Source organism: Cololabis saira, chromosome 1 (assembly GCF_033807715.1).
Source record: "Cololabis saira isolate AMF1-May2022 chromosome 1, fColSai1.1, whole genome shotgun sequence".
Taxonomy (NCBI): Eukaryota; Metazoa; Chordata; class Actinopteri; order Beloniformes; family Belonidae; genus Cololabis; species Cololabis saira.
The window spans coordinates 39,479,934-39,595,926 of record NC_084587.1 but is presented as its reverse complement, the minus strand read 5'-3'; the positions used below and the strand labels follow the sequence as shown (position 1 = coordinate 39,595,926).

The window sequence follows — 115,993 nt, the reverse complement described above, 5'->3', positions numbered from 1 at the left end:
AATATTATTAATAATTATTAATAATTAATAAAGTTGACTATTTATCAAATTGAATTATCAAAATGATAATAATTCTCGTCGGGGCACCACCGGCGGGCCTTACTCCGGAGGAATTGTGATAACTAAACAGCAGAAAATCAGTCTCATATGATTTGAATTATCCTGCATAACAGCAGATCCTACTACCACTTACAGGATGACAGTTGAAGGCGTGATATCCGAACACTAGGCTCTGCTTAAACAAATCAATTTGTGACCAAATCTTGCATGAAATAACAACAACCACTCATTAAAAAGGTGTCAAAAGATGATAAACGCAACACCCCAAATAAACCTGATGGCAGAACTTAAGTATTATAAAACAATTAATTAACTAGAAAACCAACAATCAATAAAAATGAAATGAAAGTTAAATGCATGGAATGAAAAAAAGAAATCAAAGCAATAATAAAAATGATATCACGAACATGTACGGTTTAAAATATTGCAGTGTTTAAAGGAGCCGGGCTCCTGTGGTATTTTAAAGATGGCGGAACTGTAACCACGCCACGTGCAATTAGAACGGATGGTGATCCCGGTGTTTAAACCGTGATCAACTGGCGAAACGGCGCTTTAAAACATGAATGACTACCAGAAAGTAGTGATTACAAATTAATGACAACAGTCCTGATAATGATGCTGATGTAATCTCAGCTCTGAACACAGATTTAGCTCTGTAACACTCCCAGTTAAACTCATACACCCAGGTCTCAAAACCTCACGCCTCCTCGGGTCTCCGGGTGCCGATCAGGGGTTCCTGCCGGGTCTTTGGTCGGAGTCCGATCAAAGAGAGTCCTCCCGCCTCTCCCGCTCCTCCTCCTGACTCTGGAATCACGAGAGGACGGGGGAAACAGCTGAAGCAGCCGGCGCTCCCCCCCGGTCCGGAGGCTATCACGTCGTCTCGGGTGCGCGCGGGGCCAGTCTACTTCTTCTGAGTGCTCGTGCCCGTCGGCTTGAGCGCGTGGCCCCGGGACGGGCGGTTCTGCGCGGGGCAGGCTGTCCACAGGTCCTTTCAGGTGAACTCAAGAGCAGAGAGAGAGGTTATGAAAGAGGAACGGGTCTCACCCTGGGCCGGGGCCGAGTTTCGAAGCGGCTCCCCCCCCCTTTCACGCTCCCAGGGACCGGGGATACGTGAAGCAGGACTCGGAGCTCCGGATGAAAAGTTGAGACCGAGAGCTGATGGGAGCGGCTCCGCGCACTGCGGCTTCAACGGGCTGCAGGTCCAACGGAGCGGCCCGATGGGGGCCTTACACCTCCCCCCAGCCGGGGGGAGAAAGGAAGATGGGATCTTGGCCCCGAGCCAAACGATCCAGCTCGGATGAGATGAAGTGGAGAAAAAGAGAAAAAGGGAGAGAGGGACGCAGCGCCGCGGTCCGCGCCGTGGATCCTCGGATCCTCCGGCCGGACCGGCTGGAGCACGCCGCAGATCTCTCCTCTTACCCCCCCTTTTGGGGGGGGGGAAGGTCGTGGTCCCTTTGGCCCGGAGTCAAAGGTGGACGAACTGACCCACTGGTTGATGAAGGAAAAAGAGAGACAGATGAACGCGCAGCGCGGCATTTTGATCCTACGCGCGCTGCGGTGACGTCATCGGTGCCTCATTGCGATTGGATGCGCGCCGCTTGTAGGCGCCACCCCCCCCACGCAAGGCATGCTGGGGGTTGTGGTTCATGGCCAGGCAGCCATTTTTGGAGGCACATTACAGCCGATTTTCAGCTGAGCAGTTTTCAAAGTTGAATATACACCTTCACAAAATGTTCATACATTTTATAAGTTCAAAGTTCACATGGGCATATGGGCGAGCACAACAGCAGGGTTCAGTGCTAGGGCCAATCTGTTTCAGTTTATAAATGCAGCCCTTGCAAAGTAAAATCAGGATTACAGCATGAACTTTTATTGCTATACTGATGATACACAGCTCTATTTGTCTATGAAGCCAGATGAAACAGAACCGTTGGTTAAACTTCAGGCATGTCTTAGGGACATCAAGGACTGGATGTCCGGAAAGTTTTTGCTTCTAAATTCTGATAAAACAGAGGTAATTATTTTTGGTCCAAAGCATCTTAAGAAGAGATTAGATGGTGTTGCGATTGCCTTCAGTGCTACTGTTTGAAATCTTGGTGTTATTTTCAATCAGGATTTGTCGTTGAAACAGCATATTAATCAGGTTTGTAAAACAGTGTTTTTCCATCTACGTAATATCACAAAGATTAGGAACATCCTCTCCCAGCGCGATGCGGAAAAACCAATTCACGGTTTTGTATCTTCTAGACTATATTACTGTTATGTATTAATAGCAGGATGTCCAAGTAATTCGCTGAATATCCTCCAGCTGATCCAAAATGCAGCAGCGTGAATGCTGGCAGGAATCAAAAAGAGAGACCAGTCTTTCCAGTGTTAGCGTCACTCCATTGGCTCCCCATAAAACTTACAACAAAATTCAATTTTATTACTTGCCTAGAAAACCCTAAACGGCCTAGCTCTGCAATATTTGCAAGACCTAATAGTACCTCATGTTCAGTAATAGAGCAGGTTTACACACCATTACTATGGAACCAACTTCAAATCTGGGTTAAGGAGGCTGACACCACCCCCACCTTCAAGACCAAACTTAAAACGTTTCTGTTCAGTAAAGCCTATAGTTAGTAGTTAATGTTTAGTAAACCTCTAGTTAGTGTAAACTGTAGTGTGTTAGGGCCAGTAGTCATAGCTGCAGCTACAGGACAAGACTAGAGCAGCTGGTCTTAAACGTAGCTTCGTGGTAGATATGCTGCTATAGGCCTACGCTGCAGGGGGACACCAACATGATCCACTGTGCCCATCACCGCTCCTTTTCTCCTTTTTCTTTCTTTCCCCCCGTCAGATCAACTCTCAGTTATTATTTAGAAGTTCTCATAACCATAATTGTTCTCCATTGTTCTTGTAGTTTGTTGTGCTGGTCTTGTCACGGTTTGGTTTCAGTTCCTGTTTTATTTTGAAACCCGTGCCTTTGTGTTTCAGTTCTCTCTTGACTTCCCTGGTTCACATCTGCCCTGATTTTCTGCACCTGTGTCTCATCAAACCCTTCTGTGTATATCTTGTCTTTCCCTTGCTCCCGGCTGGTCTGTACTGTTTCATCTCTCCATGTTTCTGGTCAGGTTTGTCACGTTCATATTCTGGTTTTTGGATCCTGCTCAACAGCGCTTTTTGTTAGTAAATCACTATTTTTGGGAACTCCTGCCTCCTGGTCTCCTGCATCTGGGTCCTATCCACCCCACTTCGCGACAGGTCTGCCCGTCCTTTTCTCTTCTGTGCATGTTTGCAGGCTGGAGCTTTGGGAGCTGCATGCTACCCTGCAGTCCCCCCTCTGATCATCCCGCTGCTGCTTCCACCTCTGTATAGATGTCTGTTGGATGCCTGCTGACACTCTGACCTGCAGTCCTGCCCCTCTGATCACCTCAGTGTCTGCTGTCTACATCTGTTTATATAGTCTTCCCTGTAGTGCACCAGCTAACCATTTTGTCTGTCTCTCCTTTCCTCTTTTTCATTCTCTCTGTCTGTTCTCTTTTCCTGCTCTGCCCAGCTGGTCTCCTGCAGGAAAGTCCCCCGTTATGAACCAGGTTCCGCTCGAAGGTTTCTTCCCTCCTAAAAGGGAGTTTTTTACCTGTTTTAACCTAATAGATGCTATATAAATAAAATTGAATTGAGTACACAATCTTTGAGGGCAGCCTGGGAGAAAGAGTTGGGGCTGCAGAATGGTTTTATGGGGAGAGCCTAAGCAGAATTTGATCCTATACCACTAATGCTAGGCACAAATTAATTCAATTTAAGATGATACACAGGCTGCACTACTCCGAAGTTAAATTAAACAGAATTAATCCTACAATCTCCCACTTGTGTGATCGGTACAGATCTACTGAGGACTCTTTAGCCCACCTTTTTTCTGACCTGTGAACCTGAAATGTTCAAGTGGTTTTCTGAAATGTATGATTGTGTTTTTAGTCCTGATCCAGAGATAGTATTGTCTGGATATTCTCTGTTCTTACAAAACCACAGCCTCTCAGTACAGACAGAGCACTATCATGTATGGAATGGCAATTGCTAAGAGACTTATTTTAAGATTCGGACAAATCAGTTAAAAGTGGCTAATGGAACTAACTAGTTTATTACATATGGAGAAAATCTGAGGTATGGCGGACAATCTTAATACATTTTACACCATATGGCAACCATTCTTGGATCGTCTTGCCCAGCCTGGTGGATGCTAACGTGTCCATAATGGGCCACTCAACCTTGAAAATGTTGGCTTGTGATGCTTTAGTGATGGAACTTTGTATTTTGCCTGAATAAAAATACTGTTTAAAAAAAAAGTCTGTCGCTAATACTTTAAAGGTCCCAAGTCATTTTTAACATCCAAAAGAAAAAACATAATTTCCTACAACCATTCTTCGCACAAATTTACTCCACACCTTATTTACAATTAGTATACTGTTGATAGGCACCAGAATTTCAGCATTTATGGTGTAGTTCAACAACAATGAAGACCCATTTAAACAGTCTCATTTTGTCACTGTATTGCTCATCTGATTGGATCTTTATCAATAAGGCTGTTTTCAACTGAGATACACCACTCTATTTTTATGACTGTACTCATTGTTTTCTTTAATTCTACATACTGTAAGTTTCACAAACAGACATACACATTCATCCATGAGTTTCATGGAATGTCTGCTTCTTCAAGTTCCCAGTCCAGATTCCCAGTTACTGTAGATGCTCCATTCCCTGCATCAGTTAAGGCAGTGCTGAAATGCATCGATGGAGCTGACAACATGATCTGCGACTCCTCAGAGGTGTTCACCTTATTGTGAACATGAACTCGGTATAGTCAAAAGTATCTTTGTCCACCACGATGCCACGCTGAGAGAAACATCAACTGTTTTGTCTCAATCAGCACTGCTCCTCCCCCAAAGATGCTGCAAAGTCACTGAAGTCCAAGGAAGTAGCAGGTATGGGAGTCTTTCTGCCACTTTTTAGTGACTGGCTGGAGTAAACATCCACTGATTTAGAGATGGAGTGCAAGGAATGATCCCGGTAATATCCATAAGCTTCCCTTGAGTGGTCCTCTCGGATGGATTGCTCAAAGGTCTTGCGTTTGTGTCTGAACTCAATGACGGTCTTAGTATAAGAGTTGAGGGTTGTGACAGATGCGCCCATGCAGCAGGTAAAGGATGCCCACGCCATACTGACAATATACAGAAGGGGGGAAAAAAAGAGAGAATTGACTGTAGTTCATTCACTGAAGTTCAAGTGAGAAATAATAGTCAGTCAGTACACACTCTATTTGGGGAGTTTACTCCCAATCACTTTGTCTTCTGACCCCTCAGCTTTAATTATCAATAACCAAATTATCATTGCTTATACATTCCATACTGTACATGTAGGTTAATTCCAACAAAATCTCTAGAATGCTTTATCCTCTGAAATGCATTTAACATGTTATTAAATAGGAGTGAAATATTATCTCCTTATGCAATTTCAATCACCCCTGGACTGGAGCTTTGGACACCAAAGCCTAATCCTGCTATAACATGAGAGCTTTTGGCGTCAGTTTTTAATGACAGGAATGCTAAAGAGAGGTGAGCGAACCGCCATGACTTGCAGACTGGAAATCTTCTGATTTCCTAATGGGTGAGTTTACTTACAGTTCTCACATAGCAAATGTTGAATACTGCCAATCATAACATCTGAGCTTTGATGTGTGTCAGTGGACACCTACCAGAAAGACCACCCATAGTCCCAGTTGTATGGTCTCCAATCAGGTGGGCCGAGGCTGACAGTGACCTGAAAGACCTGTGTGTACATCACATGGGCCACCATGCCAAGAAGACCTGAAATCACACATCCAGTACACTGTCAGAAAGATAGGTACAATAGGCACAACCTATTTGGCATTAGGTTATTTGCTTTCAAATATGCAGGTAGTTTGTTTACTGTTTATTCTGACACTTTCTTAGATTTTTTGACATCTGAATATTCTTTGTAGTTGTTTGATAAGATCACTAAGGGCCCGATTTACTAAGATCCTAAATAAAGAGTACTAAATTGCGTGTGCACTGAAAAAGTTTGCACGTGCTGCTGTTGTGTGTTTTGCGGGTGATCAACTAAGAATGCTTGCGCAATTGATAACAGGTGCAAACCGCAGTATTTAAATGAGGTGTTGCGTGTCTTACGGTTTGCGAGCGCAAAATGAAATTTGACGAGTTGGAGTTAGAGATATTAGTGGAAGAGGCAAATTGTTGTGCCGTATTCAGCACCCCTGCCGTGAAAAGCACCCCCTCGTATATTCAATGATAAGTAGACCAAGAAAAAAAACAACACACTGACACTTCAATATATTTATATATACACACTCACACAAACACATACTTTATATTATATATATTTACAAATATTATGGAAGACAACACAGTAAGCAGGCTATTAATTAATGACATCAATAACCATTTACCCGATTTGTGTTATCTGTGACTGTGATTGTGGGAAAGTATGACTATTGTGGAATCCATGAGCGCATTTAAACATGAATCATTAACACAAAACTGGACGCTAAACAGAACATGACACGGAATGAGAATATGATTTTTGTCAGACGAGGGGGTGCTTTTCACGGCAGGGGTGCTGAATACGGCACAACACCGGGGTATGACAACTGCAGAACAATAAGAAACACTTTTTTCTCCATGAAAACACGTGATTTATTTATTATCACAAATAAAAAAATGAATGTGCCTCCTGTGGCAACCTTTTGCTGAATAATACTCGATTTAACATTCAAATAAAATATTTCTCCTTTTGCATGTGGAGAATCCTCACGACAAGATGAGCCATCCCCACCCCAGTCCTCAAATCAGGCACCAAAAAGCATCCCTGCGTAATGCTGGGCAGATTAGCACCTTCCTTTCAAACGTATTAAATACAGACGCAATCACAATCCCCGCAAAAACTTTCAGGCTTGGTAAATCTCATTGCGGGTGGTAAATGGACATATTTGCATTTTCTCCTCCCAGTATTTAGCTATTTCTGGTGGGTACGCCCCATATTGATTATTCATCAGGGCAAAAGTACTAAATGAATAGCGTGTGCTATTTTGCTCATTTGAGAGGCGCAGTCCTCTTTGCACGCTGTTAGTAGATCAGCTTGCACATTGGTTTGTGGGTGATGTCAAGTTTGCACACGTTTTTACGCACGCAAACCTTTAGTAAATCAGGCCCTAAGTGTTACTATGCACCCAGGTTACTAATGTTCAAATATTCTTTGGATGTATGCTTTTTTTGACAGTTAATTTGACCCACCAATTTAACTTAAAAAGTAATTAGCTTTTTTTATGTGAAATTTGAAAAAAAAAAAACACCAAAGAGAAAAAAAACACATCAAATGCACACACTATAGTGCATCACATTTAGTTGATGGGGAGTAGAATCAGGCTACCTGAGAGCACTGTGAAGACAGCAGCGAAGGCGTTGAGCTTCAGGCCATCAATGACGTTGCTGGAGTGGACCATCTCCATACACATGAGGCTGAAGCCGACCAATAGCAGAACAATGTATAACAGTTCAGAAACCAGCGAGAGCCAAAGCATCCCTAGAAAACATATAAATCATCGTGTTATTCAGTAAAATCAAATGGGTTAGCTTTGCGATAACCAAGAAGATTTTTGCCATCCATTTGAGATGCTATGGCTGGCAATACCCTCTTAAAACTTAAGCATGGCAATTTAAGTGAAAAGCAGTGCATCTTCCTGGCACCATGGCTATACCACTGCCACTCAGAGCTGAAACTATAAATACATAGTAGAGTATGACTTGGCACTGCACTGAAGGCTAGTGCTAAATGATTCATGAAAATATCTAAATATTTCTAAAAGACAGAAGTCCTGCTTTTCTTTCGGGATTACGTTTTATCTGAATATTATAATCAAATGTAATGCATCCCCTGCTGCAGAATGCAGTAACTATAGAGATGGGCCATTTTTGATTGGTTGCTCTGACTAGTATGAGAGGAGAATGGGACTTTGTGATTTGATAAAACCAGTGAGTGGCTATATTTTAAGCCTTCCTCAGACATGTTACATGAATTATTTCAAATTGTGGTTTCAATTTGGATTTGATTAATAGTTCAGCGCTACTAAACGCTGAAAGCACCCTTTCACAGCCCACATGAAGGTTACATGTTAGTGAGCATAAGCTGATTTCTGTTTTTCCCATTTAAAAGGGAGTTTACATGATCTTTGTTCCTACTTGCCAGCTCTGAGAAATTCGACACCAAAAACTGATATAAACCCCACATACAGTCAAGCAAGGGTAAAGATTTTCCATTGGAAAAGGATCTTCAAAACATTGTAGTGACACAGTGGGGAAATATAATAGCTTTTGGGTTTTGGTCCATCCTCATACAAAACCTGTTTAACCATACCTAGACTCTATAAGCATTTCACATTTTTTTTCCTCATTCATCCATATATATATGGAGCCAAATCAAGGCCAAAAGTTTTGCTAATTTGAAAATAAAATTTGAACCTGAAAATTCTTTTTCACAGTTTCAATTTTATTTTTTTCAGTATCAGATCTTTTTTTCAGTTTCAAATCTTTTTATTTCAGTTTCAAATCTTTTTTTCAGTTTCACTTCTTTTTTTTTCAGTTTCAAATTTTTTTTCAGGTTCAGACTTTTGGCCCCGATCTGGCGTGGGGGGCGTGGCATCAACTGAGAGGGGCGTGGCATCATGAGTGACAGCAGAACAGAGAAGGCGGGGACGTTCCTCAGTCATGTTGCCTTCAGGAAACGTAGGTTGCAAAAGTTATCAGTAGAAGTTTGATTCAACACTATACACCATATTCACGTGATTGGCAGTGGAAAAAACTGATATTAGTAGTAGTAGACCCAGGTATTTAAACTCATTCACCCTCTCCATCGGCTGACCATATAGTGTTAGCTTCTCAATGTCAATCTTGCGCTTATTTGTAAAAATCATGTAACATGACTTGCTTGTTGACACATTTTTTCCCCTTATCCATATGGCCCATCATCTGCGTACAGCGCTGATTTGATGCATCCATCTAAATTTGTAAAGATGTCATTGATCATTACATTGAACAATACAGGAAGTATGTGGAAGTGGGAAATGTCAAACTTTAAAGTGTGGCTTTTGAACTGTACAGTCTGGCATAGTTTATTGCTTTTATACTGCGATTGGTGCCAAGTACGGTCTAAAACAGCTTTTTAAACAGAAATGTGTCACTAATATCAGTTTTTTCCACTGCCAATCACGTGAATATGGTGTATATACAGTGTTGAATCATACTTCTACTGATAACTTCTGCAACCTACGATTCCTGAAGGCGAGATGACTGAGGAACGTCCCCCGCCTTCTCTGTTCTGCTGTCACTCATGATGCCACGCCCCTCTCAGTTGATGCCACGCCCCCCACGCCAGATCGGGGCCAAAAGTCTGAACCTGAAAAAAAAATTTGAAACTGAAAAAAAAGAAGTGAAACTGAAAAAAAAATGTGAAACTGAAAAAAAGATGTGAAACTGAAAAAAAAAGATTTGAAACTGAAAAAAAGATTTGAAACTGAAATAAAAAGATTTGAAACTGAAAAAAAGATCTGATACTGAAAAAAATAAAATTGAAACTGTAAAAAATAATTTTCAGGTTCAAATTTTATTTTCAAATATTTTGAAAATATTTATTATATATTGATTTGGCTCCATATATATACACAATATCTTACTCTACACATGGCGTGTTCTTATTTCATTTTATTTTATTTTTCATCTACCTTAAACAAAAGTTCTCTCAGATGTAAGTCACTTTGGAAAAAAGCGTCTGCTAAATGACAGTAGTAGTAGTAGTAGTAGTAATAGTAGTAGTAGTAGTAAAAGGAGGGGCTGGAGATTGAACTTCCAACTTTTGACCGATGGTGAACTGCTCTTTAACAATTTATCTCATGACATGCCATACAAAATACATCCCACTTAGGGATGCTTGAATCTAAAGTTACAATCCAAGCTTAGGGTAAAACTATAGGTTAAGGTGTCATACATTCATGGTACATAGCATGTATTACAACAAAATATTTGTAATAGCATATGATATAGCTTTCCATGTTTTAATAACTCTATACTCACCTTTCTCTGATGGAGGTGCTAAATCAATGAAACTTCTGCATCTCTCACCTAACAGCAAAGCAGAAAAAAAAACACACTTTCATGACTGCACTGCACATCAAAAGTTGTAGTCTGTTTGCAGCTGTTCAGAAATATGTGAGTGATTTGGTCGTGAAGAAGTTTGGAGGTAGTCAAAGAAAAACCGATTGGGATTAACAATAAAACTGATAAATGCTCTACTAGGCTTGGACTGAGGACTCATTTTCCATTTTGATGAAGGTGTGCTTGGTGAGATCAGTTGAGTGTGAAGCCTTGCAAATCCTCACAACAACATACATGTCACAAAGTTTGTAAACTGAGAACTGAATAAACTCTGTTCTGAATATGAGGCATTTCCCAGAAATCATTTTCTGGTCCCTCACTAACTGTCACCAGATGGTATCTTGTTAATTCTGTCAAACATCTGTTTCAAGGGAAAAAAATCAAATAGATGCCCTGTCTACCACTAATGCGTCAAAAACTGTGACATGCACTGAGAGCCTTTGCCAGTTTACTAAACAGGAAATAGAGGTGACCGTTGACCCGAAGCACAATGCATTACAGTACAGCCTCACATGTCCCAGATTTGTTGTAAGTGGAAATCTTTAATCAGGTAGAAGGGGAATGGCAACAGCTGTTTTGAGAAAAAACTCATCAAGGCCCCAGTTGCATAATCCTTATCAACTCAAGCTGTGCAACCCTCCATGGCACGGCCACATGATGAGATATGCTAACAAGTCCTTAAAAAACATCTGAATCTGTACATTATTTCTATTCTTAATGATTAATCCTTTTGTTCGTACAACCACAAGCTGAAAGACAGATACTTCAGCACCAAAGGTGGCAGTGAACACACCTGAAACAACAAAGCAGCTCTGATTACACTTCTGACTGGAGTTTTTCATAACCATAACAGTTCCACAACAGTTCGTGACTCTAAAGGCTGGCAAACGTTCCCATCAAGGTTGTGACCCAAGTCCATTCTTTTCTTTTCTTCTAAGGTTCAGCTTCAGTCTGTATAGTACTGCGTTTTCATTTCAGGAGACATAAAAAGAGGAAAGAATAGTGTATTGTATTGCTTTTTTATTTTCTTAATAGGATATCTCAAAGTGAATCACAAATTCTGTCTAAACAAGACATGGAAAAACTTATTCATGCATTCATTTTCAGTAGGTTGGATTATTGCAATGGCATCTTTACAGGCCTTAACAAGAAATCAATCAGGCAGCTGCAGCTGATCCAGAACGCTGCAGCCAGAGTCCTTACAAACACTAGGAAAGTGGACCATATTACACCGGTCATGAAATCACTACACTGGCTTCCAGTGAGTCAAAGGATAGAGTTTAAAATCTTACTGCTGGTCTACAAAGCACTGAATGGTCTTGGACCAAAATACATGGTTGATCTGTTAGTTCCTATGAAGCTCCCAGACCCCTGAGCTTCATCTGGATCTGGTTTGTTGTGTGTCCCAAGAACCAAAACCAAGCAAGGTGAGGCAGCGTTCAGTTATTCTGCTCCTCACCGGTGGAACAAACTTCCTGTAGACCTGAGGTCTGCTCCAACTGTAGATCCTTTAAATCAGCCCTAAAAACATCACTGTTTACTCAAGCATACTCTTAAATTAAATACTTACCTGCTGTACTCTACTGCCCTTAACAACTTTTTAACAACTTGTGCTTTTTATTATTTTACTTCTTTTCTCATAATTTTATTTCATTTTATTTGTTATTTACTGTCTAATTATGTCTTGCCGATTTTAATGTTGATATAAAGCACTTTGAATTACCTTGTGTTGAATTGTGCTATACAGGACTTTCTCAGAAAATTAGAATAATGTGATAAAGTTCTTTATTTTCTGTAATGCAATTAAAAAAAACAAAAATGTCATACATTCTGGATTCATTACAAATCAACTGAAATATTGCAAGCCTTTTATGATTTTAATATTGCTGATTAGGGTTTACAGTTTAAGATTAAGATTAAGATTCCAGAATATTCTAATTTTTTGAGATTGGATATTTGAGTTTACTTAACCTGTAAGCCATGATCAGCAATATTAAAATAATAAAAGGCTTGCAAAATTTCAGTTGATTTGTAATGAATCCAGAATGTATGACATTTTTGCATTACAGAAAATAAAGGACTTTATCACAATATTCAAATTTTCTGAGACAGTCCTGTATAAATAAACTTGCCTTGCCTTGCTTTGTCCAAAATGTGGTAAAATAAATGAATAAAGTAAAATAAAAAATACTTTTAAATGTTTTCCTCATTTCATATAACTTCTGAGTATAAAATGGTTGAAATTGTAAGTCTCGCAGGCAAAAAAGTGGTGCAACAGTGTGGTTTAACTTTGCAAGTTACCACATAAACACACACACACACACACACACACACACACACACACACACACACACACACACACACACACACACACACACACACACACACACACACACACACACACACACACACCTGCCCTTACTCTCGTCGTGGATGTTCTCCTCGCAGGACAGCCAGATGCCGGTGTGGAACTGTCTGAAGAGGAAGCGGTCGTCGCCGGTCTCCCAGCTGTACACCACCTTGTTGGGGTCCGTCTCGTTCACCCCGTAGTCGATGCACTGGTGCGTGCGCAGCTTGGTGCACTTGGGCTTGGCGACCCTCTGCGTCCCCACGCACCAAAACGTGGTGGTGAACGCTGTCACGGCGAAAAGCAGGGCGAGGAAGTTCAGGCCGACCGACAGGAGGTTCCTGGACCTGCGGCTCGTCTTCATCTCAACTTCCTAAAAACTAACTCTGACAGCACAGGAGACATGGAGCTGTGCGCCACGGAGACACATTTCCATCTAAGTCGCACTGCCAGTGTCCCACGAGTGTCCAGCATGTAGGATGTCACGTCACCAGAGGATTTGGAGCTCGTTTCATCTAAGCGTATTCACATGATGCTGTCCCTCCTTCTCTGTCTGTCATCAGGACTTTTATCAACCCCCTTCCTCTGCCACACACATGTAGCCCCCTCCATCTAGACCAGGCCTGCCCTGGCCAGACCCCAGACGATTATGAATGAATGAATGAATTAATTAATGAATTAATGAATTAATACATTAATTAATTAATTAATTAAGTTTATTCAATCAATCATGACAACACAAAAACAACACCAAAAACATTGTGCACGGCATTGACATTTCACACAAAACCAATAATCATGTGTTGAACAATGACTCAAAAGGCATAGGCAGAAGCAAACTGCTTATAAAAGCCTATCCTATATTACCAACTTTCTTTTTTTGGCTACCAACCTCCAGAAAACCAAAGAGACAATAGAAAAGCAAAGCAACTACAGAAAAGCAAAGAAACAACAAAAGGCAAAGAAACAATAGAAAAGCAAAGAAACATTGACAGATAGTCAATCAGGCAGGAATGAGTCAAGTTGCACCTATAAATGAGCATTAAAATGAGCATCTCAGTTCATGTGTTCCTGTCCTTTAGTCCACTGCTTTCCCAATTACTCCATCCTTAATTCTACAATGCCAAATATATCACATTGATACATTCATTTGGGACTTCTGTGCCACCCCATAATAATAATAATAATAATAATAATAATAATAATAATAATAATAATAATAATAATAATAATAATAAAAACTAAGAGGAAGAAATACAAAATAATTTGTTATTGAATACTTTTAAAATAAAAGAAATAAAAGTAATGTAAAAATAATGTTTGAATGTGTCTTTCAGTAGAATATGATAGCTGTACAGCCTATTTCTGAATGTAAGGAAAATACATTGATTTGTGTGTGTATGTGTCAAGGTTGACATTCCCCCCAGCCTTCAGTTTCTGTCTTGCCCCACCTGTGTCCCATATGCCCTGATTGTGTCTGCACCTGTGTCTCGTCATGTCTCGTTATCCCCTCAGTATATCTTGTCTTGTCATTCCTTTGTTCCCTGTCGGACCGTACTGTGCTGCCCTCCATGTTTCCTGTTTTTGCTCCAGTTTTGATCCCTGTTCCTGTGTTAGTTTATGATCCTGCCAAGCAGCGCTTTTGTTTTTGGTCCGTGTTTTTTTGGTGGAATAAATCCCTTTTTGTTGCAACTCCTGGCTCCTGCTCTCCTGCACTTGGGTCCTTAGCAAACCAAACCATGACAGAACGGTCCGACCAGATGGACCCAGCGGGAGAGCCTCACACTTCTGGAGTTCTTCTGCTGAGAAGCGGCTAAGAACATGCGCTGGGCCGAGGAGGGGTATTGGGACCCCTTTTGGGGAACACGCCTGGCTCTGGGTGGTCCCAGGAGCCTGCAGGCTCAGAGGAAGCAACGACGACGGCGTCAGCGCCAGCCCCAGCCCCAGCCCCAGCTTGTTCCGGCTCCAGCTCCTGCTCCTGTCCCTGTTCCAGTGGTGGTCCCGGACGCACCTGTCCCTGTTCCAGTGGTGGTCCCGGACGCACCTCCCCATGTTCCAGTGGTGGTCCCGGACGCACCTGTCCCTGTTCCAGTGGTGGTCCCGGACGCACCTGTCCCTGTTCTAGTGATGGTCCCGGATGCACCTGTCCCTGTTCCAGTGGTGGTCCCGGACGCACCTCCCCATGTTCCAGTGGTGGTCCCGGACGCACCTGTCCCTGTTCCAGTGGTGGTCCCGGACGCACCTCCCCATGTTCCAGTGGGGGTCCCGGACGCACCTGTCCCTGTTCCAGTGGTGGTCCCGGACGCACCTCCCCATGTTCCTGTGGTGGTCCCGGACGCACCTCCCCATGTTCCTGTGGTGGTCCCGGACGCACCTCCCCATGTTCCTGTGGTGGTCCCGGACGCACCTCCCCATGTTCCTGTGGTGGTCCCGGACGCACCTCCCCATGTTCCAGTGGTGGTCCCGGACGCACCTGTCCCTGTTCCAGTGGTGGTCCCGGACGCACCTGTCCCTGTTCCAGTGGTGGTCCCAGACGCACCTGTTCCAGTGGTGGTCCCGGACTCACCTGTTCCAGTGGTGGTCCCGGACGCACCTGTTCCAGTGGTGGTCCCGGACGCACCTGTTCCAGTGGTGGTCCCAGACGCACCTGTTCCAGTGGTGGTCCCAGACGCACCTGTTCCAGTGGTGGTCCCAGACGCACCTGTTCCAGTGGTGGTCCCGGACGCACCTGTTCCAGTGGTGGTCCCGGACGCACCTCCCCATGTTCCTGTGGTGGTCCCGGACGCACCTGTCCCTGTTCCAGTGGTGGTCCCGGACGCACCTGTTCCAGTGGTGGTCCCGGACGCACCTCCCCATGTTCCTGTGGTGGTCCCGGACGCACCTGTCCCTGTTCCAGTGGTGGTCCCGGACGCACCTGTCCCTGTTCCAGTGGTGGTCCCAGACGCACCTGTTCCAGTGGTGGTCCAGGACGCACCTGTTCCAGTGGTGGTCCCGGACGCACCTGTTCCAGTGGTGGTCCCAAACGCACCTGTTCCAGTGGTGGTCCCGGACGCACCTGTTCCAGTGGTGGTCCCGGACGCACCTGTTCCAGTGGTGGTCCCGGACGCACCTCCCCATGTTCCTGTGGTGGTCCCGGACGCACCTGTCCCTGTTCCAGTGGTGGTCCCGGACGCACCTGTCCCTGTTCCAGTGGTGGTCCCAGACGCACCTGTTCCAGTGGTGGTCCAGGACGCACCTGTTCCAGTGGTGGTCCCGGACGCACCTGTTCCAGTGGTGGTCCCAGACGCACCTGTTCCAGTGGTGGTCCCGGACGCACCTGTTCCAGTGGTGGTCCCGGACGCACCTGTTCCAGTGGTGGTCCCGGACGCACCTCCCCATGTTCCTGTGGTGGTCCCGGACGCACCTGTCCCTGTTCCAGTGGTGGTCCCAGACGCACCTGTTCCAGTGGTGGTCCCGGACGCACCTGTTCCAGTGGTGGTCCCGGACGCACCTGTTCCAGTGGTGGTCCCGGACGCACCTGTTCCAGTGGTGGTCCCGGACGCACCTGTTCCAGTGGTGGTCCCGGATGCACCTCCCCATGTTCCAGTGGTGGTCCCGGACGCACCTGTCCCTGTTCTAGTGATGGTCCCGGACGCACCTGTCCCTGTTCCAGTGGTGGTCCCGGACGCACCTGTCCCTGTTCCAGTGGTGGTCCCGGACGCACCTGTTCCAGTGGTGGTCCCGGACGCACCTGTTCCAGTGGTGGTCCCGGACGCACCTGTTCCAGTGGTGGTCCCGGACGCACCTGTTCCAGTGGTGGTCCCGGACGCACCTGTTCCAGTGGTGGTCCCGGATGCACCTCCCCATGTTCCAGTGGTGGTCCCGGACGCACCTGTCCCTGTTCCAGTGGTGGTCCCGGACGCACCTCCCCATGTTCCTGTGGTGGTCCCGGACGTACCTGTCCCTGTTCCAGTGGTGGTCCCGGATGCACCTCCCCATGTTCCAGTGGTGGTCCCGGACGCACCTGTCCCTGTTCCAGTGGTGGTCCCGGACGCACCTCCCCATGTTCCTGTGGTGGTCCCGGACGTACCTGTCCCTGTTCCAGTGGTGGTCCCGGATGCACCTCCCCATGTTCCAGTGGGGGTCCCGGACGCACCTGTCCCTGTTCCAGTGGTGGTCCCGGACGCACCTCCCCATGTTCCTGTGGTGGTCCCGGACGTACCTGTCCCTGTTCCAGTGGTGGTCCCGGACGCACCTGTCCCTGTTCCAGTGGTGGTCCCGGACGCACCTGTCCCTGTTCCGGTGGTGGTCCCGGACCATAAAATTAGTTGTAAACTATTTTTTTTTTTTAATATATTTTTATCCCGGTTTTTTCCCCCCATTATATCACCCAGTGCTCCTACCTAAGTGACAGTCCTGGGCATTGCCATCCTCTACCAACCCCGGGAGGCCCTTCACTGAGCTCAGGTCTCCTCCTTAACAGGGTGAGGATTCTCCGGCCGGACGTAGCACGTGGAAGGATCACGTTATTCCGGCCGGATCCTCCCCACCCCATCTGGTGCCCCGGCTGGCCAGAGGGGGCATGTGTAGCCCAGGACTGTGTGCATGTTTTTGTGAGGGTAGCTCACATTGCTACCCAAGGGAACACGGGGAGAACATGGAAACTCCACACAGAAAGATCCTTTCACCAACCCCACCCAGGGTGTGGGCGCTGAAGTCATGGGGGAACTAACACACACTTCAGCGCCCACAGCGTCCCCGGCGGGAATTGAACCCAGGACCTTCTTGCTGTGAGACGGCTGCACTACCAGCTGCGCCACCGTGCCCCTGTAAACTATTTTTAATAGTGATTAGACTTGTAATTTTTTACTACCCGGGCTAGTTTTTCAGAAAAGTCGACCTGTGCTCTGTCATTTCTGGGAAGAAGCTGCTGCTTCTCCTGACCAAAATGATGGAAGCGTGTTGAAATAACTTCACTTTAAATGTTCTCAACTGTATTGCAGCATATTTTTCTAATCCTGAAAGTGCTTATCATTTGAGCCCATGTGCAAAGAGTGTTTACAATTTCAGTAAAATGAGGTCAGACAGGACTGACGTCTCAGTTACCTCAGCAGCATGCAGACATATGCAACCCCAAGGCTAAGCCACACTTCAGCGAAGCTCTGAAAACAGATGAATTTGGGCCATGGCTCTCTACTGAGATTCCCCAAATACTGATGACAAAACTACTGGTGATACTGCAGGTACTTAGGACTTAGTAATTTCATACTGCATTCACATGTGGTTACATATCTTGCCCCAAATATCCCTTGTACCTTCAAATTATGAAACCCTGAAGAGCTATTGGCTAAAAAGTAATTCTCCCACTTCAAGAAGTGACCTGTATCTTTAAAGCACCCAGGGGTCGTTGCCAACAGCTGACACGAGTCTTATGGAATATCATCAGTACATTGGAAGCCCAATGACTTGTAAATACTACTTATGACGTCTGTCTGGATGGTCAAAGGTTGTCTACTGAGTCTCTGGCAATGAATGGAATTTAATCCCTGCTCTCAAACTGATACATCTGAAGTTGTTTGCTTCATTGTGACATCATGAATGTTTACACACTCACACAGCCTTTAAGAGATAAATAATTAAGATTAGGCATTATCGGGCACACGCTGCAAACACCATACAGTAATGGAGATGTATTTGACAATCATCTCAAAACAATATGTACAGGACTAATCCACAGATACAGGATTACATCATGACATAGAAAAATTGCTTATTTATACAAAATCTGGCTTTTATAGAAAGTCACTTCACCAATTTTTATTTCAAATTTGAACAGCAATTTTCTCTCTACGGACCTCTGTTTGCCTCTTGTGACAGAGGTTATGTTCTGGTGCATCAGGGGGCAACACTCTAAATATCCCCTCCTTCCTGGTCATTGTAAATGAACAGAAGTGTCAGTTTGGCAGCAAACATTAACAAATCCTATCTCTTTGCTTATTCTGAGTGAACATATGTAATAAATCACATCCTAAATATATTATTCTTTGTGGTGACAGTTTAGTTTTTAGGGCAAGTCCCACCTCAACAGGAGTTGTGCTTCACTGAGTGGGGCCCGGGAGGACTCCGTGTATGCATTTGCAGACAATAAAATGTGTCCTTGAATTTTCTTTGTTTCGAATTTGGGCGCACTGTTCCTATTAATAACAAACGTACTCTCTTGATGTAAACTAATACAATTTGAAATTATTTCTTTGATGGATATAAACAGAATGTGATGGTGGATTCAGTGTGCCATCAGGGATGTTTCTTGCAACACAACACATATACTGAGCAACTGCATTGTAAAACCTATAGCATCTTCAGGGTTTTGTATGTTGCAGACGAGATAATCCACTAGTGTTTGAGATCCTTGTTAACAGTCTTATAAACATTTATCCCTTGCAATGCCAGTGTCATCAGTAACTTGACAGTCAATCCGTGTTCTGAGGTAATGCATGATTATAGGTTTCTGTTCATTGTCACGTCAGTTACAAAAACCCTAAATTGGTGACATTTTGTGTGCACAAGATATTCTCGTGTGAAAATCAAGAATGTCTCCATAAAAGAGAAAAAAAACATTACCAGTGGCACTTTTGGGTCCATGTAAGTCAGCTTAAAGCTGACTTGCAATATAAATTGCTGTCCCAGATCTCAGTGTGCCACTTCACAATGTTTCACATTCCAGCCTGCTGTTAACCTGCTCATCCCTGAGGATCTCAGGATCTAGTCCTGGACTTCACATGGTTATGAATGTTGGATTATCAACAGTCCCCCCCCCCCCAGAAAAAAAAAGGGAAAACAACTTTACTATTAATACTATGTGCCTTCTGACTACATTTATCGTGACACATTTTATACAGAAATCTTACATAAGTTATCAAGGACAGAAGCCAGAATGAATTTCTGGATGAAATGGCTGCTGGACTTCTTCTGATCCCTTAGGATTTTTTTTTTTTTTTTTTTTTAGAAGATAATAAGATGACACATTTCCTTGCAGCTTTGCCTAAGCTTGGGACTGGAAAAAGGACTGAACAAAATGTTAATGTTTTGTCCATTTGAATCTCACTGAACATGCAAAGCTGCAGCTTTTATATGCCCCAAGAAGGCCAAGAATACACGCAGAGATTAAGTAAAGATGCTATTTTCATCTACATACAAGATCAATGGCTTTCAACACATCTAATATGAGCTGCAAAATGCATGGACTTAAATGTAACTTTTTGTTTCCGTGTTTATTTATCCTTGTCAAAAGAGATTAAAAGCTGTTGAACAGCATCTTTTGATTTGCCCTCGAGTACCTTTGGAGCATATGTGGCAACATAGTAAAGCCTAAGCCCTTGATAGATACAGACCTCATTTCTATTTCAGTTGCAACTTCTGCTAAAAGCCGATAAGAGTAGTATTTGCCTCTTAACACGTAGCCCCCTAAGGATTAGTCTTCATAATCTGCCATTCACTGATCCTCGAAATCATACTGTCTGTTCTGAAATCAGCTTACAGTCAGAGTAGATGGTGAGTGAGCGGTTTTATGATTGGGATTGTGTTCCCTATTGTGCGTGCTTTACATCAGTAGCAATGAGTGGGGGAAATGTCAATTGTTTAGAGATAGTGTTGCCTCCTATCAGCAAACAGGACATTTTGTCTACTGTTTTGTTGTCCAGCTTTTCCTCTCAGTGGCATGCAACAATTATAATTTCCAAGAACCTTAGAGAGAGTAAACCTTTTTTCTGTTGCATGAACTGAGCATTTTTGGTAACTACTAATTGAAAATCGACAGCCGGAGACAAAGTCATAAATCAGTGACTCTGTCTGCCGGGGTCTGTGAGCACATGTTTGCACTTGTGCTGTATTTATGGATCAAAAGGGGACTTAAAAGTTATTGTAAAAAGCTATAAAACATTCCCAAGAACAAACAAACATACTGGTGCAAGAACAGACAACACAGAGACTATTCCCTGCTGGTAAGTCTTTATATGGATCACTTGAAAAATCCAGCAGGATTAAACAACTGCAACGTACTGTTCTGTACTCGAACTATATCAGTTTCATTAAAAAGACATATGGGTGGCAATTGGGTGCAAAATACATGATCTACAAGTTGTATTGAGAACCGTAGAGTGCCCTATAAAGACAAAAATAAACAAACATTCGTCATTGAAAACAGTCAGTCTCAGTAGAGCTGTGATTGACCCATTCCTCAGAACGTTGAATCCTCATTCAGCGAGGGAATTTTCTTAGAAAACAGAGGTATAATCCTTGTAGGACCTTAATTATCTTTGTCAAATAGACTTAATAATAAGCCATCAGCATCAGCATCAGCTCTCATTAGGCTCATTAACATTTTTTAAGCAAGCATTATATGGCTGGTATTACTATTATATTCTTTGATTGGAAAATTGCTAAACATGCCATCTGTAGCTAATGGAGAAAGTGCGCACGCACAGACACAAGATGACAAATAAATTATTAGTCTAATAATTCTACATGTCAGACTTTATAGCTAACAGAATAGAAAGACAATTCGATATTGCTGACAAGAAGACACCAATTCTTGAGAATAGTAAGGATTTCATTCAAATAAGTCTTATTAAAATGTGTAGACATTTTTTTTTTAGGAATGTGCTATTCCCTACTCCATGACACTACAGGAACACCGGTTCCATTTTTATGGAAATGTCACAAGTCAAGACAGTGTACTGTACATGTCAATCAAACATACAGTAAACAAGAGTTTGTCTCCTCTGTAAAAACATGGGAAATGTTGATGGATCCTGATAGCTAAATACAAATGGCATATACTTCTTTGTCCCTAAGTAGTGGAAAGACATCTATGCAGAGCTGGAAACCGCCAGTTTCTTTAAGTGGTCCATGAAGACTTGTAGGCTGACATCATCAGTCAAGATTGGGGCTCCTGTCTCCTGCAATCACAGAACATAACAAAGCAGTGGTTACAAGATTTAGTCAGTTTACAAACAGACCTTTTTATGACCCAACTGCTTGATCCATGATCACTTTGAAATACACCAAGACCTTGTTCTGTTGATAATACCATTCTCTGACTGACAGTAGTTTGACAGTTGCATACAGTGAGTTAAGGGCCAGCTTTTCCTTGAATTGGGAAATAAAGAGATTAATGCTGCTTTTAGATTTCAATCTTCCCCATTTATAATCAGATGTTAACTAATCCAAGACTAGCGCTTACTGATGAGCTGAATCTTTTAGGTTGTCACTCCTGATTGTTTTTTTTCCCCACCCCACAGACAATCAAAAGGATTTTAAGTCCTTACTTTGGTTAAAGGAGGAAATGATAACTTTCACAATTTACTTAACGCGCCTAAGATTATCTCAAACCCAGTGGAGCTGCATGAAGACACCATCAAATTTTATATGCTACCTTAATTACAGTGTAACTGGGGGGAAAAAAGAAAAGGAGGACAAAGAGCTGATGTTTTACCTGTCCCCATGCATAGAGGTTGTTGTGGGTCTGTGATGGGTTGACTTTGGAGAGCAGGAAGCGAGCCTGTGAGCCACCGTGCTCAGTATCAACGTAGCGTGGCATGGGGAAGCGTGCTTGTAGGATCTCTTGAGCATCATCCAGAGGAGCCTGGAGCAGCTGTTTGAAGTTCTCATATTCTGCCATTTCCTGGTAGCCTGCTTTTCGCCACTGGGCGATGGTCTGAAAATAAAAGACACAAAATGCCTGCTGTTAGACTAAATGCACCGTTCTATGTCAAGCTAGAAAATCAAGGATACAAGATTTACTTAAAGGGGACCTATTATGAAAAACACGTTTTTTATTGCTTTAACATGTATAAAGTGGTCTCCCCTCAGCCTGCCAACTCAGAGAAGGAGGAAAGCAGCCAAATTCTGCAGTGTCTGTACAGCCGCCCGGATGAGCCGTCCAGTGTGATGTGGATCTACGAGCCAATAAGATTCTGCTCCCTTTCGTTACATAACGAAAATGTGATTTACATAGGTTGGCCACCAATGCGTGAAACCACACCCACAACTAACTCCGCCGGCCGGAGCTTCCACCATTGTTTTGTAGCGGTGTATCACGTCATTCAGACAGCCAATCAGCACAGAGCCTCATTATCATAGCCCCGCCCACTCAGAATCCCACATAGATAATGAGGTTAGAGAATGGGAAGATAAAGACATGGTTCAGAGGCTGGATTTCTAATTTATTTAGAAAAGAAAAATCAAAAGCTTGTTTTTAAGACGTTCAAGGCCTGTTTAAAATAGGTATTAGATGCCATAATAGGTCCCCTTTAACAGAAAAAAAATGATTAAAAATTATATTTCAAATTTAGACTTTTTTTTTTTTGCTGAAGAAGCTCTCTATTGTCTCACCTCCCCATGAAAGATGACCAGCTGGAAGAAAGTGTCCATCAGCAGGATACGATCTGGCAGGATACTGCTGCTGTCCAGGAGCACAGGCTGTAAGGAAGCATAATATATTCAGGACCCAGTTTCCAACTCCTCAGTATCAACACACTAAGGTCAAGCTTAAGATGGAGATCCTGCTATGTGATTCACATAACATTGTGAGGGAATGAGGCTGACCTCTGGTGGTCCGTGGAAGGAGTAGGAATAGAGAATGGGCTGCATCATGATCAGAGACTGGGTCAGGTCCTGCCTCACAAAGTGATGCCTGTAGTAGGATGACTCATCCGGGCTGTTGTTGAACACCTGCAGGAAAGGTGACCGTCGCAGGTGGAACATGAACTGCAAGTGAAGGAAAGAGGGAAAAAAAAGTTGAATGGAAGTTTATTTTGTATGATATAAATAATCAAAATATGTTCAAATAAGCAAACAATTAAATTCAAATATATAAGTGTTTTAAAACCAGGGGCAGTATCATACTGAAAATGAAATAAAATGGTAAGAATGCTTTTCATATATTTCCACTAAGTAATAGTTTACCTGTGGGTAGAGGGACAGGGACTCTGACAGTCTGAAGGAGGTAGGATCATCTTTATTGAACTGGCCAAACTTCTGACACTAAAAACGTGGAGGATAAATCATTGTTAAAATAACATCCATACAACACAACAAAGAAAAGACAAATGGATGCCAACTATGTGCCGTCATTATTCTTGCAAGACCAAGATAATTAGCCTTCGGGTGGGTTTGACACTCACTAGGCGGATGAGCTGTCTGTCAAGCCAACGCAGCACATCTGGTCCCTCCTCTGACTCCGCCCTGAAGACCCCCAGGCGAGCCATGAGCACTGCAGCTGCTTCTTGGTCGAATGATGACTCGATGTGCTGAATTTGAGACTGGGCATCTGCCCAGCTAGGTTAGTCACAGGAAGGAAGGAAGGGAGGGAGGAAGGAAGGAAGGAAGGAAGGAAGGGAGGAAGGAAGGAAGATAGTGGAAACGGGAGAGGAACAAGTGAGTGTAGTGCAAATGATACACAGTCTCTAAATGTGTTGACCTGAACTGCAGGCATGCAAACATCCCCTCTCGTGAGCTAAACTTTGATTTTAGCTGCCTTTTTGTTGTAGACTATAAACAATAATAAAACTTACTTTCTGGTGATAGTGGTGACGCGTATTCTCCTCTGTGTGTTTGAATGCTGGTACTGGGTTACAAACTGGATTGTCCCTCTGCCACCCTGGGGGACGGGTGCATTGTGCTACACACAAACATTAAACAGTGAAACCAGTGAGATTGCAGTTCACAATTATTCCTTTCTTGAACAAATTGTCTTTTTGAAGAGGAATACACAACACATCATTGTATCAGGGGTTTCTGTAAGAAAACTATTATCCTCTATCACAATTGCTTATTTATTAGATGTGTTTAACAGCTGTGCTGCCTTCTGCACACTGTAGTCTTATCCAAGCTAACACTCAAAAACAAGAGTCTAATATTTTACCTGATTCACGACTTCAAAGTACATCCCCAAAGTAGAGGAGGGATTCAGACTGCAAACTTTCCATTGATTTGTGCCACCAGTACCCATCTCCTAAAGAAAAGAACATGCATGGCGATTAGAGCCGGTAAATGCTAGTCTCAGATTACTTATATTAAGGAATATGTGCTTCCCAGTTTTATCTAAAACAGTGACTCACATTCTCTGAAACACAGGGACTCTTTGAGTTGAGTGAAACGCATGGTCCAATGGCACCACAAACTTTTAGTTCCCTTGACGTCTGCAAACACAGAAGAAGGCATGCAGACATTAAGTCTTTAAAACTTTTAATTTATAAGTGACATGATTTAAGTTTGCATATAGGAAGTAATTCTGTTTGGGCACTACAGTGACTGGATTAGTTCTCTACCTTGACTTCCAGAACACCACCAAAGGCCATGCGGAAGTCTCCGTTGTAGTCCTTACTGAAGACTCTCTGGAAGGTTTGCTTAAACAGGGAAGTATTAAAAGAGTCTCCCATAACAATGTACCCCCTGAAAGACAACAAAACATCATTAAAAACCATAGATATGCTTAAAAAAAAACTGATGCAACCCCAAATGCTAAAACAGTTTATCACTGAGTGCTGACATACCCTGTAAGGTTGGACAAGCACTTCATCTCCAGCAGTCCAGTCTGGTCCAGGGCACAGGCATAAATGTCAATACAGTGGCCGTTTACTGCAGACCGGTTGGCCAAAGCTTCATAGTACTGTGGAAAAGGGGTGAGAAAATCATAAATATCACCTGAATATTATGAACATACCCCAACATGTCATACCCATCTGTGTGAGAAATAGATGTTTTATTTCAGGTTCAATTGTCAGAAAAAAGAATATATATTTCATAAAAACCCAACAATGCAACATTTGAATAGATCACATCAATTTGTCACCTTGGTGGCTTTTTTCAAATAGCGTGCATTGTCCTTCTGAATGTCGTGCCAGGAGCGGATAGGGGTTTTCAACTCGTCTCCCACCACCATGCCTGGGCCCTGGGTGGGCGGCCCACCGATGAAAAGCATCACCCTCGCCCCCGTGTTTGGGAAGGTGCCCTGAGGACACAAGGAAGTGGATTTCAGATTATCCCATTTTACCCAAAGCTGGAATTTAACATGAAAATCTTCTTTATGAACTAATCACAAAGCAGTAAAGGCATTATTTTTCTTATATATTTAAGTCATAACATAATTCCACAGCTGCAGTTTTCATAAACAGCACTTGTTTTAATTTGTGGTGTTCTGCTCTGGATACTATACAACAGTATAGCTATAAATGGACTAATGTCCAAGTTCTCAAATGTGCAAAAAGAAGAAGAGCCAAGGGGAAGGAGAAGGATGTTGTTCTTCAGCACACATAAAATGTCCTACCACTTTTGTTTTCACACAGCAAGAAAAGATACATTTTGATTGAGAGTATCCATAAAGGGCCTTGATGAATGCTCAATTAATTTATTCGACAATCAGCAGACCACACAACCACCAGTGATGGCAAAATAAAAGTCCACAGGTCTGAGAACATCCACGACATGATGAAAGATAGAGAAACAATCCACATAACTGCAAAACAGCTACAATAAGTTATCCTTTTGATAAAAATAAGTTTTAAGTTACCAGTGATTCATATAAATGGGACATTTTTTTTCTCATTCACAGAGAACAAATAAACCAGTAAACTGATACTGAAAGTTTTTTTGCAGTTCTACTTTACGAGTGAGATTGTTAAAATCAACGTCATATTGGCTGGGGAAGAATACATTGTGGTTATGATTTCTACTGCTACCAGTTACATAACCACAGATTATGAGGAGGACGAGAGGGAGGATAATGATTGTAGAGGGACAGGACAGAAGGAGGACAAGGGGCCGCCTTTGGACTGACAGAGCAAATCTACAGTTCTGCAGAAGTTGATTACTAGGCAGTGTGCAAATTTATGGACAGCGATATGTGGCAAAGTTGTTTCAGAGAGGCTAAAGTTCGACTTACTATGTTCTGTTACTAAGTTATAGTTATGACTAATAATGCATGTGTAAGCAGTGGATGTTAAAACAAGTGTGGCTGTACCAATAAATTGATTTAGACAGATAACTGAGGAGATTATGGAAAAGCTTTTTCTCTGGCCAGTGTTGTTTGCATCCACTTATTGGACAATACTGGAGTTTGATTTACCTCTAGCAGCCCGACAGCAATAGACAATGCAACACCAGTGGAGCGGAGTGGCCGTTTGCCCTGAGGGACAGGCCAAGGGTCTCTCTGAAGTTCTCCAAGCAAGTCTGTGAGATTCATATCAACTCGATGTACGGGCTGAAGGAATCTAAAAAACGAACACACAAAGATTTTAGTACAAATAAAACTGTTATGGAGCCTTTTGAAGATATCAACAATTCATTGAGAAATGGAAAATGTTCTTGCTTCTCCATACTTGCAAGAGCCTGCAGCATCCTGAGGGGCCGCTGGGCGACCGGGCTGTCCAGCTGCTACCGGCTTCATCAAACCAAGCATCTCCTAATACAATAAAATTCACACATTAAGCTAATTAGAGAACGTGCATGACAGTTTCTTTGTTTCGCATATTTGAATGCAAATCTCAAAATGTTTTACCCTATCCTTATCTAATCAGTTTTCTTTAACATAACTTTAAATACCACTTGGATGCTTAAAAATGTACTGGTCAAAGTTTTAGAACACAATTTTTCCAGTTTGTTATTATTGCATCATCTCATGTCATGCTTTCATTACAAACAATTTAATTAAAAAAAAAGAAATCATGGAATTAATTTAAATCAAAATGTATTCTAAAGTTTTAGCAGAGGTAACAGCTGAAGACGACATTATTAGCTATTACTACTTCATTGTTTGGTATTCTCTCTACGAGAGATAGATCTGGATAGATCTGTTACTTGCACTGACCTGGATCTGTTTAGAAGAAAGATCTTTGGTGCCCCTGAACACGTAGCTCTTAGCAATCCCCTCACAGCTGAGCTCATGAACTTGGACCATACGTCCAAATGTGATAAGGCCCACTAGTGCGTTGGGTGGCAGCAGACTCAGGGACATCTGAAGAGACTCTTTGAGGGCCTGTAGATCCTCTTCTTCCAAACATGTGTCCACAACATACAGAAAGATCAAAGGGGCTGTCGAGCCACGCTGTGAGGACGCACGAGAAGAATATTAAACACATGTAAGATCTTGCACTTATTCATCACACACAAATAAATCATACTTTTATTTTTCCTGTCTGCAAAAAGAAGAATGTGCGGCTACAAAGAAAGGAATATAGAGCAGAATTTCATTTGGTTTGTTGTATTCTGAGAGTCAATGTATACTGTTGAACTGGCTCTGTAAGAGATACCATCTGATCATACGTGCTCAAATGACTTCTGAAAATTATATACATTATTAATTAAGTTTCACTTGCTAATCACAACAGCAGTCAGACCCCGAGTGGTTACAAAGCCTTGATAATTTCTTCATATCAGCTATTAATAATCATATTTCCAGTCTAAAGTATACATTGATTATCATTATCTAATAACAGTATATATAATGACACATTTGTCATTAACATACAAATCTAATTGTTTTTATTTTTTTTCGTACCCAAGTGTAGAACTTAACCTTGTAGATTTCAGATTTGCTGAACTTTTTGCTTGGTTCTGAAGCTAAATAACATGTTACTAATGGAAATCATTAATGTTCCACTTTGCACTGCACATCTTCAGTACATGGCTGAGATCAGAATGTTTACATGGATTTAGCATTTACCTGTACTATGTACTCAATGGTAGAAAACTGTGGCATGAGCTCAGCAGGTTGGTTCACCTCTGATATGCCTGCATACGAGGGAGGGAACTGCACAAACAGAGACAAAGCAATTTAGATTATTCATCCTATTAAAGGAATGCTGTCAGTCCACATGATGTTATGAAGACTTGGGCAAGGATTTGAAGCAACTTGTGTCAAATAAAATGATGGCTGATATATTCGATTTACATTTGTACTTACAGGGTTTCGTTGGAAACAGAAGTTACATGCCCACACTTTGGCTCTGAAGTCAACTTGACTATAAAACGAAAAAAAAAAGAAAATGGATTTTCAGCACGTATGACATACAGCTGTGACTGTTCAGTGTGTTTGCAACTCTGGTGTACCAGCCTGATATTCATAATACCGTAACATTTGAAAAGGATTAACTATTAAAAATAAGATTGAGACATATTCCATTTGCAGAAAGTTTGTCAGTTTTTACAGAGGGTACTCTGCAAACACTGTGCATAATCCACACAATGGAAAATTAAGACAATATAATTACATTCTAAAATCAATCAAAAGGGCATCCAATACCAGTAGATAATATATCAACAATAAAAAGGTAGTTTTAGTGGTTTACAGTATAAACAAAGAAGAAAGAATGTAATTAAATAAATAAATAAATGGTGGGTAAAAGTTTTTTCCAGTCAAACTTACCACAGAGGGTTGAGTACGGCCTTGCAATTGGCACGGCTGCACAGGACTGGCTCATATTGGACCGGTGGCAGGTCAGGCCTCTCCTTTAGAGGTGTAAAGAGGCAGGAGACGGGGGCGACAAGTCTCGTGGCTTCAAGACGGCTGGAGGGCCAGAGATTCCAACTGAATCTCACTCCATCTCTATCCTCATTTTGTTGAATGAACTCCTGGTAGGTCGTCATCACTGAGCTTCAGCAGAAAAAAAAAGCCCAAACACAACAATTAGTGTGTTAAGTAATAACAAACTAGATGTGGTCCCTATGAAACTAGTAATCAAAGCTTGGTAACTCCAAACTGCTTGTGCTTGTTCTATTGCTCGTTGTCAGTCTACCTGTTGTCTCTTACATACAGTGGTTTTTATACGGATCAGGCTTTCTTTTCAGTGCTAAAATAAGACACGGATCTTCAAAAGCATGACACACATTTGCCATTAGGAAACCTGTTCAGCAAGTTTTCATGACGCAAGGAACCGTACAGAGGAATTCAAAAATTAATGGGTAGGTGTGTTCTGACTTTTGACAAACACTATTTGGCCCAGTTTTGTTGACATGTACCAATAAAACATTTGTGATGCCTTTTGCACAGCAGCACAACGTCATTCGTTGTATGGTACTTGTGTTGTCATCAGTATCTCGCACATTTCAAGATAAAATTTGAAAGTACAAAAAGTCACCTGAGCAGAACATCATTACAAAATTAAACTTGTTTAAAAATGACTGTAGGCCAACTTAGTTAAATTAAAAAAAAAACACTTCATTAATCTCAAAGGGAAATGAATGATCAGATATTTGTTTTAGTAACGGATCATTGGTAAAACAGGAAGGGATATTTCCAACTCTACCCCGTTAACTAATTCTAGTCCTTAGATAATATCAGAATCTTGATTCTGTGAAATTGTAAAAACAAAACAATAAAACACTAACATAACATTATAGAGCTTTGGGTCTAATGTAACTTGTTCAACAGTTTACGGTCCAAAGATAATCAATGTAATGTTATAGAAAAAGTAAGGCAATAGATTCTTACAACATCAACCAAGGAATATTTGGAATATTTGACACATTTATCTTAAAAACATCAATTCAGGTGTAAAAATAGATAGGTTTGTTGCTTCTTTTCCACCCTAATGTAATTTAAAATATGTTACCTAATAACACTAAACCTGGCTGTAACGCAATACAATAAACTAAAACAATACTAAATAAATAAATAAATAAAACACCTTTAAACTAGGTGAATAAAGCAGGCACGTATCTCTGCTGAGACTCCAGTGGGCTGGTCTTATTCAGCCACATATTCCTATTTACGTGGCGTGTGCTGAAACGCGAAACACGGCATTAAAATGGTGGTAGTGTAAACACGCAATTAATCAAAAAACTACATTTCAATCCCGTTAATCCCTGTCAAATGAATGTTTTCCGGCCGCTAAGGTGGTCGGTGTTCACGCCACCTTGTAGGTCTGCGTTAGCTAACGGAATGTAGCATTTCCTGCCCCGTCTTATGGAAACCAACACCGGCCACCGACTTTAGACCAAGATTAACCCGAGCTCTTACCTTTTAGATCAAGATGGCTTCAGGTCTAGACAGAAATAAATGTCCCGTTGTGTTTGAAACAAGTTGTAACATATGAAGCAACAAACAGACGGATATTAATGCCAGAAAGGCGTCGGTGGTGAGACCTCTCCCTGTCAGCCGGCTCCTGCTCTCTACTAGGATGACGTGGTGCTCGGAGCTAGGCCGCCGCCCATTGGCTGGGCTTTCAGTGACGTCACGGAGCACCGGAAGTTGGGAACTTCGGGAAATTGAGTTTTTCTACTTTTCTACAGCAACATTATTGAACACATAAATACATATTATTATATTAATATTATTGTAATAATGTATTATATTATTTATTATTATCATTATAAAAAGAGCATTCACATACTCTGCCCCTTATACGTGGAACAAACTTCAAAAGGATCTAAAAATAACAGAACTTATACCACTGAGCGATTTTAAGTCCAGAATGAGTGCACTTGAGACAGCATCTCTGATTTGTAACTGTTTTAAATGATTTCCATTTTTTGTCTCATTTGTTTTTATTTGATTTTAATATTTCATATTACACCTCTGTAAATTTTAATATTTGAAATCTTGTGCTGCCTTTTGGCCAGGACATCCTTGCAAAAGAGATTTTTAATCTCAATGGGTTTCTTTTCCTGGTTAAATAAAGGTTAAATAAAAAATAAAAAAATATTATTATAATTTAGATAATATAATATATATAATGAATGAATGAAAAAAAAGGATTGGTCACCACCAAGCATGAACACTTAGGTCAAGACCAAAGACCACATTTCAAGATAAAATTTGAAAGTACAAAAAGTCACCTGAGCAGAACATCATTACAAAATTAAACTGGTTTAAAAATGACTGTAGGCCAACTTAGTTAAATTTAAAAAACACTTAATTAATCTCCAAGGGAAATGAATTATCAGATATTTGTTTTAGTAATGGATCATTGGTAAAACAGGAAGGGATATTTCCAACTCTACCCCCGTTAACTAATTCTAGTCCTTAGATAATATCAGAATCTTGATTCTGTGAAATTGTAAAAACAAAACAATAAAACACTAAGATAACATTATAGAGAATTTAGATAATATAATATATATAATGAATGAATGAAAAAAAAGGATTGGTCACCACCAAGCATGAACACTTAGGTCAAGACCAAAGACCACATTTGAAAGGGTCAGGGCTGAAGCCTCGGCTTGTGAATGCCCCCCCCTTCTTACATATCAAAATGTTCTTTTGTCTGACATGTTTTTTTTTTTTTTATATTTTTAGCTCAGGTCTCCTCCTTAACCTGAGGAGTGAGCAGGCCGCATCTTTTCACCTGACAGGGTGGGGCTTCTCTGGCCGGACGTAGCACGTGGAAGGATCACGTTATTCCAGATATCCAGATATGCCAGATCCTCCCCACCCCATCTGGCGCCCCGGTTGGCCAGTACTGTAGTCCTGTAGCCCTGTAGCCCAGGACTGTGTGCATGTTTTTGTGAGGGTAGCTTACATTAGCTATCCAAGGGAACACGGGGAGAACATGCAAACTCCACACAGAAAGGCCCTTTCGCCAACCCCAGAGTGTGGGCGCTGAAGTCATGGAGGAACTAACACGCACTTCAGCACCCACAGCGTCCCCGGCGGGAATCGAACCCAGGACCTTCTTACTGTGAGACAACTGCACTACCAGCTGCACTACCAGCTGCACCACCGTGTTTTACTTTGTCTGACATGTTTGAGACATTTTACTTATATGAAATAAACACAAATGAATAATAGCTAACAACAACAAAGAGCATATGCACATATGCATCTACATGGTTGGGTTCACTCAGCATTTAGACATTTAGCTGAATACTTTCATTTCATACCATTTTGTCTTTACAACACTACATTTCAAATGGAAACGTTGACTTTTGATTTCATAAATGTATTAACAGCTGGTAAAACATAACGGGTATTTATCTTTGTTTTTCTGTCAAACCCTGGAATGTGTGACACTTTTATGACTTCACCAACAGGGCAAATAATGGTATGATGGTAATGGTAAGATATTTTGAATTCCTATTGCAAATACCATTCCGGTATTTTCATACAACTGGAGTGAAGCTTAATTCTTTTGAAGGACAAACAGCAGCACAGTCAATGTGTGCAATTAAAAATATTGAGTTAAAAGCAAGATTTACATAGATGTGTTTTATAGCTGGTTTTATAACGCCAGGTAGCTGTCCGTGGTGCTGGAGTCCAACCTCTGTCTGTGGTCATGACCATAGACTGGAAAACACATGTGACGCTGGGTCTACTTGGACGCCCCGGCTTTTAAAATATCGATCAAAAAGAGTAAGTAAAGTTAATTATTTAAAAATAACCTATCTTATATCTATGTTCAGAAATGGCCAGCTAATTATATGTGTATGTATGCATGTGTGTGTATATATATATATATATATATATATATATATATATATATATATATATATATATATATATATATATATATATATATATATAGAGAGAGAGAGAGAGAGAGAGAGATATGTAGGTATACAATGGGTTGCAAAAGTATTCACCCCCCTTGAACTTTGTGACCTTTTGCCACATTTCAGGCTTCAAACATAAAGATATAAAACTGTAATTTTTTGTGAAGAATCAACATCAAATGGGACACAATCATGAAGTGGAACGAAATGTATTGGAAATTTCAAACTTTTTTAACAAATAAAAAACTGAAAAATTGGGTGTGCAAAATTATTCACCCCCTTTACTTTCAGTGCAGTAAACTCTGTCCAGAAGTTCAGTGAGGATCTCTGAATGATCCAGTGTTGACCTAAATGACTAATGATGATAAATGGAATCCACCAGTGTGTAAACATGTCTCCGTCTAAATGCACCTGCACTGTGATCGTCTCAGAGGTCCGTTTAAAGTACAGAGAGCATCATGAAGAACAAGGAACACACTAGGCAGGTCCGAGATACTGTTGTGGAGAAGTTTAAAGCTGAATTTGGATACAAAAAGATTTCCCAAGCTTTAAACATCCCAAGGAGCACTGTGCAAGCGATAATATTGCAATGGAAGGAGTATCAGACCACTGCAAATCTACCAAGACCTGGCCGTCCCTCTACACTTTCAGCTCATACAAGGAGGAGACTGATCAGAGATGCAGCCAAGAGGCCCATGATCACTCTGGATGAACTGCAGAGGTCAGAGGTCATGATCACTCTGGATGAGCTGCAGAGGTCAGAGGTCAGGGGTCATGATCACTCTGGATGAACTGCAGAGCTCTACAGCTGAGGTGGGAGACTCTGTCCATACGACAACAATCAGTCGTATACTGCACAATTCTGGCCTTTATGGAAGAGTGGCAAGAAGAAAGCCATTTCTTAAAGATATCCATATAAAGTGTTGTTTAAAGTTTGCCACAAGCCACCTGGGAGACACACCAAACATGTGGAAGAAGGTGCTCTGGTCAGATCAGACCAAAATCTAACTTTTTGGCAACAATGCAAGACGTTATGTTTGGCGTAAAAGCAACCCAGCTCATCCCCCTCAACACACCATCCCCACTGTCAAACATGGTGGTGGCAGCATCATGGTTTGGGCCTGCTTTTCTTCAGCAAGGACAGGGAAGATGGTTAAAATTAATGGGAAGATGGATGGAGCCAAATACAGGACCATTCTGGAAGAAAACCTGATGGAGTCTGCAAAAGACCTGAGATTGGGACGGAGATTTGTCTTCCAACAAGACAATGATCCAAAACATAAAACAAAATCTACAATGGAATGGTTCACAAAAAACATATCCAGGTGTTAGAATGGCCAAGTCAAAGTCCAGACCTGAATCCAATGAAGAATTTGTGGAAAGAACTGAAAACTGCTGTTCACAAAAGCTCTCCATCCAACCTCACTGAGCTCCAGCTGTTTTGCAAGGAGGAATGGGCAAAAAATTCAGTCTCTCGATGAGCAAAACTGATAGAGACATAACCCAAGAGACTTACAGCTGTAATCACAGCAAAAGGTGGTGCTACAAAGTATTAACTTAAGGGGGGTGAATAATTTTGCACGCCCAATTTTTCAGTTTTTTATTTGTTAAAAAAGTTTGAAATATCCAATACATTTCGTTCCACTTCATGATTGTGTCCCACTTGATGTTGATTCTTCACAAAAAATTACAGTTTTATATCTTTATGTTTGAAGCCTGAAATGTGGCAAAAGGTCACAAAGTTCAAGGGGGGTGAATACTTTTGCAACCCACTGTATATGGGTGTATGCGTGTGTGTGCGTGTGAATATGTGTGTAAGTAGATATATACATAGATATAGAGCAGATGCAGTTAATAGAGACAGTATAGTGTAAATAAGTATATTTATATAAATATTTATATGGGCATGTGTGTACAAATATATAGAAATAATCAACTATGTGTATGTTTGCGAACAAAAGTGAAAATTATTAGCTCCCCTCCTGATGAAACCGGAGGGGAGTATAATTACAGTATATAATAATATAATAATAATAATAATAATAATAATAATAATAATAATAATAATAATAATAATAATAATAATAATAATAATAATAATAATAATAATAATAATAATAATAATAATAATAATAATACTGTTATTTAGCAGTGTGAGTACAGTGTGTGAGTATTTATAAATACGGGTTAAATGATTAGTGAATCGGGGTAGGATTAAATAAGTTTACATTTCTTCCTACTCCTTTTTGCACTTGTAAATTAAGATATCAAGTGTTAAAGTATGAAATTCTTTGTTTTGTTGTTTTGTTTTGTTTTCTTATCTTCTCTTGAATTGTTGTTTTTTACATGTACAAAATAAATCAAATCAAATCAAATCAAATCAAATCAAGTCAAATCAAAAATATCTCTCAGCTGTCATTCAAGAAAAAAAATATTTATTTAATTTTATTTTGCATCCGGGGCTGTGGGGTTCAGGAATGACACGTTTCCCCTCTGGCATTTTAGGTAAATCCCGAGAGAGCCACCCTTTCCCGTGGCCTGTTTGGGATTATGCTCTATGAATACGTTAGGTGGCGCTGCGAGCGAGCTGTTTTCTCTCTCCGTGTGTCGGTAAGAGGCAAACCCCTGGAGGGGAGAGCTAGAGAGAGACGTCAAGGAGGAGACCCCTGTGCTGCTGTGCTGCTGCTGCTGCCGGCTCTCTCCTCTTTGGCAGCCCAATAGTGGAAGGTGTGTGTCCACTAAAGCTTTTCGTCGCTTTGGGCACATTTGGGACTGATTTTGGCCACTAGATCGAGACTGCGACTCACGCTGCACGTCACGGCAGAAGCAGAGCCCATCTGCTCGGTGAGGATGATGCAGTGATACAGAGCAGGGCATTTTTCTCATCTGGATCGCACCCAGTCAGTCAGTCGGCATCTTCAGCTGTTGCATCTTCCAGGAGAGACTGGGAGAGGTGGGGAGCAGCAGACAGGCCAAGCCCGTGCCAATGATTTCACATCGGTAACCGTTTTAATCCGTTTTTCCACCCTAAAAGGCTGAATTATGGTTCCGCGTTAAATCGACGCAGAGCCTACGCCGTAGGGTACGGCGTAGGGTACGTGGTCGCCGCGTAGCTTACGCCGTAGGCTCTGCGTTGGTTTAACGCAGAACCATAAACCAGCCTTAATAAGTCGACAGGGGAGCGGGTGCAAGCAGAGGCTGTTGGCAAACCTCCCAAGTATTTTCTGCTCTTTTTTTTTAATCAGTGGTGGGGGAGCTGTGCAAATGGAGAAGGTGACTCCACCGCCGGCCCAGCCCCAGCTCCAGCTGTCCATAGCGAAGAGCGAGAGTCCAGCCGAAGACATCTCCGGGCTGAGCGACGAGGAGCTGCTGAAGTGGACCAAGGAGGATCTGCTGCGCCGGCTCCGGCGCTCCGAGGCCGACAAGATGAGCGTCATCCTGGACCACGGGAATCTCATCCGAGAGGTCAACCGCAGCCTCCAGCTGCACCTCACCGAGATACGAGGGCTGAAGGTGAGAGGGGACGCGCATCGGGGAAGAGATGAGATCATAGATTTGGAGCTCATCTGAGAGGGATGCATGCAGGAGGGATGTGTGGCTGTGTAGAAAGCCGACTATACCGCGGTGTGAGATAAGATATCGCTGAAGTTCCAGGTGGTTATTGTGTGTGGGCCTAGTTGAGAATGACTGCTGATGATGCAGACATACATGCTAAACAGGACAGTCTTTACATTCGCATGTCAATTTCAGAGAGAAAAGAAGAGAGGCTTTTAACATTTACAAGGGGGAAGGATTGTTATGAATGTGCGCAAAATCAATGCCAAGTTGTGCCTTTTCCATTGATTGATTGATTGATTGATTGATCGAAATCTGTATTTCGAGCATACAGAAAAAAACAATTACACAAAACTAAAAAAGAATACAAATAAACAGTCATTAAACAAAATCAAAGGGAAATAAACCTTCATGCCCGAAAAGGAGTAAGAGGAAGTAAAAAACTTATGAGGTCCTACCCCTTGTTTCTATTTCAATTTTGCTTAAAAAAAATATATATATAACAGCAAGCTTTACTTTATCAAAAAATGATACCTGTTATTACATTGTAAAAATATTACAGCACTTCATTGCAATATTATACCTGAGCATTAAAATATAAATATACCAAAGCAATTATAAATAATATACATATACAACATATATATATATATATATATATATATATATATATATATATATATATATATATATATATATATATATATATATATGTGTATATATATATATAATCATTATTATATATACCATTTTAAATACGTACTACATTATGCTGAATCTCACAATCACTACCTCATGTCTCCTCTTCCCTGCATTTGGCAAAAATCTTTTCTTTGCATTTGCTTTTGAACCTGTAGATGGTTGGACATTGTTTCAGCTCCTTACTCAGACTGTAGCCCATTCAGCTAATGGGCTACAGAGCTAGTCTTCACAAGGAAAACATGTATCCTCCAGTACTGAGGAGGAAATGGTCCTCTTTAAATCTGTTTATACTGTAGTGCTAAAATCTGGTATCCATATCTCAGGCTGCCTCACATTCTTTGAAAATTCAACATGAATCTAAAGCATTAGCCTGCAGAACAATGTGTCAGTTGCCTTTCAAGTTCTATGCAGCCTCTCTCACTTCCAGTAACCTTTACCTACTGCCTTCTCTAATAAGGGTAATATGGCACACTGACCTGAGCACAGTGTTTACAGTTTATGTTGAGACAGAGCCTGAGGTAGCTTCCACAGCACATTGGGATTATTTGCCTCTCTTGGAAACCTTGTCACCTCCTCCAATTGAAGTGGCCTAATTACACAGGAAAAGAGCTGGAGGGTTTTAACGGAGAGAGCGAGCAGGAGAGAGAGAATTGGGGAGAGTGAGCTGAGTTACAGAAGGAAAGAGAGGTGAAGAAGAGGTTTTTAGTGTTGCTTATATCAAAATGCTCGGGTGAGTCATCTCTCTTCCCTAATCCTGCTTTATTTCTGTGTGTGGCCTCTATATCTGGCACAGGATTCTAATCAACATTATGTATTTCACATTGAATACAATGACTCTGCTCTTTTGTGGGGAAGACAGAGAGGATTATTATTTCATTTCATTATGACTGCAAACAGAATTTGAACAATATCTTAAACACCAGTAAACTAGATTGGACAAATGTTGCAGCAGTGCATTTGATGTCATATTAATAGAAAAAAAATGCTAGGTGAAAATTGAGAAATAATTTATTAACACTTAAGCTATGTCTTGCCTGAGAAGGTTTCATATTGTAGGTTCAATACCCTTTTTAACAGTTTAACTCATTGTTCTTTTCCACCTGTTCTTCTCTGCTTCTCCAGGACATCAATCAGAAACTTCAAGAGGACAATCGTGAACTGCGGGACTTGTGCTGCTTTTTAGATGACGACCGTCAGAAAGGAAAGCGTGTCTCCAGGGAGTGGCAGCGTCTTGGACGTTACAGTGCCAGCATTATGCGCAAAGAGGTGACCCTCTACCTACAGAAACTCAAAGAGCTGGAGCTTCGACAAGAGGAAGTGATCCGGGAGAACCTGGAGCTGAAGGAGCTCTGCTTACTGCTGGATGAAGAAAAGGGGGTGGTAGGTGGGGGCGTGGGGGAAGGTTCTGGTGGAGGGGCCGTGGGGATCGGAGGGTGTCGCAACTCTATAGACAGCCAAAACAGTTTGCTGCTGGTGCCGGGGCAGGGGCTGCTGATGAGAGATGTAGGGGATGGGAGCAGCACCTCTAGTGCAGGGAGTGTCGATAGCGCCGATCATCCTCATCATAAGCAAGCTCACCTTGCCATAGTAGTCGGTGGTGTAGTTGGTAGTGGGGAAAAAAATAGCCCTGAACTAGTGCACAAACCTAGGTGCAGCAGTATTAGTGGATTAGGAAGTGGAGGAGATAGGGAGGTGCTGTCCAGTCCTGTGCACCCAGCTGGGCGCCACCGAAGTACGAGCCTGGAGTACCCGTACACGCTGCCTCAGCTCTGCCGGCCCCGCTGCGGCTCCATATCTGTTCCTGACCACAGTCGCGTTATGCGGGGCCTGAGCCCAGAAAAATATGGAAGGAACATAGGCCAACGTAGTCCAGAGCAGCACCCTAAACACCACAGCTCCGATCTCCTTCTGGGTCAGAGGCAGCACTACGTGGGCCAGGGTGGCAGCGGGGAGCTCTACCAGAGGCACCAGAGGAGCAGCATTAGCAGCATGGGCTGTGGGAGCCCCGAGCCCCGCCACGTGCACCTCGGGACCGGTGAGCACCATGAAAAGGGCTGCATAATCCAGGGCGGCAGCCCTGAAACTCACAGGCATCAGTACAGTCTGAGTCCTGATCAAGTGAAGTTTGGCAGTCCTGTGAGAGAGAGTCAGAGGAGGCTGGCTGGAGAAGAGCTGTCGCCACATCATCGGAGCATCTATAACGGCATGAATGGTAGGTGTGTGTGTGGTTTGTGTTTAAGGCTGTGTTTCTGTGTGACTACTTCTGCTGTGATCATCATGTGGATTGATCAAAAGTCATCAAATGCACACCAACGTTTGAATGCAGTGAATCAGTAGGGCTTACATTATTCATATCCAAACTTGCAGTCCCAACTCACGCCCAAAAACTGGAACTCTTTTTAAGAAAATGATATTTCTGAGGAAATATTCTTGGGAATATGTGATTTGAAGTTATTTGATTGAAAAAGTTTATAATCTTCCTCATCGTGACTGCTGCAAAATTTATAGTATTATTGATTTTTTAGCTTCTCAAGAGAAATGTGGGTTGACTCAAGAAATAAGAGAGAAAATATAAGTTTCAGATTTTTATTTCAACTTGAAAAGATTCATGACCCATGCTCAGAGTGGTGGTGCAATACGGCAGCTCTTGGAGCACAAGGACAAGCAGCACACCTATCAGACAATGATTTACCACAAATCTTTGCTCTAGTTATGTCCATTTCACTGTGGGAGTTATGGATGTCAGAGGGGAAGTTGAAAAATCAAATAACCAACTTGGTTGCTGTTTAAACATCCAACAGTGGCTGATAATGATTTCTGGAGTCCGAGGGAAAAAGTGCTGAGTGGCACAGTGCTCTCAGATGCTAAAGGACAAATTCCTCAAGGTGAAATATCAACCTGACTTTACAACATGAGACTAAAGTTGCAAGAAAAATCCTGTCTCTATAGAGCTGGTTACACAGTTTTACTACTTTTACCAAACGGTGAATCTTTTATTTGTCAAATGAACATTGAAACAATTAGAGAGCAAATGCATACATTACGTTTGCAGAATGTGTCTAGCTGACATCATATGACTTGTGCAGAGATGTAGGCAGCTCGAAAGACACCGTGTGGCACCTAGGTAGAGTACACATGGATGACATGTTGCTCAAAATGCTTTCAGGAAATCACGTTTGGTTTACAGCACATTGTCGTGGTTGATGAGGCTCACTTACCGTACATGTCCAAACTCATCACACTGATGGTTTTTGTGTTGAACAGTACATTTGATGTGGACATTTGAAATCTTCCGTGCAGCCATTCCAGAAAATGTTTAGAACATGAGTACTTTGGCACCTAAGGTCATGGAGACTGAAGGGTCAGTCTTTGTTGACATTATTTCTGGATGGTATTCAACTACACATTTCTGACATTGTATGGGTTGTTACTAACTCAGATGATCTGACATAAGGCCCATTTCATGGCAGGATTAACCAGCAGTGTGGAAACAAAAAAGTAATTTGCAATCGAGCTCTGATTATTTTTGTCATTTATTGCAACGTTTTCATGTACAACCAAGTGTGGAACTATCCCCACTGGAAGGGATTCCCCCAAATTTATGAAATTAAAGCACTCAATGACTGTTGGATCCTTCAAAACCTACAGTACAACTACTGAAGTCTCAGAAATTGCAGTCTAGTAGTAAACATGCTCTCTTTAGCTATTTTATAATCGCTACGGATTGTAGTGGATTATAATAAAGACAACCACAACTTTGATTTAGATTGTCATTCTGTTTCTATTTTAGCCCTCTGTGTATCCTGCAGCTATCAGAGACCTCAATCTTGATGTAAACTGAAACCCAAATGATGGCTGCAAAAGCCACACCACATTATTCCTCACAAATCCTTAACTGGAAAATGTTGTGAGTGTACCGGGCACTCACAAGCCCTTGGGCTTGGTTGTTTGCCAACAGTGGCATAACTGTGGCAAACTTAGCTTGGAGTGAAATGCATGTAACAAATAGGCTTTAACCAGCACCATGAAACGTTGGCAAAGCCTGCATGTGTTGCTGTGCGAGTCAGGTTCGGATATACAGTAGTTGCTTGTTATGTGTCAGAATGGTTGTTTTCTCAATCATGAACATATCCCAACAGGGGTCTCCATGGCTCCACTTACCTGACAACAGCTCCAATGTCAAGTGTCATGACATGATTTCAATGGTGAGATAAACATATATATATATATATATTTTTTTTACCTTGGTGGTATAAATGACAACTTCTCTGCGGAGTTTAATACAAAAATACCACTTGCCTGTTGCTGATGGGTTTCCTATCCACTTAAAACTACCTAAACTACCTACAATATAAACAATAAAGAGAGCTGATTAGAAAGATTGATATTATGAGATGAGGGATGAGATGACATTTGTGAGATAGAAAAAGTAAAGAGAGCATCTTTGTGGTCGTGTCTATGTGTGTCATCCATTGACCCAGCTGTATAGTCTCGTCCTTTTTGGAAGAAGAGAGAATTAAATTTCTGTGACATGTTGTACACTGTACTCACTTGGATTATCCTGTAAGCCCTTTGCACAGTATTATTTCATGTTTTGTGTATGTGTGTGTGTGTGTGTATGATTCTTGCATTACATGACATTTTTATATATATATATATATATATGTACTATATATATATATATATATATATACAGTATATATATATATATATATATATATATATATATATATATATATATATATATATTACGGTATATATATACGGTATATATATATATATATATATATATATATATATATATATATATATATATATATATATACGGTATGTATGTATGTATGTGTGTATGTATGTATGTATGTATGTGTGTGTGTGTGTATGATTCTTGCATTACATGACATTTTTATATATATATATACGGTATATATATATATATATATACGGTATATATATATATACGGTATATATATATATACGGTATATATATATATATATATATATATATATATATACATATATATATATATATATATATATATACATATATATATATATATATATATATATATATATATATATGTATATATATATATATATATATATATATATATATATATATATATGTATGTATGTGTGTGTATATATGTACTATAGCCTCACAGAAACAAAAGAGGGAATGGGAGCTCGTTCACCTCTGGAACCATTCCTGTTCTACTGTTGCATCCCTTTTGGAAGTTTATCACACACATTCTTGTACAGGGGTGAGAAATTAATTAGTTTTGCTTATTAAGAACATAATAGTTAACATCAATATTCCTTCAGATTAAAACAAGCTTGCACAAGATAATTTCCTGATTTTATGTATGATTTAGACTAAAAGGATCAAGTACCTCCTATGCAGAGGCTAATGCCAGAGCTATTTGCAAAGCCCACTTAAAAAAAAAAGTTTGAAAGCTTTTAATGACATGTCTCTTCCATGATGACAAGTCTAAAAGGATGGTTGATGCTTGTACATGTCCAGAAGTAAACTGGGTTAAAGCCTATGTATAGCAACACAAATAAAATGTGTCTGCGTGCCTAAAATTCAATCCAGACAAAGATTAAAAGTATCTATTTTCCACAAGATTAATTCCTTCTAATCAGCTGTGAACACTGTAGTCTCCTGACCCAGACTGGAGGGGTGAATGTTCGCTAAGCTTTCAGGAACTCTTCACTGCAGAAGGTCTTTTTTTTTTCTAAAGGAGAATGACTTAATCGTGTTTTCTGGTTTAGGAGTTGCCAGTTCTGCATATCAACTTACGCTTGAGATTGCTTTGAAAACCAGACTCAGTTTAAGTGGTGACAGTAACATGTTTACACATTTGTGATTTTACACACATATTGGGAAAAGAGAGTAAAACAATGATGGTGTGGTGGTTACTGTTCCCTTAAAGCAAGAAGGTTCTTGGTTCAAATAATGGAGTTTTTCCTCCTTTCCGGTATGTTTTCTCCTGGTACCCTGGCTTTCTGCTGCAGACCGAAACTAATCATGTTAGGATGACTGGTAATTCTTCATTGACATTAAGAGTGAATGTGAGTGTTTATGGTCATTTGTCTCTGGCCCTGTGGTGAGCTCATGACCCTCTTTCAGCATGATGGCTGGGAAGGGCTCCACCCTAGCCAATCTCATCAGCATTTCATGAAAAAAAAGATGACTGAAGGACAATTATACCCCTTTTACACCAATCTGTTTCCAGGGCTGGTGCTAGTGCTGGTGCTAGAGCCGGTTCGCAGTTGGTTCTTAGTAAGAACCGGTTGAGAACCGTTTGCTTTTACACAAGCTGGTGCTGGCCAGAGAGCCACGTCATCACGTTACTGTATACGTCACCATTTCCCGGTACAATTAGCTTAGCTGTCAAATAAATAAAAAATAATAATATAAACCTAGTGGAATACTGTAATCCAAGTCTGAATGTGTAAATGCTCCCGGGGGAGCTGCGATGCGGAAGCGGGCTGAAGGCTGGAGGGACCACGGATCGAGCGGCGGGGACCCGGGCTGGGAAACTTTGTCTGCTTTATGCAGTTGTTTAAATTATATTTGTGCATGTTAAATAAATGAAAAATAATAATATAAACCTAATGGAATACTGTAATCCAAGTCTGAATGATTAGATGCTGCCGGGGAGCTGCGATGCGGAAGCGGGCTGAAGGCTGGAGGAACCACGGATCGAGCGGCGGGGATGCGTCCCCGCGGGCTGGGAGCGGGCTGGGAGGCGTCCCAGGGCTGGAACGCTTCCCCGCGGGCTCGGACGTGAGGCTGCCGCTCCATCGGCGGGCATGGAGCCCGACGACGTTACTGTTGATGGATTGTACCGTAGACCACTGCTGCTTCTGTTTTCCATCCATTATTAAATAAATGGATGTAATAATAAAAGAGTCTGCTAACTTAACCGCCGTCTTCAACGCTCCAATGTTTAAAAACGGCGCTCTTCCGTGTTTACTTTGCTTTGGTTGTTCAGTAACACCGCCCCCAGCCCCGCCCCCAGCCCCTGACGTAAAGCGGTTCTTTACTCTGGACCAGTAAAGAGTTGGTTCTTGTCTAGCACCAGTTTTGAGAGCCAGGAGCCGGTGCTTAGGCTGTGTAAAACCAAAGAACTGGTGCTAAGTCTGGCTCTAGCCCAGAACCAGCCCTGGAACCAGCTTGGTGTAAAAGGGGTATTAGTGAACATGTCTTACGGTTTCATCTAGTGATCACAGTTATTATTACCTGAAATCACAACTAGCAGATTTCGCTGCCTGTAGAGTTTGCAAGATTAAGTTGTGGGTGGAAAACTGTCTTTTGGATTAGGTCTCTGATGCTGACGTGTACATATGACGATAATGAGAATAAAGCTACATTTACAATTTCCCAGCTTGGGATAAATAAAGTTCTATCTATCCATCCATCCATCCATCCATCCATCCATCCATCCATCCATCCATCCATCCATTACAGTCTATTGTGAGGTTCTGCTGATAAGTCCCACTAACAATAATCGCCAGGATTTATGATCAGTCTATCTTTTTTTTTAATCTATTTTGCTCCAACCATTATATTCCACTAATGTCAGAAGTGTGACAGCTAGAAGGTTGTCTTTTAAACTGAATAAATGCCAGCTATAACAAAATGACATATATACCTGTGGCAGAGTGGAGGAGCTGCAGCCACTCAGGCTGATTAGGGCACAGGTGGGCCCAGTCAGCCTCTCCACTCTGCCAGCCTTCATAAGGCACGGCTGCCCAGCAGCAAGGGTCGGAGAAGCTGGGTGAAGGTGCTTCTGCACGTGTGTGGCGGTTTAACTTGAATAAAAGAGGGTCTGCACTGAACTCCGTGTCTCTCCATCCTTCGGTCGGCCCCGGTAGCACTCGCCTTGCTACACTGGCACCCAACGTGGGGCGCGAAGGATGGAGGAGAGAGGCATGGAGCGGGCCCTGGACACGCTCGCCCGGGCCATGGCGGGCATGGCGGCCGCCTTCCGGGACCAGGGCGAGCGGCAGCTGGCCGCCATAGAAGCCCTGGTGGCCGCGGGGCGACCCACCCCTGCACCCCGTCTGAGGGCCGCCGCAGCAACGCGGGAGGAGCTGGCGGCGCCGCAGCTGAGAGGCCGGGAGGCAGAAGCTGCGGGCCGCCAAGCGACGGCTCCCGAGGCGGCGGGACCCGCGGCGCGACCCATCCCTGCACCCCGTCTGAGGTTCGCCACGGCAGCGCTGGTGGCGCTGCAGCCGACCGGCCGTGAGGCAGTGGCTGCAGGCCGCCAGGCGACGGCTCCCGGGACGGAGGCGGGGAAGGCGGCTTCGGAGGCGCAGCCGCCAGCGACGGCGGGTCCCACGGAGACGGGGCCGGACCTGCGGCCAGAGCAGAGTGTGGGGGAAGAGGCGGTCCTGGAGGCGGACCAGCAGCCCGCGCAGGGCTGCGTCGCGGAGGTGAAGGAGGCAGTCGTGCGCGCACCGGGTGGCCCGAGGCCACCATGGGCCCGGCCCCGAGCGCATCCTCCACGGCGGGCGGGCCGACGCCGACCACCCCGACCGTTCTGCGGCTCAGGCCGACGCCGGGGGCGACCACCCGACCAGGAAGCCCGGAGGGTTCCTCTCCCGCTCCGAGGGGGGGGGAGTAGGCTCGGCCGGACGGACCCCGGCTCGAGGTTGGCGTTGGGGGTGTGTGGCAGAGTGGAGGAGCTGCAGCCACTCAGGCTGATTAGGGCACAGGTGGGCCCAGTCAGCCTCTCCACTCTGCCAGCCTTCATAAGGCACGGCTGCCCAGCAGCAAGGGTCGGAGAAGCTGGGTGAAGGTGCTTCTGCACGTGTGTGGCGGTTTAACTTGAATAAAAGAGGGTCTGCACTGAACTCCGTGTCTCTCCATCCTTCGGTCGGCCCCGGTAGCACTCGCCTTGCTACAATACCATTTTACATAAGTCGTGTTACATAAAAAAGACTTATTTAGTGATGTCAGAAAAAGCCTCCTCTAGGTGAAGTTGGGGAGTATGAATTCAGACTTAGTTTCCCAGTTACAACTTTGAGGCTTTTTTAAAGCATAATTTTGGTAAGTTTTTAGTTCCAAGCTATCACTGATTGTTTTAAATGCTGTCCATTTATCCTTCTTTTAACACTAGAATAAGAACCTACATTTAGTGTAAAATTTGTGTTTTTTTCTATTGATATTTGTCATTCAAAAGACTTGAGTTTGTAAACTAGACATGCACGTTGGGACGGGGGCAATTTGGTCCTAAGCCATCCATCCATTCATGCTTATTCCTATTCAGTTATATTTAAAATAGACATTCACTTTGGCAGTAATAGTCTGACACCCAAATACACCAGTGTAGTGGCGTACACTCTTTTTCTTACTGTTGATTAAAGATTAGTATTAAAATGACCTTTATTGTCATTGCACAAGTGTACAAATATATTTTAGTGCAACTTTTCACTTCAGTGGTATTTAAAATGAAAAGAGTGCAAGACCAAATAAAAGACAACAACTAAATAGATAAATACTCTGTTTCTGGTTTAAATGTACTGCAAATCAGAGTATTCCTGTTCGAGCAGAATATTATTATTGCACTTAGCCCTTATAAATCATAATTTATTGTTTGAAGTTTAGTTCTTTAATGGAACATGGGGGTCTTAATGGACCTACAGTCTCCTTGAAGGCAACAGGTTAAGTAGGTAGTTATCTTGGAGGGATGAGTCCTTTCTTATGTTTCTTTTAGCTTTCTACAGCAATTAGGCTCTGTCAGTTATATATAACGTCTGTGCTCATAACTCTGGTGTATTTTTGCCATAGTGCAAGTTGTAAACATCACTAAGATGTCATTAGAGAGGATAGCTTATGTGACAGGTTCATTCTCCTCAGTGACCTTGAGAAGCAGAGTCACTGCTATTCACATTTAGGTGTTTATACATCTCATTGACATTTATTCCCTTGTTTTTAATCAGTCATTTAATGTATTAATTAATATCATTGTAAAGCACTTTGTTCAACTTAAAATTTTTTTTTAAATGTGTTCTGTTTGAAAAAAAAAAGATATATTGTGGTCTAACAAGTCATCGGTTTGAAAAGAAATGCACTCAAATGCTTCAAAAAAGGCCAACCCGGTTGTAATGAGAAACAAGTCCAACCGCCAGGAGTGTGACAGTATGGGGCTTATCACTGCCCTTGGCTACAATCATTTGCAATTCTGTGATGGCTGTATTAAAGGTATTCTATGCAACAAATCCCTGATTTGGGAGAGCTAGCAAGAATTTTGAAATTTTGAAAGTGGCACCTCCTTTAAGCCCCGCCCCCTCCTATAACTAACGGCTCGGTCCCGCTCGGTCGGGGACCGAGCTGTGAGCCGTGGAGGACCCGTGGGAAGTGGACACGGGGGGGCTTGAAGCGAGTGCGCGCATGGGACAGGGCGGGGGGGCGTGGTTTAAAATGAAGGCATCTGATTGGTTCTTTCCCTTCATGCCAAGCCTCTGGTCCTGGACCAATCCGTTTCATTCGGACCGAATGGGCGGGGCTTAGAGGGGCCTCTTTCAAATCTTGCTAGCTTTCCAAAATCAGGGATTTGTTGCATAGAATACCTTTAATGCAAAAATGTTCATTAAGATTTTTGAGCATATTCTGACATATGGTGCCTTCAAGCTGATATCCTTTCCAGAGACATTCATGCGCTTATAGTGAAAACAATAATGAAAACATATTCTTGGGGGCTTGGCTCAAGAAGCAGCTATGCATACTGGACCGATCATGCCGTCCTAACCTGCCACAACACAGAATGTGTAGAGAATTTACAAGAAAGACTCCTGAAATGCTTCATCAAGTGTATTTTCAATGCACAAGTGTTTTTAAAGTTTTCAGTACCATGGTACAAAGTAGGCCTGGGCGATATGGCCTTTTATTAATATCTTGATATTTTTAGGCCATGTCACGATACACAATATATATCTTGATATTTTGCCTTAGCCTTGAATTAACACTTTGATGCATACAATCACACCAGTATGATGATTCTATATGTCTACATTAAAACATTCTTGTTCATACTGCATTAATATATGCTAATTTTAAACTTTCATGCAAAAAGGGGGAATAAGTCAAATTTACCAAAACTGTATTTATTAAACAGTTACTAAGCAGTGAGTGGCACAGACATAAAAAGCGTCATTTCAAAACAGAAAGTGCACGTTGCATCTTTCTGACTCCCCGTCTGAAGAACATCTGCTAAGAACATGTTCTGGGCCCTGTTTTACCTGGGATGAGCTGCTCTCGAGCAGGAGGGGCCCCTTACAGCACCTTTATATGAAGACTAATTGTAGTTGTAGGGACTGCAATGTTTCATCCTCTCCTCCTTTACTTTGCATCACTTTCACTTACTTTTAGAAATATGACGACATATAGTCTTGTTTGACTTTGTTTCGATGATAGTGATTGATTTCATGGGGCCACATTTGGCAACATTCAGTGACGTTTCTCAGCTCTGGAAGAGAAAGGCTCGGCGGCGGGCTCCGCGCGGACGCGTGTGGCACTGAGCGGCTCCTCGGCTCTCCGGAGAGCCGTGCGCGTCGTGCGAGGAGAAAACATCCCCTCCCGTCTTTACTAAACCATCCCAGTTTGCTTTGAAAAGAGTCCGTCGCGCATAGCAACCGCGCGGATGAGCTCACGGCGCAAACAGGCCGAGTTTGGGAAAGTTAGGTAGAGCTCACCGGCGGTCCCGGACAGCAGCGCCGACACCTGCAGCACCTTTCTGCTGGGCGTATAATGATGCACGCACGTTTTATCTCTCTGAGAAGGAGAGACGAGACGAGAGAGTGAGAAAAGACTGTAATTTAAAGGAGCTTGAGGCAGGATTTATGAAAAAAATTTGTATACGTTTTAAGTTTTCTAGTAATAATGTCAGATGAAGCGTTCCAAACCAAAAAGAATGAGCCCTCTAGTGTATCTCTCCATTGCCTTGAACAGGCTGTGTGCTGCAAAATGTGCTGCAATTGTGGGGCCAAATTTCCCGCGCTGTCCTGCTGATGTGACGTCACATGACGCTGCATGTGCGTTCTCCCCGTTCTCCCGTGCCGGCTTCGCTGTTGACTGCAGTACCCCCGACGGCCATCGTGGCGAAGGGTGGCGCTAATGAGTCTCATTTCTTAAAAGGAGCCTCATGCTCCTTTAATGCGGCTAGAAGCAAATGCGTGACAATGTATACTCGAATATTCACGATATAGTCATTTTGTACATCGCACAGAGTAGAAGCCGAGATACATCAAGTATACTCGATACATCGCCCAGCCCTAGTACAAAGTAATACAAGTGTTACTGTCCCAGATTTTTTGTAGACTCTGTCTAACATGCACAAAGCTATATGTGGCTGTTTTTTCCGATTGCATTTGCCAAATTATATTTATGATATTTATCATTCTTTTACACACACACACACACACACACACACACACACACACACACACACACACACACACACACACACACACACACACACACACACACACACACACACACACACACACACACACACACACATTGTAGGACTAATAAGTTTTGTATATATTCTGTGTGTTGTATATTGACTGGTCATGTGCACAGAATAAATACACATAAACATGTACATTGACTTATTGAACTTTTTATCCCCAAGACTCAAGAAGCACAACTCCAAGAGCATAATTCTCCATTCTTCAGCAAAACTCATCTGATCAGATTAGTAAACGTTGACTCACTGTCTCATTGCATCTGCTGTTCTTGATAACAGTAACATCAGTTTAAACCCTCCAGCTCCTCTGGCTCTTGTCTGGATATCTTGCACCCTGTCAGTTCAACAGGAAATCATCACTGAAGCTGTGGCCTCAGATAATGTTCTGCCTCTCCAGTGTCACAAAGAAATCCTGGTTATCTCTTTCCTGTGTCTTCGCCTCTCCTTTCATACTTGTTGGCTGCCACTATTTCGAACCAGCTGTCAAACAGAGAAGGAACTCTGATTACAAAGCCGTCTATAGGAGGCTGGAGGATGTTTATGTTTGCCAGGCTGAGCTGAAGAAAGATGGTTGAGGAAGTATTTGAGTGGATTACTGGTTGTTTTCTTCCCTCTTTCTCTTGCTCTCTCTGTCTGTCTCTCATGACACATCTCTTTCTTCCTCTGACTCCACTCTGTCCTCTTCTTCCTCACTTGTCTGCCAAGGCAGTGGATGGAAAGAGTCCCTTTACAAACAGAAATCTCACAGCCTATGCAGCATGGGGAAACTCAAATGTTTGTCACAGCTGCTGGTGTTAAAGGATTTAGCAAAGTATTAGGCTGGGTTTCAGTATTATTACCAGCCTCGTCTATTATGCTACCATTTTCACTTTGCTTCAATTTACTTCACAGACGTTCTAAAGTGGCCGGATGATGCTGTGTAGACAAAATCTTAGGTAATAATCCCAAAACTGTTTGCCAGAAGAAGTCAATTTTCTCTTGGATATAAAGAGTGTTTATATTTCTAAGTTGAGGAAGTATTCCAACTTTAATGTGATTTACAATTTGAGGCAGCAGAAAAAACATTGCTTGTAAAACATTCCAGTGATATTTTTGTTGAGACCATTAAAGATGGGCACTTCTCATAGGTGGATGCCTTTATTGTAAAACTGCAAAGGTGTAAATGTTACTATTAAATGTTAATACAACATTTACATTTGAAATTGTAGCTGGTACAAATTATTCCAAACACTCCTGTGAATAGAACATCAGAGCATGAATTAACCAAGGAGTGCATCATTAGGCACTTTGTTTACCTATCCTTGCAGCATCATCACTGATTTTCGATCAGGCTAGTGGCATCTTTTAACTCAGTGGCATCTTTTAACTCAGGTGGAACATCCTGGAAAACAGCTGTATATGTCACTCCCTCAGACGATTTCTTTTTGGCCTTGTGCCTAACATGCCCAGCCAAACGGTCATGACAGCAGTAGTCAATGGGAAATGTGTCTATCAAGTGTGAAATGTGTCTATCAAGATAACAAGCATTCTTGTCATGATAAATTATAAATTAAGACGGGGCAAGAGTGATTATGTGGTTATGTACTGCAGACATAGTTAAGATGAACATTTACAGTTACATGACCTTGCATAAGGGAAGTATCGTAGTGGTTAGCTCTGTAACCAGTAACCTCTGTAACAAAAGTCCAAAAACATACTTGATAAATTGATTGTGTCATTTGCTCTTTTTGTTGCACTATAATGAACTATACATCTTGTCCAGGGTGTAGCCTGCCTCTCGGCCCCGACAGCTGGAGTAGGTTGTATCCTCACCTCCAAACCAATGTACGAGTGGCTGCCATGTACAAGGATAGAAATGGACTTCAGAGAATCTTCAGTCAAACAGTTCCCAGCAGGAAACATATTCAGCTTTGTTACACTTGCATCAACTGTATTTAGACATGAATGAAAGAGAATGCTTGAGCTGAACCTCTGTAACTGAACAAATCGTGTGCAAACTTAAAGCTGTGAGCTGGTGATTTGACTTATTTCAGTTTACTTTTATTTTGAATGTGATTAAATTATTTCTATTTTTCTGTTAAAAGAAAAACAAATTCTTTCAGCTTCATGATACATTTGATTTCTCTAGCTGTCAGGAGCAGATAGTTAGGACCCAAGTTCAACACGTCAGGTGGTAATGTGAAAGTATTGTAATGACTAACCAAAGGCGTCTGAGCCGGGTGGTTGCCGAACTGTTCTTTTATTTTATTGTGCACAAACACTTCTTACAGCACAGTCGAAGCTGGTCAACTTACACATGCACTCACTTGGTCCCCTCTCTCAACCAACCTTGGGAGAGCGCCAACATGCACACAGGTCAGCCCACGCCCACCCTGCTCCACCAACCACGAGCCCACCCCTGACTGACATGACCTGTGTCTTGGCGATTGGCAGATGGATGAGGACACTGGCCAAATGCATGCCTGTAACTTTCTTCTGGGTCGTTAAAGTAATTTATTAACTGTGTTCTCAATATGCAGATATTCAGGCAATAGGCAACAGGTAGCAGTCTTTGGAAAACTCCAGAAACCAACAGAAAACAGTACTGACTGGCAGGCTAGTGAGTGCTCTGAAACAGGCACACTAATCCTGTGGGTGTTCGATGATGGCTAAAACACAGTGGAGGGGCTAGCTGGAATCGTGATCGAGACAGAAGCAGTATCAGAACTGGGCAGACCATCAGCAGGGCAAACAAAGTCCAGAGAGAGCAGACAAAAGACTTGTTGTGGATGGACAGAAGGTTGGGGCAGAGACAAGAAGATGAGGGAATCTGGAGTCGAATCCAATACTGTATGTCAATCCGAGAATAAATACTGGAGAATAGTGCATGCTGCAAAGACAATCTGGCACAGAAGGAGGGATACAGTGCAGCTTAAATTCTGACTGCCGGACAAGCAGTGATGAGCTGCAGCTGAGGCAAAGGCTGTGTACCCAACAACGGTTCTTTTATGGCACTGATCGAAATCCTTCAGTACCAGTTGGTATCGAAAGATGCCAGGTCTTTCGGTTCCTATTTTCTGTAACTAGGATGCGCAAAGTGCTTCCTGTGATTGGCTGTAATGTGCGTTAGTTGTGTTTACGCCCACGGACAGGGTTTTGTTGTTTTCGAGGCCATTAAACATGGCCTTTGGTCAAAAGTGTGGCTGCATTTTAGCAAAATTGGTGCCACTTGTATGCAATGCAGTATTTGCAAAAAGAGCATAATTGCTAAGACTGGAAACACAACCAATCTAATGAAACAGTTGAATGTGTATGGGATCAATTTATGAGCGGAAAGTTGTTCCGTGTTTGAATGCAAGAAGACCAAACTCCATCCATCTTCCTCTGAGTATGCAACTCTTCCCAACGTTACAGAGTGAGATACATATTGAAGCCACTCCTTCGTTGCCCGGGCGGTGTGTTTGGGATCATTGTCATGCTGAAAGACCCAGCCACATTTCCTCTTCAATGCCCTTGCTGATGGAAGAAGGTTTTCACTCAAAGTGTCACGATACATGGCCCCATTCATTCTTTCCCTTACACGGATCAGTCGTCCTGATCCCTTTGAAGAAAAGCATCCCCAAAGCATGATGTTTCCACCCCCATGCTTCACAGTAGGTATCGTGTTCTTTGGATGCAACTCGGCTTTCTTTCTTCTCCAAACACGACAAGTTGTGTTTTCACCAAAAAGTTCTATTTTGGTTTCATCTGACCATATAACATTCTCCCAATCCTCTTCTGCATCATCCAAATGCTCTAGCAAACTTCAGACGGGCCTGGACATGTACTGGCTTAAGCAGGGGGACACGCTTGGCACTGCAGGATTTGAGTCCCAGGCGGCGTAGTGTGTTACTGATGGTACCTTTGTTACTTTGGTCCCAGCTCTAAGCAGGTCATTCACTAGGTCCCCCGTGTGGTTCTGGGAGTTTTACTCACCGTTCTTGTGATCTAGAAGCTACAGGTCTGTGAAAGCCAGAAATCTTGCCTGTTTGTGGCTTACCAAATACTTATTTTACAGAGGAATTTACCAATTAATTCAGTAAAAATCCTACAATGTGATTTCCTAGATCCTTTCCCCCCATTCTGTCTCTCATAGTTAAAGTGTACAGTACATATGATGGAAATTACAGGCCTCTCTCATCTTTACGTGGGAGAACTTGCACCATTGGTGACTGACTAAATACTTTTTTGCCCCACTGTAATAGACATCAGATCTTTAACGTCTTCACTCTTGGGTTTGATCTCCACAGTCTACCATCCATTGCAGTAGTCATTTTTTCATTGTAGCTTACTGTAGTTTCTCCTACACTCTAACTACAAGCGACTTGTAGTTAAGATCACCAAATTTCCCTGCAGCCAAACACCTCATGAGATTTTTTTTTGGGTATCAGATGATATCTCAACATTAAACTGTGTTAGGTATTTATTTTAAGATTTGGTGTTTCATCAATTATTTTCACTACCATAGTTGTTACCCAAAAACTGCAACGCTAGAAAATCTTGGGATATATTCATACTTCATAATTCATACTAGTATTTGATCCAGGATGAGTTATATTGCTGAAAAAGTATTGATAAATCAAAGTCTAAAATGAGACAGTATGTGCATTTTGCCTCAAATTTCTTTGACAGAAAGTGTGTCCCTTTTCCTTCCTTTTGTGTCCTTTCTTAAACAGTGACTAGTTCATGTTTTAGTTAATGTTTCTAGTTAATGTTAATGTAAAACTAAAGTTTACCACAGCTCCTGACTATATTAAGCTAAGTAATACGATGTGATGCCTTTTATGGCCCAACCATCTGCTGAAGGAGAGTAAGTGAGATACCACATCAGGAATATAAAATGTCAAAAAGATGTAGTTATCCATTTCCAGGGGCGTGGATTCATCTACCCTTGTGCATTATGCAGATTTGATGTAATGGTTTTCCTGATGAGAATGACAGCAAGACATGTATGCAGTGCCCATTACTGCAGATGGATTGGCCAATCATCTTTATCAACAGAGATGTTTGGCATTTGTGTCATTATCTCTTAGTAGGTCTCTTCAGCTTTTAGTCTGTGAGATTTCCTGTCAGAGATATTGGAATGTGCTTCATCACTGCCCACTGCTCAAGATTGACTGGCTCATTTCCTTTATGTTACAGAAAATTAATTACCTTCTTTTTCACTTGGCTTTGGGAGAGCTTGACTTGGAGGTAAACTTATCTTGGGGAATTCTTGATTTGCCTTGAACTGCATTACATAATTATTTTCTGCATTTGAATGTTTTCAATTGTTTCCATAAATTATTAACTTTCCAGTAGAAGCAGATTGAAGTTAATATTTCTCAGCAAGATTTCTGAGGAAAAATAGTCTGTTGGGTGTTTTTGACGAGGCATGAGGTGTTGGTGGGTAAGACACTTTGCTAGAGATGTTAACTCCAGGGACTTGACACTCTACACTTTCCACAGCTTTTCCGTGAATGTGGAGGGGGGATGGTCCTTTCCTTTGTCCTCCTAAATTCAATGACATTCCTTTGTCTTGGAGGTGTTTAGAGGCAGGTTGTTGTCTTTACACCACTCAGTCAAGTGTTCCAACTCATGCCTGTATACCAGGGGTAGGCAATTATTTTTTCCATGGAGCCACATGAGAATCAGAAAATATTATGGAGGGCCGGACCAAAAGGCTGAACTAAATTCTACATAATATTCTTTCTTTTTCGAGTCCGTTGCAATGTCAGATGTCATACTGCCAGTATCTGGCGCAGGTCACAGCTATTGGGGTGGGTTCCACCAGATCCTGGGGGCTGCACTGCAGGGCATCGTAACAGTCCAGTAGGTGGGACATTGTCTGTACTGCTCCACAACTGCATGTGTCTTCTGTCTGGTAACTCTATGCTTTCATAAGTGCAAAAGCAGACTCAAAGAAATTCCAACAAAAGGATTTATTGAATGGTAGTCCGGGAACTGAGAAATGGCCGACGAGAAGGGAATAGCAGAACTGAAGCAGAAGGTAGATGGGATGGCAAAAGACAAATGATGTGGGGTGGTTGGAAAGTATTGGTTGAGCAGGCAGGCCAGTTTCTGGCAGGTGGTGGTGATGTGGTCCTGAACACAAGGGAAAAAGTTAGGGACAGAGAGAGACAAACTCACAAAATGACTGGTCAAAAGAGTAATCAGTAGAGAGGCCTGAACGTAATTACCACAGTAGCTGAAACAATAAGCTGCTGAAGACTGGACATAGTCTTCCAATCCACTCTTGGGTTGAAGAGCGGATTGGTTTCAGATGCGTCAGGTTGGTAGTTGGTGATTAGGGGAATGGCCACTCGCAGGGCGAGCCAGACAAGACACAGAAGGGGAGGGGAAAACAGGAAATGAGGAGATTCACTAGACTATTACAATATGAATGTTTGTACCATTTGTAATTCATTAGATCAGTGATGATTTTCAGTCACATTCACCCCCACATTTTTTTCCAGTTCCTTGTACTTATTCAGTGAGATAAATCTAGCTTCTATTAGTGTTTAACAAGTGTCAAAGTCAGGTTAAATATCGGAGGTGGAGATGCGAAGCACAGTTGACAAATGGTCATCAGTGAAAGAGGATCTATACCTGGATTTGTTAAACTTCATCACTGAGAATGTTTGTTTACATATAGAGCCAAAGAGAACAAACATCTTCTGAGCATGTCTCCTCATGTTTGAAAATGTTGCCTTGTAGTTTGGTGTACAAAGCAGTCACATCAACAGCAAATGCAAACTGCCATCCAGTCCTCGTCGGAGAACTCTTGGATATCTTTGCTTTTCTTCTCACAAAACTCTTGGACCCAAACTATATTTAGCACTTTGCCCAGGTTGAGCCATCTGACAGCTGTGTGGTAGTTCATGACACTATGATCAGTTTCGTGCTCCTCTAAAAGCTCCTCACAAACTGCCTGTGTGCTTGTGCCCTGATGAAGTGTACTACTTTAGTTACAACATCAATTACATTGTTAATTTTAAGCTCTGATTGATGCAAAATGCAATAATATTAAACAAGATTTTGTTTATTGACCAATAATAGAGGAGCTGGACCAAGAAAGGCAGCCCTCCTCATTTGCATAATGAGGCAGTTAAAAGAGGAGGCAAGGATGGCAAAATGCTACATCCGTGTTTTAAACGCGGGACATCTACCAATGTAAAAGGGGCTAGTGTTAAATGCAGAACTAGAATCTACAAAAAGCATCCACACATACATAGCTGTTGGGCTTCTCTAGGTGTGTCAGGGAAATGTGGTGTTGTGTTGATGGCATCCTCTGTGGAGCGGTTCGCTCTATAGGGGAACTGATGTCTCTCCTGGGGGAATGATGGACCTGATTTGTGAGAGGACCAGCCTCTCAAAGCACTTAATGGTGATGAGTGTCAGCACCACCAGACAGTAGGCTTGTAGTGATGTGTCGATGACGTTGCCTTCAAAATATCGTTGACGTCATATTTTGTCGTTGAAGTATCGCCACGGACACACGTGGGTCACCCAAAACAAATAGTTCGCACTTTGCAGAATAGAGACCGAAACTGTGACCCTTCGTCACAGCGTCCCCAACAAAGCCCTGCAAAAAGCCCCAAACAACAGCCCAAAGTCATCAAAAGTATGGGAATATTTTAAATTTAGTCCCAACGCCTTTTGGAAATGGCATACCAGACTAACAGAACTGCGATGTTGGAGCATCTAAAGCGGAGGCACCCCCTTGTCTCTCATGGACAGGACAATAATAATTGCACAATATAATAAGCAAAATCATTGCAAAAAGGAACGTCACATGATCAACTTATGGTATGGTATCAGCTCCTACATTTGACGTTTTCTGGTCATAACTCAGTTTACCGGCATAAAAAACTTTTTCTTTAATCAGTTAGCAGAAGCTTAAGTGCCACCGGAAAATGGTTCCCTTTAGTTTCATCCATCATAGAAAAGTTCCTTTTGTGATTAGACTTTTTAATGTAATAAAAATATGTAATTTAGTGTGAAACATGTCCTGTTTTATCCAAATGATAATATTAAATTGTTATTTTTAACATATTTGAATAATGTGGAGTGCAATGCAAAACACTGTGCACGGCACAGTGTTTTGCATTGCACTTTTTTAAAATCTTTTGTCATTTTGTACAGGAGAGACTTTTGTTGGACTGTAAGACTAAACAGGCTGCATTTTTTTATTTTGTATAATTTTATCATACATTTTTATTTTGCTCTGCTAAACTGTCTTGTTTAATAAACTATATAATTAAGGATTTTTTTTATATTTATTGGATACATTATGGTTTTGATAAATCAAACATCAGAAAAATAATTGTTAGATTAATCGTCCAATTACTCATTGCGATAAAAAAAACGCCTGATTAATTGTTTTGAAAAAAATCGTTTACACCCAGCCCTACCAGACAATAGTCATACAAACCTTTGACGGATGGCTATTTTGGTACAGGGATGATGGCGGAGCCCTCCAGACATGTGGGGGCAGTTGTAGATTGCAGCGAGGTTGAAGATTATCATCAGTGGCAGGATGGGTCCTGAAGACGTGTGCTGGGCAGCTTGTAGAGGTGTTCACCATGCTGGGCAGCTTGAAACTTGTAAAGGTCCGCTGCACAGCAAACATCTTCAGGACCCATCCAGCACTTCATCCGGGCTGCTGCTTTGTTTGGCTTGACCTTACTCAGGGCTGCTCTCCCCTGGTGTTGCTACAGCACCAGTGGGTTTACCTCAGCAGGCTGAATGTAAGCTGTAATTAAAGAGCAGAATGTAAATACAGGGCTGCCAACTGTCACGCAATGAGTGTGAGACACACATTTGACTGTATCTTCACACACCATACCTCCAAATTCTCACTTTGAAAGTTGGCTGCTCTGTAAATACTTATCCATGCCTACATCAAGTTAGACAATGTACAGTATATTAACCTACAATGGAAGTGACAATTTGTTACCTTTTCTTTTTCTATTCTGCACTGGTATCACCTAAACATTTTGTTCATTTGAGAGAGTGTGTCATTTGAGAGGGAGTAGAGATAAAATCACATGAAAAAGTTTCAGCACCAGGAGATGGGCCATCATGGTCTGAAGGGTTGTAGGAGCTGAGAAGACAGAAGTCACTGAATGTGGACCCCAAGTGTCAAATGGGACAGGAAATAATTATTAGAGGCTTGAAGGTCTTTCATTCATCACAGATAGTGAAATTATGTTTTTTGATTTGCAATCTTCACCACCCATTTAAGATCTGATAGCATGTAAGCATTTCAATTCTCTACACACTATTGTATGCCCATTGTGTTACATTGCCTGCTTTGAGGTTGCGTTTAATAAAGACTTTTACTGAACACCTAAATATTTCAGGGAAGATGTTCAGGTATTCTCTTTTTCTGGGTTATTTTCTCTATGATTGAATATGAATTTTCAATCATGAAAGATTCAGTGTCCCCAACTGACAAGGGTAGAAGTTTTTACATTTTGTGTATGTACATATTTATTTACATAAATTTACATTTATTCTCTATTTGTCTGGGTTGTTTCTCTCTTTGATGTTGAATGTTTTCACTAGAGGTGCAGATAGCTCAACTTAGAAGTCATTAACTTTGGATGTTGTTATGTTGTTATGTAAATTCCATTGTTCTACTCTGCCTTGGCAGAGGTTCGCAAATTTAGTGTCTTTCAGTAATTTGTGCATTACCACACCAAGTCCAAAAACAGAAGAGTAAGCAAAAAAGGTAATATAATAATATAAGATAAAATACAATACTATATACAACGGGAGCTGGTATTTTATGTACAAGCATACACAGTATGCATTATGGATGGACGGTTATGCAAATAAATAATATCTAACGAAAAGTAGGACATACGTACCTACATACACACCTATATTCATGTATGTGTACATATATATATATATATATATATATATATATATATATATATATATATATCCATCCATGATCCATTTTATATACCCGCTTTATCCTTTGAAGGGTCACGGGGGTCTGCTGGAGCCTATTCCAGGTGAGAGGCAGCGGTACACCCTGGGTCGCCAGTCCGTCGCAGGGCCACATATAGAGACAAACAACCATGCACATTCACACCTGCTGGCAATTTCGAAACATCAATTAACCTATGCATGTTTTTGGACTGTGGGAGGAAGCCGGAGTACCCGGAGGAAACCCATGCAGGCACGGGGAGGACTGGCAAACTCCACACAGAAAAGTGGAAGTAAAGTGACCAAGTGACTTATGCCATTAAGATGTGTTATAGAGTCTAATGATTTTATAAAGTTCATTTTGTCCATGGCTTTACAATTTAATTTGCTGATTCTTTTTGTCGGACAAGAATATTTAGGTTTTTTTAAATACCTGACATGTTTCGGCTTCATCAGAGTCCACTGATGGGACACATTTAAAAAACCTAAATAATCAGCAAATTAAGTTATAAAGTCTTACTGTTGCCAGAATAAATGACGTGCGAAGCGCTCCTTCCTTCAGCGTGGGTGTTTTAGTCTCAGGAGCAGCTCAGCACTCCCACGGTCCTATGGTCCCACGGTCCCATGGTCGGTGATGTGGGTTGTTCATGATGGATGTCAGCTTTGCTAATGTCCGTCTCAGCACAGAGCTAGACCTCCGCACCTGTTTGTCAATCCTGCTCCTGTCCCTGTCAGTGAATCTGCTCCCCAGCAGACCCATGCATAGAAAAGGGCGAATGCTACGACAGAGTCATACAAAGTCTTTAGCAGTCATGCAGACTCCGAAGGACCTCAGTCTCCTCCAGCAGGTGGAGTCGACTCTAGCCTTTCTTGTATGGGATGTCTGCGTTTGTGGTCCAGTCTAGTTTATTGTTAAGAAGAACACCCATGTACTTGAGTCCACTATCTCAATGTCCTTTCCCTTGATGGACCCTTATGAGCCTGGTCCTGCTCAAGGTTTCTTCCCTCCTAGGGGAGTTTTTCCTTGCCACTGTTTGGCTTAAGGCTTTTCTCCCACTAGGGGAGTTTTTACCTGCCATTGTTTATGTAATAATTGCTCAGGGGTCATGTTGCGGGTCTCTGGAAAGCATCTAGAGACAACATCTGTTGTATTAGACGCTATACAAATAAAATTGAATTGAATTGAATTGATGTTCACCGGTCTAGTGGGGGGTGACTTACTCCTGAAGTCTTTGACAATTTCCTTTGTCATGCTGGCATTAATTTGCAGGGCATTAGTCTCACACCAGCTGACAAAATCATTGATGACCCCCCTTTATTCCTGCTTGTTCCCGTCTGATACGTATCTGATGATGGCTGTATCATCTAAGAACTTGAGAAAGTGGCAATGGTCTGAGTTGTAAACTAAAGTCTGAAGTGTACAGGCTGAACAGGAAGGGTCAGATAATGTTAGGCCTTTTGATACAGTCTTCTGCCAATCACTTGATTTGTGGTTCCATTCCCTGTCTCATAGCCTGCATGTTAAAGTGACACTGGCAAAACACATGGAACCCACCACACCATAGCCTCCAGTGTGTTACAGTTTTTTCTGAAAGCTTAGGCGCTAATCATGTTCTTGTAGCACAATTTCTAAAACTATTAACACACATAGCAAAACCACTCACTGAGTTAGCCAAACTAAAAGCACAAATACTGCTTTGCACTCAGTTTGTAATTTTGTAACACACACTTTGCAAAACTGTAGGCACAATTCACTGCTTACACTCAATTGCCAAATTTCCAAAACACTCCTAGCAAAATTATACACATGTATGGCTATTATTTACACTATTTTGCCAACTGTCTGGCACACTTTCACATGTGAAAACAATTTTAGAGAATTAGTTCACTTTGCAATCAGCCTAAGCACTATAAATAAGCCACAGGTAAGCTGTCTGTGTGGAGTACAATGGAAGGAGCAAGAAGAGTAAGAATCAGAGGAGGCCGAGGAAGAGGACATGGAGGTGAAGGAATTGGAGGAAGAGGACGTGGAGGTGAAGGAGTTGGAGGAAGAGGACGTGGAGGTGAAGAAGCAAGAGGTTTAGAGGAAGTTAGAGGAAGAGGACAAGGAGCAGCAAGAGGAGGACGAGGAGGGGGAAGAGGAAGAGCCAGAGCAGACCCGATATGTCATCATATGGGACAATGTTAGTTTCCATAGGGCTGCTTTGGTCCGCAACTGGTTTACCAATCACCCACTCTTCATGGCACTCAACCTCCCATACTCTCCATTCTTACGTGTAAATCCAATTGAAGAGTTCTTTTCTGCCCGGCGCTGGAAAGTCCACGACCGCCTTCCCCATCAACACGCAGCCCTTTTACAGGCAATGGAGGAGGCATGTGGAGATATTGAGCAGGCATCATGTCAGGCCTGGATACGGCATGCAAGGAGCTATTTTCCCCGGTGCCTTGGACTGGAGGACATCGCATGCGATGTGGATGAGATTTAGTGGCCGGACCCAGAGAGACGGCATGATGTAGGCTGATTGTTTTTTTTTTGTGAATGTATTATTTTGTGTTCTGTGCTGTGTCTTTGTTTTGACGAGTGTGAATAAACACCAATACTTGAAGTTTGGATCCCTGTGTGTTTACAGAACTATGACAAAAGTATGACCTCAAACTGACCTAGCCACCTTGTGCACAGAAAAAGAAAAAAGCCAGATGTGTTTTGTATTCATACCATCAGTGTGTAGTTGGCACATTATGTGCTTAGTAAATGATGGCATGTGTTTACTGTCTGATATGAAAACACCATTTTTACTAAGGTGTGTAGAGTTAATCAAGCTGTGTTTGCTTTTGCAAGAGAACTATAACGTTTTGATAATTTGATGAAAGGTTTTCTCATTTGTGTGTAGAGTTTAGCAAAAATAGCCAATGTTGCAAAAAATGTACTTAAGGATTCAGAAAAAACTGTAACTGGTGTGTGACTGTGTACGATAAAAAAGCACTGCTTAGACTTAATAGAAATATCTTCTTGGAGCTGCATAAACAAATAGACTTTTGGGCCTACAGGCATAACACACATACTCATAAGGTTTGCCCTTTTCACACATGCTTGTCAAGTTGCATAATAAAATCAGCTTTTCATCAGTGTTTGCTTTCAAATATACCTTACAGATTAAGAAGAGTAACAAGTGTTGTTGTTCTGGCTCGCCCAGATCTGCATAGATCAATTCCACCTTGTGACCAAAACCATTGACAAGTAGGCTAAAGACAAAAATCACATTATTAATATAATATTTATATTCCAGAGGGATAAGCTCTCAATCCTGTTGTTTTTCATAGTTAGTCTGTTTGTTTGCACCTCTTATGTAATTGCAGACTTGGCCATCTATAAATGACAGTGTCTGAGAAGGAATTTTGAATTGACCTGCAGGCCAGCCTCACCCCGATGAGCTGATTCTTTGACTGTCTGACTGACTGCCAGCTTAATGGAAAGCAACTGAGTCACTGTGTATCCTCAGCCAGCGTGAATAATTTATATTGCTAATTTTTAGAAGATCGGGGTGAATGGCCATGTGAAATTACTTTGTATCGATTCTGTAAATTGAGAGAGGGAGAGATCAGGGAGATACTGATAGATCAAAGTCAACTGAGCACAGATGGGCGGCACTGTAATGACAAGGTTAGTATGTTTATAGGCTTGATTCAGACGTCAATACCAACTTGATTGCTGGTTACGGGAAATGATACAGATAATTCAGCGGTTCTTCTCTATTATTCCTTGACCTCGACCTCTAAAATATGTTTTCATGTGTTTTGTTTTAGCTATTTTAAAGAAAATAGTGAGAAGCAGTTTTGTTCAAGTGTTAAATGGCTTTGAATGGGCTTTATGAAATGTGATTATGAGTTACACAGAGTTAACAATTGGTGTCTTGCTGCAAAGGGAAAAGGGTTCCCTATCCGTAAAAGTGATTTATTCAGGATGGGAGCAGCATTTCCCAAGCCAATCTCACAGATCTCTTTATGGGGAAATTTAGAGGCTTTCACTCAAGCTCTCGTGTACAGAGGTGGAATTTAAGGAGCTTAGCACCCACATTATTCTGGAGTAATCATGTTATCTATATACTCTTGCTCTGACCCATACAAAATCATTTTCCTCTACACATCTCTCATATCCTGTTAAATCCAATTTTAGTTCATCACCCTGTCCATAACTAAATCAATAAACACTGTCAAAGTGTGCAGCGTGATTGTTCACTCTATGCAGTAGCTCCCCCTGCAGAGGTAAAAGATTCTGGTTAGAATTAAAAAGGGAAATTTCACTGGACGATCATCAACTTCTCCGTGGAAAAATGGATTTTGACATAAGCTGAAGTCCGTCATCTCAAAACATTTTATCTTGTGACCTGGTAAGATAGAGGGAGAGAGGAAGGAAGAGAGAGTGACTACTGACCATGTGACATAAAATCCATTAAACTAATTCCTTCTGTGCTTTGGCAGTTTAGAATCCAAAATGTAAAGTTAACTCGATGAGTTGAACTAGAAAGTCTTCTGTCTTCACCATTTGTGTTTCCAATCCAATACACTAGCTAGCTGTTCATTTTCTTACTTCCATGCTTTCTGTGCACGAATGCACTATATATATCAAAGCAACCTTTCTGTTTACTAAACTGACTCAAACATCCATGCAATGAGTCAAGACATATCAAGAATGCCTGAAACTGATCTGGACGTTCCTGCAGGTGGGTGATGACAGGCCCTGCGGACATGTCGCAGAAGAATATCTGGTTTAAATCATGCTGTGTTGTCAGGATTGGTCTATCTTTTGCACCAACATGACTGTCAGGGTCACCCAGTGCTTGGAGGTCCAGTATGTAACAGGTGAATCCATTTAACTGGGAAAACTTATGGAGTGTGTGCGTGTATGCTGAAATATTTTTATTCTACAAAGAGAGTCAACTTGTTAACCAGTATTTTTGTAACATTATTTCTTCGTCACATTTCCACATATAATTCCATCTCCAAAACCGTGTTTCTCTGTGAGAGCTGTATGCTCAATGTGGCAGTCCTAGCTAAGTTCATGTGAAACTTGCTAGACCCATAACCAAATATATGTATCTTGGTCAAATCTACCTGAGGTATGTGTTCCCAGTACTCATCGTTATTTTTTATGTTTAATTTTCCACAGTTTCAGCTGAAAATGTGAACATACTGTTATTTGTTTGTTTTTCCTTTGGAACAAAAAGACACTGATGTTGTGCATTTAGTTTGGTACTCTGTTTTACAGTAACTCAGATTGGAGCTGTGTTGTGTTAGAATTGAGATTTGCTCTGCAGAATTAAAATGTGTGCCAATGACATAATTTTAGGAAAAATGTTTGCTGCAGCGCTGATTAGTGGTACTCTACTGTAGTGGTATTAGTGGTAGTCTACTTTGATCAGAATTCTTCTTAAAAAAATATATTTTTGTCACTAGTTTTCCTGTTTCCCTCTTTTTCTTTATGAGATCAGTTTTTCACACCATGTGTACCTGAATTGCAGGCATATCCTTTTTTTAAATCTTTTTTTTTAAATTTTTGCTCTGATTAGGCACATTTGGCCGTATGTTTTTACTAAATTAAATACTATACTACTGTAGTATTAATATAGTAACACGGTGTGTATACTAAATAATACTACATTTTCCCTCTCAGAAAAGGAAACAAGATTTTTTTTGGGGGAGTTTGTGGCACTAGTAGCCTTTATTGAGAAGACACACAGAAAAGAGCGACAGGCCGGGACTCATGCCTGTGCTGGCTGGACGTGTCAAGGTGTGGCTGAGTAGGACAGATGCAGGAGAGCGAGGCAACAGGAGTTCTAAAAAAGTGATTTATTAACACAAAAAAAAATAAACCAAAGCTCTGCTAAGCAGGATTGAAAAAAACACACAAGAGCTTAAGCACGACAGATATCCATGATTTTGAGTATGTCACGGTTTGGGTTTTTTTTCCACTGTTTTGGTATTTAGGTTCCAGTTTTATTTTGAAACCCCATGTCCTTGTGTTTAAGTTATGTCTTGACTTTCCTTGTTCCCATCTGCCCTGATCGTTTGCACCTGTGTCTTGTCTTTTCTTGTCTTTCCCTTGCTTCCTGCTGGTCCGCACAGTTTCCACCCTCCATGCGTCCTTTCAGGTTGGATTTTCTCAAGTTTAAGTTCTATATTTTTTGGAAATTCCTGCCCAGTAGCTTTTTTGGTTCTTATTAATTTAATAAACCACGCACCGCAGGGTGCTTGAGGGTTCATGGGAATTTGCCCAACCAGTCTACATGTGCTTTGTGGATCTGGAGAAGGCATTTGACCGTGTCCCTCGTGCCGTTCTGTGGGGGGCGCTCAGTGAGTATGGGGTCCGGGGCCCTCTATTACGGGCTGTCCGGTCTCTATATGATCGGAGCAGGAGTTTGGTTCGCATAACCAGCAGTAGGTCAGACTTGTTCCCGGTGCATGTTGGACTCCGGCAGGGCTGCCCTTTGTCACGGGTCCTGTTCATAATTGAGAAAGTTTTTTTCTTAAATACTCAGAGGTACCATTAACAACAGGCCAAAAGCCTATAAGCCAGTTTTCTCATCATTGTTTGAAGCTTTCTTTTTTTTTACATGTATATATGACGCGGATAGAAAGGGTGGGGGGTGGGTGGTGGGGCAATCTGCTGCAAATCTGAAATGAGAGAAACACAAAAAAAACACACAACAGGCACACAAGCCTTTGGAATCTGCAAGAGAGAAAGACAAAAACAGAAACAGACACAAACAGAAACCATTCCAGGTCTCCAAAACTAAATCAGGACTAGGCTACTGCGATTAGCTGTCCCTGAAACTGTGGGGTGATCAGGTGGGTGGGTGGGTGGGTTAGTGAGTGAGTGAGTGAGTGAGTGAGTGATACACTGCCGATTTTGCAGGTTTTCCCACTTGAAAAGCATGTAGAAGTCTGTAATTTTTACTCTTCAATTGTGAGTGATGGAATCTAAAAAAAAAATCCAGAAAATCACATTGTATGATTTTTAAGTAATTAATTAGCATTTTATTGCATGACATAAGTATTTGATCACCTGTCAACCAGTAAGACTTCCGGCTCTCACAGACCTGTTAGTTCTTCTTTAAGAAGCCCTCCTGTTCTCCACTCATTACCTGTATTAACTGCACCTGTTTGAACTCGTTACCTGTATAAAAGACACCTGTCCACACACTCAATCAAACAAACTCCAACCTCTCCACAATGGCCAAGACCAGAGAGCTGTGTAAGGACATCAGGGATAAAATTGTAGACCTGCACAAGGCTGGGATGGGCTACAGGACAATAGGCAAGCAGCTTGGTGAGAAGGAAATAACTGTTGGCACAATTATTAGAAAATGGAAGAAGTTCAAGATGACGGTCAATCTCCCTCGGTCTGGGGCTCCATGCAAAATCTCACCTCGTGGGGCATCAATGATCATGAGGAAGGTGAGGGATCAGCCCAGAACTACACGGCAGGACCTGGTCAATGACCTGAAGAGAGCTGGGACCACAGTCTCAAAGAAAACCATTAGTAACACATTACGCCGTCATGGATTAAAATCCTGCAGCGCACGCAAGGTCCCCCTGCTCAAGCCAGTGCATGTCAAGGCCCGTCTGAAGTTTGCCAATGACCATCTGGATGATCCAGAGGAGGAATGGGAGAAGGTCATGTGGTCTGATGAGACTAAAATAGAGCTTTTTGGTCTAAACTCCATTCGCCGTGTTTGGAGGAAGAAGAAGGATGAGTACAACCCCAAGAACACCATCCCAACCGTGAAGCATGGAGGTGGAAACATCATTCTTTGGGGATGCTTTTCTGCAAAGGGGACAGGACGACTGCACCGTATTGAGGGGAGGATGGATGGGGCCATGTATCGCGAGATCTTGGCCAACAACCTCCTTCCCTCAGTAAGAGCATTGAAGATGGGTCGTGGCTGGGTCTTCCAGCATGACAACGACCCGAAACACACAGCCAGGGCAACTAAGGAGTGGCTCCGTAAGAAGCATTTCAAGGTCCTGGAGTGGCCTAGCCAGTCTCCAGACCTGAACCCAATAGAAAATCTTTGGAGGGAACTGAAAGTCTGTATTGCCCAGCGACAGCCCCGAAACCTGAAGGATCTGGAGAAGATCTGTATGGAGGAGTGGGCCAAAATCCCTGCTGCAGTGTGTGCAAACCTGGTCAAGAACTACAGGAAACATCTGATCTCTGTAATTGCAAACAAAGGTTTTTGTACCAAATATTAAGTTCTGTTTTTCTGATGTATCAAATACTTATGTCATGCAATAAAATGCAAATGAATTACTTAAAAATCATACAATGTGATTTTCTGGATTTTTTTTTAGATTCCATCACTCACAGTTGAAGAGTACCTATGATAAAATGACAGACTTCTACATGCTTTTCAAGTGGGAAAACCTGCAAAATCGGCAGTGTATCAAATACTTGTTCTCCCCACTGTATGTGTGTGCAAGGTCAAAATAAGGCTTTACCTGAACTGCAATTAGAGTGGAGGAGGGACGGCATAACCATGCCTACCGAGAGACCAGAAGCCGACAAAGAAGCAACACGAACCCAGGCCACCAGCAGCTCCACTGATGACCAGAAGAGGGACTGGAGGAAACCCCCCCGCCAGCAAGCCCCGCCCCCTTCCAGCAGGCAACATGGGAAAGCCCCGGGCGGAGCCCCCATGACCACGGAAGAGGGCAGTCAGGAAACCCACTGCCCAGGAACCAGCAGAGCACTAGCCACCCGGCATAGGTGATCGCGGGGCCAAGAGATCCATGCCCTCCAGGGCCACAACCCCACCCAGCGAAAGGCCACCGCACCCGGAGAGGTGGGACCCCCCCGACAGCCAACGCCGTGCCCAGCTGCAAGAGCAGCGGGGGAAGCGGAGACAGGCACGGAGTGCGAGAACCCCCCAACAAGGATCCACCCAGATAAGTCCAACAGCAAAGAGCCCCAAACCCAGGCTAGACAACGAATACCCATTCACACAGATACACTAATATACACTCACTGACAAAGACATGGACAATCATTCTCTCACCATGTCCCCCTAGAGCCCCGGCACAGCCCAGCGGGTATCAGTCCCCCCTATGGTCCCCCCGCCCCAGGCCGAATGCGGAAACACAACAGGGTGTGACTAATGCGGTTAAAACAGGGAGGTGGAGGTCAGGGCACCATCTGGCTATGCCAGTAGCCACATTTGACAGTGCCCCCCCCCCTCCAATACCCAATGAGCAAGTGTGCTTGGGAGGTGTACATATTTTTAGTGTAGAGATGTCTAAGATGTTATTAAAAACTGCACATACCCTCCAGCTCACCAGGATATCTTTATCATCTGCTACTACAAAATAAATCACCATGGACAAGAACAAACGTTTCTTCACCATATATCTATTTACTACATACATACATACAACCCATCAACAACTAATCTCATGTGTTGGTATTCAGTTCGCTTATATACACTTCTCCCATGTCCATCTGGCCTCTCTCAAACTCCAACAAGGAAGTGTAAAAAACAGATCATGGAGAACCAACCACCTCCTTCCGCAATGGATATAATGGTTTCACCCAATGCTGATAGTTGCTGAAGCTAGGAAGAATTCCAATCCTCAGTGAATCCTCTCCCGAACCGTGGATGTTTGTACTCCAGATATATATTCCACAATCAAGGTGTCCCGATTATATCCAACTCCGTTATAATCCACTTGAGCAAGCGGGATATACCGAAATAAACACTGTGAGGTAAAGGGACAGGGGAAGCAATTCTGGTGGCTCCTGGAATCAGTGGCACAATGTATTGGTCATAATAGCATTATTATATTATTTTTAATGTTAGATGTTGCCTGGCCAAGGAGAGGCTGAAAACATGTTTATGTGCTGAAAACATGATAATGGACTCCTGGGGGAAAAGGAGATTGTTGGCTGAAAGAGATAAAAAATATCAAACAATATTTAAAGGGCAGCAAGGTGGCTTGGTAGTATTGCATCACAGCAGGGCCTTTTTATGTGTAGTTTGCATGTTCTCCCCATGCTTAGGTCATTTTTCTCCACCTACTCCATCTACGTCCCAAATCCAAAAAAATGATTATCAGGTTAACTAGTGATAGTAATTTGTCCATCAGTGAGTGTGGTTGCAGTTCCTGCAAATATGTGTAATATTCCCAGTTATGTATTTTACTATAAAACAATAATAACTGGCACTCAAAATATTTTATTTGTGTCATTTGTCTTTGCTTTGCCTGTCAGACATACATTAAATACTCTTCTTCTGTGTCTCTATTCTCTCCTTTTGTCGCAGCTTTGATATCAGCCAGCTGCTGCACCAACAACTGTAGAAATGTCAAGCTGTGGGACAGGTGAGAATCTCTCTCTACCTTGTTTCGTTCTATAAAACTCTTTTGCGTGAATGAGATTTTCTGAAAGAACACCCGTTGTCTGTTCTATCCACAAGGGTCCGTAATCCTGTAATTAGCTCCCATTATTCTATTTTACCATTCAGCGTGCTTTCTTTAACTGCCGTCTTTAAACCTATCCTAATTTTGTGTGCTTAGAGAGATTTAAATTAGTAGGATTTACATAAATTGACTAAATCCCCCTGTTAAGGGGATATAAAATGCAATATTTGAAATATTCTCAATATTCAACATACAGTACTGCAGGGCTGACATGGGACAAGGAATGTATATACGTAAAAATTTCTTTAGCTATAGATGTAGTTGCATTGCCAGAATGTGCATGTAAAGCTGAGGTGGAGCAACTACAGAAGCTCTGCCTAGATCTGATGAGAAAGCATAAATTACTAAACTCTCACAGCGTCTAAATTTAAGGCAAGATACTTTAACTCAGATATTACAATAAGGTAAGTGATTAGGCCCTAGAGATTAAAAAAGGTGTGGTACACTTCAAAATAAAACTGGGGTAGGGACTAAATTGTTTTGCATCCCTAAGGAAAAACTCAATAAGTCTCAAGCATGGCGCGATCTCTTGAGTGTTTCTTGGTTGAATATTTAAGATTCCGAAAATGATGCCTTTGATAGGAGTTTCGTGGAAATTACAGGTCTTTTCCGACCGGGGTCCTCATTTACAGTATAACTAAAAACACTAATTAAAGAGGAATATTGGGATTTATAAAAACTACACCTGCGTGGAAACTCTGATCCATTTATAGGAGCATTGTTGATAGGGTTCCCATGAACCTGAAGATGTTTGATAGTGTTTTTTTTGTTTATAATATTTATTCATCAGAAGTTCATGACGTTCAAAAGAGCATGTCTTTGTGCATGCTGCTATAGTCATGTACTCATATAAAAACGATACATGGATACAATGGTATATAGCCCTAAGTTAAGATTAAACAGTTAAGTTAAATAACAAGTTCTTAAGATACCATAAATTGTTTGAATTCCTGCAAGTGAGTTTAAATTTACCAAATCACACAGATTAGGTCACAACAACATTCCCAACTGCCTAGCAACAGTGCGATCATAAACCAGCCCACACTAACTCTGTTCCCTATCTGAGTTTAGCAGATAAATGGCACTTGATATCTAGGGCACCAACCAGACCATAAAAAAACAACATTTTATTAAACTACTCAGTCTGTATAGAATATGCTGCCCTTGTCAGGACAAATGACAGAAATTAAGCCATTCAGACTTTGATCCTGTTTCCACATCATTCCAGGACTTCATTATAATAACTACTGTAACAGCATTCCAAAGATATTCCTTTATTAGATAGCCTTGGTCTGGCTGCACAGAGCCCGATGATTCCAAAAAAATCAACTTATTGTTTTTTTTGCAATAATTTATACACTTATCATTCCCCAAACTAGAAGGTATTAGAAGGGCTCAGTTTGAAATATTTAAAGGAGCATGAGGCAAGAATAAGAAATGAGACTCATTAGCGCCACGACGACCGTCTGGGTTCCTGCAGCAAACAGCGAAGCCGGCACGGGAGCGCCGTTCAAATCAAGCTCTAAATATGACTTACAATGTTATCTTACCTGGTCAGTAGGAAATGAGCCATGTCAGCATCTGTTTTCAGTCCCAATTCAAGTTGAAGCTGCTTCCATGACTCAAACGCGTATCCAATGTTTACTCTTGCCCCCCCGAGAACGCGCATGCAGCGTCATTTGACGTCACATCCGAAGGACAGCGCGGGAAATTCCGGTCCGGAATTGCAGCACATTTTGCAGCAACAGCCTGTTCAAAGCAACGGAGAGATACACTAGAGGGCTCATTCTTTTTGGTTTGGAACGCTTCATCTGACATTATTACTAGAAAACTTAAAACGTATACGAATTTTTTTCATAAATCCTGCCTCAAGCTCCTTTAACTTAATGTGGTGTATTTGTTAGGTCACCAATCTCCCCCACTTAGAGTGTGTGTGTGTGTGTGTGTGTGTGTGTGTGTGTGTGTGCCCTAATGTAAGTAGTTGCCAACCTTTAACTTGTAGTAACTATTAGTATCAGTTGTTATTTTACAGTTTGCTGCACTCTCTCCCATAAATTGTCTGGCAATCCTTCCATCCTTACGAACGCACTCTCAGTGGCATTTTCATTCTCCGTCTGATTCAGGTTCACACATGTACAGCTGAACCACTGGGTTTTTGAAACTAGCAGCCATGTTTCCCTCTACAAAAGTTTGCAGTGGTTGCGGGTGGGTTTTTTTGCCCAGACTTCGACTCTCGCCATTCAGGGAAAATACAAGCAGAGCAGGGTATTTAAAGCCACAGGTAACGAAATACAACGGAGCTGAAAATCACAGCTTCTACAAGGTGAAATGGAAACAAAGAGTTTAAAGAGTGGGGTATTTTTAACAACATGTGTCGCTGACATCTAATTTAGAATATCAAGAATTGCACAAATTTTGCAGAAAAGGTATAATAGTTCAACTTTAAATCCTTGCTTTATAAATGAGACTCCAGATGATATGAGTTAGTATACAAAGAGACAAAGGATGTGGTAGATTAACCGGATACACTGAGTCCATGCAATCAGTTGTCAAGTTTGGATCTCATGCTCATGCTGATGAGCCTATTCCGCTTTCATAACGGCTTAATTTGAATTGCTCAGTTTCAGGGTCTTGTAGTGAAAATTGCAGCTTGCTTTCATGCTGTCATGGGTTCCCTTGGATACATGAAGAAGCTACATTATAAAGTTTATTAAGTGTATCTGTTATTTTCCTATTATAACAAATTAACTGTTGACGGTACTTAACATCCATTAGTGAATTAGGGTGGAAAAACATGATTAACGTATTTTGCAGACCATGAGGCGCACCACGTTATAAGATGCATGATAAAAGATATATAAAGCAAAACAAAACAGTGTGGTAAGTTGAACTTTATTCAACTCATTCAAGATTACTCAGAATATCATTCAGTTGTAACTAATACAGAAAAATACACTCACATTTTAAATCATTTTAACGTTGTCTGACGTTGCAACCCGTATTCAACCAAGGACCAGCTTTAATACAACGTCCCTTTGTCCGCTGGAAGCGGCTTCATCACTACCAAAGTCATACTGAAACATTTTGACAGATTTTTGAGTGCAGTGTACCACGTAAAATTGGTTTGAGGTCAGTAACCACAACAACATTCATACATAAAGCGCTCCCGTATTATAAAGCGCACTGCAGATTTTTGAGAATGAATTAAGGATTTTGAGTGCGACTTATAGTGCGGAAAATACAGTAACTCTTTACTTTATTTCCTCTGTTCACTCTTTATAAAAAATATGCAGAACATTTCCCTTTTTTTTTTTACTTGTTTAAAACTTGGACATGAACCTTTTTTTTTCCTTCACAAACAGCGGAAAGGAAAACAAATGCATTTGTCAGCATGGTGTGTGGGAACGTCTTAACCTGAGTGACAAGACAAAAGCAGTCTGCCATATAAGCAGTGGCAATCTTGCCTACAACAGTGGGACAAAGGCCATGAAAAATCACATGGATGAGTCGTATTAACTGCATCATCAGTTCAATACAATCATCTACTTAGGAAGAAGTTGCTGCCATATAATGAAGTGCCTATCTCCTATATGACACTTGGCTGCAATCCCCATGTAAACAGTTGCAGTAAACGCTTAGTAATACAGAACACGACATAAACTTGTATATAATATAATATACATATGTAATAAAAGTTATAGGATAAAAGCTTCTACAGTAATAACATGCTTTTGCAGCACTATATACTCAAAATTAGACAAGACGAGAGGTACATGTCCCGTGTAGTTTAGGTCATTGTATTTGACATTCAGTTAAGTGCATTTGAACTTTGAATCAATCTCAATAAAATACTATGTCTTGTTCCTGTACTTCTCTTTTTTTTATGCAGCTTTGATACCTCCTCTTGACAACACGGAAAGCAACGCATTTCAAAAGAAGAAGGGGTAGCAGAGGAGCAGCCCTCCTGCAACTCTGGTGTTGAGCGACCGCAGAGCCCCCGGACGCCTCCCTCCACGGCTCAGGACGATCTGTGGTCCCTGGTCTCATCCATATCCACAGTCCTTTAAACAGCCTGCCTCCATGTTTTAATTTTTTACATATCAATAGCTGGATCAGGTGAATTTTTTTAGGGTCTGCTAATGTTGTGGTTGGAAAATAGTAGGATAAGCACACTGGATCAGAGTGGATAACTATCCCTGGCAGCTGTGGCATCGCTGCCTCCCAGGAGGACACTGTAGAGATAAGGAGGGATGCTGGAGACGGGTTAGAATATGAAGAGGGCTTTGCACAGTTAGTGCTGCTACCCTCTGTTTACAAATGTAGATCACTGGTGGAGAAGCACAGAAAACTTCCTAAATCCTGCTCTTCAAATTATGAATCATTTTCCAACACTCTCGCTCTTTCGTCTTCTCCCTTCCCTGATTTCTGATCTCTTCTTCCATTTTATCTTTTGCAATTCTTTATCCTCAGATTGTATGAGACTGGTGTGACCTACTGTTCTGCCTTTCAGTCTCTAAATCCACATGATCATATTAGTACAGCCCCCTCCTTTCTTCCTTAAAAGAAATGTAACACTTTTTTTCTCCGCCATTTCAGATGAACATTAAAAATTAAACAACACGTGTTTTCTCAAAGATGTTCTGGAAAAGAAATAAACTCTTCCTGTGTCTTAAAAAGAGACGATGAACATTATTAGAGGCTGACAGATGTTCTAGTTCTATGAAATGCCATGTTCAGGTGTAATTTTTCTTTTTTGTATTATCTCTTTGCTCCCTTAAAGCACCTATACTAAAGCTGGGGAGAAGGTGATACATTTCTCCATATTATTTTTTACAAGGAAGTTAAGTCCAAGTAAGTAGATTATTGGATTAGTTTTCTATATATCTCTATATACAAATATAATATTATTATTTTTGACTTACTATGATATTAAAACTATTATATGAAAATGTATATGATATATATCGAGTAATAAACAGACCTCTTTATCTAAAAGTGCATTGTTTGTTCATGTTTTATTTCACTGCACTGAAGTTAGAAACAAACCTTAGTCACTACTGATGTTAGTGTGATGTAAAAAAACAAAGACTACAAAACAAACACCAGGAAACCCCCCTGCACACCATCATCACTTCACTTCAGATAAAAACATTACCCTAGAAAGAATTTTCTGTTGGAGGAGCTCCAGGCATTTTTCCCTCCTCTACATCAATCACTTTCTTCACATCCTGCAACACTGCTGTGCATGTGTATGTGTCTACTGTATGCTTATGATTTTACAGTAAGGATATAGTTTATTTTTCTTATGATCAACGAATCTTAAGAAATAGTAGCAACAATCTTTTGCATCATCTCAACATTTTATTGCCACTTTATGAGTGATGCTCATTTCCCCCAAAATGTGATCTTCTAGATCTTGATCCCAAAAATTAGATATTTCTTCCAAAGTGATATAAAACTGAATCACACATACACACATGTACATATATATATATGTACACATACACATATATACATATATATATATGTATATATGCACACACACACACACACATACACACACACATACAGTGGGGCAAAAAAGTATTGAGTCAGCCACCAATTGTGCAAGTTCCCCCACTTAAAAAGATGAGAGAGGCCTGTCATTTTCATCATAGATAAACTTCACAGAATGGGGGAAAGAATCCAGGAAATCACGTTGTAGGATTTTTACTGAACTAATTGGTAAATTCCTCGGTAAAATGAGTATTTGATCACCTACAAAGAAGCAAGATTTCTGGCTTTCACAGACCTGTAACTTCCTCTTTAAGAGGCTCCTCTGTCCTCCACTCGTTACCTGTATTAATGGCACCTGTTTTAACTGGTTATCAGTATAAAAGACACCTGTCCACAACCTCAAACAGTCACACTCCAAACTCCATTATGGCCAAGACCAAAGAGCTGTCAAAGGACATGAGAAACAACATTGTAGCCCTGCACCAGGCTGTGAAGACTGAATCTGCAATAGGTAAGCAGCTTGGTGTGAAGAAATCAACTGTGGGAGCAATTATTAGAAAATGGAAGACATACAAGACCACTGATAATCTCCCTCGATCTGGGACTCCACGCAAGATCTCACCCTGTGGGGTAAGAATGATCACAAGAACGGTGAGTAAAGATCCCAGAACCACACGGGGGACCTAGTGAATGACCTGCAGAGAGCTGGGACCAAAGTAACAAAGGTACCATCAGTAACACAGTACGCTGCCGGGGACTCAGATCCTGCAGTGCCAGACATTCCCCCTGCTGAAGCCAGTACATGTCCAGGGGCCTCATCTATAAAGCTTGCTTGCGCAGAAAAAGCGCCTGAAAGTTGCGGAAGCCGCCTTCTACGCAAAGTCTCGGATCTAAAAAGAAAAAACTAACCGAAAAATCTGCGTATCTTTACGGCAACTCGGACCCTCCCGTAAGAATTTACTTAAGACAGGGGAACTGGCGACGCAGGCTGTGAGGTGGTGAAATGAAGCCAGATTCATGTCATACTCTTAGTAATGTCATCACATATCACAACATATATATGACTTATAATAAAATAGTGCTGATAACGGAGCAGGCGGCGAGGGGGGGGGGGGGCTGCCGCTCCGAGCCCACTACTCCACGCCGAAGAGGAAAAAAGAAAGTGTTCTGATTAAAATAAGGAAAGTTGGACTATATAACAATTGCGTTCATAAGGATAAAGTTTAAAAAAAAATAAAAATTAAAGAAATAGTCTCTTCTCCCCGTGTGTGTCTGCCTGTCATGCACGGGTACGTGCGCTCATGTTGTTACAGCCGGAATTATGGTTCTGCGTCACACCAACGCAGAGCCCACGCCGTAGGGTCCGGCGTACGGTGCGCGTCGCCGCGTACCCTACGCCGTAGGCTCTGCGTTGGTGTGACGCGGAACCATAAATCAGCCTAGAGCAGCTCTGAGGGGAGACGGGAGGGAGGAGGGGGAGCGGGGGCTGCCGGGCCGCCGTCCCGAGTGTCTGGATGATTTGCTGATCCTACCGTTAGTTTTTAAACTGTAAAAAGTGGGGGGGACAAATACATAATTTTGAAAAGACGGGGGGACATGTCCCCCCTGTTGCGCCGGGGAACTCACGGCGTTTAGCGCAGCAACGGCGTGCTGCCACTCACTCGCTTTATTTTATTGTATAGCCTACTATTTATATACTTATTCTAACTTTTACTGTGACCACCAAATAATGTGGTTTTCCTGTCCTCCACATCATATCTAGGTCTCCGTGAAAGTCAGTGTCAGTGTCGGTGGCTGCTACTTCTCATTCATTCTGACGCCAAACCATGGATGCGCCAAACAGGCTGCAGAAAGCCACTGCGCATGCTCAGCAGGCTCATCCATATGCATTTCTGGGCGTGATAGGAGGCGGATTCAGCTACGCAACCTTCCAGCTGGACTGCGTGGAAGTCTGCGTGCACATGGTTTTATTGATCCGGATTTTTTTTTGCGCATGGCATTTTCGGCTTTTGAGAGTACGTGCACTTTTAGTATGAATCCTACGCACTCCATTTTAAATGAGGCCCCAGGCCCGTCTGAAGTTTGCTAGAGAGCATTTGGATGATGCAGAAGAGGATTGGGAGAATGTTATATGGTCAGATGAAACCAAAATAGAACTTTTTGGTAGAAACACAACTTGTCGTGTTTGGAGGAGAAAGAAAGCTGAGTTGCATCCAAAGAACAGCAAACCTATTGTGAAGCATGGGGGTGGAAACATCATGCTTTGGGGATGTTTTTCTGCAAAGGGACCAGGAAGACTGATCCGTGTAAGGGAAAGAATGAATGGGACCATGTATCGTGAGATTTTTAGTGAAAAGTGGGAAGTTTTTGTCTCTCATAGTTGAGATACACCTGTGGTGAAAATGACAGGCCTCTCTCATCTTTTTAAGTGGGAGAACTTGCACAACTGGTGTCTGACTAAATACTTATATATATATATATATATATATATATATATATATATATATATATATATATATATTAGGGGTGTAACAATATATCGTGCCACGAAATTTCGCGATACAAAAACGTCACGATACGTGTCGTGGAGGTGACAACCTGTATCGCGATATTATGTTATTAATATTAATCTATTGTGTTGACTAGAAACGCGCATCCGACCGCGGCCGCGGCTGCGCGGACCAAAATCTTCCTCCGCTCAGGAGAAAGTAGTCCCGTTTTGCGGTCCTGTTTTGAGCTCTGAACCTTTACTGATGTAAGTCTGGTGTAGAGTTAAGCCTTACCTTATTAAATTAAACCTTTTTGGGGTCGTGAGTAGGATAAACACGGAGACAACTTCTGCGTGAGTTTGCGTGTACTTCAATGTCCGCTCAACAGCGTAGGATTTCAGAACATCAACACAACACCTAGTGCTGTATCACTCCGCCCAATCTAAAACATACTAACAACTGATATACTGACTAGTGTAATTATAGTCCCTGATTTACAGAATATAAAGAATATATTTACAAAATAATGAACCCTGAATTACCAAAATAACCTTCTTAACAAAAATGAATCTCCTCTTACACTTATAAGGTGAGCAGGAATAAATCTTTTTATGATGTAAAATTGTATGTACTTGTATTTATTTATTCAATTTTAGTTGTTAAATTTCTGGAAAAGAAAAAAGTCAAATCATACATGAGAGAAACTATTCAGTTTGTGGCAAAATATTTTTATTATATGAAACTGAAGATGCATAATGCAAACCTGACATGTACTTTTAGTTCAGTTTGTGGAAAATGGTTGGCCTGGCTTTCTCTTTAAAACTTAAACAGTTATAAAGCATTACAAACTGTAAAAATAGGGCAAACGCACAGCATTGTTTTGTATTATGTGTCTTTCAAATAAAAGACATTTTTTTCCAGTTATATATTCCTCATTCAAGGTTGTTAAAAAATACTGCTATAATATCGTATCGTATCGTTATCGTGACCTCAATATCGTGTATCGTACCGTATCGTGAGATTAGTGTATCGTTACACCCCTAATATATATATACTGTATATATGCATATATATATATGCATATATATCTTTGGAAGAAATATCTAAAAATGGTTTATACCAAATAATACGGGACATAGTTGAGGTGTGGTAAAACCCAAAGAAAAACAAACAAAATCAGCCTGTCCACTTTTACCATGCCAGAAGCGTAAGTAAGATTGACTTGCATTTATCTGTTTTCATGTAATTTCTCTGAGTCATTACAGCTTGTTTATTAGCCCTGGAAAATCTGTTTAACGAGGGCCTGTGCTGTGCTGGTGTTTAAATCACACATCTTGGCACTACTGTCACATGCTGTCCTCCACTGGGACAGTCTGCTGGGGGATCTATTGTGGCTGATGAAATTGAGTGATCTCCTAATGTGTAATGCAGTAAATGCTGCACCACTGAAGAGGAGGAACTGGACTCTTTATAGATGTGCAGATGCAGAGAAATCCGTAAAATTATACAAAACTGCAGTCCTTAACCCTGAGTAAATGTGTGTATGTGTTTGTGTTTGCGTATTTACATGTGTGTTGAGCAACAAGCACAGTCATGTAGGTGATGTGTGCATTTCAGCTAGATTTTCCCCTGCCTTCTTAAGAGTGCGGAAGACAGAGTGTTTGTGGTTGCATTGATTTCTGTATATGTGTGAATGTTTTGTGATATATTGCTACAGGTTACATGTGTTTCAATTTATGTGTGTGAGCGAGAGCATGCAGCACCCCAAACTGCTCTGGTGCATTGCAGCACTTCCTGCCCATCCCGAGGTCGCCATCGTTCTCTGCAGGGGCACCCTTCCAAGGTCGCAGCAGGTCAATCCTCCCCATCTGCATACCCAAGAGCTTCAAGGCTAAATCTCTTATCAATCAGTCTTTATTTCAGACTCTGGGGGGGGGGGGGTCCATATTAAAAAGAGAACACCAAAACACATGATAGACAAACAACACAATGATAATTAAAGCTGCAAGCAGCGATGAACGGGCCCTCGCACCCTTGTGCACGTTCAGGCGTGCTGCAGTGGAAGCGCTTGTATGACTTGCATGTTGATGTCTTCAGGCCTGGACATTTAGTGGATGACACCAGCCCCGACTCTTTATGTCATACCATTCAAAAGTTATGGCAGAAATTAGGAACTATCACATATCGACCAATCAGAAGAAGGGGCGGGGCTAATTCATGCCAATGAAGGTCAAGTACTCAATACCGAGTCCGATGACACCACCCATGACTCTTTATATCACACCATTCAAAAGTTATGGCAGAAAGTAGGAACTATCAAATATGGACCAATCAGATGAAGGGGGGCGCGCTTTTTGGCGTCTAGCGTTGCCACGGTAATGCTTTTGAAAGAGAAAAGTAATGCGCGTTGTTGCAGGATCGAGACGCACATTTTGATGTATAACACACCTGGGTGCACGTTACGGTTCAGGCCGTATTAACTGCTGAAGGAATGGCATAAATTGCGCAAAAATTACGTGATTAATGTTCAAAATGGCCAAATTCCATTTGAACTTAAATACATTACTTGAGTAAATAGTTCCATTCATCACTGATGTTTGCTAGTCTATTTTTTTAGCGTTTGTTTATACTTAACAAGATTTCTGCCATAAATGGAACGAGAAAACAGTAGTTAAATTCGTCAACCATCATCTTTGAATTCATAGAAACATAAACAACTTTAAAAAAAAACGAACACATCACAAAGTTAATGTAACTACCGTACATCAGGCATTTATTACTCAGATAACTGATTCCATGTCCATTACATCAGTGTTTTCTCAAACTATTTTCAATGATGTACCCCATAAGAAATACTTTTTCATCCACGTTACCTCTACTAAGTCCAAAGCATTTTTGGTTGTAAAGGGGAAAAAAAGCAGTGTAATGTTTAATGAACTTCATCACGAAAAACACTTTTTATTATTCAAAGTATTATTATTCAATCCATTATCTATAGGCCTACCCACTATATCCTTTGCAGGGTCACGGGGGTCTGCTGGAGCCTATCTCAGCGGAAATCTTTCTACAAAACGGCAAGATATAAATCTACACTTTTTACACAGAATGGAGAAAACACAATAGGTTTCGAAATATCTAGCTCCCATTGGTCGTTTATATCGTTGAAAGAAAATAGGTTATAGTGGGCTATGTGAAAAGGAGTTCTTTGTATCTGCACTCGATTGCTCTTCCTCCGGAAGACCCGGATGTCTGGCACAGTAACTCCGGGTAAATTGAAATTGCAATAACTGAATTTGAATTGTGAGAACTGAATGTAGATTCAGTTTTTCAATGCAATGATTCAAATTAAACAATACAAATTCAAAGTTTCATTACATACAGTTATACTAACCTCTTTGCGGAACTTGCTGAGAGATTTCCAACTGATCATAGTACTTACCTTTTTGAAGTCCAGTGTTTGAAAAAAGTATTAATGGTTATTTGAAAATGGTTATTTATTATTCTAATCATTTATCTGGCTAGTTTTACTTTACTGAACCTTTCTCTTTGGATGTGAATGAAGACAATCTTTATTGAGGCTTTGTCTAGCTTAAAGCAATTATAAAGCTAGAGATGTTTAATTGGGATTTTGGGTAGGATTGTTGTTTTATATATTTTTTTAAGGAAGCTACATCTACAGCATTTCCCCTGTCCGGTACAGGGCAGTTTTGTGCTGGCAGTTAGCTGAAACAGCGAGACAAATGATCACTGCAGTTTCTTTTCTGTCTTTGATTAAAACCAACCTAGAGCTATCCCTTTGAGCCCAACAACATGCTGTGCAGTAAAATGCTGATCTACAGTGTCAAATCCAGCACTGAGGCCATAAGAATTCTGAACCCTGACTGAAATATTTCAAATAGATTTCTATACAACTGTTTACATAACTGGCTTGTAACTACCTTTTCCAGAATTTTAGACACATACCTATGTACCAATGTTTAACTTGTACAAATAGCAATAAACTCTATTCTATTCTATTGCTATACAAAAACACCTACTTCAATACTTTACTTTATGATTAACTATTTGTTAAGTACTGATTAGATCCTCTGTTGTTCCCTGGTAATTAAGCAGCAATTACTTTTATCAGACTTATTAATTCGTAATACTTTTTTTCTGCAAGCATTTGCTATTTATTAAAATTGTTAGCAGGCATTATTTGCTCATTCTTTGTCTGTGTGTATACATTGTTTAGTTTTGGGATCACTCTTTACCGATGAAACATGACTTCTCTTAAGTTCATAGTTGGTTGGTGGCTGTGTTGGAGCCACAAAACTAATGCCTCACACTTCTTCTGGAAATGCCTTTTCCAGCATACATCCTCTTGGAATCAATAATCCTCTACAGGGCTGGCATTTAGCTGTAGGGTTTTTTTTTTTTTTCCATCAGAAAGACCTACATACTAACCTTCAAATAACTGACAGCTTCATCTGCAGTTATGATGATTTTCCTCTGTAATACTCAGGGAGTGCATCTGCAATCTCAGCAAAAAATAAATAATAGTGAGGAAAAAAAGAAAATGGCCGCTTTCTCAGCAAGTCAGCAACTAGCTGAACATCGAAAAACAAAAGACAAAGAATCTGAGTGTTTTGTGTGTTTATACTGTCAAACCAGGCAGCACGGCAGTTCAGTGGTTAACACTGTTGCCTCACAGCAAGAAGGTCCCCGGTTCAACTCCCCGGTTGTTCTCCCCGTGCTTGCGTGGGTTCCCTCCGGTTACTCTGGCTTCCTCCCACATGTGGCCCTGTGATCGACTGGTGACCTGTCCAGGGTGTCTTTTGACTGATAGGCACCAGCAGACCCCATGACCCTGCAAAGGAAGAATGGATACTATAACAACATGAGAGTGAAACTTTGACCCTACAAATCCCATGTGTCTGTTACAATCGTATGAAAAAATACAGTCAGCTGTGTGCTAATTTATAACTACAGTACAATAACAAAATATTATCTTAACTTGTTGAATCCAAACATATTGATGCACAGAAATCACCACAATCATCCAAGGATAAGAACTGCAAGTGAAGAATTTCAGTATGCTATCAACCCTAGCTTAAAAGCACAATACATTGAATTTGAGTAAATTATGTTTGACATGATAACATTATGAGATGCAGACCTGCTCAGGCTTCAGGAAGTGCAGTTAGTCCCGTTAAGAGTTGATCTCCTGCCAAAATAAATATAGAAACATAATTTTAAGTTTGGATAATTATGTTGTGTTACTTTAAGATTTGAGTATTTTCACAAGGACCTTGATCTTAACAACAAAATATAGCCTTTGACATTGAGGATGATGAACTACAACTCAGATCTTAAAATAGTTCAGCTTGTCAGTTTATGCTATTATATTTTTTGTCAGTTTATAGTAATACTTTTGAGTCAAGCTTAAGTTAATCAAATACAGCCTGTCTGTGATTTTGAAAGAAGTTTGCCGCAGGGCCCTCACACCAATTTTGACCAAATGTCTTGAGAAGGTTGGTTTTGAAACACGTTAAGAAGAGTCTCCCAATAAACCTGGACACCACTTCATGCTTTCACACCTGGAAGGCAACAATACAAATGCCAAAGTCATTTTCATCATCTTTATCTTGGCTCTCAAGGAAAGTCAGCTCAACAGGATTGTTAAAAACTTCCAGGAGAATTGTTAGTGCCCCTCTCTCACTGATGTCTAAAAGTAGTGCACCATTCACAGAGCAATCTCCATTAATCTCCATGGCTGTTTCTCCCTCCTGCTGTCTAGCCAGAGTTACAGGAGCATCAGCTGCAGGACCATCTGAACTCTGAACAGCAAGCTGTGAGACTCTTTAACGGACTGAGCACCCTCCCCATCCAGAGACACACTGACAGACCCACAATGTGAGGTTCACAAACGAACTGTGCCCCTTCTTCATCCCCCAAACACAGACACACCAATTCAATCCTCTCTTTGAGAGACTGCTGCTCAGTGAGTGTGTGTATGTTTTGAATGTTAGAACTAATGCTGCTGTGTGTTTTGTTTATTTTTCTACCTTTATAAAAAGTATGTTAGAGTTTTTTAGTTTCACAGGGGACATTTTGTTACTGAAGTTTTTATTTTCTATTTCTTGAGGAATGAAACTGAAACAAACTTTATAAGGATATCATCGAATTTCCTTTATACGTCAAAACCTTGTTCATTTTTGTAAACAGTGGCATTCCAGTGGCCCTAATGGTTTAACATATAAACCGCATCCCTTGTAATTTTCTGTCTACAGAAGACCTACTCTCATTATCTGTGACTCATGAGATCTCTAACTTGTTTGAGTACACAGAAAATTGATGAATGTCTTTGAGCTGTGTGTATACACACACACACACACACACACACACACACACACACACACACACACACACACACACACACACACACACACATATATATATATATATGAACCAAGAACAAAACATTTACTATTTGCATACTCCAAGCACGAGTTGTTTGTGATCACACGGTTTGCAGTACACTCAGCTACAATGCTGCCTTGCATTCTTACAATACAGCTCACTGCTGCTTGTAGATCACCAATATAAGCAGCATATTCGAGTCGACACTACTATACATAGATCTTAGACTCATTTGCTAGCAGTACATCTTCAAACAATAGGAGGTAATTACATCCTCTTATGTCTTCACACATTAAAGCTAATGGCCAATAGAGATAACAGATCTTTCATTACCATTCTGCACATATCTTGGTTGGAATTGAGAACACATTAAACAGCTTAATTGTGAGAACATTTACCACAGATATTCATGAATCCTGCAGAATAGGGCAACTTATGTATTTAAATGTGACATGGAGTGCTAGGGTTACTAAGAGACACATTTAACATGGAAAGTTATAGTGAGTCGTATTTGACTAGCTGACTGTTAAGACACCCAAGCAATGAAAAGCAAGTAAAATAAATAAATGGTATTTGAGAATTTCAAAAGACTTGCATAAGATTCATATACAAGTTAAAGATATTACTGACCTTGTGTAGATGAATGTCATCATGGCATTTTGAATGGCATCGACAGAAAAACAGTTTTGTGACTGGGAAGTATTATATTTTTAACACCACATTACATGTTTTCATCATGTTTTGAAAATACATGGCATAAAAAATGCTGCTCTAGTTTCCATTTCTTTCTTTGCTTCATGAGGCTATCAGTGCTTTGTCTTCTGTTTCTAACTAATGTTTCGACAACTAATCAGATAAGTTTAAGAAAATATTTGTCAAAAGAACTAGATTTCTGCCCTCTCCCCAGCCCTTTTATTGAAGTGTTGGATTTGTCACCACCAACTTTAGTGACTCATTAAACCAATAACAAAATGATGTCCTTCAGACACAGCTTTGAGGTGGGAAAAAGGACAAATCTTTTCGATTTAGTTCCATTCATTCCATCTTATGAAACTACTGAGGAAAATACTGAGGTAGTACACTAAGACCCCGTCCACACGTAGCCGGGTATTTTTAAAAACGAATATTTCCCCCCTCCGTTTATAAAAAAATTTGCATTCACACATAACCGAAGATCTGCGTTTTCGACCACATTCATAACCATTCTAACCTGTAGATCATCTGCGGCTCCCGTGGAAGCGGCGGCTCTGCGGGCTCCGCGGCGGCTCTGCGGGCTCCGCGGCGGCTCTGCGGGCTCCGCGGCGGCTCTGCGGGCTCCGCGGCGGCTCTGCGGGCTCCGCGGCGGCTCTGCGGGCTCCGCGGGCCCTACACCGTACGGTGCGCGTCGCCGCGTACCCTACGGTGTAGCCTCTGTGTTGGTGTAACGCAGTAAGCGGTGGTCAAGACCAGAGACCATTCATTTAATAAATAGCTTGGAGAACAGATGCTGGATCATCTGTAGTTCTATAGCCTAGTAAACAAAAGTCGCACGTCAGAGCAGATTTGTTGTTGTTTTGGCGCATAATGTGACGTTCGAAAACGCAAAACTCCGGTTGTGTGTGTCTACACGCATCTACATAAACGGTTTCATTACGAACCGATTAAGATTTTCAAAAATCTTCACGGAGTTTTTTTAAACCTTCGTTTATTTGCGTTTTCGTGTGGATGACAGGTCAAAACGTAGGAAAATATCTCCGGTTTAGCAGATATCCACAGATATCCGGCTACGTGTGGACGGGGTTTAATTCATGGTGTGGGTCTTCAGTCACTTGATCATGAAGACTGAGGGGGGTAGGTGTGCTGATTTATGGATGTGTTAAGATATTCTATTCTAGTCTATTTGCTCCTGCAATCTGTGTGAAATTAGCACTCGATTTACTAAAGGCAGTGAGTAATTATGCAATCAGTGGGCTGCACTTCCTGTAAAGTGTATGCTGCAAATGACGGAAAGCTTAAAAGGTTTAAAATTACTATCAAAACTCTACAGGTTAATGTCCAAAATAGATTATTAGACTATTAGAAGAGGCTATTTACACCCGGGTGCAAGTACTGATGCGTGGCTATTTGCACCCATGTATTATTAGAACAAAAAATGTAAAAGAACTATTTATAAAAAAAAATCCATCAGCCCAACAGTGATTGACAGGTATTTACATCACTTTTGATAAACTTCATTTAATCTCTTCAAAGTATCTTATGACATAAGAGCAAAAATTGTTGCAACTTATACAATACAAAGAATGGAGGACTGTTTGTACCATCTCCCGCTCCACACTGGGGGCTCTGACAGCGGCGGGGGCCCACTCCTGGGGGTGTGGCGTGGCTCTGACCGGGCTTGGAAAAGTATGATGGACTACTGCGTGAACTTTTTTGAAAAGCGAGGAAAGATGGAGAATGAAAAGGGACTTTTGAACAACAAGTTCACTTTCAAAAAGATGCGAGATGGTTCGCTGGACAAAAGTAAAGTTATTTGCATGTACTGTCGATTTGAAATGAATAACCATCGAAGTACGTCGAGTCTTAAATACCACTTAAAAGCCAAAGACACAACCGATGCAGAGAGCGCACCCCTCCCCCCTCGCCAAAAGCAGACAACGCTGGATAGCAGCTTGCAAAAAAGGCGCCTGGACAAGTCTACAAACAACCAGCTTTCAACTGCGATAGCTAAATGGGTGACTACAGCTTGCAGGCCGATTAACATCGTGGAGGATGAAGGTCTGCTTGACATAATTCACATAGCATCCAACGACTGCACATATAAAATGCCTTCCAGGGGAACCACTGTTGCTAAGATACATGACCTGTACACAGACGAGAAAGCTAATGTGGAGGAGGCGTTGGGACAAACTAAGACGGTGGCGCTCACCGGAGATTACTGGACGTCTCTCGGTAATCATAACTACCTCGGAGTCACTGCTCATTATTTTAACCCACTGTGGGAACTTACCTTGCACACTTTAACTGTCATGAAGACAGAGGAGAGACATTCAGCCGACACATGTGCAGAGCACCTTATCCAAGTAGTAGAACTTTGGAACATTGAAAATAAAGTCAGCACACTGACAACTGACAGTGCCCGAAACATGATTGCAGCGGCCAGGAAACTCCCGTTTGAGCATATTCTCTGTATTGCCCAAAGCCTCCATAGATCCATAACAGTTTCTCTGCCGAACAGCCCATTTGACAGCGCACTGTCAAAATGTAGAAAAGTTGTGGGTCATTTTAAACATAGCCCAGCTAACGCTGCAAAGCTTGAACGGCAGCAAATTGCACACAATCAGAAGACAGAAGCACTCGCACAGGAGGTATCAACGAGATGGAACAGTACTCTCGAGATGATCACACGTATTCTAAGGAATCAAGAAGCACTGACAGATGCACTGGCCCTACATGCAACCAAAGTCACCATGCCAACAACAGCAGAGCTGGAAAAGCTGAAGAGGTTGGCAACAGTCCTGGATTATTGCAGGTAATTTATTGATTCTCTCAATAATATTTTTGTTTCTTAATCAGTGTGTGTGTGTGAGAGGGAGAGAGAGAGAAAGAGAGAGAGGAGGAGGATAGTGTGTGTGACAGAGAGAGAGAGTGTGTGTGTGTGTGTGACAAAGAGAGAGAGTGTGTGTGTGCGACAGAGAGAGAGAGAGAGAAACAAGTTCCTAACTGAAGTGCCTTTTCTCTATTATTACAGGTACAGTACATAAGTGAACTTCTGGGAGGAGAGAAGTTTGTTTGCTGCTCGGTGGTGTTGCCAGCATTGTGTCATCTATCGTGAGTGATGGAGGTCGCTGAAGAGGACCCAGCTTACATGGCTAAATTCAAGGACACCTTCACAACAGACATGGATAAACGCAAGGAAAAAAAGAACATCACATGGCTGAGGGTTGCCACAGCACTTGACCCGAGGTTCAAGGACCTCAAGTGTCTGAGCAGACCTGACAGGGCTGAGGTGTGGCGTTCTGTCAGCGCCTTGCTCAGGGAGAGGCAGAGGGAGAGGCCTGCACAGCCGGAGCAACCAGCTAACTCCGAGCCACCAAAGAAGAGATCAGTTCTCATGCTTGCCCAAGAGTCTTTTCTGATAAAGAGGAGGACTGTGTTGAGAAATGGGTAGAGCGCTACAGGGCAGAGCCTACTATTGCCATGGAGGACAACCCTAATCAGTGGTCATCCACACGCGAAGGAGCACACAGCGAGGTGGCCAACCTTGCACGCAAATACTTGGCAACGCCCGCCACATCCGTACCATGTGAGCGGCTATTCTCACTGTCACTGGACATATTGTTCAGAAGAAGCGAGCTGCCCTGTCATCAGACAATGTTAACAGGCTTGTCTGTTTGAGCAACTGGTTCAGTGCAAAGAAAAAGAAGCAATAGGAACAGCAGAGAAACAGATGTAATGAAACAGCTCATGCACTGTATGTTGTATTGTTTTCATTTGCTATGTTTGCTTTTATGGTGTTTTCATGTACATTTTTTGCCTACTCCAGATGCACAAAGCACATGTGGACTGGTCGGGCAAATTCCCATGTAATGCGCGTCGTTGGAGACACACATTTTGATGTATAACACACCTGGGTGCACGTTACGGTTCGGGCGAAGAAACGGCTGAAGAAATGGCATAAATTGCAGCAAAATTACACAATTAATTCAAAATGGCCGACTTCCTTTTCGGTTTCGGCCATGGCGCCAAGAGACTTTTCTTTAAGTTGAAACATGATACAGGTGTGTACAGATTTTCGTGCATGTATGTCAAACAGTATTGTGGGGCTTGAGGCATGAAGTTTTCTAGGGGGCGCTGTTGAGCCATTAGGCCACGCCCATTAATGCAAACCATGAAATATCAAATTTATCGCCATGCCTGGCTTGCGTGCAACATTTGGTGACTTTTGGGGTACGTTTAGGGGGTCAAAAAGGCCCTCATTTCGTCAGAAGAAAAACGAAAACGAGGAAAACGAGAACGAGAAAAATTCCTACAGATACAATAGTACAATTTAGGGCCTTCGCACTGTCAGTGCTCGGGCCCTAATAATAATATAAAGCAGAATGGGTGTGTTCCCCTAAAGCAAATCTATTTGACCTGCCATTTATGTCTGTTTGGGGAACTATCAAATATGCACCAATCAGATGAAGGCGGGGCGCGCTTTTTGGCGTCTAGCGTCGCCACGGTAACGCTTTTGACTGAGAAAAGTAATGCGCGTCGTTGCAGGATGGAGACGCACATTTTGATGTATAACACACCTGGGTGCACGTTATGGTTCGGGCCGTATTAACTGCCGAAGGAATGGCATAAATTGAGCAAACGTTACACGATTAATTCAAAATGGCCGATTTCCTGTTCGGTTTCGGCCATGGTGCCAAGAGACTTTTCTTTAAGTTGTGACATGATACAGGTGTGTACTGATTTTCGTGCATGTATGTCAAACCGTATTGTGGGGCTTGAGGCACAAAGTTTTCTAGGGGGCGCTGTTCAGCCATTTTGCCACGCCCATTAATGCAAACCATTTGTGGCAGGGTGGAGGAGAATCAGCCACTCAGGCGGATGGGACACAGGTGCGTGTTCCATCCATCTCTCCAACCTGCCACACACCCCCAACGCCAACTTCGAGCCGGGGTCCGTCCGGCCGAGCCTACTCCCCCCCCCCCCGCCCCCTCGGAGCGGGAGAGGAACCCTCCGGGCTTCCTGGTCGGGGGGTCGTCCCCGGCGTCGGCCTGACCTGCGGCACGGTCGCGGGGGTCGCCCCCGGCGTCGGCCCGCCCGCCGGGGAAGACGCTCTCGGGGCCGGGCCCATGGTGGCTTCGGGCCACCCGGTGCGTCCAGGACCACGTCCCTCGCGGCGCAGCCCCGCTCTGGAGCTGGTGCGTCCCGGACCACGTCCTCCTTCGTGACGCGGCCCCGCGCCAGCTGCCGGTCCGCCTCCGGGACCGCCTCCTCCTCCTCCGCGACGCAGCCCTGCGCGGGCTGCTGGTCCGCCCCCGTCTTCGCGGGACCTGCCGTCGCTGGAGGCTGCGCCTCCGCAGCCTCCTCCCCAGCCAACTCCGCCTCCGTCTCCGCCGCTGACTCCATCCCAGGAGCCGTCGCCTGGCGGCCCGCAGCTTTTGCCTCGCGGCCCCAAAGCTGCGGCGCTACCAGCGCTGCCGCGGCGAACCTCAGACGGGGTGCAGGGATGGGTCGCTCCGTCGGTCCCGCCGTCTCGGGAGCCGTCGCCGCCAGCTCCTCCCGCGCTGCTGGCGCAGGGGTGGGTCTCCCCGCGGCCACGAGCGCCACCATCGCGGCCAGCTGCCGCTCGCCCTGGTCCCGGAACATGGCCGTCATGCCCGCCATGGCCTGGGCGAGCGCGTCCAGGGCCCGCTCCATGCGTCCCCTCCTCCGCCCTTCGAAGCCCCACGTTGGGCTCCAGATGTGGCAGGGTGCGTGCCACGGGGGCCCGACCGAAGGACGGAGAGACACAGGAATCGTGCAAACCCTTTTTTATTTCAGCTTACACCCACATGTGCACAAGCATTACAGCCTGACAGCAGCTCCTCCGACCCCTCGCTGCTGTCCAGCTCCGCCTTATAAGGCAGGCAGGTGGAGAGAATCAGCCACTCAGGCGGATGGGACACAGGTGCGTGTTCCATCCATCTCTCCAACCTGCCACACCATTAAATATCAAATTTTTCGCCAGGCCTGGCTTGCGTGCAGAATTTGGTGACTTTTGGGGTACATTTAGGGGGTCAAAAACGCCCTAATTTCGTCGAAAGAAAAACGAAAACGAGGAAAACGAGAACGAGAAAGATACAATAGTACAATAGTACAATTACTACAGATACAATAGTACAATTTAGGGCCTTCGCACTGTCAGTGCTCGGGCCCTAATAATAATATAAAGCAGAATGGGTGTGTTCCCCTAAAGCAAATCTATTTTACCTGCCATTTATGTCTGTAAAATGTAGAATATAGCTCTGGGACCAGGGAGAACAGCCCAATCTTGCTTGGTAAAACAATTATCAAGAGGCTAAGTAGAGCAGAGCAGAGAAAAAGCCCCAGCTGGACTCAGCAACTAAAGATAGGGGATTTGAATTCACCACACTGCTGAAAGGCATACCATGTTTTACGTGCACAAACAGCACCTGATATGTTGCAATGTTTTCTGATAAAATATATTTGGATGGCTTGGTGATTCTTAGCTCTTTTGTGGATTAGACACATTAATGAGCCTTCCATGTCAGTTTCTAATGACCAGACTCATGCTTTTCAGTCTATCACTTTTAAAGATTAGATTAATGCAGTATGAAGTGATGAGAGCAAATAAATTAACAGAATAGTTTGAAAAGAAACACACTCATATTGTAGTAGTTAGACCCACTACAACATTGGAAAGGCAAAACTACAGCACAATATGTCAAGGTTTTTTTTTCTTTTTTTTTGCTTGAAAAAATTCATATTGTACATTTTCAAGCAGTTTTGTATGACTTATCATGTTGCCATGATTCACCAAGAAGACAGAAAAATAAAAAGCCATCTTAGAGAGGTTCACTATTAGTTTGGATTTGGGACATGAAATAAAGGGTTAGAGCAGTGGTCCCCAACCTTTTCTGTACCGCGGACCGGTTTGTCTGACAATATTTCCACGGCCCAATCTAAAGGTGTAGCTGATAAAAACTAAATAAAATGACCGGCATTAAAACCTGTGGTATTTTCGCTATAGTAGTAGTAGTAGTAGTAGTAGTAGTAGTAGTAGTAGTAGTAGTAGTAGTAGTAGTAGTAGTAGTAGTAGTAGTAATAATAATAAAAAAAACATCATTTTTGAAGAAATAAAATGAAATAATGGAAATTGTAAATTACCTATAATATCAGTGTTTGTTTTCTCATTAACGTTATTTAAAGCCAGGCTTTTATTTTATTGTTATATATTAAGTAGACCGATTATTTAGTGCTTTTATTTTGAAGGCGTCTCACCGAGACCTCGTAAACATCTGGCGCTTCGGACTTTAACGGTAAAAGTTTAACGGCAGTAGAAAGTGTGTCTGAAAGACTAAACTAGTGTCGGGAATGCTAAAGTGGTGCCTAACCTAACTGCTGATGAGGATTTGTGCAAATGTTATACCGTATTTATGTCCAGCTTGAGTTTGGTCGCTCATGTATTGTGGTAGCTTTATTGCCAACCGAGCGAGCAGCTGCGTCAGTCTGTATTTAAGTTAAACTTATATGAATGTAGAAAGACTAACTATTTTATTTTATTTTATTCCTTTATAGCTCTTACGGTGTGTTTGCAGTGTATTTACATCCAAGGAATAAAAACATTGTGAACCATCAGTTTGAGAGTCATCCATCATCAGTCGGGGATTCTACAGAAACTATTAAAAAAAAAAATAAATAAATAAATAAAAATTTCTCTCTCTGTGCGGCCCGGTACCAAATGACCCACGGCCCGGTACCGGGCCGCGGCCCGGGGGTTGGGGACCACTGGGTTAGAGGACTCCTTAGGGATGTGTTTTTGCTATGGTTTTATCACTTAAAATTAAAAATCTGAAAAAAGAAGTTGGAAGTTATGCACTATGAGAACATTGGTGTATGTGTATACAAGGGCTGCCAAACTTTTTTTCATGATTTTTTTCCCCCATTTTATCACCCACTGGGGGACGTATCCTAAATATCAGTCCTGGGCATTGCCATTACCAACCCCAGGAGGGCCCTGCACTGAACTCAGGTCTCCTCCTTAAAGGAGCTTGAGGCAGGATTGAGGCAGGATTTATGAAAAAAATGCGTATACATTTTACGTTTTCTAGTAATAATGTCAGATGAAGCGTTCCAAACCAAAAAGAATGAGCCCTCTAGTGTATCTCTCTGTTGCCTTGAACAGGCTGTGTGCTGCAAAATGTGCTGCAATTCCGGGCCGGAATTTCCCGCGCTGTCTTGCGGATGTGACGTCACATGACGCTGCATGCACGTTCTCCCCGTTCTCCCGTTCCGGCTTCACTGTTGGCTGCAGTACCCCCAACGGCCGTCGTGGTGAAGGGTGGCGCTAGAGAGTCTCATTTCTTAAAAGGAGCCTCAAGCTCCTTTAACCTGAGGAGTGAGCAGGCCGCTTCTTTTCACCAGACAGGGTGGGGCTTCTCCGGCGGGACGTAGCGCGTGGAAGGATCACGTTATTCCTGCCAGATCCTCCCCACACCCCATCTGGCACCCCAGCTGGCCAGAGGGGGCATGTATAGCCCAGGACTGTGGGCATGATTTTGTGAGGGTAGCTCCCATTAGTTACCCAAGGGAACACGGGGAGAACATGCGAACTCCACACAGAAAGGCCCTTTCGCCAACCCCACCCAGGTTGTGGGCGCTGAAGTCATGGGGGAACTTAACACACACTCAGCGCCCACAGCGTCCCCAGCGTCCCCAGCGGGAATTGAACCCAGGACACTACCAGCTGTGCCCCTGACACTATTTTCTTTCAATGCCAGATTAAAGCATAAGGAAATATGCCCCTTGGCCCAACCTGTAGTTTAGAAAAACAAGAAGTGATGTAGCTGCAATAGACTTTAATATCCAATGACCAAAGCATTGGTTACATGACACATTGGTTTTTCTAAACAGTGATTTTGAAGCCTTGTTTTCCCATAGACCAGTGGTCTTCATTCCAGGTCCTCGAGAGCCGCTGTGCTGCATATGTTAGACGTATCTGTGCTCCAGTAAACCCTGATACAGATGACTGTGTCACCAACAGAACTGTGCAGACCTGGAGGAAACATTGGTGATGACCACTAATTAGAATCAGGTGTGTTGATGCAGGGAAACATCAAAAACATGCAGGACAGCGGCTCTCGAGGACCAGGAGTGAGGACCACTGCCATAGACTGTAACATATGGACAGTATAAAATATGACCATAATAAAAGGAGCTGCAGAGATGCCGTGGACATTTAAGGAGGATATCTCACTTCACATGTGTGTCAGTGGCAAAATCAGAAAATCTGATATTACTGCTGCATTTAGACGACAGTGGGTTAGTATAAAGTACCAGTTATGAGGTGAGGATGGCTAGCCATTGGGTGAGCCGACTGTCAATCAAAAGACTTTACCTCAAATGATAAATAAATGTATTTTGTAATATAAATCGACCTGATGTGGTTAAAAAAAATGAACCCCCCCGTCAAAGTTGACATGGATGTGAAATTAAACAATACACAGAGGTTTTTTAAACCAGGCTGTAAATATGTTTATTTAAAACTGCTTAGAAATTGGATGTTTAATTGAACATTATTTGGTTGTCTGAATTACAAGAACTTATTTGGACCAAAGTTTGCTCTCTCTCTAGACTTTCAGAACATTTTGACATTTACAACAATCATTTACAGAGATAATTGCCTGCTTCTGTATCATGGCAATTTGAAAAATATATTTTTAAGGTAAACCGAACATTGACAAAAAAAAATCTTTGTCCAATTAAAAGTGCAAATCACCTTTCTTGAAATTAGAGAGCAAGTGCCAGCTGGGATTGGCTCCAGCAGACCCCTGTAATCAGGATTGGAGTAAGTGGGATACAAAATGAATTGGTGGATAGATATTTGTGCAGTTCAATTTTTCATTAGAGGGCAACAGAACAAGATGGGAATATTTGTCCAATCTGAAGTGATTTAGGAGTAAGGGTTAAGATCCAGACTTTTATTAATGTGTGCTCTCTACACAGCATATTCACATGCAAACACAAACACTACAATCTGTTAATGTGGGATGTTATTATGCCATCATTGCATTTTAAATGAGAGGGAACAGGTACAGTATCATTTCTATGAGCCTATCAAAGGCTTGTAGCAGATCTGTTAAACCTATCCCTCCTACAAGAGGGATTAGAGGGGAGAAAAAGGCAGTAAATCTTGGTCAAGGAGGTTAAGAATTAATAAGTGACAGTTTAGAAGGCATTGTCAAATTTGATTTAAAGTAGTGACAGGTAGGCCTTGAGAAGAACAGGTGAAAAGCTGTTTAAAAAGGGAAAAGGTTTGGAAGATTTTACTATGGCAAATGAAACTTGAGCTCTCAGAGTAAGCTAACTGACAAATATTACCTATCGATTTGATAGTGGGAGTAGTTTTCAATGATATTCAATAATCACAAATGTCAGAAAACTGGTGTCACAAAAAGAGACCAAAACTTAGACCAGGGACATTTTATGTCTAAAAGCTGATGTTGGTATGGAGCTAAGTGGACAACGTGAATTTCATGGCAGACCTTTCTATTTTTTCACGCCTGTACCCCTTCGAATTTGTGTAGTGAAACTAATTTCATACTCCAGAGCAGGGGTAGGCAACCTTGGTCCTCGAGTGCCACTGTCCTGCATGTCTTAGATGCTACCCTGCTTTTCAGGGTAGCATCTACGATGATGATGATGAATGACGATGATTAATTAGAATCAATCATAGGTGAAAAGCCATCCATAGAGATAAACTTAAAATTGCCTCCCGATCAAATCACAGAGGAATGGGCTAAAAGGAAAGCACAGGATTTGTCAAGCCTAAAACAATGAAATAATTATGTTAATCTGCAACATGCAGCAGCCTGAATGCTGACAGGAATCAACAGGAGAATCAACAGGAGAATCAACAGGAGAGATCACGTTTCTCCAGTGTTAGTCTTACTCCATTGGCTTCAATTCAAAATTGTATTACTTGCGTATAAAGCCCAAAATGACTTTTCAATATTTGCAAGACCTAATAGTACCTTATGTTCCTCATTGTAATGAAGCTCTTGGTAGTTCAGGAAAAGTAGTCAACGATATGGGGTGTCTAGTCAGGACACGGGAGGCAGGAATAACAGGTTTATTGTGGTTTTATGGCATAGAACAGATGCACAGGCAACTTCACTCTGTGTGAGTGTGTGGTTCTGAATGAAAGAATAAGGGAAATTAAAGCTGCAAGCAGCGATGAACGGGCCCTCGCACGTGCAATTAAAGGTCAAGGACTCAAAACTAAGTCAGATGACACCACCCTCGACTCTTTATGTCAAACCATTCAAAAGTTATGCCAGAAAATAGGGACTATCAGATATTGACCAATCAGAAGAAGGGGAAGGGCTAAATCATGCCAATGAAGGTCAAGTACTCAATACCGAGTCCGATGACACCACCCACGAGTCTTTATGTCAAACCATTCAAAAGTTATGGCAGAAAGTAGGAACTATCAAACATGGACCAACCAGATGAAGGGGGGCGCACTTTTTGGTGTCTATCGTCGCCACGGTAACGCTTTTGACTGAGAAAGGTAATGCGCGTCGTCGCAGGATCGAGACGCACATCATTGGTGCAAATTAGCCCCGCCCCTTCATCTGATTGGTCGATATCTGATAGTTCCTACTTTCTGCCATAACTTTTGAATGGTTTGATATAGATAGTCGTAGCTGGTGTCATCCGCTAAATGTCCAGGCCTGAAGACATCTACATGCAAGTCATACAAGCGCTTCCACTGCAGCACGCCTGAACGTTCACAAGGGTGCAAGGGCCCGTTCATCGCTGCTTGCAGCTTTAATTACTAATAATAATCTCAAGAATAATGATAGGGCTAAATAAAAGGGACAGATAAAGGAAATAATCGCTCGATACAAACTAGTGGTAAATTATCACACAACTGTTAGTGTTACAACAACAACATATGATCACTAACAGTCACTAAATTTCTTAAATATAAACAATTAAACGCTTACTTGTGGTCATGGACGCAAAGCGAGTGCAAAGAGCGGACAAGCCCAGACTTGAGGGCAAAGGGCGAGCACAGGTAGGAGAGAGAGAGCAGGCCATATGCAAAGGGAAAGTGTGGTGTAACAGCTTAGCTCCTTGAGCGTTTTGCGCACTAATGATTACACTAATGATACTCCGTTCTTAGAGTGCAGGTTTACCTGTAGTTCCTAAAGTATCCAAATGTAGATTTGGAGGATGGGCCTTCTGCTATCAAGCACCACTACAATGGAAACAACTTCCAATTTGGACACAACCTCCACCTTTCAAGCCAAACTTAAAATGTTTCTGTTTAGTAAAACCCTATAGTTAGAGTAAACTCTGGGGTGTGAGGATCAGTAGTCATAGCTGCAGCTACAGGACAAGACTAGAGCAGGCTCATCTTAAACATTGCTTCATTGTAGATATGCTGCTATAGACCTACGCGGCAGAAGGACACCAACATGAGCCACTGAGTAGTGCCCATCACCCCTCCTTCTCTCCTCTTCTTCTCTTTCCTTTTGTCAGATCAACCCTCAATTGTTAATTAGAAGTATCTCATAACAGTAATTAGGGCCCGAGCACTGACAGTGCAAAGGCCCTATTGTATCTGTAGGAATTTTTCTCGTTTTGCCCCCCTAAACGTGCCCCAAAAGTCACCAAATTTTGCACGCATGCCAGGCCTGGCAAAAAATTTGATATTTAATGGCTTGCATTGGCTTGCATGTAAAATTTGGTGACTTTTGGGGAAAGGACTTTATTAGGGTGCAAGGACCAATCAATTGAGGGGGGGGTGCGCTTTTTGGCGTCTAGCGTCGCCACGGTAACGCTTTTGACTGAGAAAAGTAATTTGCGTCTTTGCAGGATGGAGACGCACATTTTGATGTATAACACACCTGGGTGCACATTACGGTTCAGGAAAAGAAACGGCTGAAGAAATGGCATAAATTTCACCAAAATGACACGATTAATTCAAAATGGCCGACTTCCTGTTCGGTTTCGGCCATGGCGCCAAGAGACTTTTCTTTAAGGTACGACATGATAAAGGTGTGTACCGATTTTTGTGCATGTACGTCAAACCGTATTATGGGGCTTGAGGCACAAAGTTTTCTAGGGGGCGCTGTTGAGCCATTTTGCCACTCCCATTAATGCAAACCATTAAATATCAAATATTTCGCCAGGCCTGGCTTGCGTTTAGGGGGGCAAAAAGGCCCTCCTTTCGTCGGAAAAATAAAAAGAAAGAAAGAAAAATTCCTACAGATACAATAGGGCCTTCGCACTGTAAGTGCTCGGGCCCTAATTAAATTGAATCATTATTGAATTTAATAATTCAATATTATATATAGAATTAAAATATGCAAAAATGTATGTTTTCATTGTGACATAGGTATTATGTGGGTGAAAATTAAACTGAAAAATGGTTTAACATACAAAAAAAAATTATTTTGATAAAAGGAATTTCTGCGATAAATATTTTGCGCCATTGTTTTTCATTTTATCTTGGTCTACTAATACTTGACAGAACCAATATTGGGAAGAAACACTGTTGAGCCTAAAACGCTGCAGATGATATGAAATGGTGGATGAAGTCAGGAGATTTGGGACAAAAACCAGAGAGCCAGAGAAAAGCTAGAGCAGTTGTACTGCTGCCCAGCAGGCTTCAGCCTCATTAGATTTTGCTGCAGTTAGGACTATGTGTGTGTGTATGTGTTACTGTGCGTGTTTGCTTGCTGATGTTAGCTGGGAGGCCCAGTGGGTAGGAGCAGATGCTCCATCTTCTTATTGAAAACTCCCCCAACGATGTGTGTTATCTCCCTGAGTAAAGCTTTTGCTTGCGGCCTCATTCGCTCTGCTTTGCCCCCTCAAATGTAGATACTAATAAATACACTTACTGTGTATATATGCAATAACAGCATCTATGAATTATGAATGTGCTCAAAAAAACTAAGCAAAACAAAAATGCCCATTATGTGCCATGTTCTGTCTCCTAACACCATTAAAATCCTATTTTCCTTACTATCTAAACAATGATACACGTCATGCAAAGATGGGCATTTACCCTTTTTTAATAAATCAAATATAGATGATGTCTTTAGGTGGCACACATTTAACAACACTTACTTTTTGAACACAGTCAAACATTTTTGTATTTGCCAGCATTGTAGGTTATACTACTTTAAACAGTCAAATGTTATGTAGTCAACGCTTTTATATAGGGATGCCCCGATAACGATACTGGTATCGGTATCGTGGCCGATACTGCTCTCATATACTCGTACTCGCAAAAATTCTCCGATACCACGCACCGATACCACTTAATTGTTGTTGTAGTTACTGGTTAGTGAGTCTAGGGGGAGATGTTGAGCCACCCCACAGCTCCCCGGGTGAGTGTGCAGCCTGGCGGTGGAGCAGCCGCTGGTTGCGGGGGTGGATGCGCAGAGGAAAACCCGGCTGGCTGAGTTTTGTTTAAAATTGAATTTCTGTTGCAAATAAAACCTGTCTTCCAATTCATTTTTCATTGCATTTTTAGCCTAGTTATTTTTGTGGTGGAAGTATCGGATCAGTACTCGGTATTGGTGAGTACACAAATTAAAATACTCATACTCGTACTCGGTGTGAAAAAAATGGTATCGAGACATCCCTACTTTTATATGAAATTTTCATCCTTGCAGCAGCGTGTTATCCACTGAGCTATTCTTACGTGTCCATGCTCCCCAAACAGAGCCAAACTGATTATCCCTTTCCAGCATGAGCGGTACTGATGTCATTGTGACCCCACTGGCTCAACATCAACGTGTGACATGTGTTCATGGGGTTAACTAAGATAGAAGAAGCTATTTGAATCAGTTCAATGGCAGTTCAATCAAAGAAGGAGAATGTATCATTGGAATTGTGTATAGTCCTTGGCCCTGGATAGCTCAGTGGGTTAAGCGGGTGCCATTTTTAGAGGGTATAGTTCTCGTGCAGGCAGCGCAGGTTTGAGTCCCGGCCTGTCGCCCTATACTGCAAGGCCCCTCTCTCTACCCGTTTCATGTCTACCTACTTTGTAAATAAAGGCCACTAGTGCCGAAAAAAAGCAATTGTTTATAGTCCATTTTTGTTGTCTGGTTCTTGATTCATGATTTATTATTTGTATTTTTTTATCACTCATAGCTGTTCTACTACAGTTGCATAATAATCATGTGAAAATGTTTTTAAGGTCTTAAACAGCCACAACATTGGAAAGGATGGCATGTTAATGACAATCAGTGGTATTGAGCTTCTTTGGACAAACCTTTGACCTCTATCTATAATATAGCATCCCACCATTCACCCTGGAATATGAAAACATGATTGGTGCTTTGCCTGGATCAGATAGCTCTGTATACAGTTTCTCCCACTATGACACCAAATTGTTCCGACAACAAATCTCCCTTAAGTGTTTGGTTAGCATTGCTTTGAGACCCCATTAAGAAATGAGATATTATGACAGACAACAAAATGTGTAACGTCCACATATGTGTATGCCTGGTCTTAGGACGGTAAGGACTTCATTTGAGACTTTGAGATTTCTATTTATTCCTGTGAGTGTCAGCTTACTGAATGCAGCCAGACAGTGATACTGAAAAAAAATCAACAATTCAACAATGCTCTAAAAGAATAAATGTACAAAACAAATGGAGTTTGACAAAATTAGGCAAAGCTGCTGAAGCATTACAGACAACAGACCATACAAATCATTACAACCATACAAATTAATTCTAATATTTCAATCTTGGAGACAAGTATATTAATACATTAATAATAATAGGTTCAAGGTTCAAGGTTCAAGGTTCAAGGTGTTTATTTGTCACACAGAATGTACAAGTACATGCATTGTGAAAAACTTATGCTGGGTCGCGCTCCACAATACATAGTTAAAACAATAATAATAAAATGCTAGTCTAAAAAAACGTTTAAAAGAACTAAAATCAGCGTACAAGGCCGTCAAATCATAGTGTTCATTTGAGTTTGTTCAGCAGTCTGACCGACTGTGGAATAAAACTGTTCTTCAGTCTGCTGGTATTGGCCTTGATTGACTGGTATCGTTTCCCTGAGGGCAGCAACTTAAAAAAAGTGTTTTGGGGGTGTGTGGGGTCCTTTATAATCCTCAGGGATTTGCTGAGGCAGCGCTGTGCGTACAGTTCCTCCAGTGTAGGCAACTGACAGCCAGTGATGCGCTCGGCTGAGCGCACCACCCTCCTGAGAGCTCTATGATCTCTGTCGGTGCAGCTCCCGTACCAGCTGGTGAAGCTGCTGGTCAGCAGGCTCTCCACCGTCCCCCGATAAAAGTTCAGGATGGTGTTATTGGTCAGGCCGAACTGTTTGAGACGCCTGAGTCCATACAGGCGCTGTTGCGCTTTCGCGACCACCACGGTTGTGTGTGTCTCCCATTTTAGCTGTTCGTGGATGTGTACTCCCAGGTATTTAAAGGTTTCCACCCTCTCCACCACAGCACCATTAATGGTGACAGGAGGTTGTGGGTCCCTCCCCCGCCTGTAATCCACAATGACCTCCTTGGTCTTGGAGACGTTCATTTGGAGGTGGTTCTCCTCACACCACCGCTCCAGGCTGGTGACTTCCTCCCTGTAAGCTGCCTCGTCATCACCGGTGATCCGCCCCACCACCACTGTATCATCTGCAAATTTCACGATGGTGTTGGAGGGGTGAGAGGCCATGCAGTCGTGGGTGTAGAGGGAGTACAGGAGCGGGCTGAGAACGCAGCCCTGTGGTGCTCCTGTGCCAATAGTCAGTGGGGAGGAGGTGCAGTCGCCCACTCTCACCACCTGGGGGCGGCCCGTCAGAAAGTCCAGGATCCAGTCACACAGAGCTGTGTGCAGACCCAGGTCCTGGAGCTTACTGACGAGCCTAGATGGAACGATTGTATTGAACGCTGAACTGTAATCCACAAATAGCAGTCTTACATAGGCGTTCTTCCCTTCCAGGTGGGAGAGGGTAGTGTGGAGGACGTGAGAAATAGCGTCCTCCGTACTCCTGTTGGCACGGTAGGCGAACTGCAAGGGGTCCAGGGTGGGGGGAAGCATGGGGGTTATTTGTGACTTGACCAGTTGCTCAAAGCACTTACTGGCTATGGGTGTGAGGGCTATGGGGCGCCAGTCATTGAGACTAGTTACTTTCTGCTGTTTGGGGATGGGAATGATGGTGCTGTACTTGAGGCAGGTGGGAACAGTTCTGAGGGAGAGAGACAGGTTGAATATTCCCGTGAATACCCCCGCCAGCTGGTGGGCACAGGCTTTTAGGACACGTCCCGGGATGCCGTCCGGACCTGCTGCCTTACGTGGATTAATCCTGCTGAAGGAGCGGCGGACGTCGGCCTCGCTGATGGTTACGGGACAGTCCAAGGGGGGTTGAGGGGGGGTCTGTTCTCCCGCAGGGGTGACGGTGTGGGTGGGGGAAGTTGTGCTGACAGAGGGCTCAAACCTGGCATAAAATGAGTTAAGTTCATCTGGGAGGGTATAATAATAATAATAATACATTTTATTTGTAGAGCACTTTTCATGTATAATCTCAAAGTGCTTACATAAACAAGGGAAAGTCAGGACACATAAAAGACCAGAAGTAAAAAAGCATAAAAATAATAAAAACATCTAACAAAGACCAGGGAAAATCTTCCTGAACAGGAAAGTTTTAAGTCCTTTTTTGAAAGTGTCCACAGACTGGGGTTGATGTAGGTGTTCAGGGAGGGAGTTCCAGATGTGGGGGGCAGCAGAGCAGAAAGCTCGGCCTCCCATGGAGCGGAGTCGTGTGCGGGGCTGATAGAGGAGGTTGGTCTTTTGTGAGCGGAGGTTACGGGTGGATGCGTGAGGGGTCAGGTCTTTGAGGTATTGAGGGGCAGTGCTGTAGATGCAGAGGTGGGTGATGAGGGCAATCTTGAATTGGATTCTTGCGGTTATGGGAAGCCAGTGTAGTTTCTGGAGAATAGGGGTGATATGGTCGTATTTGCGGGTTTTCATCAGAGTTTGGGCGGCACAGTTCTGAATGAGTTGGAGTTTCCGAAGGTGTTTGTTGGGGATACCGATGAGCAAGCTGTTGCAGTAGTCAAGCCTGGAGGAGATGAGAGCGTGGACGAGTTTTTCTGCATCGGGGAAAGTGAGGAAGGGGCGGAGTTTGGATAGGTTCTTTATGTGGAAGAAGCAATTTTTGGACAGATGTTTGATGTGGTTTATGAAGGTGAGTTGTGGGTCCAGCTTCACACCGAGGTTTGTAACAGAGGTGGAGAGGGGGATGTCTTGACCGGAGAAGGAGATGGTGGTTATGGGTGATGACTGGACCTGGTGAGGGGTGCCAATTTGTATGGGTTCGGTTTTGGAACTGTTGAGTTGGAGGAAGTTGTGCCTCATCCACGCCCTAATCTCCTCCAGGCAGTTGGAGAGGGCTTGAGTGGGTGAAGATGATAGGACTGGTGTGGAACGTAGGTTGGCGTCAGTCCGGAGGTACAGCTGAGTGTCATCGGCATAGCAGTGAAAAGAGACTCCGTGCCGGCTGATGACACGACCCAGGGGCAGCATGTACAAGATAAAAAGGAGAGGTCCTAGGACAGATCCTTGAGGGGCACCACACGTAACAGGGGCTGTTTGGGATTTGGAAGATCCCAAGCTGACATACTCTAAGTATATTAACTGGGGAGGCACCGATCATCTTTTTGGTGTTTAGTTCTTTTATTTTGAAACCTGTGTCTTTGTGTTTCAGTTATGTCTTGACTTCCCTTGTTCCCATCTGCCCTGATTGTCTACACTTGTGTCTCATCAACCCTTCTGTGTATTTGTTGTCTTGTCTTTTCCCTTGCTCCCTGCTGGTCTGTACTGTTTCCTTCCTCCATGTGTCAGGTCAGGTTATTTTGGATTTTGTCATGTTCATGTTCTGGTTGTTTTGGAACTCCTGCTTCCTGGTCTCCTGCATCTGCGAATAGCAGGCAGGAATGCAGGACAAGGATCAAGCAGTAATCAGTTTTAGGTTCGGAAAACAAGGTCGGGGGCCGGAGAACAGGAGATAAGGCAGAGTCCAAAAACAGGCAGGGTCGGCAACGCGAGGTCAGGACAGAGAACGCTGGAGAGTCTTGCATCAAGATGGCAAAGAGAAAATCTGTCCGTGAGTGTGGAGGAGAGGGGAGCTTTTAAACTGGCTTGATTGCCAATGAGCTTCAGCTGGGCAAGGCGACGAGTGGAGCGACCAATGAGGTGGGCAAGGCTGGCAGATGGTGTGACGCGTGACATGACGCGCAACATCAGTCAATCATGTGTGAGAGGAAGTTCGTTTTTATATTTTTTAATTTTAAATTTTAAATGTTCTCAAGAAAATAGAATAACAATTACACTTGTAAGGCAGACACAATGGTGATCATGAATTATTATGAAAAAAAAATAATATATTTTTTTATTTTTCCATGAATCTTACTGGGTGGGCAAGCTGTCAATCTGGGTGGGCCTGTGCACATCCAGGCCCACCCATAGATCCGCCCCTGGTTTCTGCTGTTTTGCCTATGTACCCTTCTTTCCAGGAGGTTTTATCATTTTGTGAGAGGAGCACTGTGAACGAACCAAATGGTCTTTTCTAGGAACCACTGGACTCCAGATTGATTAAAACTCCTGCCACCTTGATGGTTGACAGCAGTGGGGGGAAATGTCAGTGAGGAATCCAAGTGATGGAGTGACCTAACTTGCCAGAAATTTAAACTCGGTGTGGTGAAGGGAGACAGTTGTCAGGGGAAGGCGACAGAGTCCCAAAACCAGTAAATACCAGATGGAAGCTTTACTAACCTGTCAAAATGCAAAACTGATCTCCCCCTGTGTCCAGACCACAAAGGTAAATAAGGAAAACAGGACATGCTGCCACTGTCTGTATAGAAAGTGCAATACTATGTGTATATATATATATATATATATATATGTATATATATATATATATATATATATATTTATATATATATATATATATATATATATTATATATATATATATATATATATATATATATATATATATATATATATATATATATATATATATACACACACACATACACACACATGTTTGTGTTTATGGCAACACGAGTAGTGTATTTTACAAGCCATTAGCTTTGCCTATCGGCAAGCCTCCAGGAACTTGACCAATCATTAAAATAAAACACTTGAACCATCTTAATATGAATGCCTCTCCTTGTGATTCTCTGCTTTTGTCACTCAGAAATAATTAAGCATTAAGAGCTATGGTGGTGCAAAGCTACTCTCGAGGTACAGTATCCTGAACCGTCTAATGTTACCAGAGATTAAAAATAGAGTGCTAAAAATGAGAATAATAGGCATCCTAAATTTCCTGCTAAGCTATGAAAATCACCTTACAACAGCAATTTTGTACACATCCTCTCTTCTGTTTCACATAAAGAGCCATAATGTTATATTTTATGAACCTTACCTAAAATATTCTGAAACACAAATGCCTGTATTGATTTAAAAATCCATCAGCTTTTCCTTCTTTGGTCTGCAAGTAAAACTGGACTCAAAACATCATAATACAAATCAATTCTGCTATTGTGAGAAGGGATATGGGTTCCATTTTCTGTCAACAGCATAGTGAGACTTTACGACCTTTTCTGTCATTTGGTATATTTATATGTGGAAATAGCGTAGGGATATTATTAAGGTACTGGATTCAGAGAACAATATTTTATCTCTCACTGTATACATATATTGTGAATATTCACAGATTATTGGCCACCTGTCTCTTTTCAAAAGTGGAGGGTCTGCAAGAGCCGGCCAAGCTGCTCTTAAAATGTCCATTGGGGTTGGAGATTTATCACACCACCTGCACACTAGTTAAAAAAAGCTCAGTTGGTTCCCTTCTTTCATACGTAAACTGGCATGTCATGCCAGAGGGTAGAGCATATATCATGGCACTCTTTCTGCCACATCATCTTTCCCTCAATGGCTAGATATCATCCTGTGTAGTTGCAAGGACAGTTTCTTAGTCATATGCCAATTTCTTAGTTTTATACATCAGTACAGATGTCTTGTCGGACAAGAGTAACAGCAATGGCTTGTTGTATAATGTTGTTTACAGTTAGTATCACATTTACAGGTGAGATTTATGTTAACTTGAGGATAAAACATAGAGGCAAGGTTAATCAGAACAGGGTTAATCATCATTTACAAAGAGTGTGCAGATTTCAACGTGAATCCGTGCGTGGAATTCTTGCGTAACTTAACATACTGTACTAGCAGATTATGACCAATATACGTGTGTGTTGAGTCTTACAACTCGCGGGATACATGTCCACAATCACTTCTCTCAAAAGTATAACAATGTGAACAGCATGAATTTACATTTAAACTAGCAGATCAGTGTGGTCCCTGAAGACTCCCTCCTGACCCTGCATCAGCAGCTTCCTCTAACAGAGCCAATGCTGCTATTGTTATTTGCGGGTTACATTGTTGCGATCCTAGCTTTAATTGTATGTTAGACCATGTTTAATTGATTGTTGCAGCTCCACTCCTGTGTAACTTATCTGATGATGTGGGGACTGTCGTGTTCTTCACGTGTGGTCTTGAACTTATTGTTGACGTCAGGTTTCCTCATATTCTGGACTTCACTGCATCACCAGTGAGTGTCGCCAACGGACAAAACCTCAGAAATGTGCGTACGCCAGCCTTGATGTGTGCGTGAAGGACCGCAACTTTTCACGTTCAAGTCACTTTTTGAACATCTGACCGTGAGCTTAGAAAAGTGGCGTACGCACGTTTTTTTTGCGCTGCGGTTTTTTTACATGAGGCCCCAGTATTTTAGTTTATAAGGCCTGAGAAGAAACTGCAACAGACAGTTTGCCCTAAAAGAACACAAAGCATATCACAATACAAATCCAACAAGTTTCAAAACCAATGTCTATTCCTATTTGTTCGTCTGTTACTTTGACACAATAGTGGACTTCTGAAAATTAGGGCCACACTGTCTTGCTTTGCAGCAATGTTGGTATTTAGCAAAGCTTAGGTTTAAAGATGTCAGCCTGAATTTAATTCACACTATATCCTTGAGGACTTTGCCTCAGGATGTAGCTGTCACTGCAGCGTAAGAGACAAAAATGTTCTCCAACTGCAGCCAAGCAAGCTTCTGCTAGAGCTTTAAATAGAAGCTGCATGCAAGGCATGTTTAATTTTTATTATAGTACATTTTAACCTAAAAAAGATGTATGTAATCTCCCTTCAAAGATTTAAAAAGAATTATTGATTTGAATTGAGCTGAATTTACATAATGTAAACACAGACACAGACACATGCACAAACACATGCATATACTGACACATACACACAATTAAACACACATTTCCCCCTGTATAAACACATCTTCAAATCGGTCTCATATCAATACTCTAATGTATTTTCTCATTCTTACTCTTCAGGGGTCCATTTGATTGAGCTTGCCACATGCAATATAATGTATGTATAAGAGAAGGTAAACCTTGCCATCAAGCTGGACTGAAGGTATGACACTGCGCTATTACTACCAGTAAAGATCCTCAGACTGTATTTCTTAATAATTAGGGCCCGAGCACTTACAGTGCGAAGGCCCTATTGTATCTGTAGGAATTTTTCCCTAAACGTGCCCCAAAAGTCACCAAATTTTGCACGCAAGCCAGGCCTGGCGAAAAATGTGATATCTAATGGTTTGCATTAATGAGTGAGGCAAAATGGCTCAACAGCGCCCCCTAGAAAACTTTGTGCCTCAAGCCCCACAATACGGTTTGACGTACATGCACGAAAATCAGTACATACCTGTATCATGTCGCAACTTAAAGAAAAGTCTCTTGGCGCCATGGCCGAAACCGAACAGGAAGTCGGCCATTTTGAATTAATGTGTAATTTTTGCGCAATTTATGCCATTCCTTCGGCAGTTAATACGGCCTGAAGGTTCTGCATCTAAGAAAGACTGATTTTGGCCTGTTCAGGTTGTGGACTACCACGTTCAGCTTTGGCTTGTACCACCTTATTTTGGGATAATAAATTGAACTGTTCCACCGACCTCGATCTGTGCTATTCTTGGGTTCAACCTCACGCCCATCACATGTGCAGTGGCCTCTGCATCAGGCCAAAACACTGTCTGAGAGCCAGCCGGCTTTTTTGTTCACGCCAGCTCTGCGAAACCCGAGGTATACAATTTCCCCCTTTGTAGAAACTTGTTGGATTTTTTTAATTTTTATCTACAGGGTACTATTTGTTTTATTGCCAATTTATGTTAATCGTAACAATGGCAGAAGGTAACTAATTCAAGAGATGCAAAGATTTGCTCTGAACCTTAGCTTTCCTGAGCTTAAATGCCACGTGACCTGATCATGGAAGGTGCACTGGGGATCCCCATGTTATATATTACAAAAGTGCATTTGGGCAAGCCCTCCCACAACATGTACACATTCTGTAATGTTTTGCCTGACTGAATCTAGGGAAGACAGACTCACGTTATAAAAAAAGATACAAGACCTTATTTAAGATTCCAGACTGGTTAATGACAGTGGTGCTCAAAACGGTCAAAGTCCAGAACCAGAAATAAATAATCCAATGTCCAGAATCCTTTCTCGTAAACATCCAAATCCAATCCAACACCAGAAGTAACACAAGAATCCAATGATCCCAAGGGGAAGAAAACACAATCATAATCAGTCTCAGGCAAGGGTCATACACCTGACCTGAAGAGAAAGCACAGGGCTAAATGGATAGATACAAGAAGGTGGAAACACTGACAATTTGGTGTGAGTGTGAACCAGCAGCTTAAGTATAGCAGAGCACAGGTGCAGAGGATTAATCATGAGAGAGCCAACACAAAGATGCGTTAAGGGTCGATTTAGTAAACCGGATTACTGGAACATGACAGATTGAACTGAAGTCCCTTCTATTTGAGGAATTTTAATGTATACATGAAAGTCTATCAAATAAATCTATGCAATTTTCATCCTCACTAAAACCGTACAAAGAGGAGCAGTAGCCTACTGTGTAGAGCTCAACTTTACATGGATTGATTGCTTTGCCGCCTAAGCAGCGTGTCACCCAAGTGCCCAATGAACAAAACGTCCATGGTCACATGATGCGATAAACTTCTAATATCTGCAACACAACTGAGCTGCCTGTCTATGCCAGCAATTACCAGCCTAATGCGACTGCTCTGTCTCTCGCTCTGTCGCAGTGTGTAAAATAAAGACGTACTAGACATAGACAGGGTGTGGTACCTGCCAGTGTGAAGCAGCTTCAACACTGAATCAGAGCCTAGAAAAGGAGAGAAAAGGAGGGGGAATGCATGGTGCTCCCTCTCCCTGTCTTGCACTTTTCTCTTTATTAGTGGAGACAGACCTGCCAGTGTTATTTGATGAAAGAAGAAGCAGCACCAGCCCAAACGTGGCAAGAATATCTAATGAATTGTTTACATAGATAATTGGTGGTAGTTTTGAATTTGCTGTACATTATACATGACTCCAACACTTTGGTTTAATAAAAATTAAACATTCAAAAGCAATGCATTTTAGATCAATCAGACAAACACCCCTTGGAGGCAAAGCAGCACATAGGGTGATGTCTGAAATCAGCATTGGAGAGGCTAAGCAAGATTGGTAATGGCAGATGTTAATAATAGCATCTATGATAGGTGTTTGGTGTTGTTTGTTGGTGTTATGAATTGGTGATATAATTATTAGGGCCCGAGCACTTACAGTGCGAAGGCCCTATTGTATCTGTAGGAATTTTTCTATATTCTTTCTTCTGACGAAAGGAGGGCCTTTTTGCCCCCCTAAACGTGCCCCAAAAGTCACCAAATTTTGCACGCAAGCAACACCTGGCGAAAAATTTGATATTTAATGGTTTGCATTAATGGGCGTGGCAAAATGGCTCAACAGCGCCTCCTAGAAAACTTTGTGCCTCAAGCCCCACAATACGGTTTAACGTAGATGCACGACAATCGCTACACACCTGTATCATGTCGCAACTTAAAGAAAAGTCTCTTGGCGCCATGGCCGAAAACGACCAGGAAGTCGGCCATTTTGAATTAATCGTGTAATTTTGGCGCAATTTATGCCATTTCTTCGGCAGTTAATACGGCCCGAACCGTAACGTGCACCCAGGTGTGTTATACATCAAAATGTGCGTCTCCATCCTGCGACAGCGCGCATTACTTTTCTCAGTCAAAAGCGTTACTGTGGCGATGCTAGACGCCAAAAAGCGCACGCACCCTTCATCTGATTGGTCCAGACAGAAAAAACTTTGTGCCTCAAGCCCCACAATACGGTTTGACGTACATGCACGAAAATCGCTACACACCTGTATCATGTCGCAACTTAAAGAAAAGTCTCTTGGTGCCATGGCCGAAACCGAACAGGAAGTCGGCCATTTTGAATTGAATTGAATTGTGTTGAATGTGCACCCAGGTGTGTTATACCTCAAAATATGCGTCTCCATCCTGCGACGACGCGCATTACTTTTCTCTTTCAAAAGCGTTACTGTGGCGACGCTAGACGCCAAAAAGCGCGCCCCCCCCTCAATTGATTGGTCCTTGCACCCTTGTGCTCGGACACTAATAAAGTCCTTAATTACTGGTTAATGTTTACCCTGAATAGTGTAATAAAGTTCTCATTTATCTAATTTATAACATATAGCTACCAAAGTAATCTATGACATCATCATACTGTCCACTATGGACTTTTGTTGTTGACTGAAATACAACATTGATGTACATGTAAGATTCCTCTTTTTAACTGCATAAAAAGAGGGAAAAGAACACAATGTCCTGCTGACATCATTCATCAGACTGGGAATGGCAACTCAAAGTGTGTCACTATATGAAGTCACATGTGAAAGGGGGGTGGTGTGAAGGAGGCACAGGTGGAAGCAGAAGGAAGATGAGACAAGTAAACGGCAATTTCCCTGTAGGGAACTGTTGATGACATCAAATAACCAGTCTGAACAGTCTGCTGTTTCACGCCATGCAGGAAAGGGTAAGGTGCACTCACAGACAGAACACACTTCCTGTGTAGACACCTTCATAAACAGACATACATCAGGTTGGGAATCCTGGGGCAAATGACATAAAGGTTGCTAACAAGTAAAACAATAACCTTATTCACTGACCTCTACATTGAAGGGATCCAGAGCCTTTAATGTAGTTTGGGGAGCATTTCTTCCTGATGGTTAGATTCCATTTGACCTCACAGGAAAAAAATGGCATCTTCAAAGTAGCTATCCAATAAAGAAACACTTGTGTACTGATAGGGGTGGTTCTTTTCAGGATGACAATGCCCTCATTTTATTACATCTTTCATTCAACCCTTCACTGATTTGTAATAACAGAGGAAATGTGTATTGTTTTGGCCCAATGCATGGTTCAATACTTAAAACCAGAGCTTGCATTAGACATAATCTTTCTCTGTCAAAATGACAAGGTGAGTAAAGGTCACCATCACTGTTTATTGTTATTCATTATTTCTTAAACTTTTTCTTTTATTTCCATGCTCTGGTTGGTTAAAGATTTTCATATGGATTTGAGTGTTTCTACGACCCCTTTCTGCACTGTTGTGTATCATACAATATACAAAGTAGCTACTTTTGCATCAAAAAATATTTACCTGAAACTCATCCTGTAGCACAGAGATATTGTAATTAATTTTTTTTATCCACATTTTAACATTTTTTTCTTTTTTGTTCATGTTCTAAAAAAATATTGCACTAATACCCTTGTGCTGCTTGATTCTTTCTACTGTTAGGTTACAAAGGAAAAACTCTACTCAGACCTAAACACTGATCTAAAACAGAGTGCTGAAGGAATCTAGAGCTGTGGAGACTTAAAAAGTTAGGATATAATTTTGAGTTATTTGATGTAGTCATTTAATCCATCTTTAATATACAATATTGGGCCTGTATGGAAATGTGAAAAGTAATTTAAAACTAAACTTAAATATATCAGTGTTTCAGATCCTTTGGACTTTTTGGCTTCTGTGATGTTCAATGTGTCCTTTGTTTGAAGGGATAATCTGAGCTCTGCTGTACGCATGAAAAGTATTTCCAAGCAAGCCCCAGTGCTATAAGAAGTCTAAATTACTCTTGTGACTTGCCTGAGCCCTCTCTGATAGATAATTTACTTTACATAATCATCTTAACATGATTAATAGACTGTGAGAGCCATCTAAGAGGTGAATTTCCCTCTGAAGAACACTACACAAAGATGTTTCACCATCAGGTCCAACAGAGTCTGCTAAACTTGATATACTTTTACGAAGAGAGAGAGGGTGCAATACATACAATGGTGGCTGAATAAGGATATGAAGCATAAAAATGTGAACTCGAAGAAGCTCATTATTCAAACTTTCAAAGCTTTCCAAAATAATCCTTAACCCATGGCTAATGACAACAGTTAAGAATACCTTTGTGGAGTCCCTGGCGGATGACCTGGAAAGGGATCCTTTTGTACTTGCTGGAAAGTGATCCTAAAGGGGAGATGCCCATGTAGGTTATGTTTTTTTTTTCTTTTTGTCTGCATATATATTAATGGTTAATACCATGTTGGTAAAACTTAAGGCATTTTTAGTATAAAATATATATCATATATCTTTTAATATATCATATATATTTATTTTATTATTATATATATACATACGTACACACATTATATATATTTATATATATATATATATATATATATATATATATATATATATATATGTATATTTTTTTTATGTGAAGGGGAGAGGGGGTGAGGGGTGACATCCGCTGCTAGTCTGAAACGTGAAAAACACAGGGAAACGCACAACGAGCACATGAGCCTTGGAGATGTGTAAGAGAAAAAACAAACATGAGAACGACATGAGAACAGGCATAAGCATAAGCATAAGCAGCAACCATTTCAGGTCCCTGGGACTGAATCAAAGCTAGACTACCACGATTATCTGTCCCCCAAAACTGCAGAGTGAGTATGTAGGTGAGTAAGCAGATGTGTGTGTGTGTGTGTGTGTGTGTGTGTGTGTGTGTGTGTGTGTGTGTGTGTGTGTGTGTGTGTGTGTGTGTGTGTGTGTGTGTGTGTGTGTGTGTGTGTGTGTGTGTGTGTGTGTGTGTGTGTGTGTGTGTGTGTGTGTGTGTGTGTGTGTGTGTGTGTGTGCGTGTGCGTGTGCGTGTGTGTGTGTGCGCGTGTGCGTGTGTGTGTGTGTAACAGCGTAACAATGCTCTACCCGAACTGTAACTAACCCACTAACCCAACCAGTGCTGTGTTGGGGGGGGGGGGGGGGCTGTCATCACTCATCCATTAACATAGTTTTTCTACCTGATTGATTTTGATTTTGGCCCGATTCTGCTCCTTCCTGTTTATTGAGCAATAGTAGAGGAGCTGCACCAAGAAAGGCAGCCTTCCTTATTTGCATAATGAGACAGAAATGCATGAGGTAAAGTAAAAAGAGGATAGGAAGGAATATAAAAACAAGGAATGCATGTATAAGGAAATGGAAAAATAAATATGTCGATGCTATGAATGGAGAACTATTGAACAAAAAAATTATCATTAAACTTTTACCCACACTGCAAGAAACCAAGAATGAGAGGAAAATACATATATTTCAGCTTTAAAAACTCCTCAGTTCTGCAGACAAGAGGTTGTTCATTTACACATTTTGTTTCTTTTGAGCTGCTAAAAATTGTACATGGTAAAAGTGCTCCTTAAAGAGTACCAGTTTTAAAAATAGCAAGTAGTAGTGGTCCATGGACCGTCAGTGAGGGAAGGGTTATAAGATGTATCAGTTAGAGATGCATAAATAATTGTTTTATAATCAAAGCGCAGCCACATGAATTGAAATGTAATCAAATTGTGAGGTGCCTAAATATTCCCACCTCTGATCCCTTCTGTCAGCCATGAGGTGCCTCACTTTGGCTCAGTTTAATGTTTGCTTTCATAGCTGGTTTGATGGATATGACAAGACATCCCAGCTTGTGTGTACAGGAAGTGGCATGTGGCTGTTTGTCTCTCTCTTTGTTTCCACACTCTTTATCGACAGAACACTAGAAACTCAAAATACACATCAAATAAAATTCCTCCAAACAAGTTTTTATCATTTTTATCCCCGATTTTTTTCACCCAGTGCTCCTACCTAAGTCATTCCTTGCTCACCGTCTGCCAACCCCGCAAGGGCCTACATTGAGCACAAGTCACAAGTCTTGAGGAGTGAGCAGGCCGGTTGTTTTCACCCAACAGGGTGGGGCTTCTCTTGCCAGACGTAGCGCGTGGACATAGCACCTGGGCCAACAGGCCTGAGCCTGCTACATCCACCTGGAGTACAAGAATTTTTAGTTGTCCAGAGGTCTCTGTTGAGGGCTGTAAGTGGACGACAATGGCATTTTTAATTATTTTAATATATTTGTTGGCAGCCCGCGATATAAGACCAAAAAATACTTCCTGGGTGAGTACCCATAAAAATGTTTTGTGTTTTTTGGACACTTATGTGGCACTGATTCTAATGCTTATTATAAGCATCCAGACTCCTGCAGACTTCAAATCAATGTCAGGTCTCAAACTTGTGCATCTTAATGTGCGCAGTTTACTACCCAAAATGGAAATGGTTAGATCAACAGACGCAGACATTGTGATAATCTCTGAAATGTGGCAGACTAAATCTATTACAAATGAGGACATTAATATTATATAAGTAAACACGCTGTGAGCACCCGCAGCGTCCCCAGCAAGAATTGAACCCTGGACTTTCTAGCTGTGTGGCGGCTGCACTGTAAGCTACGCCACTGTACCCTTAAACAAACAAGTTTGGATTTATTTATTTTATTTTTTAGATAAGTATGACCAATAATGCACGTTAAAGTGTTACCCCGATAAACTTTTTGGAATTCATTATTTGATTCTATAAATAGACTGACATCCTCAAGCTTTTATTTAGTACGCAAATTCTGGTTACCGGCAGTGGGAATTTGCATATAATCTAAATATTTAGTTTCACCTGAAATATTTATATTTAAAATTCATATTTAGATATAGATTGAATGTTAAGATTTAGATTTAGCATTTTGATTTAACATTTAGGCTCATTATGATCTATCATGTATTTATGTTTTATATTTAGATTTAAAATGTAGGTTCATTATGAACTATCATAATTTACTTGGATGATTCTTATAATTAGGTAAATATATAATTAGGTACATTTTTCAATCAGCGGCAGATGTTTAATTAAAAAAGTTGTGGCTAAAAATCCACATAACTGCTCTTTTATGTATCATAGTGACCAATCTATGTACTTAATTTCTCACACTTCTCATATGTTTGCATTAATTAGATTGCCAAAATGTAAATTGTATCTAGAAGGAGAGCAGCAGCAGGGAGAGGAGATGGTATGAGGGATGAGGGAAAGGTTGGTGAAGGAGTTACATACAGTATAATAATTTGTGGTTTGTTTTATGTTTGTTAAGCACTTAGGTGTTAGCAATCATGATGTTTTTTCACACTTTGTTCTGTAGATGAATGGTCAAACAAAAGCTCAGGACTGTTTCATAAAGGCCAGAGTGAAGAAATGGGCATTTTCTGTGGCATTGCTACTATCACGAGCTTGACTGACACAGAGGGATTTTCTTTCTTTCTTTTTTTTAATTAAAAATTC

The 115,993-nt window shown here is 42.0% G+C and overlaps 3 protein-coding genes across 3 annotated transcripts; 1 reads left to right on the top strand and 2 right to left on the bottom strand.

The window, feature by feature from the left end:
• Positions 1 to 4,278: 4,278 nt before the first annotated feature.
• On the bottom strand, positions 4,279 to 13,062 carry LOC133452955 (germ cell-specific gene 1-like protein). Its single transcript, XM_061732731.1, has 5 exons — positions 12,703 to 13,062; positions 10,200 to 10,247; positions 7,504 to 7,656; positions 5,792 to 5,903; positions 4,279 to 5,257 (listed from the first exon to the last, which is right to left on the bottom strand). The coding sequence occupies exons 1-5, from the start codon at positions 12,989 to 12,991 to the stop codon at positions 4,963 to 4,965; spliced, it is 897 nt and encodes a 298-aa protein (XP_061588715.1). The 5' UTR covers positions 12,992 to 13,062; the 3' UTR covers positions 4,279 to 4,962.
• Positions 13,063 to 20,596: 7,534 nt separating this feature from the next.
• Positions 20,597 to 30,777, bottom strand: sec23b (SEC23 homolog B, coat complex II component). The gene is made up of 19 exons (XM_061722840.1): positions 30,623 to 30,777; positions 29,030 to 29,257; positions 28,568 to 28,625; positions 28,328 to 28,414; positions 27,473 to 27,709; positions 26,985 to 27,067; positions 26,732 to 26,876; positions 25,460 to 25,618; positions 25,161 to 25,276; positions 24,936 to 25,059; positions 24,726 to 24,806; positions 24,530 to 24,619; positions 24,180 to 24,286; positions 23,790 to 23,943; positions 23,572 to 23,649; positions 23,212 to 23,373; positions 22,999 to 23,085; positions 22,100 to 22,321; positions 20,597 to 21,563 (listed from the first exon to the last, which is right to left on the bottom strand). Exons 2-19 carry the CDS (start codon positions 29,248 to 29,250, stop codon positions 21,474 to 21,476), a joined length of 2,301 nt encoding a protein of 766 aa, XP_061578824.1. The 5' UTR covers positions 29,251 to 29,257; positions 30,623 to 30,777; the 3' UTR covers positions 20,597 to 21,473.
• Positions 30,778 to 35,744: 4,967 nt separating this feature from the next.
• On the top strand, positions 35,745 to 75,098 carry ccdc85al (coiled-coil domain containing 85A, like). Its single transcript, XM_061722839.1, has 5 exons — positions 35,745 to 36,093; positions 36,339 to 36,606; positions 38,473 to 39,562; positions 70,088 to 70,145; positions 74,134 to 75,098. Exons 1-5 carry the CDS (start codon positions 36,080 to 36,082, stop codon positions 74,150 to 74,152), a joined length of 1,449 nt encoding a protein of 482 aa, XP_061578823.1. The 5' UTR covers positions 35,745 to 36,079; the 3' UTR covers positions 74,153 to 75,098.
• Positions 75,099 to 115,993: the final 40,895 nt, after the last annotated feature.

Excerpts from the sequence above, each read along its gene's own strand:
- LOC133452955 (XM_061732731.1), bottom strand. The coding sequence starts at position 12,991 with ATGAAGACGAGCCGCAGGTCCAGGAACCTCCTGTCGGTCGGCCTGAAC. Across the intron at positions 10,248-12,702 it reads GGAGAACATCCACGACGAGA|GTGAGAGATGCAGAAGTTTC; the intron begins GTAAGGGCAGGT and ends CTTTGCTGTTAG. Across the intron at positions 5,904-7,503 it reads TGTCTTCACAGTGCTCTCAG|GTCTTCTTGGCATGGTGGCC; the intron begins GTAGCCTGATTC and ends GTGTGATTTCAG.
- sec23b (XM_061722840.1), bottom strand. The coding sequence starts at position 29,250 with ATGACGACCTACCAGGAGTTCATTCAACAAAATGAGGATAGAGATGGA. Across the intron at positions 23,944-24,179 it reads GTCACCACTATCACCAGAAA|CTGGGCAGATGCCCAGTCTC; the intron begins GTAAGTTTTATT and ends TGACTAACCTAG. Across the intron at positions 23,374-23,571 it reads CCCTGTCCCTCTACCCACAG|TTCATGTTCCACCTGCGACG; the intron begins GTAAACTATTAC and ends CTTCACTTGCAG.
- ccdc85al (XM_061722839.1), top strand. Across the intron at positions 36,607-38,472 it reads CCGAGATACGAGGGCTGAAG|GACATCAATCAGAAACTTCA; the intron begins GTGAGAGGGGAC and ends CTGCTTCTCCAG. Across the intron at positions 39,563-70,087 it reads CATCTATAACGGCATGAATG|CTTTGATATCAGCCAGCTGC; the intron begins GTAGGTGTGTGT and ends CTTTTGTCGCAG.